This window comes from Anopheles funestus, chromosome 3RL (assembly GCF_943734845.2).
Source record: "Anopheles funestus chromosome 3RL, idAnoFuneDA-416_04, whole genome shotgun sequence".
Classification (NCBI taxonomy): domain Eukaryota; kingdom Metazoa; phylum Arthropoda; class Insecta; order Diptera; family Culicidae; genus Anopheles; species Anopheles funestus.
The window spans coordinates 47,520,857-47,642,752 of NC_064599.1; the positions used below are offsets into that span (position 1 = coordinate 47,520,857).

A 121,896-nucleotide genomic window follows, 5' to 3' on the forward strand; every position below is an offset into this window, starting at 1 on the left:
CCATAAGCAATCAAAGACTAATTAGCTAATACAACATAATATTTTAGCTACAGGGGGTGGATAATAAGAGAATACCCCCAGAAAAACATGACAAGATGTGTAAGTTTTCTATGATTTAAAGGAAATATGTTTTCTTATGGACCATAACAGTAATATGACTTTTATTTTGAGTTTGATTTTTTGGATCGGTATTTTTTTGTATTGCTTTCTAATACAAATTGCATTATAATACATCACAGAAAAGTAAAATACATAGATATTTATGGTTTTCCACGAAACAATTACGTGCGCTTGTGAAGGTCAAATGGATGTCACACAAAACGCATGTATGTTTTTTGGCACAATAATATTTTAAAGTTTTTCTTTATTCGTTCAGAAAGACATTAGCCGCCTTTCACATACGTTTAATTTTGGTATTTCGTTTCGAAAACATTGTTACAATAATAATTGAACAATCGGTAACGATTCTTGTAGATGGGAAAAATATTTCCCTAGGTCGTGAAAGGTTTAAACAAGGATTCAATTATTTTGATGAAAATTATGAAGTTAATTAATTAGTAACAGTCCTTGATGCCAAATTTTATCGAAAGCCTATTCGCTATTCAGAAAAACAAGACCTGTTGATTTTCTTGTATTCTGTGTATTATTTATTCTGTGTATCTTGTATTCTGTGTGATCTGTGTATTTGATGAGGACTTCCCTGTAAAAAGTTTTTCAAGTTTGAAAATCAAAATCATACCCCGGAAATCCGGTTGCAGAGTTGACGATTATTAGATTCAACTAACTAATCAAACTCGTACGAATTTTCGTACGAGTAACACTCTATGATTTTTTGATTTGGTTGATCCTCTCCCTAGCTTATCTCATAAATTAACCGTAGTGTCAACGACCAAATTTACACCCTCAAGTCTACGACCAGCATACCCGGGTATGTCATACATTTTGTATGGGGATTGGGACTTTTTCATCTTAAAGCTGTAATAATTCAGGCTGTATTGAATATTTGAATAATTTTGAATTTCGTACACAACTACATACATTAGTTTTCTTTCTTTCGGAATATAATTGGATTTTTTTTGACTCGTTTGTTATGGTTTTTTGTTCAACCTTTTCTAAATGACAACCACGTTGATATCACTGTCCACGGCAATATCATTGTCTATCAAAAATGATCGACATTTCACATAACGTGTTAATTACAACAAACAAAACAAATGTTAACGCAAACGTTAATGTTTCGCATTACAATTTTGCACTTCTATGCTGATGAAAATCTATTGTCATTTGCAATGTTTCTCGTCCCATCAATTTCAGAAGCTCTTTCATTCTGCAAAGACTACAAAATTTGTTTCAGGACCCCACCACTGATTTTTGGTTTGAAGGTAATTCTTTTATCCTAATTTTTGATAAGGCAATAGTTTGAGAAAACTATTTGCTAAGTTTAAGGTTTTACCAGAACTCTTTTATAGATCGTAAATTAGCAGTCCGGGGAGAGTTAGCGATGTGTGACAAAACTATTGACATAATGACGACAAGCAATGTTTTCCAGAATAATTCGCGAGTCCTATGATGGGTACGGTGTAAAAATGTTTCTTGGTTTATGGCCAGTGTTTACGGCTTATTGCCGGCGATTAGAATTGAATCGGGTATGGTGTGTGTGTGGTAATTTAATTGTACGTTGAAGGGTCTCTAAGAGAAAAATGTGGTTGCGAACATCGTTGCTTTGTCATGTATTCAATGAGCATCAAACAATATTCTCAATGCTCATTCGTAACCTGATCTGACTAACGACCAAAATAGTAGTGAAGGTTTCAAAACTCTTAAGTTCCGTTCGTCATTCCACGGAACCGGTACCATGTCCTACAGGTTAGCGAAAACGACTGTAAACATTGATACCTTCGCCTACAAACTTGGGTTTTAATGGTATAGAAGCTTTAGTACCAGAAGGACCAGAAGGATCGCGCGTGATCTTCTTAGGCGTTTTATGATAGTTTGGTTTTTCCATTCAATCATCGCGGAAGGACGGCACGACGTTCCCACAACGCCGCTAAAATACTCAAATAGCATGAAGGAGCTACAACAATCTGACCTGTTTTACAAAACAGGCTTAGGCTACCGTGGAGTACTCATTTATTTTTTATTAAAATATTAATTTCTTTTTTTATTGTTTAACGAACAATTAGGCCGTTTTGCTTTGATTAAATATTACTAATACGAATTAATTAATGTCTAAGCAGATCTAAAAATTCATACAAATTCTTAATATTATTATCATACGTTTTTCAATAATATGAGCGAGTAGAACGGACAATAAAATTAAAATTATGTATCTTTTGACACGTAAAATTTATTCCGACTGGTAATCGTGCACTGTTTAAACTGCGCAATGTGACCGTTCGTTTCATTTCTAGTGATGGATAACTTTGCGCTAAAGGTCAAGTTCAAGTTCAAGTTCAAAGAGGAAAAAGGACAGATAGCTATTTTTTGAGGGAAAGGCAGACAATGTACTTGTAAACAAATACGGCTATAGTCAGAAGGAAAAGGATAGCCATTATGACCTTCCCAACCAGCCAAACTAACATGCTTTCTCGCTTTCGCAGGTTTGATTGTTCATAAGACAGAACGGGATCCGTATCAAGTTCAAATCTTATTAAAGCGGTCAAACTTTTTTTCTTTGCATAAACTTTTAATACGCACGATTTATTCGTATTTTGGCAAGATTATGCTTTTAATATGTGTATTGTTATGGCCTTTGTTGTTTTATTTTTTTTCTTCCCATTTCCGTTAAAACATTAATTATCAAGCATTCAATGGTGCCGCGGTGTAGTAACTAAATGGAGGAAATATTTTTGAAATAATACTTAGCTAGTAAATACTGACACAGCGACATATTCTCTCTGATCACAGCTATCCCATCCTCCCACTTGTCTTACTCCCGCTTAATATGTATATAGGTATATATTTTAGTGTATAACTTTAGCTTATACGCTACGTTGTAAAACCATACAGGTGAAACAGTTAAAAGAAATACATACGCAAATACAAATAACAAAAATATGAGCAAACGATCAACAATGGTCAGATCATCGATTTAGCTGGCTGATAGATTGAAATTCTGCCTGAATATATTATTTATACAATTAGGTAAACGATATGTAAGGAAGATTTCGTAACGCGGCAACAGCACAGAAACAGCAATTACTGTTTCTGTAAACTGTAATATATTTATACTTAATATAAAACTGTATTATATTTATCATATCGGTATCGGACTCTCGATGCTTTTGAAATAACAACGCAAAGGTACGTGTTGGAAACCCAGTTGTGCAACTGACCACTAGCGGATTTGCTTTATTTTATACTAAATATTGTAATTGTGTATATGGTTTTACACAAGTTCTTATGCATCAAATGTATCCTATTCATGTGTTTCTATTCACTTGTAATCGTTACTGATGCATTTTTTTGTTGGCAGCTAATTAAACATTGCACGTTGGCCATCTGCAGGAAGAAATAAAAAAACATCTTCCAACTAGTGGCAAACCAAACACGGTTTTTAACAAGATTACACTAAGAAAAAAAAAAACAAGTCTCTCGGGTTTCTGTCTGAACGAGTCAAAGTCAAAGTCAAGATTTGTGAAACTTTGGCAAACTTTAAATCAATGTAATTTATTAAATACTCGATCGATTTTGATATTTTTTTGTGATTTAGAAAGAAAATTCAATATTGTTTATGCATATAATAATAAGTTGTGGTTCTCCCTTTTATAAAACACGTCTTTATTCCATGCGTTCTGGAGGTGAAGAGGTCAAATAGGACGAGCCTTGCTCTCTGTTCAACCTGACATTTACATTACTGTCAGGTGAACAAGGTTTCTAGTTCGGTATACCATTACACTAAGGTTACATAGTGTAATTATACCAACTATAATGTTCATGTTTCTGATTTGTGCAGATTTGTGCTGTTTGCAAAAAGTCCGTGAAAAATATCATGTTTTTAAACTTTGACTTGAAACCATTCTGGGAGTTTTGTCGATTTGCGTCCCCATAATAGTCGATTTGCGTCCCCCCCGTCATTAGTACCCCATAATAGTGTAACATGTGTACTTTCATGTGGTAAAGATATATTGTGCGAAAGTTTGCGAACGCGATTTTTATGACAGTTTTTTCAAACTAACTTTTTTTCGAAGAGGTACATAAAGTACTGGGCGTCCCCATCAGACATCGATTTTGTTACAGCGATTTAGTCTGAAAATATTTATCATTTTCTTTTGTTTCGCCTTTCCTTTTTTAAGGTATAATTGTTGATATTTTCCTAACCTGTACTCTATTCATAGTAGTCTTCTGTATTTTGTGTTATATCCAGATACGTGTGTTCCTAGTGTGGTTAACTGCGCTTTTTGTAGTGGGCTGGCAGTCAACAGATGCACATAAGTACCTGCTTACATACTTTAGGGTAACACATAAAGTTGGATGGTATGCCCGGAGTAGAGTTCTAACAATATTTGAAGGAGTTCTATATCAGATATGATTCCATTAGAAGTATGAGGTATAATCCGTATCTGTAACGCGTAATAAAAGGTAAACCGGCATCTCAACAAGGCGTCATCATATCTACTTATCTGCCCAGTTATGCATTATTTTTCGTGTGTGTATATAGATGCATAAAAAATTACGCAGTTCAGTCAAACAAATATCTTTAAAGTGTCAAGATAGTGTCGATTAGCTACAACGATATCTATCAACAATTTCATAGCGACAAAAATTTAGCTTGGAATCTTAACAAGGAGAGTGTTCAAAAGAGTTTTGAAAAGAACAGAAGAAACAAGCTGCGGTTTCTGAAGTAATCCAGGTTGTGACTGGAAAAATAATTTTATGTTAGTGAATACACTAACGATCAATCTCAAGCAGGTCGACCAAATGAAAAGTTTAATGATTTGTGCTTGCGGAATAAGCGTCGTCGTGTGGCTGTTGAGTGTAGTAGTGATATAAACGGTAATGTAGAAAAAGAATTGTACACAGTGCGGAGTTTTGCACGTAAAGAAAAATGCAACCAAAACATCTTGTGAATGATTTTGATGTCAATGAAACAGCTGATACTCATGAAGAAGGATTATCATGTTTTATAGGCAATGGTTTTACCCAATCTCAATATGCGAATATTTATGAGGTATTAAAAAAAAGTTTCCTTCTTATGATTGCATATAAGTTTTAAAAAAATCTGCACCAAGTGACGAATTCATCAGTGTGAGTGAAACTAAGGCTAGTGTTAATTTTCAAGCCCTAGAGAATCCTAACGCGAAATATCAAACTGTGCAATAAATATGTTACTATGTTCTTGGGGAATTGATGGATCCAGTGACCAATTGGAGTAGAATTTGTTAAAGAAACAAAAGAAAAAATGTTAGAGAGTGTAAAAGAAATTTATGATCAAATTATGGGCATAATGCCTCTGAAAATATGCTTAACTGATACAGTTGAAGTGATAGAGTCTTTTAATTTTTATATGAGTCTGATAGATGGGAAAGTGTTAGCCTATGTTACTAATACTCCATCAATGCAAACTTGTTGTATATGTGGCGCTAAGCCAAGCCAGATGAATAACTTTAATGAAGTGGAAAATGGATTTTGTGCTAAACCTGAAAATTTGAACTTTGAAATTTCTCCGTTACGTTGCTGGATGCGTTTTTAGAGATTATAATTGATATAAAATGCCTTCTACTGTTCACAAAGTTCTAGCCCATGTCGATGAAATTGTCATGCATGCACCAGCACCAATTGGGGTATTGGGAGAAGAAGCAGCCGAAAGCTGTCACAAATTTTACAGAATAGACAGACGAGAGCATGCTAGAAAATGTTCAAGAATTCTCAAACTAAAGGACATTTTTATGAACGCTCTCTATTCATCTGATCCATTAATCAGTTGAATTTCGCTACTTACAAGGTTGAAAACTAAGAACGAGTCTGACTTTCCAGATGTTAAAACGTTTTTTTTTGTTACTAAATCAAATATTGAAACAAATTTACAAGCACTGGTATGACCACACGGTCGCATGATCAGCAACATCAGGATCTGAGTTCTGATAGCGATTCACAGGACAGTGCAAGGCTTGGAGAAGTTATGGCTGAATTAGATACATTAAATATAAGTTTTGCAAATGATATAATTGTTAGTTTGCATCCAATCAACTCGATTGAACTATAATACCAGTGTATATCTTTAGATGTTGTTACAATACCTGGCTTAAGGACCAGGCACCTCCATTACGGTAAATAACAATTTTTTTCAAAGGTACCTGTGATCTCGATATTTTTGCCTACCTAAATAGTTCCTTTTTGCCACATTAGCCAAGACACCTTAGTCGAGACACACTAGCCAAGACACCTTAGTCGAGACACACTAGCCAAGACACTTTAGTCGAGACACATTAGCCAAGACACATTAGCCAAGACACATTAGCCAAAACACATTAGCCAAGACACGTTAGCCAAGACACATTAGCCAAGACACATTGAACTTGATACGGATCTTACACCGAACCGGCTCTGTAGCAAAAACCCAACTAGCCATATCAACAAACCTTCTCGTTCTGTCTTATGAACAATCAAACCTGCCAAAGCGAGAAAGCATGTTAGTTTGGCTGGTTGGGAAGGTCATAATGGCTATCCTTTTCCCTCTGACTATAGCCGTATTTGTTAACAAGTACATTGTCTGCCTTTCCCTCAAAAAATAGCTACCTGTCCTTTTTCCTCTTTGAACTTGAACTTGAACTTGACCCTTAGCGCAAGCGCATCACTAGAAATGAAACGAACGGTCACATTGCGCAGTTTAAGCAGTGCACGATTACCAGTTGGAAGCGAGCAAGGATATATAAAATGCAGCCTCAGTTCCTGTAGCAGATAAGTTGCACATGGTTTTAACATTTGAATAATAAATTCTACGAGTTAAAAGATGCATAATTTTAATTTTGTTGACCGTTCTATTAACTCATATTATTGAAAAGCGTAAGAAAATGATATTAAGAATTTATACGAATTTTTAGACCTATTTAGTCTTTAGCTAATTCGTATCAGTAATACTTAATCAAAGAAAAACGGCCTAATTGTTCGTTAAATAATTAAAAAAGAAATTTATATATTTTAATAAATCGCATCTAGTTCATCCATAATATTTTCTCCTGAGTAATGAAATGAGTACTCCACGATAGTCTAAGCATGTTTTGTAAAACAGGTCAGATTGTGCTTATGCATTTGCTCGTTCATACTATTTGAATATTTAAGCGGCGTTGTGCGATTACTTAAATTCGTCCTGCCCTGCTTCCGCGATAGTTGAACGGAACAACAAAACTATCGTAAGACGCATAGTACAATTCATCTCGAAATGTTCAGCATCTACAGCATACACATATTTTGATTAACATTTTTACAAAAGTCATAAAAACTTCAATGATAAATTTTACATAATAAAAAAGTGATTAAAAATCAAAATGTGAAAAATATTCATATGAATTTTATTAAAAATTGATTTTCGGTAATTTTAAATTCATTATTTAAAATTGTTTTAATAGAGTCCACATACAGAGCTATCAGTTTCTATGGCCGCACCCCAAATTTCTTGGGTTTTGCTATTTCTTCAAAGGATAATTTGTTCGTCAATATAGGAATTTTATTTGTTATTAAAAAAGAGGAATTTATCACATTTTTGATGAATTTTATAGATATTATTTTTTTGTTATTTTTGTTAGTTAAAAACGTATATTTAACTTGTTGATATTTTTTCCATACGGTTTTATTGTTTTTAAATATTTTGTTGCATTTTCTGTACCTTTCATCACCTGGAAAATTCTTGGAAAAAATGTCAATATGACTTAAAGTACTGCGGTAAACGAAAAAGAATAGAGCATGGTTGAAGTGTTTAGGCACAAATCTGTTTCATTATGAGAAATTCCAACGCGAATCGGTAGATCGGATAAAGTAATTAGAAATTACTTAAAAGATCCTGCCAATTATGGTTTAGCAAAACGAAACCAAACAAAATCGAAACTACCCCCGAGGGACAAAAGACGTATTCTGAATTTGGCAACCGATCATCCGTTTCACTCGCAGAAATAAAATTATCACTGTTATAGGTTTGATTTTCTGTAACCGCTTATGTGCGGTTCTGAAACTGAGTTTTATATTTCCTTCGATCTGTTATACTATTTCTTACATTTCTCGCCCCTTTCTGCTATCTCAAACTCACTGACTTCTGGATCTTTACTGGTTCTCACTGACTTCTTTACTCACTGGTGGTTTTATTTGATTTGGCGATCTCGCCGGAGCCTGCTTCGGCCTGTTTCGCCCTATGTTTCGCCCGACAGGCGCGTCGAACGATTTCGTCGCAACAACTGTGCTTACCAGTATACAGCGAAACTATTCGCACTGTTTTAAAAAACAATACGAATGTAATTCGTTCTACATTGAATGGGATTCCAAATTTGACACTGGTACACAAACAACTACGAGTGACTTACGCAAAGAAAAACGGGGCACGTTAGAGGAACACGGTATGATTATCGTGATAATTTAATGATAAAGAAAAATTGTAGTGGAGATATACCAACTGCAAGTGATCATTTCTCACGAAAATTTTTACCTTGATGTTCCAGTTGGGCTAAATGGCTATTGGCAAGATCTTAGGAAACATCCTCAATTCTTTTCCAAATAAAATTTCGGTGAAGAGTCGATAATGGCTTGGATAGGATTTTGTTCGAGAGCAAAATTAAATTTAACTTTTACGCCGTGTAAAATGAATCTCTTCAACAGTAATGCCGTGCTAACAAGCTGTTTAGTACTATTTATTTGAAAAATCTCAGGAAAAAGGACGTGCTCCAACAAGATAACTAAAAGTAGCTGTTTCCGAAGCATGGGAGTATTTAGTATATCGAATACTGAAAAATTTGGTTCACCACATGCCAAAGATAGTTTTTCAAGTGATTAAAGGTGCAGGAAATATCAATAATATTTAAATAAAAAAACAGTGAAACATACACCGAAGAAAGTAACAGTGAATTAAATACATGGTTCAAATTCAAAATTAAATTCAAAAGATCAAATTAACAAAAAAAATGAAATAAGTGGAGCTACTCGCACGATAAAACTCATCAAAAACCAATCCTTTGAAGAGATAGCAAAAACCCAGAAATTTGGGGTGCGGAAGCTTATAGCACTGTAGTAATGGTATGGAAAACAATAGTTATGATGTTATAACTCGAGCAACATTTTGGGGAAAAATATGAAAAAATATGCAAGTACGTTTGCATTGCATTTTACATAAATCATGTGAACATTGTTTTTGTGTATCTCTTCAAAATTTGATTAATTTCATGAGAACCATGCGAACATGTATGTATGTTCAATAAACCCATCTTTTATTGTCCTCTTTGAAGGTTGCTTGATATTTAATGGCCCACCGAGAGGAAAGTTAAAAGTCCTAGCTTGGTAGGTACTTCTTGTTTAGGGTGCAAGAACAGCGATAAAACTTAAAATATTATTTGAGCTACAACAATGATAACTACTACAACATTCTGAATTTGTTAAAGAATTAGATTTCCTTTTCGACAAGTTTTTAGCTTTCGCTCGTATGTGACAAATATAATTAAATGTGTTAATAATTTCTTTCCGAATGACCGAAGAATCAAATCACTCTGAACAGCCACAGCGACCGGTAAACGAAATATAGAGTTATATGCCAAGGAGAAGGCATATCGGTACTGGACCAGAGCAGAGGACTAGGCGTTATATACAGGCGATACGACACTCATAACTGCATGTGCGCACGTGTGTGTCAAAGAAACAGCATCGTGCGATCGGTAGCCGGTAGAATCGTCCTCTTTTTGTGCGAATCATCAAGTAATAAACACCTCATCGAGCCTCGACTCATCATTATAGTAACCAGCATTAAAATTGCCAACATTTTACTTGAGATCTCCTGTTTGGTATCTATTTTGTTAAACTTTTTAATATTTGAAATTCAAGCAGTTTTTGTTAGAGTGTTTGAATGCGATAAATGAATGAAATGGATAAAACGCTATTTAATAAATGCATGGCCAAAATCAGCGATTGAGCATGAACTGGTGCGACCAGCCGAAACAGTCTGTCAGTCTAACAGTCACCTTTGTCACTGATTAATATGATAAGATTAATACCCTAGTTCTGTACCAATAATTTCGAGATTAAAACGATAGTAGAGCCTATGTGCTAAAGCTGTAAAAAAATAATCTAAATTCCCAAATACAAAGTTTAAAGCAATGCATATTTCTAAATTACTTTTTCATGTTTTGCAATTTAAAAATTCGGTCTGAAAGTTGCTATCCATGTTTTTTGTTTAAGCGTTAATTTGATCATAGGGAAAGGAACGGCCTGTTTAGAAGTACCGGGTGTAATTTTCCCTATAAAAAAACGCTAACAGATCCCCTCCAGGCCAGTGCATTGTTGCAAAACTCTCCATTCAGGACTGGTAGCTATAAGTGCAAGAAGGCCAGTACCTTTAAGATTATTGTATCTTAAATACGAAAATCTTACCAAAGCTTGAAAATCATTACTAATGACTAATTATTTACTGCACTCATTTCGCACCGCCAGCACATACTACTTTATAAATGCATTGCATAATGCATTGCACTGCCAACACATACTAATTGATAAATGCATTGTATAATGGTAAACATTCAAGAAACAATTAAAAAATCGTTACGCCTTGCTTGGCCCCAATCAAGGAAAATGTTCTTAAAATCGTAGGCTAATGGAAATTGGTTGAAAAATACAATAAAATCTGTTAATGCAATGAATAAAATACAATAATAATAATTTTAAAAAAGATGGGGCTGCCCGGTGATGTATGTGATAAACGGCGCCGGTTGATAGAACCAGGCTTCAAATCTCATCCGGACCATCCAAGAACTGACTATCCTGTTACGTGGTAAAACAAGTCTTGATACGACCAGGCCGTTCTAACCGAACAAAAAAAAATTAGAAAAGCTGATAATAAATTATTATCAATCAACACCTAATATTAAAAGTATGTGTAATCTATCCAACGATCAAAAGCACAACATGGAAGCATTTAAAACAAAAAGGATTCAAGCTAAAAAGTCGACCCTAAAATTATTTTTTTACTGTACTGTTTTTTACTGTCTGACCTGGGTCAGACCTGGCTAGGCTAGCTTTGCCCTCTACAAATGAATTTTAATGGAGGAAGTAGTGATGTTGGTCTATAATCGTTTTGTAAAATTCAATGTGAATTTTAATTCAATGTGTATTACCTTACTTATTTAAAATTCATGATTTCTGGCTTTGACCGTACTGTCAGCCTCAAGATGCTGAAGTGTACAAATTTCACAAGGCATTTTCCAGGGCATATTCGGCTAAATGTGTTTTATCTCTCACCTTTCAAAGAATTTCCGATTTACACGACTGTGCAACAAACACCATTAATAACAGGGCAAGGTCTCTTCAGAGAAAATCCCTCAAAAGCTCTGATGCTGCTGTAATATCGATTGATATTTTTTCTAAAATAAAACACATTCAACCTTATTTTATTTAATTATGTGCCACTAGGCCAAACATGCGGATTCTGACTTAAAAAGTGACTTATTATTAATCTCATATCTAAAAACCACACAAAGAAAACGTCATACAAATCAATGCAGACATTTAAGAGTATTTATCTAATGAATAGCGTGACAAGAGATTTTTATAGCTAAATTAGTCATTTTTTGAACTAGAAGCAGCGCAGCACCCCTTCGATCACTGCAAAACACCCTTAAAAGAGGATGATCCGCTGTAATTAAATTGATTATTTAGCTTAATTTAATTTATTACAACGCCACCTTATTCAATATAAAATAATATGATAAATAATTAATAACTTTTCACACTGTTTCAGAAACTATTTCCAATTTTAAAACATTTTTTTTTTGCAAAAGATTTGCGAAACAAACCGAAATAATTATAAATGGTATAAACCGTCGAATATCCAATTATTTGAATTTCCAAGCGTTACAAATTCTAAGCGTTATACGCCGTCAGTATATGCAATGCGCATTGCACTCCGCTCGAAATCCAAGATGGCCTAGGGATGGGCGTACTTTTTGCTGTTTTGCGTGCAACTTGCACGCCGGTAAAACTTGTGGGCTCTTTCTACTCTTTAGCCTTGGCTGTTGTCGTTGTATCAACATCGCTGTACTGGAAATTTGCTATTGAATCAAAGATAACTCCATTACTAAGATACACTTTGGCTTGTGCTGTTAGTTTGCTCCTTGACGTTGATCGAGTTTGTCTCAGTAGTGATTCTTTGGTTAGTGCTGAGTATGATAGGTTGTTTACAAGCTCTTTGCTCATTAAGTATTTTGACCTTATTTCCAGCGGCGTTTCCGCGGCAATTGTCATTAAGGTGTTAATAGGTGTTGTTTTTGTGCACCCAGTGGCTTTACGTTGCGATTGATTGATGATCTTCTTTGCCGCTTGGTGGGTGGCCTTGTTGGCGTTGCTACTTAGGGATAGACCATATTCTATGGTTCCCCTGATCAGTGCCCTGTGTAGTTGTATTGCCTTTTCGGGGTTTATGTTTTTCCTGCTGGAACACACCATCTTCATAATGTTTAGTCTGTTGTTTGCCTTGTGTATCATATTTTTCATGTGATCGTTAAATGTTAGTCTTTGGTCTATAGTCACTCCAAGGAATTTGTATGAGCTGCACATTTTGACTCTTGCTTGGCCAATCTTTACGTTTAACCTTGGCTCAGGCTTGGGGAAACACATCATTGAGCATTTAACGCTATTAACCACGAGTTCCAAGTCTTTGATTTTGTCCGCCAGTAATTTCGCCGATCGGCGTGGTTTCACCTCTACATGTCTCCATGATACCCCAGATTCCAATAGCACGATATCATCTGCATACTGTACTACTCTAGTTTTGTTGTCGTTCATGTCATGAATGTCACTTGTGTACAAGTTAAAAAGTGATCTTTGAACCCTCGCTAGTGTTTAGTTCAATTACTCGTTTTCTGAGGTAGTTTCCAATCCAGGCTACTACTTCCTCTGGCAGGTAGCAGGCTCTCAGCGGCCCTATCCATTTTTGAGCTGACTCAAAAATGCTGTGGTCAGTTTTTTCCTGTTGTTTGCCTGAATCGTGTTCGTGATTCGGTTTACGGCACTGGTCGTAGATTTTTTCTTCCTGAAACCAAAAGTAGTTTCGGGGAGCAATCTATATTTATCTAATGTTAGATTCACCTGCTCTAGCACTGCTGTGTTGATAATTTTCAGTGGTGTAGGAAGGAGCGCGATCGGTCTGAAATTATGAACGTCCGAGGGGTCTTTCCCTGGTTTAGGAATGGCTATGATTTTTGTCCTTCTCATATTTTTAGTATCCTTGCCTTTCCTCCAGATGTTGTTAATACTTTTCACTAGTGCGTCTAGTGAATTTGCCGTTTAGGCTCCTCCAAATGTTGTACGTGATCCCGTCTATAGCTGGGGCTGTGTTTTTCTTCCTTTTTAAAATTCGGTGCCAATCCTTAACATCTATCAGGTCCCTGTCAGCCATCACATTAATTGCTTTGATAGCTTGTTTCTTCTTTGTAGAATTGAAATTCAAATTTAGGAATTTGTTTGCTTCCGTTTTCGACTTGTGGACGATGTTTTTTTTCCCTGGTAGTTTCTGTGTTGTTGCATTTTTTATAAGGTTCCACAATTTGTGTGGAGACGCCTGGGCGTCGATTTCTTCGAGATGGTTTTCCCAACTTGTTCTTTTGCAATTTTTTTGGCGTACCTGAATTTAGCCAGATGTTTTTTGAACTCAATGTGGTTAGCAATTGTTTTGGCTCGGTTGAATTTTTTTCTTGCTTCATTTTTCTCTCCATAATGACTGAAACTCATCTGTCCACCATTCTTTTGGCTGATATTTTTCTACTCTTTGGTTTTTTTATAATACTATTTATGGTTTTGGTGGCTAGGTTTAAATCTAGGTTTGTGTCGTCCATCTCCTTAATATTTTGGTATATTCTCCCAAGGACTGGTACTTTCCTTTGGATTCGTGGGGAGTCAAGCTGTATATCCATTGATATGGTTCTGTGCTGGCTGTTGCTGGTTGTGATTATTCTGGACCGTTCTTCGGATTTTGCCTATTAGGTTACTTGACGAGATGATTAAATCTATGACTGAATCCCTTTTGTTCGAGTCCGTCGAGATGAACGTGCAGTTTCTATTGTATAAGATGGAAACTTCTCTCTCATTAGTTTCCTCCATTAATATCTTCCCTCTTCTGTCACTGTAATGATCTCCCCAGTTTGTGTGGTGGGCGTTGAAATCTCCTGTAATCACACAGAATTTCCCTTTTGTCACATGTGCAAGTAGCTGACTGTATATTTTTGTAAAGTGGTTGTGACTCGTTCTGGGGGATACGTAAGTGCTTGTGATGGCTAGGTTTGTTTCATGCAATTTTATTGCTGCTGTTTGAATCGTGTTTCCTCATAAGCTGTGAAACGCTCAAACTTGAGATTTTTCTTTACTATTATGGGGCTTCCTCCGTACCCATCATCTCTGTCGTTCCTTATACTCTGCTTAATGTTTTTATCCTTTGCATTTCCATTTCGTCCTTGAATACAGGGCAGTCTTTGTTAAACAGTTAATTATGTATTCCACACGAGATTCTTTTCTCTACTAAACGCCAAGGATGATCTAGGGGTCCTTTTATAGGTCCAAATGCTGTCGGAGCGTGATCAACTCGACTACGCGAGGTTGATCCGTCAGGACAGCATGACCTGAACCAACATATGGCTCTACTCTGATTGGGTACCATCCAAAGTTGATCGACCTTGGCAGCTGTGTCGACTTGAAAGAGATCATTGTTGTTTTGGTGTTTATCAGTGCGTTGTCTTTTTTCATTTTCATGATTACTACCTCTGTTACTATTTGTTCAGATAGGCCGGCTAATACCTCGCTTTCCGTTAAATGGACCAGATCGGGACTCCCAATGACTCCCTTCGTGATATTTTGCGTGGGATGTTCTTTCACCTTGACCGTTATCGCATTAGTCTTGTCTGGTATGGCTTTTATGGTTTTCAGCCTTTTTGCCTGCTTTTCGTTTCTTACCTCGATAAGAAGTTTCCCTCCTATCAGCCTACTTACAGTTTCCGAATCACCGCCAATGCTGTTGGTGATGATCTTTTGTACTAGGAATGGGTTGCATCTGCTGAGGTCTTTCTCCGCTACTGTCGAATTCATTACCAAAAATAAGGAATCTTCTGAGAGATCCCTCACGATTCCGACTGTGTTATTATTTCCCCTACCTACTTTTCTGCTCGGTTCTTCCAGGTGCTGGAGCTTGTGCTGTAATGATAGAGAACATTGGATTAGAAATTGGTGTAGAAGAAAGTCATGCTTACATTTGCGCCATCCGACCAGTCGATGAGCTGGTACGTTGTGTAGCGTATATAAATGAAGCTGAATGGGAATGGATTTTGTAGAGTTCTCTTTATTTGTATTCGTATATCACGGTAATGTATCCTCTCGTGGCGACTGTTGGCATCCAACTGCCGCTAATCCTACATTCCCCCAAGTCCGTCGTTTACAACCCGCTCTCAAGCAGTCGGCTTAATGTTACTAGAGTTTACCTCCTATAGTCCAATACTCTACATCCCTCACCTAGCCCTACCTTTTTTTTTTTTTTTTTACTCGATTTCTTGTTTGTATGTGCAATGTCCAATGTTTTATATGCCGGATTCCTTATATCTCACAGGAACTTTGGTACTCCGCTTAGGGCGTTTTAAGGGAGGTGTTACGCAGTGATGTGGTTGGGTCTTTTCTTCATGGTCTACTACTTCTGGGATGTTCTCCCCATGTTGTGACCCCGGCCATCTTTTCAGATGGGCTATAGGCCGGCGGTATTTTACTCCATCTGCACTTTCGACTACTACGTCCGTTCCTCTCCTTTGAACCACTGTGTATCGTTCTGGCCGAAAAGTGGGTTCTAGTTTCCCCATTTCGTGATTGCGAATTAATACTGGGTCTCCTACCGCTATTTGAGACTCCGTAGCATGTCGCCTTGCGTCCGCGTAAAGCTTTCCTTGCATTTTTTAATGCGATCTCTGTCCCTGGTTTCTTCATCACGATACCAATATGGGTCTGTTCTTAGTGACGGGAGCAAATCTTTTACAGGTCTTCCAGTCAGCAGTTCCATTGGTGACTTACCGGTAACCGAGTGTGGCGTGGTGTTATAGGTGTAGACATATTCGTCAATAGCCTTCCTCCAATCTTCTTTCATTGCCTTGGCTATTCTTAGAGTTCGTAGGATTCCTTGGTTTTGTCGTTCTACTAATCCGTTCATCTGCGGCCAATACGGGATTGTACGCACTAGACGGATATTTTTACCCTGGCAATACTTAGTAAATTCTTCACCCGAAAAAGGTGGCCCGTTGTCAGCTCTTATTGTTTCCGGGTAAGTATGATGGCGAAAAACGCTTTCAAGGGCTTCTATTGTTTTGTTTGCATTAGTGGTTTTCATCTCGATGACAGAAAGGAATCGGCTGTAATAGTCAACAACGACCAGAAATGTGGCACATTCTTTCGCCGAAAAGAAGTCTATTGCCAGTTCTTGCCATGCCCTATCGGGCATCTCTTTCCGCTGCATTGGTTCCGGAGGATTTTGTTGGCTCACCATAGCACAGCCAGCGCATTCTTGTATCCACTCTTGCACGTCTCGATCCATATACGGCCACCAGATTTTATCTCGTAAATTTCTCTTCATCGCCACCACTCCAGGATGACCACGATGTGCAATTTCTAGTGCTCGCTGGCGTAAAGTTTCTGGCAGAATGATGCGATCATTCCTTACAATTATACCATTGATTATCCCTAACTCGCTGGCGAATGCTTGGTATCTCAACAGAGTTGCTGGCCATGTTTTAGTCTCAATAGCCTTGGTTACCGCTTTTAATGTCTCGTCCATACCTGTTTGTTGTTTAATTTCCTCTAATGTAATGGCTAGCTGTTCCGTAGTGATTTCACATACGTAGTGTTCGGTAGCCTCGTCAAAAGGCGTACTGCCAGGTGGACACAATCTGGAAAGGATGTCCGAGATGTTGTCGGACCCTGGGATATGTACCACTTTAAAGTCATAGGGCTGTAGTCGCAATGCCCATCCTTCCGCTCTGGAGCAAGCCCGTTTCCCTTCTTGATGTTTGCCACCAAAGATATACTCTAGAGTCTTGTGATCCGTAAACACCGTAAAGCGTTTCCCAAAAAGATAGTAGTGGAGTTTTTCAACGGCCCACACGACTGCCAGAGCTTCTCGCTGGGTTTGTGGATACACTCTTTCCGTTTTCGTAAGCCCCTTTGAGGCAAAGGTGATGATCCTTGATTGATGTCGACTATTCCTCTGGGTCAATACCGCCCCAAGGCCCACGGCTGATGCGTCTACGTATAGTTCCGTTACATCATTCGGATCAAAGAACCCCAGCCGGTGGACCGTGCTTGCTAATTCTTTACGGAGGTCGTTGAACGCCTTCTGTTGATCCATCCCAAACGATTCCGCTTCTCCTCTTATAAAGCATCGCAAAGCTTCCGTTTTCGATGACAGATTGGGAATAAACTGGCCAACAAAGTTGACTAATCCTAGGAAACTCCGAACTTCTTCCTTCGTTTCAGGTAGTCTAAAGTTCTGTATGGCCAGGATTTTATCTTCCGTAGGACTTATGCCCTGTGCATTGATCTTAAAGCCCAATATTTGAAGCTCCGGAACGTTGAATACGCATTTGTCATTGTTAAGCAATGCGTTATTTTCTTTTAGTATAGCAAGTACCTTGCGTAGTCGTGTGTTATGCTCCAAATGCGTCGTTCCCCACACCACGATGTCATCAATATAAATTAACACCCCATCTACATCGGCAAGCATTTCACACATAATCCTTTGAAATATCTCTGGGGCGCAATTAATACCAAACATAAGTCTTTTAAATTGCACTAGTTAATAGGCCCGGTTACAGGGCTACACAACAGATCTACGTAATGCCGAGGTATGTTCTATGGAGTTTTCGTCACATCTAGTAAAAGTTTTTTTTATCAAGCTGAAAATTTTCTGATGTAGTTACGGCTTACATTGGCGATACTACGGTACTTACAGTGAAATCCAGCCTTACAGACTGAATATGGCAATTTGCTTCGAACATCAGGTGTAAAAACCAAAGGAAAATATAACCTGTGAAAATATTTTTTATCAAATCGAAATGTTCCTTACCCTTCATCGCGAGCTACTGATATCCGATTTAAGAATTATTCGTTCTTTTTGCAGATTTCAAAGTTGGTCAAGGCTAATGTTAGCCCGGCCATCGTGGTTTTGAATTGCTTCTTTTCAACCATCTAAAGTTTCCAATTTACTATCTCTATTAATTTACCATTGCGCAATGAACTTGGCTCAGTCGGAATTGCGCACAATAATTCCACTACAATCGCCAAAATAGGGAAAATTCAGGTATGGAAGATTTTGATAGAAGCTAGAAAAAACTACATTTGAGATAGACTGGGCGTCTCTTCAATCCTGATTTCATAATGTGTCATTATAGGATCGACCACGGAAAAGGAATATTTTCGGAGCGCATGACATGTATTCCGTTTCCTGTAACCTAAAAAATAGTAACTTCTTGAATAAAATGTCTAAGAAAATCCAAAATTCCTTACCCCTCACCGACAACGAATGAGATCGGCTTAACGCAGTATATTTATGAATGTTTTCACTGTTTTTCAAAATTGGCAATGTTCAATTGCGTACCAGTGGCCCGGTTCCCCGGTCCTGGTAATATTATCACCATCTTCACCAGCTATTGCTTTTATCCTTAACAGGCATCTTCACCTGGTATTGAGTTCACTCTCTTTTTTTTAAATTCATTACAACTTGAAGAAGTCTTGGCCAGTCGTTACTGGCCGTAGCGAGACAGTCAACCCTGCGTACAGGGGTTTGGCCTGGATGGGATTTGATCACCCGTTCTGTGGTGTAGATACGTGTGCCACTACCATCCAGCAATTCCCGCTCAGCAATTCAAAAAAGTCAAATCTTCGTGCAATATTGCTTCAATATTCTGGTGATAAAATGCGGTTCATTTTGCGCTCTTGAATACTTTCACTTGGCCAACACACTCTGGAAACCGCACCACTTGTACCATTTGCTGAGCCAGCCTACTAAGGAATATTTAGCATCGTCCTACCGTCAACCATCGTTTTAAGCATTTGACTGTATCGATTCACATTTTGATAAGTTGAAGTAGGCTTAGAACCTGTGCAACAACCAAAAAACGATACCGATCTAGTGAACATACAGGGTTTGTTGATTGAGCTTTCATATTGTGCAAATTATAGTTTTACAACAGTGCCTTAGAAAAACAGCTATAACAACACTGCAGTAACGCTGCGTTACTGCACGAGTAGAATTTATATAGCGATTATACCTTTCCCAGTCATGAACGTGGTAATCTTCCTTGAGTCTGGATGTAGTTCGACATGATAGTAAGCTGATGTTATATCCAATTTAGAAAATATTACTGCTCCTTTAAGTTTGTTAAGCAACGTATCAATTATAGGGAGTGGATAGTGCTCACGTTGGATAGCTGTATTTGGATAACGCATGTTGATACATATCCGGATATCGTCAGTCCCTTTAGGAACCACTACCATTGGAGATATCCAACTTGCTGGACCGATAACCGGTTCAATAATATCCTTATCCAGCATTTCTTGAAGTTTCCGCTCAACCTTCTCCTCCATCGCGAACGGAATACGAAGGTATGCAAGCTTCTTTGGGGTTACTTTGTGGTCAATGCATAGCTTTAGCAGTATGTTCGGGAACTTCGGAAATGGTTCTTTTTTCTGTCCGATATTATTGACTTCCAACCCGACTTTTAACACTTTAAGCTCTTCTGCCGTTCTTTTGCTAAGCAGACTTCTCTGCGCTCCCTTTATGACGAAGAATTCCGCATATGTTTTGGGTTTGCTCTCGTTGATGGATATAAAAGCCTCAAAAATGGTCAAAACTTGCAGTGGTTCTTGAGTCGCGTATGCTGTGATCTGCCGGTCACATTGAAATTTTCTCTTGAATATTCTAGCATTAGTATTTACCAAATTAGTCCACACTTGTTCCGTGATTGTATTGATCATAGCCCCCGAATCGATTAAAAATTCCACTGCAAGTTGATCAATAAACCCCATAATCATTCCGTTATTATAATTTGTGTCTCGCTGCTAAAAAAAAAAGAATAAAATGTTAGGCGAGTGGCTGTTCATTTTTTTTATAATTATTTCATTGATACCATATTCCTTCCAACTTCTATTAGTGTTCATTATTATTTTAGTATAAGAAATGTACTATGTAGATATAGAAAAATAACAAAAGGAAACAATAAAAAAAACAACATCATTCTACCTTGGGTGATGCGCAGTCCTTACGATATCCACAAAGCCTTCCTTGCTCTGCAACATCCCCGTCATCGAGCAAGGCGTTGGCAACTTCCGATCTTTTCCAAGAAAACCGACTCGTTCTTGGTGTGTATCGATTGCCTGCACACTTCCTTGCGAAATGTCCCAGTTTTCCGCATCTGCTGCATTCTTGAGATGTACGGTTAACCTTTTGCGAGGAATAATTTCTTTGTGATGTCGTCTTCTTGTTCGTGTTCCGATTGATCCATGCCACTACTGCATCTTCTTGTCGCATTGGGTGTGCTTTCTCTTTTTGCTTTAGTATCACCTCTCGATTCATGGCATAGTTGATCAGACTGTCAAGGTCCATTGTGCCTTCGATACCTTTGTCGCGTACCCTTTCATCGCTTGCCCCTACCGTTATTTGATGTAAGATTTCTTTTTCTTCACGATCTTAAAGTCGCAACAAGCAGCCTGCGTACGTAATCTCAACATATAACGATTGAAGGTTTCCCCGTGTTTTTGGGATAGCGATCGGAAAATCTCCAACTCCACCCGCTCATTTCGCTTCCCTACAAAGAATGCGTTGAGGCGTTTGACGGCGTTGTCGTACTCAGGAGTCTCTTGGGGAGCCATTGGTACTTTAGGAGGCTCCGGGTGTATTTCCCCCGTTACCGGCGCAAGATGGTGGTAAATCCGTTGTAAGCCTCTACCGCCCTTTGCAAGCATGAAAAGAAGCTTCTCGTGCTGTGATTCCAACCGCTTCAACTCTATTACGATCTCGCATGCCCGGTGCCATTCCTCCCATTCTCTACGTAGTCCTGATGTGTCAACAGCGTCGTTGAACGGTTCCAACGGAAAGTTCTGCTTATTGTCCATCTGTTAGTGAAAGCACAATTATTAATGTATGCTTCTTACTTAAAATATGCTACTTGATCTAACCACCCTGAAGGAATTTTATGAACCACTATTTTGCGAGTTTTTCCGTTATGTCTTTGCAAGTTATCTACCACTGTCCACCTTTAATTTTCTTTTTAATCGGCCAATTTATATAGCCATGGATCAGTTTTTTCTTAATGTGCACTGCGGTGCTCAACTGGACTCGTATTTGTTCTTTCCTTTTAGTGTGCGCTGCGGAGTATTACCGGTCTCGCATTTTTTTTGTTTCTTAGTGTGCGCTACGGTGTTGCTACCGGACTCGCTTTTTCTTTCTCTTTTCTTTTTTTTTTTAATGTGCGCTACGGTGTTGCTACCGGACTCGCATTTTCCATTTTGTTTCTTAGTGTGCGCTACGGTGTTGCTACCGGTCTCGCATCTTCTATTTTGTTTCTTAGTGTGCGCTACGGTGTTGCTACCGGACTCGCTTTTTTTTCTTTTCTCTTTCCTTCTCTTTTTTTAATGTGCGCTGCGGTATTGCTACCGGACTCGCGTTTGTTCTTTCTTTCCTTCTCTTTATTCTTTTTTCTGTGTGTGTGCCTTACCCCACGCCACATATAGATGAGTTCATTACATTTATCTACTCTGGTCTCAGATTTCGTCCTATTTACTAAACACGGTTTCCAAGAAATGCGACAAGAAAATCGTTTGGAAGTCACTGCAATTCTTCGCTTGCAAACACATATAACTCGCTAAATTAAACGGTTTCTTTTCACACTCACCGTCGATCCTACCGGCTGCGCCAATTGTAGAGTTCTCTTTATTTGTATTCGTATATCACGGTAATGTATCCTCTCGTGGCGACTGTTGGCATCCAACTGCCGCTAATCCTACATTCCCCCAAGTCCGTCGTTTACAACCCGCTCTCAAGCAGTCGGCTTAATGTTACTAGAGTTTACCTCCTATAGTCCAATACTCTACAGATTTCACTGCACGTATGATGCAAAAAATAATTCTTTCGTGCTTTTAGGCATTTTTGGGAAAAAAATATTGCATAACAGGTTTGTTTCCTACCATACAGCCGTTCCGATAAAAAATATTAGACCGATGTTTGGTCCTTTTTAACTTTCCTTAAGGTGTGGTTTTATGGAAAATTTCTTTAAACACACAGAACTACGAGGTAGGTGCTACACGTGCTAATTTTTGCCCATGAGCGTTCAGACAGACGACAGGTAACTAGCACTGTTCGTTGTCGCTACGCGCCTATGCGGAAGGTGTTACTGGTTTTTTGTAGGGAGGTAATGAACACAGGATGCTATGTAGGTGCGACTAGGGGAAACCGAATACCTCTGATGAGAATTGAGTCATACCACAAGGCATTGCTTGGCCAAGAAATGCTTACCGGTTAAACACCAACTCGCGTACCAGTGATGCGTTCGGGTACATAGGTAAAGGATATGAATGTAAAAGGATGCGTCGATTAGGTGTCGCACGATGGTACTAGAGGCAGTGAACGATCAATTTAAAAGCTGTTCAGAAGCCCTAAAATTTTCAAAACAATTGTTCATAAGTAGCTTAACACTGTCCTTTACACCTTTATCCAAATCGTATGTTTGAATAAATTTAAAAATTAAATTTGTGACGCTGAAGCAAACCCCGATATATTTAATCAAAATAACATGGTTAATTAACTGTGTAAAAATCTGCAAACATCTTAAAAAGATACGAAATGTTATTCTTTACAACTTTGTAGAACATCATTTTCGTCTAGCTCTTCAAGTTTTTTAGTTATTCGCTAAAAACCAGAGCCAGTACGTTACATACGGCCGCGAGGAAATAGCTAAAGCAAGGCATAGAATTGTAGCGAAAGATACCTTGTTTTTGTCATTGAATTTTAGTATTATTTTATCAAAATACCACACGGGAAAATCTTGCAACTATTAGCCTAAAGTGTGGCCAACATATTGTAATCGGTCGTTTGTAAATAAATAATAATTTTAATACAAATAAATGAAGAAAACTGAACGCGCTTTTGCACGCTACGTTACGACCACCGCGACCATAACACCGTACGCTGCGAGCGGTCTTGTAGCTTTCCACATTGACCATTGATCCAAAGGATCATCATTCACCCGTACGCTGCGGACGTGTTGCTTTCCACTTGGACTCATTCACCGGCATTAAACATTCACCCGTAAGGATCGTGCAAGCGCCCGTACACTAATGATGGGTTCTCTGAATCGCACCCACGGCTCCGAACCGCTTCCGAGCATAGCAACTCCGGCTCCAATTCCGGCTAGGTTAAAACCACGATTCCGCCTGGAGCCGCCCGGAACCGTCCAGAGCCGTCGGAGCCGTCCAGAGCCGTCGGAATCGTCGGAGTCGTCCGGAACCCTCCGGAGCCGTCGGAGCCGTCTGGAGCCGTAGCAGTCGCTTATAAAATAAGCAAATGTTTCATTTCCACTCGTTATTTTTACCACATTTTGGGCCCTAACTAATGAACACCGGGCGATAAATTTGTAGTTGCGATGACCGGGGGAGGGGGGAATTAGTTTGGGTACTCCACAACCGTGTGCTAGCACTATACTTCCAGTGTACTGCAGTGTGCTGGCAATGTGCTAGCTCTGTTCTAGGTGTGCTGTGTGCTAGCACAATAATAGGTGTGCTGTGCTGCGCACTGTGTGCACAGCAGCACATTACCCAACACTACTCATGAGACGTCCAAAAAAGCCGAAGTCATGCAAAATTTCAAAAAAATTGGGTCCTGTCCTGGATGCGTCCACAAATCGCGAAGCGAAAAGTGTTCGGGAGCTATACCATCTTTCGCGAAGTGAAAAAGTATTCGGAAATTATACCTGCGATCCACATTAGAATACATACGCTGCATTCGGAGTAGCAATCAGTAAAGCGTTGTTTTGCTTAAACGTGCCGTAAGCATTCTTCTTCTTCTTCTTCTCTGTGAGGTATTCCCTCGGTATGGCTAAAGAATCCAGCTTCCTGGGCCTTCCTTAGCTACTCCGCTGGTCTGAGCCGGAAAACCGCTCAACTTCCTCTAAGGATCTTGGATCGGCAACTACTGGCCATATATCCTTGTGCCGTAAGCATAGAATCCTGTTTACCTATTATAAAAATTATTGTTTTTGCTATACATATAGGGTAGTCAGGAACCGTCAACAGGGGGCCTGTGTAGACACTCCTATTGACGTCATTAATTGTACTGTGTTGTGTTGTGCGATTTTGTAACCAATTATGGCACAAATGATATTACTGCTCCGTTATCTTCTTCAAGATATGAATAATTATTACTAATAAAGCATTAGTTGATCTATTTCGGATAGCGATATGTGGGTATACAATCTTTTAAATCCTCATGCTTGGATTTTGCTGTTTATCATCAGGCAAGCTTGAGTGATTGCACTAAGATTTATTGCTTATTCATGTCTAAGTATAAAACATTGGGACGCTGTGTACAGGCTTAATATACGAGTACCAGGCTAAATGCAGCGAGTAGGTCTTTTGAGCTACTGTTTTATTCCTTGTGGCTCCATTGAGGCGGACGCTTTTCAACAAAGCTCTTGATGCCCTCCCGTCCATCGACTGTTGCTAAATTATCAACCATTATTTGTTCACCGTGCTCATACGCTGTAGAAACGTCCATTGCTATTTGTTTATAAAAAAATGTCTTACCAAGTGCAATCACAGCACGACTTTTCGATGATATGGCTTTACAAATGTTGTCAACCTCTTCGTTGAGCTGATTTTTCGGAACTACTTTACTTACAAGTCCTGCTTCTAGAGCTTCGTTTGCGGTAATAGGAAGCCCAGTAAATAGCATATAGGCTGCTCTCATGCGAGGAATGGCTCGCACCACCGCGACTCCAGGTGTGGAACAAAATATACCAAAGCTGGCACTAATAAACAATGTACGCATCGTGAGAAAGGATATGTACGGGTAGATAGCATTATTCACTTAACACGTTGTGTGCCATGTCTATCATTTTTGATAGACAGTGAAGTTTCCTTGGGGGCCATGTCTATCATTTTTGATAGACAGTAGTCGTCATTTTAAAACTGTTATTTTTCCGCGGTGGCTGCACTTTTCTACTTACAACCTTCGGCAAATATTAAGATAAGACTTTTATGAAACTAATTACATAGTTGGTTTTCGCAAATCTTCAGTCCATCAATTTATAAAAGTATATTTTTGGGATGCCTTTTTTCGAAAAATCTTAACGTTTTGTTCATATTGCTATCTCTTATGTCGCGCCGTTTGATCGTCTGCAGTGCGAGTGAGACAAATATATGCTTGAACAACAGACGATGGAACGCCGCTTCACAAGAGATAGCAATATGAACAAAACGTCAGATTTTTCGAAAAAAGGCATCCCAAAAATATACTTATATAAATTAATTTACTAAGGGTTTCTGAAAACCAACTATCTAATTAGGTTCATTATAGTCTAATCTGCATATTTGCCGAAGGTTTTTTGTAAAAATGTGGTATCTCCGCGGAGAAATAACAGTTTGAAATTTACATTTCCTGGGGGGCCATGTCTATCAAAAATGATAGACAGTCAATTTGTAAACAAAAACGCCGTGGCCTGCTAGGAAACATCACCAAAATAAGCGTGGCACACAACGTGTTAATCTTACCCGGGAGTTGAGAATGTGCTTATATCACTGCAAACCGCCATATCACAGGACGCTACCAGCTGACATCCAGCTGCGGCAGCTAAGCCATCAACTTTGGCAATGATAGGAACCGGCGCTAACCGGATGGCATCGATCAATTCCGAACATTTGTGAAACACTTGCTTATGGCGATCGGCTCCATGTTCAGCGGTTAACTCTTTTAGATTATGTCCGGCTGAAAAAACACGGCCTTGGGCTGCTAAAACGATACATCGCAGTTCGACGTCGTTCTGATTGCTAACGATATGCCTATGAATACTGTTCATCATGTCCAGCGAAAGTGAGTTGCGCGTTTTCTCATTGTCCAACAAAATAGTGCCAATTCCATCTTTAAACGTGTATGTCGACAGGGGTCTTTGTAAGACACTGATTGGATGAAACTTTGTCTGTAGGATATAAGGTTTGTATCAGTTTCGTACAGCGATAGGCAACACTTGCAAAACTTACCAACAAAACGCTTCCGATCTTTGTTATCATTTTGCGATCATCGGGTCAATTGGTCTCTGTGAACCGTTCTGCTTACGACAGAAGCATATCCCAAGCGACAGAGCAAGCGATATACGACGAGTTGAAATGTCATTTGCTCTACGGCTCACACACACATGTACATTTCAAGCGTTTAATCTATGTAGGCTGTTTGGTGCGCTAACGCAACTATTGTTTTGATGGTAGAATACGTTGGTTGTTCGGTTCCCACAGAAATGGTACAGAAACTATTACATTTATTTAGTTTTTTTTCTAGCCATTTGTGTAGTTGTTGCGTTTTATCAACAATTCCTGAAACAGTAGCGATTCAGATAATGGAGAAAATAAGTGCTAAATAGTCAAAAGTGTGCAAAAATCATTCCGATGCGTCGGCATCGGCAAAAGTGAGATGCACTGCATTTAAAAGATGTAATATTCTTCAGGATCAAAAACGAATTCATCCAGGAACGACCAGTGTGGTGGACGAAAATGGATACCTTCCCGAAATATATTCGCAAACCCGAAACAAATCACGGATAACATTCATTAACGATGGTAGAAAGTGCTTGCGTATCAGAAACGGTGGTGTGTGCGTTCACAGAAAAAAAATACAACGTCAGTACGACACGAAACAGTATTTATTTTTTTCTATGGGTTCAAGAGATACGGTTGTATTGAAAAGACAGAAGGAAAGAAAAATAAATATGTTTTTACATTGTTTACCGTGTATACAATTATTCATTATTTAATACATATCTAACATTGGCAACTAAAAACACAATCGTTACACAATGTTTGCCATTTCGAGATTCAGGTTCGGTTATATTCATCGAACCCGAAATTAGTTTCAAATTCCTGCATTGAATTCAACGTTCATTCATCTTTTGAAATAATGTTGCAGCAGGCGTGCTTCTTCTTGTGTTGTGCGGTGCTCTTGCTTTGAAATATACAAACCGCTCATTTTCATCACCCTTCTCTATGAAGCAGCGTATTCAAATCAATAAATGCATTAGAACCAACATGTGGGGCCTTTGATCAAATCCAATATGAAACACAAGATAGGAGTATATAGAAAAAGTTTTAGTTAGAGTTAAAAATAACATAACAGGCGTAGGTGAAGGAGAATGAGGAAGCAGAGTGAGGAGCGTGAGAGTGAGCATAAGGGGTGGTGGGGTTGGGGATGAGTATATTTTTTTCTCATTTCGTCAAGTTTTGAACTGGACACTATAAACGTACAATATTCGTCGAAAAAGTACTTCCCTTCGACGTCGAAACGACGTCGTTTCGACGTCGGTTGCTAAGCGTTTTAAGCGTTTTTTGTCGGTTGGGATGACATGTTGCAGAAACATTTATACCGAGGGGTTCAATGTTTCATTTAAACGACGAAAAAGGGCAGAAAACCCTCTGGAACGTAGATTGGTTCTTTTTTCGTAATTGGTTAGCTCGTACTCACTGATGAAACTACAAACTTTGTCATCTCGACCTTCTGAATAGCCATTTATTGTCATACTTATCCATAATCAAGCTTAGCTTAGGCGTGTATGCTAGAAACACAGTTATTACGACTTATGATGTTTTGTGTGAACATATGCATGAAATGAAATCGCGAATAAATGACCGTTTATTCAAGATTAAAAAGCTTATCCTTCGGAGTAGAAACTGATACGCTATGCAAAACGCACGCGAAAGTTATTAAAGATGCCTTAACGAGTGCATAACGCTTGAAACCAATGAGTAAATTATTGTTTGTTGTCGAAACAAATGGAACCAGCGATCGGTTCACCAAAGAACAAAATTAAAATCAAATCAAGTTCAAATGATTGCATTAAAACAAAAAGAATATTACTCTGCAAGTAAAAACGCTCTATGATTCCACCTATACCTCGGTGATAGGTCTCTTGGCAATGTAAGCCTTAATATTTTCATTGTCAAGCACCTTATTGACCACATCCTGCAAGTTCGGGAAATTCTCAAGCAGATTGGTCTTGGTCAGGTAGTTCAAATAGTCTAAGATGCCAGCAAAATAAACATCAGCCCAGGTCGGCTTGCCAAGCACCAGGTGGCCGTTGTTCTCCTTAGCAATCACGTTCAGCTTAGTCAGATAGAACGGAATCACTTCGTTGTTCAGGGTGATCATTTTCTTCTCCTTCACCATATCGTCCGGCTCGTAGGCAACAATTGCAATTTCTACGAAGAGAGAATGAAATCAATCATCATTTGTATGATCGCCGGTTCGTATGCAAGTGTCGATCAGTACTTACTTAGACGGAAGTCATTGATCGTATCAACAATTGCATCGATTTGCAGTGCCTCTAGCGGATTATCGCCGGCCAAATTGATCTGCTTGGCTACATATCGACACATGGCCAACGATTGATGAACACGCTTACCATCGACCTCCAACACCGGCATCTGGCCCATGGGCATTGCTAGAAAAAGAAACACGGACCATTGGACGGGTAACGGGCAGACGAAAGGGAAAGAGAAAAAGAGAAATAGCGGTTTTAAATTTTAATAGTAGCTGGATTTGTACGGGATGTGAATTTTGTTGCGTTCAATTTTTCGTTTGCTTAAACATCGTACAAATTTTTATGTAATGTTTGTTTCAGTTGTGTTTATTTGAGATAAGCAGCTGAATCTTGAATCCACAGTGAAGGTAAAAGAAATAGAATGAAAAAAATACATCTTATCACAAAACTATATGACGCGTGAATAGAAATGATACAGCAAAGGAACCACACATATCAACAAATTTGAAATAACAACACAGAAGAAGGATCTATCAACACGAAGCTTGCATGACTCGGCACACCAGGCTCCGAGGCCGAGTAGACTGGTTTGTTAGTAGATAAGATTATGAAACGAACTATGGCAACCTATGGAACTGCAGCAAGGAAAACGGAACGATCTTTTGATTTTTTCTACATGCTTCTTTGCACTCACGAGGAGGGCAAATTTGTTTTTACAGGTCTTATTTGTCCATCCCATCACGGACAGGTTTATTTCCATCTCTTTTTTTTTAATATATTTCAGTTACTTCGTCGCATGACTCTTTTCATATAAACGTTCTGAACTTTTTGAGTGCCTCGCGATAGTGCAATCGATTCAGGGAGTATACTTTGAATGTATATCGATGACACAGTTCGTAGAGGCATCATGCAATCTGATATCAGACATGTGTTGCCGATTTAGATCTCAGTCTTTGGTCGTTTATCAATCCAGTTTCGAATGGATTCGATCGATGTGACGTTGTCAACCACTTTCTGCAGATTCGGATGATTCGCGACCAGATCAGACTTGGTCATGTAGTTCAAATAGTCCAAAATTGCGGTGAAATAAATGTCGGCCCAACTCAGCTGGAAAACAGAGGGGGAAAAGAAAAAGATAGAGAGTTGATAATGGTGAATTTTAGCATGCGATTTGCCCGAGTCTGCAATCGAACTGGCTGTTCGATAGAGCATTTACTTTAGAATTTGCCAGGTATCCATTATTTTCGCGTGCAATGTCGTCCAGCTTCTCCAGATAGAATGGAATGACCTCGGTGTTCAAAGTAACCAATTTCTTGTCCTTGATATCATCGTCCGGTTCATACGAGACAACGGCAATCTCTAAAATATTACAGGTTTTAATAGGCGAGATTCAGTTTGGGAATTGTACAGCTAGCTGTCCCTTCTGGTAGGAATGATTCAATCGGCCATTTTTTTGTCTAATCTTTTTTGCATCCTTTTCGTTCGAAAACGTTTGTTGCTTAATGGCTTAAGTTATTCAAGAATGGATATTCAAGAAAAACAAATCATAAGAAGTTGGGAACTCGAGCAACACGCACGGGTCCCTACAGTACATTGCAATGTTATGCACACCTTCTACAGCTACAAAACGTCCTCTCAAAAAGGATTGCAAACATCTGGCCGGTAGAATGATCCATCCAATTTGAGGGCACTTCGGAAGTGCCTTCGGAAAAATCAGGGACACCGTATAAGCGAACGCTTACTTAGACGGAAATCGTTCACCGTGTCGACCACGGTGTCAATCATCAAGTTCTCCCAATCGTCAGCGCCGGCCAAACCGACCTGGTTGGCCAAATAGCGGGACATTGCGACCGATTGGTGCACTTTTTTGCCGTCAACCTCCAGCACCGGCATCTGACCCATCGGCATTGCTGAAACGAAAGATGGAATTGTTGGTTCATGGTAACTGGAATGAGACCCTTTGCACGATTCGTGAAGATATCGATGGCATATACGAATTAAAATCGCGGTGAAAATGGATGAATGAATAAAGCGAACTAAAAAAAGGAGGAAAATTTTATGTCAAACGGACACCTTCGCTTCCCAAAAACAAAAATTGTAAAATAATAGAACTGCAAAAAAATAAACACATTTTACAGTACATTTCAGATTCAGCTGCTTACGATAGAAGTTTTCCGATTATCTCGGTTTAGTGTGTGCATGTGCCTTTGATTGAATGTAAAATCGCATATCGAAATGTAAAGGGTTCAAAATCCAGCCAATATTAAAATTCAAACTTAACCTAAAAGCTGTTTAGGCTTTGTACTTTCTAATTACAACACATTCGTTTTCTTTGCTGCATTTAACACAGGTGGTTAACAACATAAAACATACGCAAACTGATACGTACATAAACTAAACCAGGTTAATCACATTCCACGTGATCTTCGTGAGTTATTTTAGCTGAACCTCATCACCGCCAACAGTTACCGAAACAAGACGAGTACGCATTAGGTTCGAATGGGATCAATCGATGGCTAAAATTATAGTACATCAATCGACGACAATGACGGTTTCGCAGAATACGACACAACGAATACTATTCTAACTATCTCGGTTAGAAGGTCAATTCAAACTGTGCCACCAATCGTGACATCAGTCTTTTCATCACGGGAATATGTATGGTTGGGAAAGCACGCAAGGAGCCGTTTTGTAGCGGGCGGTAAGTAGGTAAAGCATGCAAAGGTTACGGACGAAATTAAATAATCATGAGACATCGATGTGCTATCGATCGGATGAAATATACAATTTTAAAAATATACTCTAGTGCATAAAAGCTAACGGTATTGTACGGGAAAAAAGCAGATTTTAGAGCTTGTAAGTTGACTCACTTGGCTTGAGTGCTGGCCATTCTTCGCGGGTGATCCTCACATCATCGAACGGTAGATTTCCGTAGGACAGCAGGAATCGCAGAGGTTCGCCCAAAGCTTTCACGTTGAAGTAATACACCTTGTAATCCGGCATGATGTTAACGGTAGGTGAAGATCTTTAGGTGAAGAAATGTTTAAAATAAATGTTACTACTTATGGAGAGCGCTAGCAAAACAATATGAAACGCGTGTTTGTTATCTTTCATTACACATTGTAAACTGTACTAATGTTTTTTTTTTATAAAAAGCTGTGTCTATATCAAACAAATACTCGTTTTGTTCTTCTATCCTTTCTTCTTAAATGGAGCTCGGTTTTTTGTTGTTTTTTTTTGGTAGAATTTTTTCGACGGTTCATAAACTTCTAACAGATGATAATTTTGTTGATCGCCATTGTCTACCGCAACAAATATAAGTATTTATGCATCATTTTGCAATAATGTCAAGAAGAAAATTTTATTTTTCTTGAATTAAACAAATCAAAAATATCACATCCGATTTCTTTTATACAGAACCAACGGATCTAGGCAATGTACCCTCTTCACAACACCGGCACAATAGTTTAGATGGCTAATTGATTTAACCTTGATCATGTAATTATGATGTTTGCTTCTTTTTTCCTCTTAACCATGACGTCCGCGCGTATCACTCTGCAGTATTTGCAACCGGATATTTTGCACAATTCTTGAGGCAACTCTACTTCACTATAATCGAACTCAGAACAAACGAAACATTTCTTCACCACTTAACACTGCCAAGCGTTTTAATGATCGTTTGATTTCATATATCGTAAAGGGTCTGGTTTTGCACAATTTTTCACCGGTAGCATCTTTTATGCCTCCCTGCTTGAACACGCCCTTTCTTACCTGTTGATCGAACTTGAGCTAAGAATATGGTCAGACTAAAACAAGCGCACGTACCACACGCTTATTTATCCCCAAACAGGCACCCGGTAGTGTAGTATTCGTGCATATTCGGAACAACTTTTATTGCGCACACTCGTCGCCGTGTTACATGTGGTGGTTGATCAGACGTTCAACCTTATCTACGTATTGTGTGCGCTATCGCGACGAACTAGGGGGTTTGTTCCATTCCCGAACTTTTATCAATGCGAAGCGTTTGTTTGCTGAATACGGTAAAAGTAAAGCTGTACGATCAATTGCTTTAACTTAATTGTGATAATATTCTCTATAGCGACTCATATTCATAAAACGATGGCAATTTATCATGTGTATGATACAATAGTAAAAAAAAGACATTTATGGCTACTGCCTCAGGAATTACAGTACGCGTAGAGATTTTTATGAATTATGATAATATGAAATAAACGAATAATACAAACGTATCTTCAAGGCTGGCATGAAACATTACAATCGAGCGTGCTTCAACTTCCTGGACCTATTTTAATCATCGGTTAAAATTGATAAAGTTTCCGTGATTGTTGCCGAAACGCATATTCGTTTACAAGACCCAAAAAAAAACACATACCGCAACGCCCTGTTCTGTGCGTTGACAAAATGTGCGTTAACATACATTTGCCCATAGCAAAGAACAGTAAACGATGTCAACCAACTGATGAATCAATCACATGGCCTACATCACGGAACGTTGATCGTGAAATAGTTTTTGCACTTGTTTTAATGTTGAGGTAGATATGGCACTGTGTCTGTTTCGTAGTTTTATTTTTACGTATCAGTATACCCATCCGACACTAGCTAGCTAGCTTCGGTCGTCCTCTGTTACATTTTCTTGGTCAGCATAGGATGTTTTGTTCAGATCAGAGCGATGTTGCTCATGTACACACATTTCGCTCGTTCGCATTATGCAATGTGGCACCAAAACTGCAAATGTTTCGCGAAAACAACCTAAACCGATAATGTATGCTGATATTATGCTCGGGTTTCATAAAGTCGCATATACAGCAAGTAAATTATTTGCTTCATTAGAACATTCTTTATCATTTCAAACGAAAATTTGGCAACGATTGCAAGCGTATTTTTAATAAATGATCTTTACAATGTGACAAGATAAGCTTATCAAACATTGATACACAGATACGGTGTATTTTTCATATACTGTCATGCTAGGTTGGGCGTCTGTAAATGTTTTTCTTTTTTTTTACTCAGTCCAACCCTCCACGGAAAATACACGTGTACAATATGCTTATCATTAGACCGATTTTTTTTGTATTCACGACTTGTCTATGATGTCATTTCGATTTGAACCATACCCTGATATCAATGATCATGGGACGTGCTAGACTGCTATTTAAAGCTTATTTTTATTATGAAATAGAATGCAAGTGTTCTTAGTTTAAGAAACATATTAAATATTAAAAAAGGAAATTGTAAACATGTTACATATATCACAACATCTTTAACGATGTCCGAACTTAGGTCCACTTTATAACACGTCAAGTTCCGGCGGTAGTGGTATCTTTTTCGAAATAGCAAATTTCCGTAATGCCTCGTATTTGTTTCGCAGCGAATCTGCCTCGTCCTGCAATCGACCAGTTTCCTCGTGCATTAGCTCCATATCACGCCATTCTTGTGATTTCTCCGTCTCCAACTCATCCTTCTGCTCAATGCGCTTTATACGGCAACTGGCGGCGTATCCTCGATTTTTCAGCGTACGACGCCGTTGCTTCATGCGAACAATTTCCTCACGCGTCAATCCTCGCATTTTCAGCGTACGGTTCAGATCGCGTACCGTTATCGACACCAGCTCATCGTCACTGATATCCGGGATAGGACAGGGAGATAAGGGTGCCTGCAATCATAATGGAAAAAAACAGGAATGTTACTACGGAACGTTGATCAAACAACGTGGTACTCGATGAAAATCGAGATTCGGATAATTACTTCATTCCAGTGAATAGATTTCGGGCGCATCATTGACTACAAATACAGAAAGGGGTACACGGTGGAATGGATATGAGATTAACTCTTGTACATGATGAAACGGGCGGCAATTGTCACGCATTCACTGTTAGCAACCCACTAGCAACACTTCCGTACAATCAGTCTAACTCAATAGACTTGTTGTACAATATTTAGCAGTACAAATGCGGATAGAATATTACCTGTGTACTTTTACGCTCGCGCTTGATTTCCTGTGGCATTTTTCGCAAGTTCTTATACACGACAGTACTCGATGGTACTTGCTAGAAGACGGAAAACAAACAACTATCGATCGAATCGAGTGATTCCCTTGTACGGGTAGCAAGTTTTATGCGACGCCTAACCCTGGAAGGAGAAAAAAGGTAGAAGTTATGCTAGCATCATGAGAAATAAAGCAAACTGCAAGTCATGGTGGATTCATTATAGGTGCACCCTTACCCTAAGCAAGAATCGATGCACGCCAGCACAAATGAGGCACAGCTTCACCGACTATTTACAAATCCACAACCCACTAAAACAACATTAAATTGACAGGAAAATTTACTGCAATAACAGCAAATTGTACTTTAGAAATGCCTCACTTTTGTTTATATGCTTTCTTATGTACAAGATCAAGGCTAGCTAAACTTTGTTTCGATCTTCGATTTGTAAGCAAAGACCTTCAACGCCTAGGTTATGTCATGCGCAGCATTCTGACATTTGGTGTGCTCGCCAAAATAAATTATATTCCACAACAAAAATCCTACTCAAATTGAGATTGAGGAACTAAAAACCACAAATCACGTCATAAACAGGAATTCAATAACCTTTTGAAAATAGTTCACTGTGCATTGAACTTAAATAAAATTGTTTAATTGCCTTTCATTAAAAAGATTCGGCCACAAGATTTTAGATTCCATTTGAAACCCGGACACGCTGATATAGACAGAGCCACAATTTCGTACAATAACAATTCGGAGAACGTTCGCAGAGTATGACAGTTCACAGTCGCGCCATTTTCTCTGGCGCTCAACATCTGCTGTGTTGACGGCATAAACAAGCAACAGTGGAAATTTGCGATGGACGCTACGAATTCCGTCTCAAAGGTTTGTATTTACTAGCACTTTAATTCATGTTGCTTATGGTTTGTTCCTGCCATTCCGCTAATAATGTCTTTCTCAGGGTGTATTTGTGTTTAAAAATGGAGCAACACGGGCTAAAGGACGCAGAAAGGTCCAAACTTGCAACAGCTTTCTGGCTGAAAACACAACCAAACAGCTTTGGTTTCGGATGTACAAAAAACACTGGGAACGATCGCGGCAGATGATTTTAAAGCTGCAAACAAGCAGCTACGGCAAGATAATAGATGATCTGTTAAAGTTTATAGAAAGCTGCCAAAAATCAAACAAATATGAAGGATTCATTCCGACCGCAGCATTGCTGACTGGCATCAATCAAATCGATCATCTGTCCCAGTTTGAGAAGCTCGCAGCCGATATACACAATAACACACTCTCGGTAGTGGTGCTGCTGCCAGCCCGTGATGGGACAAATCTGAAGCAAGCCATTGAAACAATTGTTGGGAAGTGCATTGAGAGCCAATCCAAGGATCGGTCCGACGAAAAACGATTTCGTAAAAACCAGCTGAATCTAGACGTTTTACAGGCGTGGTACCTTGAAACGCACGGTACGTTTTGTGATGCGAGACCAAAACTTACCATTATTGTGCCCGATTTTGAGCTGTTCAACCCAGTCGTTCTGCAAGATCTCATAGTCATTTTAGAGTAAGTACTGTCGCAGAAAACAAATCTAAAGCGCTCGTAAAATAATGCTGTTTGATACACGTTTTCCAGTTCGTACGCTGCAAAGTTGCCGTTTGTGCTGGTGTTTGGTGTAGCAACTGATGTATCAACCATCCACAATGTGTTACCATACCATGTGACAAGCAAAATCAAGATATCCGTTTTTCAATCAGAACCGTCCGCTACAAATCTCAACAAAATTCTAAACGAAGTGTTGCTAACGCCATTCTGCCCGTTTCATCTGTCGGGCAAAGTGTTTAAGCTGCTACTAGACATTTTCCTTTTTTATGATTTTTCTGTAAATGGATTCATCGAGGGCTTCAAATATGCCTTCATGGATCATTACTTTCAAAACTCGATCAATGCATTGAGCGCAATCGTCGACGATGAGGACGAGCTGAAAGCAATAATTAATGATCTATCGTCATCAGAATTGGAGCAAATACGTCAGTTGCCTTCTTTTCGACCATACGTGGAGTCCCGTCCAAATCCGCAAGATGTCGTGGATCTTCTTACGAACGACGATCACCTGAAGCGATCGCTAGTACCAATGGTAATGCAGGTGCACAATTATTGGTTTACTTTTCATTGTTCAATGCACATATTACAAACTCTCGTTGGCGATCTGCCAAAAGCACCGCTGGGAAAGCAAATCCGTGAGCTTTATTGCTTGTGTGTTGCTTCAGATGTAACCTCACTGCCCGAGTTTAAGGAATGCATCCAGTTATTATCGTTTTTATCGAAAGATGAAATGCTGCAAAAGATTAAACAGGTGCTAAACGTCGTGTTGCTGTGGGTGGAACGAAATGATCAGTTAAGCATCGAAGGCTGCTTAGTGTACGATGTAGCACCATTGGAAGAAATAGCAAATGGTTTGGTCTTATTGGCCGACGAACTAGTTGACGCTAACCATGAACCTATCGCGGAGGGAAAGCAGCACGAGCAATCGTCGTCTCTGCTCTCTCCTCATATGGGACGGCAAGAGCTGCGTGAAAAGTTGCTTTCGGCAGCGAAACATTCCAAAAGCGAGACCACCGTAAGCCGTGCTATTGGAAAGATAATGGATTACTTTGTTAGAAATATCTTTCAACGTTATCTTCGTCCTGCAACCAGCCAAACGGTGCCTTTAGTGGAACTGTTTATTTACAACGACAGCACTTACCTCCGCCAGCACATTGTTGGTGCGCCTAGGGCAGCAGTTCACATTGCTCTTAATAATCCCCAATACTACACACAATGTGATTGTTGCATTCTTGATGAATCGTCCTGCATTGTTCCTTCTCTGCCGGATCTTTCAATCGCATACAAATTGCATTTAGAATGTGGTCGGATGATAAATCTTTTCGATTGGCTTCAAGCTTTCCGCATGATTATCGATGATAACAATAATGACGAGATTGAGCAGCAAGTTGATCCAACAATTCAGTAAGTATATCGTAAATTCCTTTCACTGCTTCATGCTTAGTTGCAATAATAATTGTTTGTTTATTCTTAAACAGGGCCCGCTTCACCCGAGTAGTGGCAGAGTTGCAGTTTTTAGGCTTTATAAAGACATCCAAAACCAAAACCGATCATGTCACAAGGCTTACGTGGTGAAAATGTTAATTTCCGAATGGATCACATTCGCTCATATTTGGGCATATATCACGGTCGGGTTGGGAATTCATGCTAAACATTTTCTTATACTATTGTACTGTAATGTATTTATTACACATGAGTTGTTAAATGTAAACGTACAGCAATAATTAAATGATGAAGAAAGTATACATAGAATTCAGTAATTCGTTGTGCAGTTTTGAATCGATTAATTTTCACATTCACATTCGAAATAAACCTGTAGGTAGGAAATTTCGTTTTAATTGGCTGTTACTTCAAAACTCCTCCCAACTAGCAATATAAACATACCTTCTCGTTCTGTCTTATGAACAATCAAACCTGCCAAAGCGAGAAAGCATGTTGGTTTGGCTGGTTGGGCTTTAACATAACGGCCACCGCCAGAGATTTGAAACAGTCAACTCATGTATGTAGTATTTTCACCAGGAAACGCAGCTTCGTATTTGGCCCAAAAGTTTGACACTGTCAAAGATTACACAAGGGTTCAGCAGTGTTGGAAGTGTTTATGTTTTTTTCAGCTATCGGGAAAAATAAAACCGGCTCTTCGGAAGTAACAACAATTAATTAAACACGTGCCGAATGTCTGGATTTGTAAAGCGTCGACGTGCTTTAAACATAAAAGGTACGCGGCTATCCGTGCACACGGGCCAGCCGATAACTTCTTTAGGAAATCCCTCACTGGATCATGTTTTTGGTGGCGGATTTCCCATCGGTTCAATCATTGGTATCGGTGAGTAACATGCAGTGGTCCAACGACTGTATCGGTTGTTTCTTATGCATCTGGTTCTGTATTAAAAAATGCAACAGGCGAAGACAAACATGGAAGCTATGCAAGGGTATTATCGAAATACTTTCTCGCCGAAGGAATCGTAAACAAACATCCGCTGCTGCTTGGAACGATGGAAGAAGATCCAACGCAACTGGTAGGTGGAACTAACACATTTCACTTGTTCAACGTGTAAGTCGCAGATTAATAATGATTCCTGTTTCTAGATCGAAAAATTACCAACACCCATTGAAGGTAATGCAGCATCGTCGGAAAGTAGCACCGACCAGGAACCAGAAACCATGCGCATCGCATTTCGTTACAATCAGCTAGCACCTGTAGATTCTGAACAGAAATCATCCACAGCTCTTGGACACTATTTCGATCTTACAAAAACAATAAGTTCCACCACGTTACTTGGACACGATATAACGCATTGGAACGGAGATGAAGTACTTGTAAATGATGGCGGGTTCGTGGGTTCGTTTAAAAATCCACAATATGCATCGCTATTGTACTCCATACATCGGAAAGCAAGTGAGCAACAGTTTAATTCCGCTTCGGACGAAACCTCAAAAAATGTGTTACGAATTTGTTTAAACTCAATCGGTTCTCCATCGTGGTATGATAGAAACTTTTCTGACGATTTTCTACGATTCATCGTTTTACTAAAAGCAATCGTACGGAACACACTGTCAGTTTGTTTGATTACCGTACCATTCCATCTGTTTAACCACCTAGACGATATTCAACTGTGCAGGAAAGTGCGAAATTTGTTTGACTTTTCTTTCGAACTGGAAGCATTTGCCGGCCAGCAGGAAGAACAAACGAATCCTGTCTTTAAAGAGTATCACGGCTTGCTGAACATCACTAAAATAGCACCATTTAATAGCTTGGCACCCTTCCATCCCAAAACGCGCGATTTAGCGTTCAAGCTGAAACGGAGCAAGTTTGTGATCGAAAAGTTACATCTTCCGCCAGATATTGCAGATGACGATAGCGCCGCTAAACATTCAGCGCCAACACTTGGTTGCGCTAGTAGTGGAATGAAAAGCAAGTTGGATTTTTAGCTGGATCCTGAAGCAATATTGTTAACAAATATAAGAAATTGTTCTTCTTCGAATTAACACACTATTTTTCTTTTTTATTCACGCTTAGCCTATACAAGTTTTAAAATGTGCCTTTGAAATTGCGGTTCCTAAACTAGGTAACTCTTGGAGATCTGATAATAGTGAGAATTATTGTTAAAAGCCATATCTGGACGTTGTTTACCGTACTCCTTTGGTTGTATGTACGTTTCGCGGATGGTTGGTACGGAAATGGATGAGGGCAGTTCATGCTCGTAAATGTTGTCCCGTACACGACGATTTGCCGGTAGTGCTGGGATTGGAATGTGCGGCAATGGATGCGTGCGTAGCATTTGTGTAGCATGGTTCTTACGCGGAAGCTTAGTACAGCTCAAAATAATGCTAAGCAGGACACAAAATTCAACCACTGCTACAATCAATCCAGCACAAAGAAACAGAAAGTACTGTTCACGGTACCACAGCTCAATCTTGTGCAGGCAACCCTAGGTGGGGATTAAACGAAGCCAAACATTAGATCACATTAGTATAAAGGAAGAGACATTATTCAGTAAATGATTTGCTTGCAATTAAACTCACATCCAGATGTCGACTTTTCTCATAATCTTGCGTCTGCAGCGCCTGGCAAAGTGTCACGTTTACCGGCACGGGGTCTAGGTAAGCCGTAAATTCGAACCGATTCACCAGCTTGCAGCAAGTTAAAGGGACGGTCAGGTCTTTCTTGCCTAAACTTTGTAGCTTCCATAAGGCTGTGTCATAGTTGATGCTGGTATTGATGGCACAGCATTCGAAAATCGTTTGCGCCAAATCCATCGCTGCGGTAAATTGTTCATGTCCCGGCACACCATAGTTTGCTTGAAGGGCTTTTACCATTGCCGTTTCGTTGAGGTTTAATCCAAGACACTGGGGCCACGCAGTAATCATAAGACATACACCAAATTCCGCTACCAGTAGTGAAAGAATAATCAGGAAGTACTGGAAGGAGCACATTAAAATAGCTTGTTGTAGCGAATGTGTAGACTAAGCTTAAAAATATTAAAAGCATAACTACCATTGTCAATACACAGTATGTATTCATGCACGTTGCCCAACATCCTAGCAGGGAAGCAATAATAGCCACTAGGCCAGCCGTGGTAAGGGCGAACGCTACGTAATAAAATAAGGGCTGTTCTAGCTCCGACAGGGGTGTCCTTTGCTGATCGGATGCAGATATTAGCAAACGGGATAGTAGAATCCGGGGGGAATCGGTGAACAGATAGAATCCAGTGGAAAGTAGTGTAATACCACACAGCTGAAAAGGGCAAAATCGAAGAGAAAATCAGTTTTGGAGGATAACATTGTGGTGATATTTTGTATTCTTGGGTTAGCTTAAGTGTAGTGCTATCGAAGGTGGAAATATTTTTAATCTAAAAACGACACAGGCCGGTAAATAGTAATGAACATACTTTCGTTGTGCTTAAAAAAATCTTCTACATAACAATAAAAACAATTCGAAAAATGCAACGGTTTATCAATGATAGAGTTTCCAAACTATCAAAATTCGTTCAAATGAATTCAAATCGATTAAACTTTGAGAAGCATCAACCATGCTGTACTTAAGAATTAACGTAGTACAACGACGATATTTTTTTCATGCTCGACAACATTTAACGTATGTTATCACGTTTCGGGCCTTCCTCGCAAAACATCACAAATGAACAGTTGATAAACATTTCCAACCCACTCATTAATTTGAGCATGTACTAACGAAGTTTTGCTGTTTAGTTGTTTCCATTACAACACACTTATGTTAAACTTTCAATGCCACCAAAAGTCCACCATACACCGGCAACAACCGGTGTTACAGTAGGGTGGTACCTTTGACCATAGAATAAAGCTCTCCGTACAATTACTGTTTAATAAATATTGTCATCGCATTGTCGACAGCACCATACTTTTTTATTTACACATGTCATCCACAATGGTTGAACATAAAAGAAGAAAAAAAACGTGATCGGGCAGGTGTAACGTTTGCTCTACATGCATACATTTAGTGAGTTCTTGGGAATGCCCAGTGAAATAAATGTAGCATATGGAAATTTGAACAGCATGGGAAAATTTAGAAGTTTAAGTTTAATATAATGAAAATCGATTTGAATGAAAGAATGTATGCTTCTTGACACACCGGTGTAACTAAATATTAAATACTAAATAACGAATATTTGTGAATAGTTTCTAACGCCCCAATGTACCCCGGTGGCGAATACAAAAATAATCAAACAAACTACAACATTGATTGCAACGTCTAATTGTGCTGTGTCTACGTATTTTTCCTCTACTAATGGAACCATTCGGTAGTGTTAACTACTTTTTTTTGCTGTTGTCGGCACAAAACTCCCTATCCTTTGATTTTGTTTTCTCGATAAAAATTTCAGCGCATTATGTGAAGTGAAAAGCACATGGATGATGTAGGTAGATGAAAATGCCGTCACGAACGACTAAAGTTTGTATTCGGAGAGTTCACCATCTGCTGGTTTTGTACGTTCTGTTTTGCGCGATTTTCACCAAAGCGATTGCGCATCATGCATTTATATTATGCGCCAACAGTTTGCAGCTACGTACGTACGCATTTGCACCCTTCAGTAGTAACATAAACGCCGGCACAAGCGATTCCGGCACGATTTATGAGCACAGATGAACACACACACGTACTTATAATTGGTGTCTACTGTTTTGTGTTTTTTTGCTTTTTTTTGTACACAATTTTGTAATCTTCCGCTTTCCCGATGTTGTGTCCCGTGCGTTGTTTACTCCCTCAAATGCATTCCATTTTCAACGGATTTATTTGGGCAGTCTTTACCGGGGGAGGGATGATGGACAGCGTGTAGCAAATAGCACACGATACTGTACGCAGATGCTTATGGAACTAACGAATAAAATCACTTCACAGGTACGCTTTAAAATCACTCAACCGTATTACAATTACTACATTTTCTATTATTCTGCAGTTGATTTTGTTTTAGACTGCGTTAACCTTCGGTGTTTGAGGGTTAGGTAAAAAAAACTAAAAGTCCCGGTAAGAATATAGTTGTTGACTTGCAACAGTATAGAAACATCAAAGAACGACCGATCATTAATACATTAATATATTGAGTGCTATTAATGCATAAGAGCAATATTTTGTTTTGTTTAATCCAGTTTGGTTTTTTGTATGTTACGGTACGAGTTACATGTCAACGGTACGATGCGATCACGCGTATGATTTAATCCAGCCACGCCACAACAATAGAATGCATTCATACATTTCGAAATGGACAGCAAAAGTAGGTAATGACACACACACACAAAAGTGAGGCACAATATGAATGATAGACAGGATAATTTTACCATAAATATTAGATTGCAGCTTGCCAGCACAAACTTGTGATTAAACACTTTGCTCAGTTTCATGGTGATGTATCGCGCCACAGAACGTTTGCTGTTTGTTGTATTTATGCCATAAAAGCTCGGACCTCCACCGTACGTTCTATCGCGTCCACTTGCAATATTTTAGTAATTAATAGCGATCTACTACTGCACAGTTGGTGCGATCATTGCACCACGAAAGCTGACAAAGAACTGCCGAACATCGTAGTGGACGCACTGGACAACGCACATTGATCACCGTTTGCGTCCGGTGAGTTGTGTGCGCATGAAGCGTTACATATTTGTGGTGTCGGCCCGAATCGCCGGCAAGAACAACGCATACAACGCGTACGGATTCGGACCAGCGCGTGAATGTTTCGCGTCCAAGCCAACCAAATTCGCTTTAGCATGGACATATACAGAACTGTTTTGATCAACCTTTACCTACAGGAACGTGATGATGTACCCTTCTGCATGTGGAACCATGCAACAGCACGTGCTGGGACGTGGGTGAAGCATTTACATCCAAACGTGGTGTTAACGTACGCAAAACGTCTAACGACGGCAGGAAATCGATGCACGGAAAAGCCCATGTAAATAAAAATATACAGTCCCATTTTTAATTGATTGAAACACTCTGTTTCATTGATACTAGAATAACGTACTTGATTTAACATACATATGTACTATGCGGAACCAGGTTTCAAATCCCATTTGGACATTTCCCCAGTATCAAAGACTGGCTATCGAGCATTGTGGTAAAAATATGTCTAGTAAGCCAGAAAGAGGTCGTTAAGCCAAGAGGATAGAGATATCTACTATAGCATAGCCATTTAACACGACTAAGGTAGTTATTCTATATTGTTGACTTATTTGCGTTAAGTTACTTTATTGAGTCTACATCTCAAACCCCCTGTTATGTATGTCATGTGGTACTGAATGATTCCATTCTCTCGGATAGGCAAACGAAATTCAAAATTCAACAAAAAAAAACCTATCCAATAAAAGGTCTGTATTAGTTATTTCTGAAGAGCAAATTGTATTCTTTCCTGCTTCTATAGTACAGCAACCCCGAAGATTTTTGGGTAGCCAACATTTGATTCTGTTGGACTTGATTTACGCGTTGCTAGCTAGTCTGGTCCTGTGTAGTGCAGATCACATTCGAATGAGATTTTGTATTGATGTTGTCATATAAAAACCGACACCGCTGTTCCTTAAGCAGTAGGCAGTTCCGCGAGGGTATATAATGTTTAAATTGATAGAACTTTTAAATATATCCGTAACGAGATTTCATACCCGTTCCTGTCGTGTAGAAGCCGGAGTCGATGCCACATACACCACCAAGTGTAGTTTTTCAATTATCTTCTCATATTGTTTAATATTTTTTCAAAAAAATTATTTCACATCAAAGGATCAAATACTTATTTACACGTTAAGGAGCACATTGATTTTAACGTTATTTATTTCACATAATTCGAGCAAAAGAAATTGCTGGAACAAAAAAATAATATGTACATTTGAAAATATTTGAAAATTGGCACATTAAGAACTAAAATCCACATTAAAATACCTACTATCAAATACTATAAAGAAAAAGGAAAATACTGTAAATGAATTTGAAACAAAATCTAAGCATGTCAATTTTAGTACTGAAATATGAACGTTTTAGTACAAGCTGCATCCAAACTTCCCAATTCAATATGGCTACGCGTGTTCAGTTTTCATGGTACAGCCTTTTCTAGTCCGTCCACTTTTGCCCGTCATGGGCGAACCTGGTATCTGTACATGTTGAAAATTGTTTTGAAAGAAGAAGCTTCAAATGAAACGCACGAGAAGAAAGGTATGCGAGGGTCACCGTCGGTGTGAGCGAGTAAGCTGCTATCCGAGAGTAGGTACATACATAGGAGTCGTGGGTTATTTAACGGTTGTTGGTTGTGTAGGTTGCGTGTGATCTAAACGACGTTAGAACGACAAGGATAGTGTGCACCAAAGGGGCAAGCACCAGTATAGTGTGAGTGCGTACGCTGCTTGCAAAAAGAAGTAGGGGACGTGAGTAGTGTGCGTGTGCTTGGCAGCTAGGGGACACACAACAAACGTACTGGATGTTGTTGCTTAGTTGATATTTCAATCAATCGCTAAATTTGTATCGTACGCGAGTGTAGCATAATTTCCTGCACAGTTCCTGTAGAGTAAGTGGTAGCTGACGATGAAATATAGTGATTGGGCACAGTGAAATCGAACATGCTGATAAGGCTATTTTTGATTGTGTGTCTAGTGAGCGTTTTCCTACCGAAAATTAATCCCAGTGATAGAAATGTAAAACACGCACCGGTGGCAAAGTACAAGCACGGATGGCCACGGTTCGCAGAAGACGTTAACCGACGATTGCGATGTAATACGCACGCATACCAGAGCGAATAACAGAACCGTACGCTTGTTGCGTCGTGTGCGAAACACATCAAGCGCTGGCGATTGATCCGGTTCCTGCCGGAGTGTGATCGGTGTTGATCCTGCGGACAAGTGAAAAGGTGCTAGCGCAAGAATACAAACAAAAAAAAATGCTGGAAACGATACCAGCAGCGAGTACAATAATGGTACAGCGCAGCGCACACACCGGTAGAAGGCGTCCGTTTTCAGTTGGCATGCAGTCAGTCAGTCAGTGTAGCATTCAGGAAGGGTGATGAAGGATAGAAAAAGACAGAAAGAGAGCAACGGAAAGAGCCAGCGGTTCGATAAAGCAGGATGGTCTTACACCACAGGACTTCTACCCTCTCGCTCTGGGTCAAATGACAATGTGGGTTCGTGCGTCCGATGTGAATACTGTGAATAAAAGGATCTTTCCTTGGTAGGAGTTGGATGAGAACGCTGCACTGATCAAATCCCAAAACATATTTGATCAAAACGACAAACGCGCGCGCGTGTGTGTGTGTGTGTATGCGAGTATGTGTATTTGCCTCACATAGAAAAAAAATCAAAATAATATGACAACAGCATTTCCTATAAACGCTACCGTTCACTTTTCTCAGTGCCCTCGTTTTTTTTTGCCTTCCCTCCCATTCTCGCGACACTTTGCATCGTATATGTACGTATGTGTGCGTGCGTTTGAACCGTGCCTGAAAGCGTGTAGTGTAAAACACCGGTGTAATGTTAGAATCATGCATAAATCTCTTCAAAATAGTTTTATTTTTTGCTCACGCTTCCGTTTTTTGGCTCGAGCCATTTCGAGCGCGTAAGATGTGGCCGGGAAGTGCTTTGATGTTGCATTATTCGACATATATTGTTGTGTTTGTTATTGCTTCCGTTTGCAAAAAAAAAAGTTGTTTAAGCGGAAGCGGAATTATAAACAAGACCAGATCCAAGTGATCTGTGGAGAGCTATGGGCCCATCTAACCGATGATGGAATATGACAATTAAAGTAAAGTGTTGGTGCATCATTAACGTTGAACGTAGCCTGATTGATCGTGTACGTGCGCGATGTACCAATAGGGCACACATACAAACACACGCCTATGCGTGATCGAAATTCGGTAATTGTGCAACAGACGAGTGTAGTGTTTTTGTATTAAAATATGTTTCAATGTTTCTTTCCAACAGCTTGATATTTTTAAACTGTTAAAATGAGTATTCGTGTAATGTGTGTGTGTGTTGTGTAACGAAATGAACCAACGTGAAATGTGTACATCGTATTACATATTCAAGTATAAATTATTCTAAACCGGCGATCCATGACGGGGAATGGTGTTTAACATAATGGAATGAATTGACCACACTAGCTCAGAAATCGGTTATATCAAAAATTGGTAAGTGAACAAACATGCCTGCCTTCCAAAGCTTCCACTACATGAAGAAGCAGAAATTTTAAAATTGGGAAGCACTTTATCATAAATGGATTAATTACACCAAAGGGTTTGGCCAAATTTTACACAAACTCCGAACGAATAGATCTGTCCGAACAAATGATAAAATGAAAGAAGCGATTGATTCCTCAACCGCCAATGCCTTTTGTTCTTGTTTTTATTTTCTTTTGGACCGGAGTAGATCACTACCAACATGATTGACTGGGTGGGCGATGATCGTATACGCTTTGATCACACACGCTGGCGCGAAGGTGATGTGTTATGCTGTGTCGATGAATGCAGAACGGAAACACCATCATCATCATAACCAGTGCGGGTCCGTTGCTTGTTTTCCACGTTTCTTTTGGTCGAAATTTTTAGTGGCATGTTTTCTTGGCCTGTGTGTCTCGCCCGCACGTATCCCAAGGAGTAGTAGTACTGGAATGTGCGATCACGTCGACCTTTTTTTTCTTGTTCTATGCCTTGTTCTCTGTTTCGTAGAGCGCTCGCCGAGCAAATCACTGGAACACACCCAAACACACACACACACACTTGCTCACACGGTGCCAGAGGTTGTTACCTGGCTCCCGGTTTTTCGCTTCCATCCCGATAGATTATGCTTCACAAAGCATTGTTTGAAATATCCCAAAATTCAGCAACAATTGGCAGGTTCAAATATGTTCCTTATGAGTTTACGGTTTCTGTGTGGATTAATGTTAACCCTTACTGCCTACACCTGGCCGACGATGCACCGGGTGATGCTTTACCTTGAAAAACATTCCTTCGATGTTTACGAACAAATGCGCAACGAATCGTATTAAATTTATATGAAATCTGCACAAAATAAATGCAGTTTGCAGTTGAACTACAAAAATAGATTTAAAAAAAATATTTTCTGTGTATAGCAATTGATGAGTTCTTAAGTGACAAATTAAGATGAAACACGTTGCTGCTAAATGTGCTCCTTCCTATGCTTTTATGTACACAATCGTTCTATGACTAATCCAGCCGTTTTGTTAAAAAGTATGATTATTCAAATAAAATCATCCAAAATAGATTCTAGGCTATCCAAATGAATTATTTTGTTGGACTTCAAATTAAATGCTCCTCATCATAAAATCGCAAAAAAGTGATCGATATGTAAGGAGTATTTAAAAACAGTTGTACAAAATAATGGACTTTACCAAAAAAAAAAACTTTCTACGAGCACCGCTTGAAACATTCCTTAGTGCACTCGCTTAATCGAAGCTTTAATCCACCACACTTTCCCAGTGTTTTCTTAGAATCGGGGAACAAAGCGAATCAAACGTCTAAGTTCACCGCAAGGGTTTCGACAAAAATGTACATAACGGCAAAACAGGCACACAGCAGCAGCAGCAGCAGCGGCGACCGTCAGAATGGTGGTGGCACGGCTAAACGAAAGAAAAGAGAGAAGAAAAAAAAACCATTCCAAACAACCGCATGAAGTTTGAATACGGCCAAACAGCAAGTTGCAGCCGAGCCAGTGATCGTAAGGAATATATATATCGAAACAGCGAAACGTAGCAAGAAAAGAGACGCGAGAGCATTGTAAGGAAAAGAAGCAAACAATGATAGAGAGCGAGAGAGTGGCAGCTCTTAGGGAATGATCTTCTTGTTTACTGAACCACCACGACATCATCCACCAACACACAATTATCATCCATCGCCGGCATACATTTTTAGTTGTTAAATCTTTTTCCTCACATTTTTTGTTGTATTTCAAACCGTCGACGTGCTTGGTCGCGCCGTAAAGCACCGTTCGTTGCTGTGTGTTGCCAACTGTGCCTTGGTGTAGGTGCATACTGCGTAGTGTAAACATGAACATTATAAGCATATAAGCATAAACCTCACTGTTTCTTCTGTGGATGCTCTCTCTCGTTTAAGGCTACAATCGCTACCATATTTTTATATTACCAGTTTTGATCGTACTGCTTGTAGGGAAGATCATTTAACCTCGATCGATAGCGACTCCTTTCGTGAATGGTGAAATGTGTTGTCGTCAAGGCAGTTCCTGTCTCTAGCCTCATCCTTGTGAAGAGGATTCTTTACTGCCCTGCTGCAGTCCTTTGGATTTTACTGTTTTAAAGTAACAATTTCATAGTAGTTCGAAACGTTGGCGTGTTTTAGTTGTTTTACATTTCGTTCTTAATGATATCTTAACGAACTGTTGTAATATAGAACCCGTCGATAACACAATATGTTTGACAAAAATTCTTATACGCGCTCATCAGCGATGTCAATGGGTCATGCTAGACTAATTCTAAAATAATTGATTCTGCGTAAAACCAAACTTTGAAAAGAACTTTTTTTTATCACTTTCTAGTCTTTGTCGACTATATTGCATTAATTTTCGCAAGCTTTTATATATTTTGTTGTATCTTGCCTATGTGAGGTTTCGCAAAGGACTAATCTTTGTTACAATATTGGAAGATGTTTCGAGGTTCTAAGAAAGTTGATTATAACTGCTATTTGTTGTGAGTCCTTATGCTTGGGGCTGAGTTATTACGGTGCCCTCGAATTGAAGTGGGAGAGTTGGAGTCGTTTATGAATCCTATTCAAATTGAACTGTAATATGTTGAGGAAGGAATCTTTCCGACCTTTTGAAATTTGATTGCAAACTTTCAATACCTATACGATACTGTTCAAAGTTTGGTTTTTGTTCTTTTTTTTTTGTGTTACAATTTTACGCCGGTTATCCGAATGTCAGATTACTCGAGCATCTCGGAAATGACAGTTCTAAAAATGATTTGACATATTTTTTGCAAAACTGATCACAATAAAAAATGAAGGGTTCAACAATGAATGATGCAATATGATCAGGCTCGAACAAAAAGTACATATTTCTTTTGCTACAATGGTCCACAAAGTAAATTTACACCTTGGACTTCAAAAGCACACAAAATTTTAGAAAATATTTATCACCAAAGAAAAATGTTTCAATTATCCGTGTTATCAACTTATCTGGACAGGGTAGAGTTTCGAGGAGCAGGGATAATCGGCGTTTCACTGCATAAAGCTTTTAGTGTGTCAGTAGTTTTGAGGGGAATAGACTAGTGTTGGGTGAATCTGATTCAGATTCAAGAATCTTTAAACTGAGTAAATAATTATGATTTTCTATTCTGAAGATTCATGAATCCTTATTGATACATGAATCCTAGCAGTTTCCGGACAGCCCGATGTTTTATTTGGTAGCCGTCCCGGTCTAATACAAAATAAACGGGAATCAATTCCAACATCATCATCCAACTTTATTCTATTATTCCAACAAAATCCACCTCGCCACCTTTCTAAATCAGATTCATTTGAATTTATGAGAATTTATTAATATTTGACGATTCGGCTTATGATTGGAATGACTTTTCACTGAAGATTCATATGAATGACTCTTGTCAAAAAATTTAATTGACGCAACACTAGAATAGACATAAAGTATATATAAGCTCATAAAACAATCCGGTGCTGTATGTGATAAACGAAGCCGGTCCACACGACAGGACCGGGTTTCAAATCACATCTGGAACGTCCCCCCTAGCAAGGATTGATTATTCGGCTACGTGATAAAAATAATTCTAGTAAGTCAGAAATGGCCAGCATGACCTTAGTGGTCGTTAAACCAAGAACAAGAAGGCTCATAAAATAAACAAACAGTCGATTCCAGCTTACAAAAGGTCCTGAAAATGTTCCCACTTTCGGATTCCAGATCTTCTTATTCGGTGTCAGTACAATTTCAAGAGGCTTTGTTCTGCTATATCTGGCTTTCCTTGATTTAACAGGCGTAGTATGGGGATACGGTCCGGATGGGATTTGATGCCCAGTCGTGTAAATCCGTTACCATCTGCACAACCGACATTTCATTGCTTTTACCGTTCCATTTCTCGAGGTTGCAGAAATTCTAAGTTAACTCGAACAGCAATTAAACTTAGAACTCGAAAAATTTAATGTTATTTAATATATCTGTATATTTAAATTGGTTATAAAGTATGGGTATAGGAAGACTACTGCCAAGCAGTGGTATTATCTATAGTTTGCTCATTAAAAGGCGGCAAAAGGGAACAACTAGCGAGCGGCATGTTTGGCGTCAGAAAGGATCGACGTATAATATGGTCCGGTTTTTGTGACCGGATATATTTATTTTCACAGTTTCTATGCTCGCAGGCTGACGGGCGTGCTTTTGCCAAAAATACGCAACCCAATCGGATAGATCCTTTGCGGCTCCAATTTGGTTCAGTTTTGTCGTACTTCACCTTTTACCACCGTAATAACGTGTGGTATCTAGTGTTCCCGAAATTCGAGAAGTTGGAGGGCTGATGCGCAATGCGCAACAGCGCACTTCGACGTCACGGGTAGCCTTCGAAAACGTTCGTTCCGATACGACCTTTTTGAACAGTTGTGGTCGAGCTTTTTACTACCAATGCGTGCATGTTACATGGTGGACGTTCAAATCGGCACGAACACCACGTACGTGTTCTTCCCATTAAGCGCCATCTATTGGTTTGGTACTACAAAGTTAGATAGATATTTGTAAAAGTGTTTGCCCAAACCTTATAGTCCTTTCTACATCTTATGAGCATTAATGAATAGATGTGTATAAAGGAAAAGTTATCGAATATTGGATGAAAGATTATTAGCTTTATTAAATACATCCATCAAATCTTACCTCTCGTATACAGCTTTGATTGGTAATGGCATGGTCTGTTACAACACCTTGTGACCGTTCTAGGTTTTAATTGAATGCTTGGATAAGGTCTAAATCGACAATGGTTGGTAGAGCAAAAGTGGCTTTGTTGGATTGATTATGTTATTGTATTGTAAGGAAATGCTATTGTTTGTTCATGAATTCGAACACTGACATGGATACGAGCTTTGCATTTCATCTTTTCCATGTGCACAAGTGCGTGATAGGTGTAGATGGAGTTTTTTTCTTCTTACCCAAAACGAGAGTTAATGAGAGTGACAGCCGATGGAGTCGAAGAAGCGTTTCGTTTAACTGTCTTCTTCTCATAATGCGTGTATCGGTAACGAAACACATAAGTCAGCCAATCAGCAGGAGAAATGTGCTTTGCCGAAGCGTGGAAGCGAAAAGCAATCCGCTTGGAAGAGATGTGTGCTCCATCGCCTCGACGGTACATTCACACGTGACGAAAGCTGAGGTATAAGTTTTGCTTTCATTTTAACGTTTGCAACGAAGGTAAGATTCACGAAAAGCTCACCCGAGGGCGGGTGGAGATTCCTTTCGACGTGTTTTTTTTGTTTGTTTTTTTTTTAGTGTGAAGCTCGACCGATACGACGACGACCAACATGACGTGAAGTCGTCGCTGAAGTAAACCGTGCTCCCGTGCTGTGGCCCCGGGGTTGTGTTTCTTCCTGCGGTGAGAAAGCTGCAGAATGAATGAAATGGATTTTTTTTTGTTGTTGCTTAAGTCGAAGAAATGAGATCATCGTGCGAGCCTTAGTCTCGCACGGACGGAAGTGAAAGAGCTCGGTTGTGTGCTCATTGTTGGCGTTGGTTGGGGGAAGATTCGTTCAGTGTTTTTTACCATTTCATCCCAGTTGCCGCTTGTTGCACGATGGAAAGTGTTGCTATACTTGTGTATGTTACAATTACTTCCGGTTGATACGTTGATGAGAAGGTACTTCTAAACTCTATCCTACTGCTTCAAGAAAGAAAAAAAACACGGTAAAACCAATTTAAGTACAATAAACCTTGCTACAATTATTTTTTTGTGAGATGATCTAATGTGTTTTAAAATTCACTAAATACTGTTCCACGGTATTACTGTTGATAGTTTGCTCGTAAGGAGTTGCATTTAAATACCTGATACACCAGTTCGGTGATACCCCAAACCAAAGCTTCGACACAAAAAGGCCACCGGGGTAAAGTGTCGTTCACCGATTTGAAGATTGTCGTACAAATCCAATATCGATTGGGAAGCAGCACAAGTGTGGGAACGGAACAAGGTTCTTGTCACTGGCACTGTTACTCCGCTGTACATTAGGTTCAATATTATGCTTTATCCTAACAATTAAATATACAACGTATGATAAGAAACTGTTGGGGTTTATTTTCATTAACTTTTTCAAACTGTAATAAAAAGAGAAAAATATTTTGCTTTTTTTTGAAAACTACAAATGAATTCATTAAATAGAGCAATTGAGCTTACACCAACACCAGATTAATTTGGATAATTTTCACCCCTCTGTTGCCCGCTTATTGATGTATGGGTGACTTTGGTCGCTTGTGTTAGAAAAACAAGTGGGTATTTTTGAAGTTTTCCTGTGCAATGTGTGTCCCCTATTTATAAATCCTGCCATCCCGACTGTGCCGGTGTTTCCTGGGCTTTTCAGTCTGGTTCCCTTCGAAATCCTGCTTCGAACAACGTACCGAAGCACTGCTGTATAGGCTACATATGGTCTGCGATACACGATGAAAGGCTGTGGTGTGGAGTCACTTTGTGGCATTACTTCTTCGCCTGTGCCACGACCGTACTAACACATCGAGAGGGATTAGCAACGTTTTTCAGCTCAAACACAGCTCGTTTTCACCCCTCTGGGAAGACAGAATGGAAAGTAGTGGCCCGGCATGGGTGTACGTTTGCAACGTTACCGGAAGGGAATTTTCACTCTCCCATCTGTCTCGTGCTCAGTTTTCTTGATCACTTTTCTCTCGCTATATGTAGACAAACGGTGGGTTATATTGCAGGTTATAGGTAAAGTGGGTAAAAGAAAAGTAATTCATCTAAAGCTGTGCTAGTAAAATAGACGATAAAACATATAGGTACTTCATACAAATGTGTCTCTCTGTAATGGATAAAATATAAATATCGTTCAAAAAGAAATGATGTCCGCATTATAATTACGAGTGAGCTTGTCGATATGAAATTTCGGTTACCTGTTTAGCATCTAAAAAGAAGTTGAGTAAACAATTTTTATGTAAAAATCCGTATTCGTAATTTTAACTACTATCAAATTTATGAGTTTCGCATAAAAAGAGCAAAATTATAATCTAAACAGTGTATAGTAATCTGCAGTACTTGCTATAGTAACGTTGGCATTTTATTACAAGAAAGGTACAAGTGTTTTCTGTTGATTTCGTCAAGTTGTCATATACTTTTACAACTGTACTAGTAATGAAACACTATCACAAAAATATGAAATAAAACCTAATATGTTACAATTTTGTATCGAAACCTTTAAAATCGATTGAGTGTTAACATTGAGTGAAATATTATATTTTTGTAATATAACCTGTAGCTTCTACGGTTTTGTATACTGTGAATTGAAAATTTCATCAAATCGTCAGAAATAAACTTTTCTCAATAAAACATCAACTTTTCCTGATTGCTAATATGCATTTTTTAATTCTTAAAAAATTGTTCAAATTTTGTTATTTTGGCTTTGATTCCTTCATTATCAATACTTGTCATTAACGTTTCATGTTCTCATGCTTTGGTTTTGAGTTTTTCTGCATTGAAAATGGTTGGCTTGGGAGGAGATGTACGTTAATTACGTGCTCAGCCGAAAAAAAACTCCATCCAACCAAGAGGTAAGTGAGTGGAGACTGTTCGTCAGTACTTTCAAATTATTCTATCGCTTATGGGCATCTAAACGCTGGGGGAAAAGATTTAAACTGCACATAGATATCAAGAGCAGTATGATCACTACTTTCGGGAAATCCGTAAAACTGTATATTGTGTTATAATAATATTGCATATTATTGTATATGTATATTGCTTAAGTATTAAAGTAGTTTATCAATGAACAGCAGTATGAGCTCACACAATATCATAACAACTAAAGAACAGCTTTTTTTGTTTTGCTAAATGAATTATTTAAAAGAATTTTTTTCCCACACTATTTGAACATCCTCAAGATAATACTACTTACTTTTTAGTGCCACAGTAAACTATTATTCGATTGATAATAATTCGATATTAGGTAGTAGGTATTATATTTTCCGTATCTTTTCACGCTGAAAACTAAGTGATCACGTTTTTAAACTCACAGAGTGGTGCCCTCTGCCGATACACAATACGTATAAAATACGCACGAAACTGCTAACAGGGTCAGGCAAGCGAAAGCATCATGATGCAAGAAAGAGATCGTTTAGGAGATAGTTTGTAAGTGTGAGCGAATAGGAGGGTGCACAGGGATAGCAGGCGTATGCAGCTGCTTTCGTCACAGTTCACATCGCTCTTTGGATGCTTCCCTGTTTCCGCCTAGGGAAGAAGCACAAACAAAACCCTACGTGTCGTACATACCGGTCGCCTTTCGATTGGGTACCCGCGTACATCTTCCGGGACTGTTCTTTGCGATGGCTGTCTGGTGGTCTTCGTAGTCAAGTTGGAATTAACTATGGGTGAAGAGAGCGACCGAATCGAACGAGCGTCGAATGGCGGTCAATGAACATTTTCAGTTATCCATTCCATTTGTACCTTCGCAAAGACAAAGCCTGGCCTGGCCGGTCGTGCTGGGGTCAATCGATGTCCGGTTTTGGATAGGCAGCGTAATGTGAATAGGAGCCAACGCATAACGCAAGTTTTGTCTTTACTGAATTCGAGACATACCTCGCGAAAAGGGTATGACCCCGCTTAAGCACACCAATTTGCGCGGTCTCCAGATAGGACTTGCTAAGCTACATAGGACCTATCTATACTACGATTTGCATAATATACAAAAACAAGAGTAGTGGACTAGTTTATGTGACGTCTTATTCTTGTACAGGTAGTATACCGGGGCGGCCTGATGGTGCATTTGATAAACAGCGCAAATCCACACGGCCGGACCGGGTTCAAATCCCATCCGGACCGTCCCCCCCGTAGCAAGGACTGACTATCCGGCTACGTGGTAAAAATAAGTCTAGTAAGCCAGAAATGGCCGGCGTGACCTGTAAGGTCGTTAAAAGCCAAGAAGAGAGAGAGAGTAGTATACCGTGTCTGGAATACGCGGATTTTTCAGTTTAAAATTCAATTAAATTTACAAAAAATCGTGTTAACGGCTGTAGTATAACACCAAATAGATGGATAATACATACTAAGTTGATTTTTTCCGGTATGCATGGAAATTCGATTGTACTTCGGGAATACTGCAATATTCTAATATCTGTCGATAAAAACTGTTCCCTCGAACTGGCATTTAGATTGGTTATTTGGTTGCAGGATTCTTTCATGCCGGCCCGGTGGTGCATGTAATAAACGGCGCTGGTCCACACGGCAGGACCGGGTTCAAATCCCATCCGGACCGTCCCCCCGTAGCAAGGACTGATTATCCGGCTACGTGGTAAAAATAAGTCTAGTAAGTCAGGAATGGCCGGCGTGACCTGTAAGGTCTTTTTAAAGCCAAGAAAAAGAATTCTTTCATGCAGATTTTTCACTCAAGCAAGACTAAAAAGGAGATCCTTGAGATATTCGGTACCTCTTATACACGGCTTTCAAAATACAACTTTATTTTATAGCTCAATATTTAAAACTAATTAAAAATTTTGATAATCGTAGATAATACCTTTTAATTCAATCAATTATTCGTTAAATAATCTTTGTTCCTCCAAAATGTCGAATACATTACCAGCAAAGGAGGAATTTGATTCTACAACTGTCAAATTACACCGAGGTTCGACATATACAGAAATTCGAGATACGTGGTTTTTTTAAGATCTTTGCGTTCCGTTATAATACTGTTATGTTATGAACTAATTTTTATTTCTTAACAATTTTCCTCTTGAGAAAAATTGGCATTAGCTAATAACAATACTCGTACAAAATACTCTCATAGTTTATTAGATCATGGTAGCAAAGAAAACCTTTTCCAAAATTACAGAGATACTGAGGGTGTCTAAAAGCAAGATTTACCTTGCCTGATACTGTCGTACTAGTGTTGTTCATCAAAAGCCGTCATTTGTAGTCGCTTATGTTGTTCCATCAACTAAAATATCATATAACTTCTATCCTATATATTATAATAACAAGTTAGTACAACAAGTTATATAAAAGTGTGCTAATCAATATAATGAAACTACGTACGTTTCTTGCTTTATTCCATGCACTCGACTCTAAAGATATTTGTATTATTCATTAATAGAAGCATAACTTACAGGCTATGCAATTTGTTTGGAAAAAGTCGATTGAATATGGTGCTTGAGGAACAGATTAATGCTTTGGAATGAGTAAATTGTGCAAGAATCGGTGGTGAAAAAGAGAAGAATTACCAGAAGTAACATAGAAAGAAGCAGAAGAAACCACAGAAATGCATCTGTCATTATTTTGGTTGTGTTTCGTTGTTCATTTTCTCGTTCCAATTGGATTTTTATAACGTTTTGTATGCTTATTGCGAGCGAGAACGCTTTCGTGGTGCAACACGGTTAATGCATGCCACGGTCTGCGTTAGTTTTCCTGTTGCATCGGGCAGCTGTGTTGAAGCATGTGTGCGTTAGCATGCCCAACTGTGTTGTTCCTGCTGTTGGTTTCAAAAGTCTCGCACGTGTGCATTAATGTGCGACAGTGAACAGGGGTCGTAAATGTATATGAGAACGATGACGATGTGTGGCGGGCTACGAAAGAGGCAGGTATAGGATCAACCGGAGGAGAAGGATAACAGGGAATCTTCTCGTTGTCCAGTGATTTAGAAGTGATGTGCCTGTGTTTTCGGGCACATTTTGCCGGTGGGCTACCCTTTTACCAACCATTCAACCAGTTCGAGATATTTTATCCCACTTGCGTATTTGTTTCTTCGTGGTGCTTCGGTGAGGTGGCTAGCTTAGCCTCTCGCATTCTGAAAAAGGTTGTCCGTACTAATACCACTGCAAACATGAGCATTGGGCTGTGTATGGTACAGATGACAGATGAATTATTCCAAAAAAATATGTACATGCTTTACGAAAGTCGTTAAACGTTTCGCTTATAATACTGTTCTTATTTAAATCTTACTTAGTATAATAAAATTGTGCAAGCTAATTATTCTAATTACGACAAGTAATTTAATATTTTATTTAAACTAAGGATCGATAATCCATCTAGTGAAGGACTTCAACGGATTATGGGATGCTTTATGTTTTTATTATTGGGAAGCATTGGACAAACAATTTTTTATGTAACGCCAATCGCTGATCGTTCAAAACAAGCGCATGATCATTTTTCAAGGTCATGTAATTGGAAGTTCACTTTTAATTCTGCATTGCCTACTTCATTAGTTTTATAAAAAATGAATTTAATATATGTAATCAGAATTTTGTCACAGAATCAGAATTTTGATGTAAGAATATCATAAGTACGCAATCTAATACGTACTATTTGTTTTGGATCTAGTTGATGTAACTTAACAATGATAGTGATTGAGAGAGCATAGTAAATAGTTCCTTGAAGATTCTACTTATGTAGAACGTATAGTCAAACATTTTCTACTCATAGCAGAAAGTAAGATTCTGTACTGATGCTTAAGTACAACGTCACACGAAGTAAAGTATCAAATCAAACAACATAGAATCGACGTACAGATTTATTAGTTATTGCTTATTAATATTGATACAGGATTTTCCAAGAGCAAGTGGTAATGTTGGGTTGATTTCTGAAATAATTTGAAGATTAATTGGAACATTTAAAAGTAGATATGAAATCTCTTAAGGGGCGTCAAGGCGGTGTATCTGATAAACGATTCCACACGACAGGACCTGGTATCAAATCCCTTTCAGACCGTCCCCTATAACAAGGACTGACTATCCGACTACGTGGTAAAAATAAGTCTAGTAAGCCAGAAATGGCCGGCATTGTTGTTAAGCCAAGAAGAAGAAGAAGAAATCTTTTACACATGGCAGATCCTGTCATACGGTTTTGTATAGAATCAGATTTTTCTTTCCTTCACTTCTATTAGAAAAGAAAGAGCAAGATCATGCACAGGACTGATTATTAGACTAATCTGTCACTTTCTTAGATTAACCAAGACCTTCAAAAATCAATCAAAGCTTGTAAAGTTTAAAATAAAAAAGCATCTTTATTTTCTACTTTTGTATCTTTTCTGTTCTGTTCTGTTCTGTAAATGAATGGAAACATTTGTGAGTTTAACAACAGCTGTTCTGCTAAGTTTGATTGTCTGAGGAACTTTTCAAAAAATATAAAAACATCACTAAAAAATTTATTAATTCAAAATTTTATAGTATTACAGACAAATTATAGTACTTTTAGCTGATGTTTCTTTTAAAAAAACATAAAATTTTTCATTCCATTAGCGAATTTAACATGAAACAGAGGAGCCAAGGATTATGATTGCCTTATATAACTGATAACAGTTTTTCGTAAATGAGGATTTTCAAAACGATCGGTCTGATTAAAACTAACGCATTGACTAATTAATCCAGACGGTCGCTATTGTCAAGAGCGTTCGGTTCGAATGCATTTTTCGTTTTTGTTTTAGAATTAATCACACGAAGGTTGTGCTAAGATGGTACAAGTGCAGAAAACATGACTACATTACGCCAAAGAAATGACGCCTGTACATGAATTCGATTGAGTGAGCGTGGCATCAACCGCAACCAAAGACGACACCAAACACGAAAAGGAATAACAAAACATAAAGAACCGGGCAGCACTTCGGATCGGAACGAGATAAGGCGCGTTTAGGAGAATAAAATAGGCGTTAAATAAATTGTAACGCGTCGTAGTGGTAATATTGATAACGGCCGAATCAGACACCGGTTGGATGGGCCGGTGTAGCTTCTCGCTGGCACGGGAATGCAAAGAGACGCTTTATCCAGTTGGAAAGTGTTTGCTGCTGACTGGGCATAGCATACCATCTCCCAGCAGCAGCGCGTAAAACCGAAACAGTATGACCCCGCGCGTCGCCACAATCTCATTACATCCGATTTGGCGAGCCTCAGTCAGCAAACCAACCAGCCGGCCAGTTCAGTTCACCGGGTGGTTTGCCTCTTACGTTCGTCTGAACTAAACTGCCTGTTGTGCAGTATCAGGCACGGGTAGGGTTTCAATAGGCCCCCACTGTTGCCGTGAAATATTCAGAGTGCGTGAGCTTCAGGGGTTTAGAAGTGTGGAAGCCAAATCTTCACCACGGCGTGGGGAGTGTTTTACTGTGCTCAGCACATTTCTTCAATGTCGCACTTGCTGCGCTGTCTATCATTGTCGTTCTCTCTGTCTCTCTCTCCTATTTTTTTCTCTGTGTATTATTTTAGTAATGTTTCGTTTCTTGTTACTAGCGATCCTTCCTTAGCAGTCCGCATTTTAAACTCACTGTTCCACCTTGCTTTTTCTTATGGTTTTTAGGGCCGCTATCCCTCTCCGTTCAGCTGGACGCACGTACCGAGCAACAAGAGCCACAATTGTTGAGCGAAATGTTGCTGAAACTCTCCTTTGGGGGAGACTATTTTTCGAGAGCAACCAAAGTTTAATTCATGGCAAAGGGTAAGGTGCAGGGTTTGCATCATGCCAGATCAAGCGAACTGGCAAAGTGGTTTGACAAGGTTAGCGCATGTTTCCTGAATCCTAGAAATATAAACAAACGTTTGATCCAAACGAACATTTATTTTGCATTCACTTAAAAGATATGTGTATTTTTAGTTTAGGATAAATACGACTTATGGATATTCTGCAAGAATTAACTCCGGCGGAATATTATGACACAGCATTATATTCGTGCAGATTAAAACAATTATTTATGCATGATATATACTAATTTAAACTCACTGCTAGAATGTCGTCTTAAATGTTACGCTTTCCAACATCAGTCCTGATAGCAAAATTGATAATAAACGATAAAAAAATTTGCGAATGTTTTATATTGCAACGTTTGTAAGATAGAACTTTTGCAGTAAATGAACTTGTTACAATTTATTTTGACCGAGTCGGTAGTTATCGCTTAACTATCTTTAGCTATTGCATGATTTAATTTAGTTGAATGTCAAAAAAATCGTTTCGGTTACTAACTTAGCCTGAAACACCCTGCAGAAGAGCCACAAAAAATACGACGGTATATCTCATCGCCGTACCGCGTCCAGCTCCCTTCAGTTGGCGAAACGTTTCGTACGTTCCATGCTCCAAAGCAATAGCAGCAGCAACAGCAGTTTTTGAACAGTGCGAGAGCATATAGGCAGCAGTCAGAGCAGCAGATGTGTTTTGGTTTGGATGGAGTGGTCGCAGCAACGCACGAGTCGCCTTTAGTAGTGCCAGACCAGAAGAAGAAGAAGGTTTAGGTGGGGAAGAACGTTTGAAGCGACGGACGGGGACTGAAAGACAGGCATCCCCAACAAACGAGAGAGCTGATGAGCGTAGAGTTGACGAGAAACGAACGAACCGAATGAATCGAGCGGAATGTACAATGTACAGTGAGCGCGTACAACCGGGACGGCATGTGGACGACGAAGCGGAATTACGAAGAAATTGTTCGACGGCAGCGACGAAAGATTGTGCCGATTCAGTCGATAATTGCGCGGCCGCTGAGGTGGTGGAAGAAACTCGTGCCACGGTGTCCAGTGTGTGTGGCCGTTTTTGTATGTGTTGTTTTTCGCTGCCAAACGCAATCAAGTAGTGCAGTGTAGAGTGCTGATTGGTACGCAACAGAACGTGTGCTAGGGATATTTTGTGGCGTACGTTCCTTGGACGGAGGTGATGGCGGATGAAATGGCACAGTGACACGGGAGTGGTGATCACAGTAGGCGGGTGGATGTCCGCGAGGTCGGCTACCGGCCGCGAGGCTTACGCAAGCCAACGGTCTGAAGCGATGGAAACACATTGCAAGCTCTCATGGCAGGATTAATAATTTAGTATGGTTCAATTATCTTGCAGAAATTTGATCATTACGAGCGCACTTAAGCATTGTCGTGCTGATCTCTCGTGATTGGTATCGAGTTCGGTATGTGTGTGTTTAAACAATCAGTGCAACGAAAACGTAGATAGATCTTAAAAATGATTCTTAATTAAGAATCTTCAGATGATCATGACGGATTGTTTATTTAAAACACAAACAATTGGACATACGAACGATAACATGTATCGAAGAATACATATGTACAAGAAATATTACAAATGTCCATTGATAATCTAGTGAAAAAAGTGAAAGATGTATGAATAGCAATGTTCATATTTATTAAGTACTCGCTAGCTACAGTTTAGTATAAAAATTATGTACTTCAAACATAATGTGCATGCGCTCCCGGCTATGTGTTCAATACAAGCCAGCATACGATCGTGCTGTGACAACTGGTATTGTTTTTACGATCAATTATTCGCCTGTTTGAAAGCTTTAGAATCTGTAATGATCGTTGAAGTTCGCCGGTCAAAACAGTTAGAATGTGGGCCTAAAAGAAGATCGCGTTTGGCCGCGTGCCGGAGAGATAAGCTCGGTTAAACAAGTGAGTAAGCGAGCGGACGAATGAGAGAACAGTATCGTAAGCATTAGGTGGACAAGTGAGAAAGAAAGGCGATGCAGCGGCGCACCGAGTAAGGAAGGACATGGTGTGGGGTTCTGGGCAATGCGGAGGAATGGAGCGCTGTTTGGATTTCCGTTTGGGATGAGAAGAGCTTCACTGCGTTTGCTTCGGTAGCGGTAACGTTGTTGAAAACAAAGCACGAATGTGCCGTGAAGTGGCCGACGATGTTGGGGTTTCGTGGGGGATTATCGACACTTGAGCGCGCTTGATTTTGATGGTTTAGTTGATACGAGATAATTGCGTGGAAGCTAATCAGAGACGGGCACTGCACGCACGCATTAGCTTTTTAGCTGTTTGGAGCTTATGATGATAGCGATTCGATCAGTGCAATCTGGTGTTGGGGTGATATAGTTGCGCAGACTATTGTAAAGTTACAACAGCACAGAATGGAAGATGGACATTGTTATGTACGCATTTTCGAATTAGTTTGTTTGTAACGATATTGCAGACATTTTAGGACACCAGATCTACAACGATGAAGAAAAAAATACAACGAGATTACCTGAGATTTGACCTGATCGTCTGGGGATGCTTTTTTCTTAGAATGATTTTCTTAACAGCATTTAATTTTCGTCTTTACAATGGCGAAATAGTAGTGCTCGTTGGAAAAACAATTCAATTTAAGTCTAGCTAATAAATTAATAAATGGCTCGATGTAATTGTCAAATTTTTATTACATCAAAACATGAAAAGAAAGTTTTATTTTTCTTAAAACATCAATATTTTTTTGTTGCTCGTATAAGAACGGCCTAGCCGTATCAAGACTTATTTTACCACGTAGCAGGATAGTCAGTCCATGCTACGGGGAGACGGTCCGGATGGGATTTGAACCCCAGTCATGCCGCCTGGGCCGGCGCCGTTTATCACATACACCACTGAGCCGTCGCAAAAAAAACTTTCGCCTTTAAAACTTTAATATTATATCGTTTTATTTTTATTTTATTTTACCGCTCGAAAACTTGTTTCAAGATATGCCCATGAGTATGTAAGTCTCAACTTTGTCCGCTACTATGTCATAACTGACATGACTGAACATTATATTTTACATACAGTCGTACTATCCAATTAATTTTTTTTAATACAAAATAAAAAAATTAAGCATACCACAGAAAGATAAATTAAAGAGACACATATGTCCGATGAAATAAACCACTTGAACAAAATTCAGAATTTGGAACAAAGTGTTAATACTTTGACGCAAATTGCTTCGTTAGTCAGTTTAGCTGCATGTAAGAAGGAATTTTTTTTATTTATATATTTATATTACATGATCATGGCTTTAGCCGTATTGTCAGCCAGAGAGGACTGAAGTGATTACAATTTTCACAACGCATTTCCTCTTTGTCCTTTGCCTTATACCGGGTATATTCGATTAAGGAAAAAATAATAACTCTAAAAATTGTTCAAGATTCATGTTTAAAGAGATGTGTCTTGTACTCGAGACTGTACCATTCCTGAGACGTATGTATAAACGTAATAAAATATAATAAAAGATGAAGATGAAGATGATTGATTTGAAAAAAAAAAATAAAAATAAAAATGCACTTACGCTCACACTAATCGAAGATACAGTCATACAAATGTATTTTTATTGTTCGCAAAGCACTGAAAAATATCTAATTTTTTGTCACTTTAAAGTGACAGTTCAAAGTTCGCGCTTCGCATACATTTCACTGCAACGCAGGACAAACCATTTTGATTTCTGGTGATTTGAGGTGTAAGGCGAGAAACCAATCTAGGTGTCGGCTCGCTTGCAAAATGTTTAATGCGTAAGCCTTCATTTAATTTATTTAATAAACTTGGGTTGCAGTATATTGCCAACCGCGAAAAGTTTTTAATTCTATTTTGGTAGGTGTTGGTTCAAAACGATATTTATTTGTTTGTATTTGGTGGCACGAATATTGGTACTGATAAAGTTGTTGGAAATTAACATATTAAAGTTCAAACATTTCGATTTTGCTTGTACCTAAATTAGCTTACTTATACTATATATTATTTGAAGACACATTTCTTTTTTATTTTTTAATATAATTTTTGATTTTTTTTTGTCATACTCCTAAAATATAGAAATATATTTACTATATCATTTTGCCAAAGCAGATGAAGATTGTGTGCTTATTTTTTACATTTTTTGTGTGTTGGGTGTGCGTGATATGTTTACATGTAAAGAACTGTTGGGTGTGTAAATGGATCTCAGTATGAACGTTATCAATTAGCTTTAATTGTCATTTCCTTGTTAGCCGCAATTGCGATCTTTTATGGCTTAAAAAATAGTTCTTTTATGGCATAAAAAAAACCGAACGGCGGAGATGGCACTTTTTGCTGTATCGCAATCGTAAGATGGTTGAAGAAAATGTAAAATAAACAGTAAGCATAAGATGTGTGTAAATAATTCGCTGCCTGTGACTGCAATGGCATTGCGGTAATCTGACCGACAAAAGGCTATTACGAATTTATAACAATTACATAAGTAACTTAATAAATAACTGTTTATGATATGATAAGTTTTGGTTGCGATCGAGAAAGTAATTGGTTATTTAACCAAACTGACGTTAGAAAATTCTAGATATTCGATGCCAAAAGAATTTAATCTATTAACGCATCTAACGCTGCCTACATCTTGAATTGTGTTTACACCTTTACCACGTGCAGCAGTATCCTGCAAAAGCATAGTTTTGTGGTTCCGGACATGCAGCAATAGCAGTGGATGAAAGGGATTTTCAATTTGTCGTAGAATTAATCGATTTCTTTTCCGTTGTCACATACCTTCTTGCCGCGTGCTCTCATACTAATGCATTGTTTTTTTTTTCTTCCTTCCTTTTCGATTTCTTCGGTTACCTTCTAGCTTCTTCTAAACTGGTGACAGTCAGCCGCCGCACGTTCGCTCCGGCATATCGCCGTTGTTCAGTGAAGATTTGTTCGCATTTGCGCCGTGTCCCCAGCGTGTTGTTCACGGTAGTATCGCGTTCGGAACTGCTCCCACGTGCGCTACCCTCTCGTGCGGACAACGAGCGCCGCGCGTATGGGTGTATTGGTAGCTGTGTGTGAGTTCAGCAGGACTTCGGAGCAAGAGAGCTCTACTGCTATCGATTATGTTCCTGCGTGCTCTGACACTGATGGAACAAAAACCGGTTCATCATACGGTGACTGCAACAGACGGTTGTAGCTTTCGGAGATCCCGCGAGACCCTAGAATGGGGCGAGCATCCTGAGAAAGAAACCTATCGTTTGCGGCCTGCCATTCAGTACGCCGGAGTGATCGTAAACGTGCGGTGTTCGAATGAGTGCTAGTGTAAATGCGCGACTATCAAGGCACGATCATGACAACCGTGTATTCAACCGTGCATGATAGTTGCAGTGCAGTTATTTTGGCCTTCGAAACGCAAAGCATAGTTGTTCGTCATTGTTACAAAAGAAGCGTATCGCCTGGTCATGGATATGTAAGTTTGTAGTTAAAGTTGAATTCAAGTGCATTACGAAACAGGATAACTTCAGCCATGTTCTGTGAAATGGCATTGCTGGCAGAAAGGTATGCATTGTACCCGTAGGGTCGTGTACCCAACGGTCACCGTCAATCAACGATCGTAGTATAACTTAACGTATTAGATGATCATTTTAGTACCAAGGGCTAAAAGTCCTGTATTATAAATGGATCTCGTTGTGCAATAATTGTTTGCCAGCTATGAGTGCATTATGAACGACAAAAAAAAACGCAACCATAACCACGTCAGTTCAGCACGTGGGGTGAAGTAAAGTTTTTGACTAGTGATCAAAGCGTGTGGAACCATTAGATTTATTTCCGTTGAGTAACATAAAGTGATACGGTAGTGTGTGGGTCTTTGTGTGTATACGAAGGCGGGGGTACTCGCTATTCTCTTTCGGGAACTATCACCTTAGTATTTGTGGGTGCACGCACGCATATTGGCGCGGCGTGACCACAAAGCCACCGGCACCAACGTCTGTATGGATGCGGGAGGACTCCCAGTATTTCCGGGTGGTAATCAGGCCAATCACCTGAACAGTCTTCACCTGCAACAGCAACAACAGCAGCAAGCCCAACACCACCAACTGACGCTGCAGCAGCAGCAGCAGATGCAACTGCTGAGCAACCACAACCTTCATCAACAGCAGCAGCAACAACATCCGCAGCAGCTTCTGCAGCAGCATCAACTTCAGCAGCAGCAGCAACATCAACAGCAACCGTTGCAGCAGCTTGCGCAGGGCGGAGAGGTTCCCCAGAAGCGTCAGGCGGTATTCGACAGGCTGAAGCGACGCATCGAAACTTACCGGCGGCGGCAAACCGATTGCACGCCTCGGTTTGAGCAAACCTATAGTGGGATCTGTGAGCAACAGAGTCTCGAAACGACTGCTCTGCAGAAGAAGTATCTCGAGCAGAAAAATAAACGATCGCTGAAGAAAACGGAAAAGAAGCAGGCCGAACAGCAGCAGCTACAGCAGCAACAGACCCTTTCCGGAAATCTGCAAAGCAGTGTTCATGTGGTAAGTAGTTTTGGATTTTATTACACTAATGCAGTTCTAAAAGTTTGCTACACTTATGCGGTACCATGTTTTATCAAATATTGTACAAAACCACTACGAAACGTATGTGAACAAATGCGAACTTTACAAATGGCGATTCACGCTTGCAATGCGCACTGAATTAGATGCTATCCAAGTCATATGCAAATGAATATCGTACACAATCTGTTGTAGTTCTAAAAAAGTTAACTTTTTTGGATTATGCGCCCTGTGTTTCCTTCAGTATATATGCATGATACACGCAAGCCATAACGATTCATTCACTCACAGGTAACTGTAGGAATCAACGTTCATGCAAGCGTTTAAATTGCGCGATGATGTAGAATCCAATTTTCATTTTCAATTTTCACGTCTGATGAGTTCGTCTCACCTTCTGTTTGCATTTGAACTGCTTCCTGCCGCGTGTGTCCTCGTTTAGCAAGTGTTGCCGGTTGTATTCGTTTACACTGCAATGTCCAGGATTTCAAATGCGGTAGGAGTTTGATTTACTTTACCCAATTTTGGGTGCTATAGTAGTAGTCGTGAACAGTACCCTGGAGCATTGCGGATTTCATTTGAGCCTATAAAGCGTTTTATTTCATGTAGATTTTCAATTCCTAGTCCAATTGCGAAAGTCCTATTTCTATGTACTGTCCTATAATAATGCCCATATCGCTTAGTAAAGACCAGCTATTGGAAGAAATTTGGAATTATAAATAAAATAATCTAAACTGAATTGTTTAAAATAGTTTGCACACAGCCTAAAGTTCCTATTATCGCACATATATTTTTGAACTATTTTAGCAAAACGTTTTTTGAGAAATTCAATGTTCAAATGTATGTAAGTTTGTTATTTGAATAAATTATTCACAAATTGTTACAAAAAAACTGTTTATAAGTATGCTTCAACACCATACTCCTGCAAGGATGTATGTCATCTTAGGAGATCAAACGAATTTGTTACGAGAGTATGTGCTGTACGATGGCACTGTTCTTTATCTGTTCTATTGGTTGACAAATCTCATTTTGAAGTTGCAGATTCGTATCTTAACCCATCATCGACCTTAATATTGGTTAATATATGTATTGGCGAAACTATTATTTTGATTGCAAAATCGGTTTACTGAATCGATTTACAATACAATTTGATGTAATATCCTTGTCCTGAAAACTTGTGTTCTAAATATACGTCAATAGGAGAAATTTCGGTAATCATTTGTTAAGTATAAACTGAAGAATATTGGGCAAAATCATCGTGAAACAGTACGCGTATAAAAAGAACATGCGATCAATTTGTTCCAACAAGACTTAAAGCTTTGATACTAGTATAATAGTAAAAGTTTAGTTAGTCAAGAAAAAGTCAGGTATGTGACAAACAGCGCCGGATCCACACGACAGGATCGGGTACCAAATCCCATCCGTGTCGTCCCAAGGACTGACTGTCCGGTTATGTGGTAAAATAAGTCTAGTAAGCCAGAAATAGATAGAAATGACCTGTAAGGTTGTTAAGTCAAGAAAAAGAATAGATATCCACAGCATCAATCCAAGCCAGTCCAAGCCGGTTGGAAAACCAAGTGAAGCGGTTGGTGGCGGTGCTCAAGAATTTTTACGTTCTCAATTTGCCACAGCAAGGTGCATAGATGACGAAAATGAACATATGTTTCTCTCGTTGTACATTCAAGAGTTTGTTCGATTCAACTTAGTGGCAGCAATAAATAAATTAAAATAAGGCCAGTAAGTTTTTATATTTAATTTGATTATTTTATACATAGAAGCACATCTCATACATTAAGTGTACACCTCAAGCAAAATGGTCTTTAGAATATGTATATGTGCTTCATATTTGATTTCCATTAGTGTAGTGGATTAATTGGTTAGTGTTGGTTGGGTCAAATACGTTGACGTTGACGAAATACGTTGGTAGACATCAGGACGGAAAGCGCCGTAATCTTCCTAGGAGCATTACACTTGGAAAAAGTTATGTAAAATGTATAAGGCGAAACATAGCTATTGCTCTAGCACATATTGAAAGAAAGAAATCGTAAGACCTTGCTCTGTGAAACACGCAGCACAACAGACATTCGTTGGTTGTTTTTTTTTCTAGAGAAGCAACTTGTTGTCGCTTGTGTTCTCACGCTTGGTATGGTTGGCAACAGCTGGAGAACTCAGCAGGTGTCAGTTCTTCTGTTTGAGTGTGTAGTACTGTCTTCTACGATTGTATGTCTCCTGGTTTTCGGGGTTTGTATCGATTACACAGGTTTTTTTTTTTTCATTTTGCTGTAGCTTTCATTTTGATATTGTGTTATGTTGAATATACGTTGGTGTGGTGACTTGATAAGATGATACAATTTTTAAATGATGCAGATTTCTAGTGTTAGTGACGTGAAATCGATCCTAGCAATTTTGTTAAGCAAAATCTGAAGATAGCTTCACTAGGAGGAAAATGATTATATTTTTTGGGAAACGTTTTCTATGTTCAAAGATTTAAAATTTTTGGATAATTTCAAAAAAAAAATTTCTACGACTTGCATAAAGGCCTACTCCTTCCAGTTTGCTGGAAAATGCCTCTACCTTTGCAACCATTGCCTAAATTGAGAAGGGGCAGCCGTTTACGACATGTTGTGCGTTTCAGCAAGGCTGTTGTTTCGTGTAATAAGCAGCAAGATTCATCGAAGACGAACGGTCGCGCGCATTCGCCGGGAACCTCGCGTGTGCCATTGACCTTTCGGGTGACTTTTTAGGAGTGCATCCTTACGAATTGACCTTACGGAAGGGGCTTTATCGCATTTGATGTTTTTCTTAGCGAGTGATATATTTTGGAATGTTGGTCGAACGCATATTTATTGATAGTATCTCCAAAACCCGTATTTGTAAAACAAATATTAACTTTCTACTTTGTCGAGATGTAATAATTATATTTCTGTTGTTTCTTTAGGAAATTTTGAACATATTCATTATAAATTATAACAATTATTTAATGATTTTTATAATTGTGTATGGTTTACTAAAGAAATTGGGATACATGTTAATGATAACATTTTATAAACAAATTATTTGCTCTAAGGTCGAGTGATTTCCTACAGTCTAATAATTATCTATACACATTCCATATGTTAATTTAGATAAAAGAAGCAATAAACAACAACGCAAAAAATCGCTGAATGATTCTAGTAGGTTCAACAGAAGGTCATTTTCTTTTTTTGCTTTTTGCTGTTATTGTGACGCTCGTGTTGTATGGTGCGCAGTAAAATACGAAGTTAATCGTTTCGTGTCACAGCCGACATATACAGGGTGCTTTTGTTCTTAACTTTACTCGTACCATATCGTATGAGTTGATGTTTTGGTAAAGCTTAAATTTATCGATATGCTTGACAACTAGAGAATTTAACGAAATTGATGAGAAATGATAGATATTTAGCAGCGTAATCGGCTCTGAAAAATGAAAAAAAGGTCAAGGATAAATGAGTTAAAATTATACAAACCATTAAACCATGTTGCATTTCCATTTGGAAAAATAACCATTGGGTTCAGGTTTGTTGTTTGTACAGAATATGTAAACATTATTGAAAAATGAGAAGACTACAGTTTCAGAACATTCTTCAAATTTTAAAATGAACAAAATATTTCCAGAAATGCATAATACATTGGAGACTGCGTTCTACGTTATCTTTTGTGTTGCCCTACAGGGTTTTATAACTCATTTTTAATGTAACTAAATTGTTGAGTTCATCAACTAACTTTTTCAAAATCCGATGAATATTTAGTTTCCAATAATATGGATTTAATTTTCGTTACGTTCCATTTCGGCTACGGCACTACAATGTTTACAATTTGTTCATAATGTTTATTTATACAATAATTTCCTAAGGATTAATCAAGAATAATTAATCTTTTTAACAATTAACTAAAATATCTGAAAACAACTAAAAGCTTGTTTGTGTATATTTTCTTGCGTTCTATATTTGACAGTTTAAAGGTTTAAAAGGTTTAAATAGAACGATACGTCAGTTAAATACATTTCTAGGAAAATTAAGGTGTCCAACGGTTGTTTAAATAGTCCTTTAACGAAATGAAAAATGTTGATGATCTTTTAAAATGAGATGTTACAGGGTATTGAATAAGATGAAGATAAAAAAAATCAAATCAATAATTTTATAATACTTTGCAATCAGTTACCTAAAGTGTGTATGTTCTTTCAAAATTTAAAAAAAAACTGACTAAATGTTACAAACGGTTCATCTATGGAACGTTACAATTATTCATTCGTTTTAACTGTACATGTTATTGTTTGAATCCATAGGCAAAACACGCTAGAGAAAAATATTTGTGTGTCATAAACATTATCCATCCTCATTCGCCAACGGTTTTACTGTACTAATGGTTTTGAGGACACTCTGGAAGTGTTTGTGTATTAGCACCCCTCACGTTTTTGCATTTGATACATTCCACGTCAGAAGAATGGATTTTTATGATGATTAAAATTAAAAGCGTACCCGCACAATCAAGAGTGCAATTGTATTTTCTGTACCATCGGGGTACAGTCGTAGGCAGTGGCAACTTGTAACCAACGCTTTAGGCGTGTGTGATTCACGAGCGGTAGCAAGTGCTATAAAATCGATTGAACTGTACATTTCTGACTGGATGATATCAGCAATACCCTTTCTTAGAGGTATATGACTGTTCCTTGTGTTGTAGTACCGGGATATAATGGTCGACAGGGCCATCTTTTCAGAACATTTTGTTGATTGAAACCGTGTTTAGTTGGGGTGGTTTTGGTCCCCTTTTTCGTTCAGTAACTTACCAGTAGTAGCACTATTGATCCTTAGCACGCCATAGGGACCGGGAAAAAAGATCTGGCATTTTGGTTACAGAAAGAGGCGTATCTTCGGCGATGGCCTAATGAAAACAAATTGTTTTTCGTGTGAAAATAAATTTAAGGTCTACGTGTATATATGAATACATTACGCATCAAGAAATAATGCACGAAGAAAGTTTGTTACTGACAGGATACCATGAGTGTTGATGCTGTCCTGAAAGTTAATGGAATTTGAAAAACTTGATGCTGTTCATCTTCTTAATATTTTGTGTGTTCCAGATTTTTTTCTTAATCATTAAAAAGAAGATTTTATAGACGGTCTTCAGTACTAGAATAAAGCGAAAATGAAAAGTAATGGAACCTTCTCACTATTATTTTAAATTTGAATGAATATAAATCACGCTGTTAAGAAAACTCAAGCCATGCCGTTGGTACGAAACGTTTCTAAGATGTTAAAAATGTGTATACTTTATAAATAATAATTTCCATTCATGCACAATACGCAACATTCAAGTATTCAATATATTTGAATGTTTTATGTCATTTCGTCAACGATATAATTCTTTTTTTATAAAAACGTTCCACATTCCATTTGCAGTGTATGGCTCCAAAGTGACCATATTCTGGTTTTGCACAATGAACGCAGACTGGGATAAAAACGGTGTTTTTATATTTTGATACTTGTAATATTTTTGCCTTAATATTTTGATACCTGTACATTAAGGGTCTCAAAGCGAAAAAATGTTCAATTCGTTCCATTTCATAAATGAAAGATAAGATGTAGCGATAATATTTCTTCAATACTACTTTTAAAAAATTCTACACATTTCCAACTTTAAAAAATAAATATTATCTCTTATTATACAAGTTGTAAAATGGGATTTTACAAAGCTGATTTCTAAAAATCAAGCTTTATTGCAACTTTGGAAGAAAATGTCAGTTGCTTGCATGTGGCGAATGTTACAGTCTCAAATTTAACTGTAAGAACACTTTTTCAATATTAATAAGAAAAGCTCGAAATTTTAGTTCAAAATCTTATTTTCATGAGATTTATTACATAAAATACCTCAATTTACAATATAATTTTGAAACGTTGTATTTTACGCGATTAGCATACTTATTTACCGCTATCAATATAGCTGAAGAGCTGAGTTAACTTTTTTAACACTTCGGTTATAACTTTGTTTTGTTTACATGTTTTGTTTTGATTTCATATTAGTTAAAAATTTGTTTATACAATAGTATATTCAGTGCGACATCAGTTTCATCTAGACGAATGGTTTGTTTTATTTCTATTATGTGTAATAAGCATGTTGCGGAATGTTTGCATTTCAGAATCATTTCCATGCAATACTCATTAAAAAAGAACACAAAATCATTTTACGTCTTTTTGAATAATCAAGAACTGCCTCATTTCTTCATTTTTATATACATTTATGAAAAAATGAAATATATTAAAATAGGTTTCTAAAGGAGATTACAAACATTTAAAGATATCGTAATAATACAATCCTGGTAATTGTATGGGCTGCGTCCACTGTGCAATGGCGGTCCTCGTGATATGCCTTGTATATGCACCCGCTATAGTGTAGGACATAACCCTGAATCGATCAGTTTTCTGTACTGTCGTACATGATTATCGCCGCGTTGCACTCATCTCCTGCAAGTCTGCACTAAAGCATAGCCACCCACCAATGCACACAGAGCCGACTCTATTGTGCGGAGTAAAATGAATAGCCAGACTCAAAAAAAGAAAAGCAACTATATGGCGTAGGTTGAAGTGAACGTGATATTGTAGCATTAGGTAGAGAGGGGCCGATTATGGTGACGAAATATATCGAAGGTAGTGTAGATGATGTTCGGCAAAGCAAAGTACAGTGTAAGATTGTGCGTTTCTCAACATTTTCATGGTAGTGCGTACCGAAATGATCACCATAGTGTGATTTCAAAAGACAATACTGTTTTGTTTGGATCAGTGCTGCTTAATTCAAGCTGAAAAATTTAAGTCGCATACGAACCAACGTCGAACAACGAAAGTGTGCACAAGGGAATACAGAGAGCGCGCCGGTTGTGTAACGATGGTCAGGCTTAAGATTTTTTATACATATATAACGATGAGGTGTTGACTAAGATTTATATAGGAAATATTATTTAGCAAATAAAATAATTCCTTAACTCATAATCAACATCAATGATTATACATGCATATTTACAAGGAAGTACAAGTAAAAGGTTGTGGCGAGCTCACTTTAAAGATTCGCGTAAACGAATATGAAATACACGACAATTAATATCGAAACATCAAATATGTTAGCGAATGGACAAAAATTCATATAGAATCTCGTACCATTGATAGGAAATGTCAAATGGGCGGGCAGTATACATATACAAGGTTTGAAGAGTTGAAATGTAATATTATTTACAGAAACTTTAAACACATGTTTTACAAAAGAGGAACTAAATTTTTTTAATAACAGCAATAAACTGCAAACCGTTTAATTTGCTTTAAATTTGAGGTGTAAATTTTAAAAATTAATAACTTAACGAACAAAACACAATAATACAATATGAATCAAACGTTCTACATCAATGACACGCGATTCTATATACATTTTTGTCGATTCGCTAACATATGTGGTGTTTCGATATTAATTGGTGCGTATTTCGTATTCATATCCGCGATTCTCTAAAATTGGCTCGTTGCACGTTACCATTTGCGTTTCCATGGCTTAAAATCCAGATATCGTAAGCTTATTTCAAAATTCAACTCTTCCACAATAAGTAATATAACTTATCAAAGGTAGCTATCATAGGTAAAAAAAATCTATTTTTTGTTACCGAAATGATTAACAAAAAGAAGGATTTCATTCTCGAGTATATCAGTATTCATATACATACTCCTTCTAGCATATCAGTATCAAAAAAGTTTATCAGTAAAGCAACAACCATTGGAAACGCTTTGACCAGCAAAAGCTTCAGTTATACCAGGGTTGCAGGAAAATGTGTTGGGCCTTCTACATATTGAAACTAGAGCCAAAATGTTTGCGATGACAGAACAGATGGAAATTGATTGTTAATTTAGTACGTTTATCGTATTATTCGTAGTAGTTTCCGATAAATGTGCATTAGATATCGAGATGACTGTGTGTATCATTTTCTTCAAATCGTTGCTGTCAACGTACGTTAACCAGTTACGTGAAAAGCATATCTTTCGAATGAAGAAAGCTTTTTGGTCCCAAAAGCTCCTCCAAAGGATGTAATTATTGTAACACTAAAATGAGTGTTTAATTTGGTTTACGTTAGTATTTTAGTTGTACCAGACTTTTATAAAAATTAACAAATTTGCAACCATAATAGGTGTAGCCCGTAAGATTTCATAAAGATTTCATGGCACTGGTCTATATGATCCATACATTGAATGGATTATATTTGATAGTATAAATCATCGTTAGTAATTTGTGACTTAATCACTAGCTCAATTTTAAGTAACGCGCTTTACGAAGTTAAGGTTAGTTTATTGTCGTTGTACGTCCTTTGTAAGTCAATTTTCCGAAAAGCTAGATTAGGATAAAGCTTTTGAATCTAACCCCTACATGTTGGTGGAGTTCGCATGTCTCAAAGTAGCTTTTGGGGAATTATTGATGTCCAAAAAGCTTCAAGTGGTTCGATTTTATTTGTGTTTTCGTTGCACATATTCTCCGATTAAGCGATACCTTGATGCCGTCGTTGCTTTTCTGTTTGATGTATATTGAGGTCGTTGATACGACAGCGGCATCGCGTCCGCATGGATAGCATTGTGGAAAGCTGTCTTTTGAACGGTCTCAGTGCCGCCACTCAACCGCTGATTTCGCTCCATTTAGCACATAGATTGGCGTAAGCAAGAGGCAAACTACGGCGAGGAATTCCTTTCTTTCCTTTCCAATCGTCCATGAGTTTCGTCCACACATCGGCTCAGCTTTACGCAAGCTTCGTGCATTCGCATTGTCAGTATACGTCTCTTTCTGTTGGTCGACCGTGTGCGTGGTTTTTATTTTTGTGTGTGTCGGTATTATGTCTCGCTCTGCCAAAGCTTCGTTTTTTACAAGTCGCGTTTTCTGTGGCTGTTAAACAGGAGGAGAGTTGTAGCAATGCTCTGTATGAGGAAAATTTTCTGCTTTGCCTAAATTTTTCTCAATTTCGAATTATACACTATTGCGTCAATTATTTTAAATTACAACAAACTTTGTGCCAACTAACAAATGATCACGGTTAAAATGCAACAAAAACATGTTTTTCAAATCGAATTGTAATGGGCTTTAAAGAGTATTTGTAATTAAACTATATTCACCTTAAGAACTTTAGTGAGTAAACCAGTGAGGAGTACCCAAGTATGTGATAGTAGTGAGTTAACAATTGTTTGTACATTTAAAAACATATTTGTAATGAAATATTTGTTTTGCTTGATTCAAATCGATGAATTTAGCTATACGACCAGGCCGTTCTACATGAATAAAAAAAGGATTAATTTTAGCTTTACTCACTTACTTCCAAGCAGTTACTATTGCTAGTTTCAATGTCAATATCTCCATAGCAGAGAAATAAACGCCGCCTCACAGAGTCATGCTTGGTTTGAGAGGGCTTATCGGAAGTGATTACACGATACGTGGTCGGAGTAGTTGTAACGGCTTGCAGTAACCTATCATCTATGCTTCATGGCAGGCCTTATAGCTCGTGGTGCCTAGCTGGAGGGGTTCCACCAGCAACGCGATCAAGAGATGTGTATTTGAAAGCGTTCCCACGACACGGTTTCACGGTGGCACTTGAACGTGTTACTTTTTTCCATAAGTATTTTAGTCCGGTGCAGAATGGATACATACGATCGTTAGCTAATGTAGTATAAGCGTTTTAGTTTGGGTATTGGTTAGTGAATTTGCAATGTTTGCAAGTAGATCAAAATAGAGATTTTTTTAACCATCACAGAGGAACGATTTTTAGTTTAACGAATCAATAGAAAGATTTTTTTTATAGCAAAAAAATGTAACAAATAAGAACTTAATTGGTCAGTAGCTCGTTGTGGTTAGGTCATGTACTGTTTTTTTTTTTTAATTTGTGTTGATGTTCTTTTGAAAAGTTACCTGAAGTGCTGAACTACGAGCAAATAAGGAAGTGGCCTCTATAACTTTTGAGTATAAACAATATTACAACCGACCTGGAGATTTGTGGAAATTTGAGATACGGAGGATTTCACGATTTTTGTGATTTAATTTTGATATGCCATCGATGTAACTCGTAATCTAAATTTCGTCATGGAATAAGCTAGTTGCTTGAAAGGGAGATTTTAGTTCAGTATACTTACTAAATTGTAATGTTTCAGTTTTCAATTAAAGAGAATTTTTCATTTGCTATCCTGTATTATACCTGAACTTAAAAGCCGTTTCAACTGAAACCTCTTTTAAAATAAAATGAAAACATTTGAGTGCGAAAGACAAGGATAGGGATAGAAAGTTGATATGTAGCAAAACGAGAGCATGATCAAAGAACTGTTCCATCGAAAAGAGATAAACATGAGAGAATTAGCAAATAGAGAAATTTCGCAAAGTTAGATTCGGCGCATAATGCACCACAATACCGATTGGTCTCAGTCCCTGCGGAAGTACAGTGCTTATTGGCAAAGCTGTTTAGCGGTAATCAAAGGAATTGTGAGGTTTGTTGCACGAGCTCACCAGCATACGATTGTGTGTCCGTTTTTCCTTGGTGAGATTGGCGGTATTTGGCTACGGCCATGAGGGAACATCCACCAGTAACCTGCTATCATGTTGTTTGGTGATTTTTCGGCTCCTGTTGCCTCCTGAGGGGTGAGAATTTTGTCGCTTGGCAATCGCTCGAACCAACAATGTACCACTGCTTCCTTCGGCAGAATCGTTTCATTTTTTTTGGTGAGGGTACGAGTAAGACCGTAAGTTGTTTTACGCACTCCATTTCACTAAACGCGTTCCAAGTGGAGAGAAGGGTCGTTAGGATGGCGAATGAAGTTCGCACCATTTTTCGAGCGATGCAACCCTGATTTAATACACGTAATAGAAGATGGCGATGTTCAAATTATCCCATAACGGCTCAACTAGCGTGTTACACAGCCAGTTAGTTTTTTTTATCTACATAAAATATTCCATTTTTCTGTTTCTTTCGTTTTGATGTTTTTGTTGTTTCCTTAAAAGTGTTGTTGTTTAGTTGTTATTAATTAAACACTTTACTTTTGTTGACCGTTTTCTGTTAACTACAATTTTTTTAAAGATATGTTCATAACTTACACGTCAATACTTAGTTAACAATCGCTATTGTAGTGTTATAAAATTGCAAGCTGCAGATACATAAAGCCTCATTTTACCGATGATGGGAGTAATACGATTCTACCCGGTTCATTGTGGTTGTGTTTATTTGTCATGCTTCAAAAGAAATGCCAACACTTTTGCTTTGAACCTTTCTCGCTGCCTTTTTACCACCCTAGGTGGCATTATTGATGATTCAACATCGCTAGTGATTGGTGTATACACCACCGAAGAACCGAAGACACCCAAATATACCGGATATGCCGTGGTACTTGCTGTGCTGCCCCTCGTTTCCTTACATAGGTTTTACAGAAGTTTACTGATACAGGAAGAGGCTTTAGCAGGTTTGCTGGTTTATGGCATCGTATGTCCGAAGTAAAAGATTTGTGTATTTGACGTACATCTTGTGGCCGAAGCTCATCATCGCACTGCTGTATACGGCTCAGTAAAACCTGTTCTCAGCTTGTTCTGGCAGTGCACAGGGGCCGGGATACGTCATTGAGGCCGACGTCCCAATTCTTCTATTTTTCCATTTTTATTTCAACGCGCGGGACTCGCGTTGGAGTTGGCTGACGATATTTGTATGGTTGTAGCCTTGGTTGAAGTTGGAGCAGCTTCGACCCAGAGCGAGCCTACTCTGCAAGGTAGACGGTAGGTAGGTTGCTTGCGCAACATCGATCGACGTTGAAGAACTTCATCAACGTTATTTCACAGGTTGTTGATCTCTGAAGCGATGGCGTACCGTGCATCATCGCCTAGTCTGCCTAACACGCTCTCTTTTTGGATTTCTCCTTCTCGTGTGTTTAAAATGTGTACCACAAAATAGTGGTGCTTCTAGTGTTAGCATTATTAGGGGCTTTGTGTTTCAATTGATCTAGACAATTTATAACTATTTTTAGTTAAGTGTTAAGTTAAGTTTTCACATAAGTTTCCCATCGTCGTACATATGCATATCTTGCAGGATAAACATATTTTTTTTAGAGATCAATATTTTTCAGACAATTACATTAAAGAAACAAATCATAATTACTTTTTTATACATCCATTACATAATTTCGGAAGTTTTTTCTGTTCCCTGTTGTAGGGCTGGGCCCTTATAATTCACTTTTATAACTTGTTCAGATGGGTACCCTCTCATAAAGAGCTGTTAAAGCTATGCAATATACCAAAAACCATCTCATACTAAAATCGAACTGTTGGTAAATTACCAATTTAACCAGCATTATTTGAACAAATCAGTGGTAATTTAGTGGATTTTCCAATGTTACGCGCCCAAATCGCACTGTCAAATGTTGGAAGTAACACCAAATGATAATACCAATTTAATAATAATCTAGACGACTGTCGCACTAAGCTCAACGCCATCGGTTGCCCCATTATCTTGCCTAACTATCGGCTGCTAGTAAGGGTTTTCATGCGAGCGTACGCACGTCTCAACGCATACAACAATACATACATGTACAGCACAGCGCTCATTAACAACGGAATGAATCTGGCTGTATGACCATGCAATTTTGCTGTCCGAGGGGTATGAACTCGCATACACACCTGCACGATTCGTATTGCAAACGACAGCAAATTCAAAGTGTACGAAGCGAAACAGCGCGGAATTTGCGAAGTGAAAAATTGTACATTTGAATAAAGGAAGAAAAGGGATAACAAGCAAAAAATGAAAAAGAGTTAAACAGAGGGAAAGCGAAGAAAAAAAAAAGACAGAATGAGAAAGAGAGACATGAAGAGCAAAAGAAAAGAAAGAGTGTGTGTGAGAGAGAGAAAGAGAGAGAGAGAGAGAGTTGTAAACCGATTGCAAAAGCGTACTTACGCTTGCAGATAAATATGTGATGCATGCTAAACGATGAACGCTTGTGTGAAAAAAAAACGAATAAAGGCGCTTTGGATTTGTAAATGAACAATTTCCTCCGGTCTCGAAACGCAGAATCTAGATTGACACAAGACAGAGCGATGAAGAGGATTGACCTTCGAGCAAGTGAGACTCCGGTCAGGATGAATGCTAGAAGATATGCACCTAGTAGATGTCAACATAAGAAAGGATACGTATGTAGTAGACTATTGACGACATTAGTAACTGTCCTCTCTAAGACCCGTTCCTTCCTCGTGGAACCGACGTCGTTTGTACCATACACGACCGGGCACGCACCGGAAGAAGGCATTATCAAACAAATTTTAACTTATTTGCTTAAATTTTGTGCTATAAAATTAGTGAACTGTCAAATTTTAAAATCCGATGTGCGAATCCGCACACAAAAGGTACCGTGTATCTCGGGAACTAGTTGTACATGAAATTTATTTTCACACCGTAACTGCGGATATATGATAGATCCACTAAGAGTACAGTAGGTACGGAAACGTTAGATTATTAGCATTACTTACATGATAGATCAACAACAAAGTTGGTAAATTTGTATCGTTTGAAATTCGTTTCTGCTTGCCTTTTTTGGGCGATACTTCGACAAGACGTTGAATAAAGGCAGAAGAAAAAAAACGGAAGTACTCTGTACACAACAATCCCTTCCGTCGGTCTGACGTCTGATGCAACACTTTCGTCACAGTCACAACAATAGACAAGCACCAAGAAACCTTTATGCAGTACGTCTATGAAGGCGGCAAATGGTGCGAGTTACACTTTTATTACGACACTTTACCCTTCGCAAAGGAAACAGCTGCGGTACGGGTTAAAATAGCAGCCCGATGAGGAGAAGGAATAGTTGACGGTATTCTGTAACTGTTGGGCGTACCGCTTCGCTAATACTCTGCGCTGGATCATGTTGCATTGCATAGAAGCCTCATTAAATTGTGCGTTTAACAGCTGGCTTGGGTGGAAATGTGAAAATGTTGGTATCGTAGTAGAGCTATTCGTCAGGTGTCGGGATTTTTCTCTCTTACATTCGATAAACTCTTGGTGTGGATGTCATGGACCGTACAATATTTCGTTACAGTTATACCTCGAGATACTGGTTTAGTTTGTTCCCTAATATTGGTCATATCTCACAGCAAGTTTTCCAATTAAAATTTATTGAAATGCCATTAATCCGTTCCAACTCTCAAAACACTTTTACATGGACACTAATTTTATATATGCCAAAAATTAGCAAAAAATACAAATTTGATATTCAAAATTGTATATAAAAAGTCAAATCATTAGTCCTGTGTTATGTGCCTGCAATATAATTGACGAATTTGTTCAACTTTTTTGGTTGAATAGTTGGCATATTATATGCTGTACTTCGTGTACATGAAGTGTATAATAACTCGTATTTTTGGATAAAATATTGCTCGGTTGGTGGCTCGTATGTCGGAGCACTCGTATCTCGGGGTATCACGGTATTTAACACTAGAACTACCCGACCTGCTCACGCTCGTCAATAATTGCAAGTCAAGTTAAACAATTTCTGATTAGTTCACGCACGACGTTTTCAAATCAATTCTTTATTATGAACTGTAAAAAAGCATTAATACATCACCCAACTATTTGAATTTTGGTTGTAAAGTAAAAACCGCTTTACACGTTTAACCGTAGTGTCTACGACCAAAAAAATACACGTTGTTCTACGACCGCCTACCCGGGTAGGCCATACGATTTGTATGGGAGTTTTCGTTTTTTCGAATTCTGAAGCGTATATCTTTTGATCTGCTCGTCGTATTTGCATGAAACTTTCAAGAAAGATGGGTTTTTTTAGTTTTCCAACTAATATCATTTAGCTGAGAATTTTAAAAATTCGAAAAAAATGCAAACCCCATATAAATCGTATGGCCTACCCGGGTAGGCGGTCGTAGATATAAGGGGTATCAATCGAAAAAAATATTTAAAAAATGGTAAAAATAATTTTAAAATTTTTCTTTTTGTACGAAATGGAGAAAAACATGTTTTTCTAGGCATTTTAAAAATTTCAAGTCTGTACGACTTTCCTATCAAAAGATATTAAAAAATAAAAGTGCAAAACTTACCCAGGTAGGCGGTCATTGACAATAGGGTTAAGTTCAAAAAGAAAGTTTAAGAGTTAATGTAATACTGGTCAACGTTAAACCCTTTATTTAATCTTTATTTAATCAAACCCGTTATTTTATCTTTTTGTACTGAAACTGAATGTTACTATACCATAATAATTAACTGATTGTGTAATACTATAGTGTTTTTCGCCCTATATTGTCTCTCAAAGAAGCGTTAGCGTCATTGTTGCAAATTGGCAACTTGCAATCAATATCATCGTTTTGCCAATGCAGTGTCAAAGTGAGGAATTGATTGTAGTGATGACGAACATGATTCCTGTAACATTGATATAGGGCGAGAAGAGGAAATAACATATCTTAAAAACCCGATATTTTATTCTAAAGTTGCCCAAACAATAGAGATCAATGGTGATGTTTGGCTTTTGCTGCAAACGTACGAATGTAATGATTATTCGCCTTTTGCTTCCGATTCGTTGTCCTCTCTATAGCGGTACAAGATTTCAATATAGACACTTCTTCACACTGATGCAGTTGTTACTCACTGAAAGCAATGTCCATGAACTGTATTATTTGTGCTGGGTTTATAGGTTTAATTAAATTAAAATGATGTCACCCCTGCCTTTGGACTAGAATTCAATCAGCTCCGAGTTCCGTTCCTGAGGAACTCGTTGTTTTTTTTTGTTTTATGTTGTGCATTGCATCAATTTCCAAGACATTGGTTTGTGTCACTTTGGATTTTCGATACGGTGAGGAATATAATGACGGCACAACAGGATCATAAATAGCATGCTAACTTGGAAAGCGTTTATTTTTGTTTATTCAATGTAGCTGTAAATTTAGCAATTAAAAGTATGATTTGTGCTTTAATATAAAACAAAGATTTAGTATAATTGTTAAAAAAGGAAAGCATTAAAAACTGAAAGATGAAATCTTTTGAATCCCTTTGTATTTATGCAATAGATTCTTCTAAATTATTTATTTGCCTTCATTTGACTATTTTTAATTGCGAACGTTCTTTATGTTCTCACACTAAAAGCTATGAATAATCTAGTTTTTAGTTATTCGTTGCCTATTATGTTGAATACACACTACATTTTGAAGCGTCAGAGTGATACAGCATAACATAACGTGAGCCAAGGTGTAAAATTCAATGTAGTTACCAGCTATGTAGACTGTCTGAACATGTGATATTGCTCCAGTGTACTGAGATCTCGTAGTTTGTAGCATGACAGTGCCAGCGATGAACAAGACGAGCATTCGGAGAAAATCGTATGACGCAAAAGGAAAGAGATACAGGAGAACATGAAATGAGCTGCGAGTTGAAAAAGATCGAGAATTCTTACTCACTGCGTGTAAAATCTCATTTTTTTAGTAGTCTGATTTGGTGTGGTGTGGAGCCTTTGCGTGATAGTACAACAAAACTTATAGTAGAGCGGCACGTAACAGCAAATAATGGTCTGTTTCTGGAACACCACGAAAGCGACAAAACGGTACCGCTGTCCGAAGAGATGCGTTAGCGTCGATAACGAACATAGGCGGCGCTGGCCTCAAGTAGACGGTAGCGTAATCGATTCAAAGGACACGAATGTACGATTTGAAAAAAATAGAGATTATTTTAATCTGATACTATTTAACGATATCCTGGTTATAAGTTATGTAATTGTATGCTAATGTAGGGTTGCAGTTGAGCTATAATGCACATAAGTTTTATTGCACTAGTGTACAAATCTTGCACATATATTTGTAATTATACTGTTCATGTAGTAACTTTTAAAAACTATAAATTAAATTTTCTTACAACTCTCAATTCAAAGAAAAAGGTCCGCTAGTCGACACATTTTAGTAGATGTTCTTGTATTAAGTAAATACTATTACTATATGATTTGAGTTTTTGAAGCACCAAACGGGCTCGGCAACATTAGTAGCAACATTGACAGTGATAAATGATTGTACACACATACTGGTTTTTCTCGACAAGAGCGGAGCACAAATAGCAAACTGTGATTATGATTCTGATCAGATTTCCTCTCGTGCCCAATCTGCTTCTGCTTTGTTTCTCGTATACTCAAGCTATACGACTCCGTGTGCCGCGCAACCGGCGAAGCGAGGCAAAGGCCATAAACAATCCTTTCTGGAATGCGCGCGTAACGGAGCCGGGGGTACATTATGGTGGGGTGGTTAGAGGGAGTGGTTGGGTTTGGGGGTGAGTTTGCCCTGATCGGTTCCAGTTGAGGCGAATGTTGCGCCATGCTTCAAAAGAGAGCGAGAGAGGTTTCGATAACGATTGGGGCCATCCGAAGACCCGCGTTTGGAGCGATTCAGAATCGTTTGATGGCAACAATGCCGGAGAAATCTCACGCGTACCATACCACGAAGATCCACACTCTGGTTGATCTGGATGGAAACGTTTTATAGCTGGTTGGAGCGATGTGAGAAAATGTGCTTGCGTGATGACACACTCTCGCGAGTTCTGCAATTCCCTTCGCGTGGGTGTCGCTGAGTTCGTGCGAACAACCGTGTCGACTCGCACACGTTGGTTGGTACCCCCACAGGGGTGGTTCGAATCGACCGGAAACGGACCGCCACGTGTGCATGAGCGAGAAAGGAGGTGGTACGGTTCACGCATTTTGTTCTTTTTTTCTGTTTCATACGTACCCTATCTTGAAGCGGGTTCGTTCACTAGAGCGACTCTGTTTTTGTTTTTCTACCCAACTTTACACGAAAATGACAGATTGCTTACTAAGGTATGAGTGGAGTTGGAGAGACTGGTGCTTCAGTAGTAGCTGTCCTGCAACTCACCAAGCCGTTTGATGTGTACAGCTGGCAGCATGTTACTAGTTCACATCCCCTAGACTGTCTATGAAAAAGGCAGTAACCGCACGAGTAAGTGTCTGTTGCTTCTAGTAAGAAGCGTATCAACAAATGCATTAATTCGCTCGACAGTGGTACTTGAGAAATAATGTTCGAAGCGCATATATTAGGAACACTAGTAAGCAAAACAATTTAGCCTTTGTTTTGTTAAAAAAAATCTTATCACATGTTACGAATTTTGTATGAATCCCCAAGAATAAAGATACCGATTATTACAAAATAAGAAAACCAATAAAAGCCCTCCAGCCGATATTTGCATACTTTTGAGCTAAACGATATTCCATTGTTTAAGAACTATCAAAATTCTCTCACCCGTGCGTTTGAAGCAATTGTCCCCCATTTGTGACGTTTGGCGCAATCATACACCAGTAACTGTTACATGGCCATGCTCTGGCTGGTACTGTTGGTGCTCGCGAACCGATTACCATGCAATACACTCACTTCACCTCGGGCACTCATCCACGAATGCTACTTCCGAACGGCCAAAGATCCGCTTTCCTGGTTCCGCGACAGAAGATCTGCGACCAACGAACAGAGACGAACTGTTTCGTTGAACCGGCCTAACGGAGGACGCTTCCTACCGTTGTGGGTGGGTGCATCTACCGGACTGTAGGAATCATAACAACGATGGGGATCCGTAGCGGGGTGCGGCCGTGTTGGAGTGCAGGGGCCGTATGAATGTAATGTTATAGCTGGGAGGACTCTCTGGCACGCGCGTGTGGAACCGCTGGCTCAGCTCAGTTTATCTGTGCTTGCATTGCGATCGGGCACCGCTCGCTTCTGGTCGGCGGTAATCGGCTACTACCCCGAAGTGAACAGTCAATTGATGATGAGCACGCTGGAAATACTCTGCTAACTGTTGTTTGGAGCGTCGGAAGCTGGCAAGTACGCCACACGCAGTTCATCTTATGCCGTGCGATGTGACGGACGAACTTACAGTTTAGGCGCGTGTGACCGTAGTGCGAATCTCGCGTACATATTCATGGAGCATTTGAACGTGTTTAGAAAGGCATGCATTCTAATATACTCGACAAATATTGGCAATTTCAGAACCCTTTTTTTGTATCTGCGTTTTTAATGGTGATACTGTAAAACAATGGATCTGAACGATCTGAATGAACAGTGCATATGTGGGTGTTACAGTATCTTACTGTTAAAATCATTGTTTGCCGGTTCGATAAGTGTTGTACAAAAAATTGCGTGATAATAACGATCAGATCCTTATTGATATATGAAACGAACAACGTTTGCACAGGCATTACTTTAAAAAATGTTCTCATTCTGGATACGATTTGTGCATTAAATTATTTTTTTGTTGTTTTTCACCTCTATTAAAACTCTATTAAATGAAGTTTTCGTGTGTGCTGTATACTTATCTTGTGAAAAATATTATGTTTTTACGATGTGCAACGAACAATGATTAGTTCGATAAGAAATGTGTTAATTAATTTTATGTGTCACAACACTTCACTAATAGTGTTCAACTTTAAAGTAACTTCTTTCCCTTCTTCACGCGGCTATAATGCGGCTGACGGTTGTTTTATGTTCTGTAAGACCAGTTGCAATTGATATTTGCACTGTGATTGTGTTTCACAGTTGGGCACATTTGTGCGGTATCAATGCAATGAGACTATCAGGCTTTTTCACACCTAAAAATGCTACAGTAAATCCGATTTGATTGCCAGCAACAGCCCGGTTAGCTTGGTATAGCTCAAAGCAATGTTACTAATGCGATAGGGCACGTTTGTATTTCAAACCTCGATTATGTGCTAAATGCATCAATATGATGTTTTCTGTAAATCATTTCATGGCTCGGATGTCTAGTATGGTTATGTACAGAGAAAGATAGAGCATAAAATGTGATAGGGAAAAATGTATCATCGGCTCAAAACTAATTTCCAAACATAAAAACATATCCATGAAACGATTCAGGAATTCGTTGTAACGGTCGTTTCATTTTCAAGAAGGGCAATATTTCGACGACTTTGATCAATAGTGCCTCGATAGTGTCGATAATATCTTGCCGACATATAAAAAGTTTACCTTTTTTTTTGGTGCTGGTGCGTGTCACTACGTCTACGAATAGTCGTGTAGCATATCGCGAGCTACTATCACACTACTTACCAACTTATAACCGTGTCCTATCCATGGAGTAAACTTTAGCACATTGCTCCTTTATCTGTACTCAGTGTTGCGAAACAAAAGTAATGAAAAAACGAGGTTTAAATGGGATAAATGCAACGCTTAAGCGTGATCCACATACTAAGCAACGTTAGCAAACGTGTTAGTATAAACGTCCATTGAAACGCACGTAAAAAGCGACTACTACCAAAAAAAAGCACCACCAAAGTCTATCGCAAGAAAAAGAAAGCGAAAGTGTGAGCATCACGGGTATGTAGTAATAAACGTAGTGAAGATACCAAGTGCCTATTGGCCGCGTCGTTTACAAGAAGCTTTTTTTTTCAATGTTGCGCACAATAATGATGCCTAAGAGTGTGTTTGTGTCGTCATAGTGTGCCTGATGCGTTCAAACGTTTTGTTTAAAACAGTCGGTAAATGATAACTTTAAACACAGTTATACGTACCGTAAGAAAAGGAAACAATTTACCTTCGTATGTGTCTTGCCGTGATACGCCAACGACGATGGAATATGTAGAAAGTCAGAAACAATAGCGCAAACGTAGCATTGCATTTATTTGCGAAAAAACAGTGTACAGCTGGAAACATTTTATTCCACTTGCATGCGATTGGGATACATTTCCCCATGCGAGCGTATCCAGTATCCCCAACGCAAGAGTGAAACCTGCGTGGTTAATGACTGCTAGAAAGGTAAAAGAACATCGAGCCATCTCGATCGACAAGAGCGAAACAAATGGGAAGCATTGAAGTAACACTTGCCTAACAGCGCAGCGGGAGCACTGCAGACGTTTGCCAGTTACGCAGTTTAAATTAGAAGCAAAAAAAAAATCATTATGTTGATTTGTTACAATTTTTATTCTATAAATACTAATCTTCGTTCCGGGCGTGCGGTACTAGTATTGGCGGTATTAGTGCTGGTATGCGATGGTGCGCTTGACGCCATCGGCCAATAGTAAACAAAGTCAAGAAAAGAACCCCCTATCCTAGACTGTTCAAACTTGCCTGGTGAAAGCGGCGCAGTAGACATTTTTCAAAACCCATCGCGTCGTCGCCGCCGCGTGCCCTGTGCGCCATCGACCGGGCGATTGCGTTTGGTAAAATTCGAACGAACCGAAGCCATGAGCTGAGACGGTTGGGTCGTACACCTCGGACAGCAACCGTACCAACAGCAGCACCATCATCATCCGAATTCACCGCATCATCCCAGTTGTGAATATCGAAGAAAAAATAGCTCTATCGGTTGTATCGGTTGCTGTATTCCACTGCATATGGTACATTACCGTCCGACTACGGAGAAACGAAACGGTTCCATCACAACACTCTTCTTAAGATAGGCCGATCTTTGGTTGCTCTCCATACCAGCGTGTTCTGCGACCAGTCAGTCTTAATATTCAGAAATAGTCGGTTCCAGAAGAGCAACCGGCTCACCGTTATTAATGAATGTTTGGGTAACTATATCGTTCTAATCGCATTTTATTTTTGAGCTTCATACATTTTACAGTTCCGTTAAAGATGTTCCATACCAATTCACCAAACATCAATATTTAGTTTTTATAACACAACAACCAGCTTCTTTGCTTGCTGAGGCTAGGTTGAATTCGGCATACCCTAGGAAAAAAAATTGTGTTATTGTCACAAGTACCATACGCCTCTAAGTACTGCTGGTGCTGTTGCTGCTGCTTTGATCCATTCCGTACTCTTCCTTCAAGCACTGGAATGCACTATAAGCACGGTCGCACGGATTGTCGATCAATGCTAAATTTCTATTATCCAGACAGTCGCGATGCTTGGCGATAAATTCGATCTCATCATCCACTTTGCCCAGATATTCCCAGTTCGCATGCAAATCGACCCCTTCCTCATCGTCGTAAAGATTAAGCGTGAGTCCGAGACATCTCACGAAGCAATGCGTTACGGGATCGTCCGGAAATGCGTTCGCTCGGTATCGAGCTTTCAAATCTTCCGTCATTCCTTCCACAACCTTGCTGCAGGAATCAATCAGCGACTCTATATCGTCCGTCGCTCTTACAAGCTGTAACAATGCCATTTGGTGGGCGCGATAAATGAATTTAAATATCAGAGTTAGAATTCAACTTTTTAAACCATTTGTCGCAATACTCGATACACAAATTGTAAATTCTTCCCTAAAGCCAACTACCTGCACAGACAACACTGTCAAAACTGCAGCAAGGAGAACGATAGATTTCATTGCTCGCCTTCCGGTAGTTGTTCACTTAAACTGCTGCTTGCTAGCACGACACTTGGCCACTGACAACTGTTGTCACAAATCGATTTACTGTCAATTTTTATAGGATTGTTTTCTGTCTGAACGTTGCAATATGCCGACGTCTAAACTGCTAGCTAGGATAGCGAAAGACAAATGAGGAAATCGCGTGCTAGTGCCATAAAATTGAGTGGTGTTTTCGCAAATGAGTGTATTTAACTCCTTCAGCACATCAGGAAGTCGCTCGCTAATACGCTGTTCATTAGGCGCCTTCTTAAAACGAAAGCTTACCTATGGTTAGAGGTGAATTTTCCAATGTTGTTTGTTATTATCATTCTTTAGAGGAAATTACATTCGAATCTGTTGGGAAAACAAGCAATTGTCGTTTCGTGCAAAAGATTGATTTAAGTTTTTTCTCTTGTTCAATTGTTCAAGCATTTTGTCATATTACAGCAGTGTTATGATACAGATGTATGCAATTTGAAAAAGTAAATTCATATGCTACATCATAAACGGATATTGAAGATTCTCGCTATTTAAATTTGGTTTTGTAACATTTTTTTTAATTAGAATCTTATAGAACAAAATTAAACGAGCGTTAGGGTTAGCCAAGATTTCTCTATTCTGCCTTAACATGTTGGCTATTTCAAAATTTTCATTACGCTATAATAACGTGAGCTCCAATGTTTTCTCTTTTCCCTTGAAACTTATGTTTTGAAGCTACGCTTCCGTTTTGTCATGAGTTACGCTTTGGCCGAGCGAGATTAAGTTCAATGTTTAAAGTCTTTCATCACGTTCATATCTCGACGCGTTTCAATCGATGGCACGCTGTGTCTCGAAGTCGTGGTGTACTGGATCTTGGGAAGTCATTAGGCGGATATTGATGTTGCGTGAATGTTTTTCTTCATTTTATTTAACTGCTCTTTGTACTGTACTGTTTTTTTTGTCGATGCGTTTTCGAACCACGATTCAGTCAGAGAAAGGAATTATGAAAAAAACTAGTTACGAGCCTCAACTCAACTACAGCTTTCAAACCTTTGAGCTGCATGTTGTTAGAGCAGTAAAGCGCACACCAATCATAGGCAAATAGACAAGGGTTTTCCTTGTTTAGCTTTTGTTCGTTGTCATGATCGTACAATTTTACCTATATCATAATAAATAGCTTTTTTACTTAGAAAAGAACATCATATTATGAAGAGCTCAAAGGAAGTGGCAGCTAAGGGGGGAAACGAATATCATTTGTTGGGTTTTAATTAATGTAACGGAACTTGGCGTTGTGTACCAGTTGCTAGCTATATGAGTGAGCGAACACTTCGGAGAACCTACGCTAGTGTACGCCATCATTTATGAATAATTATTTTCTGTTGATGTCAATCTGCGCGTGATCAATGTTTACGACCACTGGTTAATATAATTCTCCAAATGAAAACTATTGTACAAGTATTTTGTAACGTTTCTAATTCGCTTCACTTATTTCACTTTCACAGCAACAAAAATTCCTTAAGCGGCCAGCTGACGATATCGATTCCGCCTCCGACTCTTATGAGCCACCGGTAAAACTACAGCATAACGGATCCGAGAATCTTACCAAATTCTCCGTCGAGATCGTTCAACAGCTGGAGTTTACGACATCTGCCGCTAACTCGCAACCTCAGCAGATCAGTACAAACGTTACGGTCAAGGCACTGACCAATGCGTCCGTCAAGAGCGAAGGATCTACGGCGAATGGTGGTCCGGGAGGTGGGATTGGTGGAACCGGAGGTGGCAATGGAATGTCTGGCCAGCAACAGCAAGCGACCAACAATCCTACACCGTCCCCGCACATGCACGATCTTGGCAATATCGTCGATTTCAAACAGGAGCCGGAGAACGAATTTGCGGATCTTTCGGCAGCGTTGGAAAAGGACGCGGCGGCCAACGGGCATTTTCCGGGACTGTCAGACTTTATTGGGGACGATACGAACGATGAAAATGACACATTCAAGGATCTCATATCGGATCTCTCGGACTTTCAGTCCGATTTTCTCGATTTCGAGGAAAAACCCCAACCACCGATGCAGCCACAAGGACAGCAACAGCAGCCATCATCACACCAACAGCAATCAGAGATGCAGCCACAGCAGCAGCAACATCAACAGCATCAACAACACCAGCAGCTTATGCAGTCGCAGCAAGCGCAACAGCATATGCAGCAGCAACATCACCCGCAGCAACCGCCGCATCACCAGATGCAACATCAGCAGATGCATCACCAACATACGCAGCAGCAATCTCAACAACATCAACAACATGCTGCAGGAGGCCAACAAATGCTTTCGACCCTGCAACAACAACAACAACACCACCGAACACATCCACAGCATCTGCAACAGCATCTTCAACAGCAGCTCCAACACCATCAGCAAATCGAGGTGAAGCAGGAAAGCTGTATCAAACAGGAACATCCCAGCCCTGGACTGATGGATAATATGAGTATAAAGCGTGGCGGACCACTAACGCCACAGCAGCAGCAGCAACAGTATTCGAATGCATTTGGGGATGGAATCAGTGGGCCTGGCAGCGGGGCGGGCACTGGACCAATGACGAAACAGCGACCCGGTTCTGGGTATGGCAATACCCAAAACGGACCCATGTCCGAACTTTCGCCTGCAGCCCAAACACTTAAACATATGGCCGAGCAACATCAACACAAGAACGCTATGAATATGGGCTTCCCACGTACAGCAGGACCCCAAGGTCCGCAAGGTCAACAGCGTCCACCCTTCTCGGAGTTCGGCCAGTTTCCGGGCAACGATTTTATAAACTCTCCTGTCGGTGGTGCAGGTGGTCCAGTGGGTGCTAACAGTACAGTCGGAACAGGTACGCTACCGCTTAGTGGTGGTGCACCGGGAGGTGGAGGAGGTGGTGGTGGTCCTGGCGCTGGACCTGTTGCGGGTGGTCAGTTTCATAAGGCGAATGTGCCACCGTTCCCTGGAGCAGACTTAATTAAGCAGGAACTCTTTGCATCGCAGAACGATTTCGATCTAAAACCAACGCTAAACCGGTTACAGTCTGCAATGGGTCCAAACGGACCAAAACTTGGCCCAGTACCGGGTGGATTTGTGAAAACGCCTAATCAACAGCCAACTCCTCAACAACAACAGCAACAACAATCTCAGCAGCAACAATATTCTCCCTATGGTTCACCTGGTGGTTTACCGAACCATAGTGGTAGTCCCGGACCAGGTTTTATGCCAGGTCCGAGAGGAGCCGGTACCGGACCTGGTATCGGATCAAATCAAGGGCCCGCTGGAGGTCCGAATGTTGCTGGAGCAGGTGGACCTGGAGGTCCTGGTGGAGCAGGTGGTGGTGGTGGTGGAGGAGGAGGCGGCGGCGGTGGCGGTGGCGGCGGCGGCGGAGGAGGGGGAGGAGGAGGAGGAAACAATAACACGGGTGGTTCTGGTGGTAACGGTGGGCCTAACAATGGTATGCCTCCTCGAGGTGGCGCACCTAATGGAGGATCAATGCCGGGAGGACAAAACGCAACGATGCTTCAGATGAAGCAAACGCAACAGTTGCACATCAGTCAGCAGGGTCCGGGAGGTCATGGTATTCAGGTAAGTGTTTATTAGCATGTTGATGATTTCATAGCAGTTGCAACGTATAGTTGATGTAGTCTAGAAATATAAAAGCATATCCAGCAATGGTAATGAAGCCCTGCAGATCGTTATTCTTGAGTAGTAATTATTTTTAGAGCAATTTTTACTAGAGTTGTCAGTGAAGATGTACTACGCAATATTGGTAAATTTTTTCGGACTTTGAAAGTTGTACTAATACAAATGGTATCCCGGCCTTCAATCAACTTCTACATTGTTCTTAAGCCAGGCGTGCTGAAACGTGAGTAACTCCAACCGGATGAACTCTACGCTTCACAGTTCGAATACTCATGATCTTGGGCATCATTATGGACAGTACTGCGTTCCGGCTGAAACAGCGATGCATCTGATCAACGTTCTGTCCATCTGGCATACACGCACAAACCCTTGTAGTAGAGAAGTTACATCTCTCTAAACATCATTATTGCACCATACGTATGCCAGTCGTACGGTCCGACACGCAAGTGTTGTTTACCCCCCAAACAACATCGCTTGAGGCGGGCGAGGGTTTGGAGGCGGTACTGACAGTTGACTTGGAGTTACAGAGCGAACTGCAATTAATGCACTCGCAAAAAGCGCAAGGAACTGCATCCATCCAAACACTAATTTGCATTAATTATTCCAGAAACAAATCAATCCGAATCATGCCGCCGTATGGTCGGATAGGTATAGCAGTAGAGTTGCCCTCGTACTCTCTCGGGCTCTTAGTGGTTGAATGTATTGTCTTGCTTACTGCAGTGCTTGACTGTCTGTCTGCTATATGAATGCACGTATGTGTGATTGGACCCAGGTGTGTGTGTGCTCCGTCGTGGCACGCTACCAAAAGAGCGGGGGTTTAAATTTTTCCTCTTCATTTTCACTGTACTTTACACCGCCGTTGCCGCACGTGTAACGAACAATCGCTTGCGAAATCGGTGGACTTTGTTTTTCGTATGCACCGACAAGCATGGCAAATAAGCTGCATGAGAGATACTGTGAGGAATGGATACACTCGCGGGCCACCAATAAAATTGTGCACTAGCAGCGAATTGAGTCAGGGAGCAGAGGAACAGACGCTTCAAACGGTTGTAGTAGTTTATTTTTTAGAAGATAATTTGAGTTTTTCTTATATTTTTTTTACACAGGCAATGCTTGTATAAAAGTAGCTTGAAGTTTACTTCTACGCTTCAGTATGCCAAAAGATTGTAATCTTCGCCATATCGATGATTTGATAGGCGCTGGCTTCCATAACCATTGCTTGATAGCTATAGCATAAGTTAATAATCTTATGAATTCAATCGAAATCAAATAAGCAGTAGCCTTGGCTGGTAAAAGTAAACTGATGTAAGGATAAATTCAATCTGAACTATGTTGCAATTTGATTGATAATTTATGATATTTGTTTTGTATATATTGTTTCCTATTTGCCAGAACTCATTAGTGCAACTGTGACAGAATTTAGCAACCTTTTGATCAGATATTGACAAAGGGTGCGTTTTATTCAGTTTACACACACTTTAAGGCATCCCATGGAAATATTCTTGTGCCGGATTCGATGCCTGCACAGCTACTGTGTTCATATCAATGTTTTCCACCCCTGACAGCGTTCGAATCCTCTTGGCTTGTTGGAACCACTGATGAAGTTCGGAGTGCTCTGCCGAGGGAACAGATTCTCGAGGGCGCACACAGCACCATAAATCGCAAAACTGATCATGTTTCCGGGAGAGTTTAATGGGTTTTGCGAGACCCTTATATTTCATGTTTATTACCAGGAATGCTGTTCCTTTCGCAGCTTCTTTCGTTGAACGTTTCTTTCGGGATAGGCATTAGCACTACTACTATGACCGCCATTGGGTACTACTACACACTTCCGATCGGTAGGAGAATGAAAAAAAAACCCCACACGAAACCAACGTGCGCGCCGTCGATGTCGGTGGCAATGATTATAATGATCCCTGTGCTGCCAATGATAATGATGTTGCGAATGTCGACGAGTGTTGATGGTGGTGGTGAGTGTACCATTTGGATTGAAAATGGTTTGTTTGTGTGTGGATGCGATGGTTGGTGTGGCGTATGAATGCCTTTTTTTGTGTCGTGATACGATATCGATCCAGTTTTTACATTGAACGGTTTAGGCAGTTAGCTGATAGCTAATTGCATTAAGCTGATGTCTTCCGTTGAATGATTTCTTCAACGTATTTCTCTATAAACAACACCTTAATTAGCCTTCATTGAAATGCGTGTTTTTAAAAGGAACAGTTCATCTACACGATGGTAAAATTTTACATTCTCGTTAAATAAATATTCAAATATACTAAAATTTTAAAATGAAAAACCTTTGCAATTGTACACCTTACATATCCAATCCGTTATTTTCAACATAACGTTTATTTTAAGGTTACCATGTGCCTCCATATCGTTTAGTAGTTCTTGCAATCTGTTGCGTGTAAGTTCTTCAGTTCAATGAGCCACTTAGCGTTGTCCTACGCGTTTGAGCTAGTGCGTTAAAAATCGTAGGTTCAAAACTATTTCGGATAAAGACAGAGAACACGTTAACACTAGAACTACCGGACCAGTCATTTTGACTGGAACGCTTCATTTTCATCACATAATTTTTTAGGGTTAAACAATTCTAAGGTAGTTCAAACATGAGTTTCACATATATATTCTATAGTACGATCTGCAATAAACAATAAAATATACTCCAACTCTTCGAAATTGTTTAAAAATTAACCACAAACGAAAAACGCTTAAAACGCTTGGTAGTTCTAGTGTTAAACCTAACTTTCAAATCCCACTGTAAGGCAGTGTGCCCAAGTCTAAATTCGTTTCTCCAAGAGAGGAATCTGGAATGAGAGAGAATTTCAAATTCATTGTTTTTATACATCAGTGCATAACAATAACATAACTGAGAGTATTTTCTGAGTGGCAGTCAAGATAATTTTGAACTTTATTAGCTACACGTTTATTGACATTATAATTTTATTTGATACTGACTAAAATTGAACCTAAGATCCTTAACAGTTTTAAAAGCTTGTTCAAATTTACTAGGATAATCGAATCGATAAAACGATTCTAGAACATAGTAACTAGCGTTTTGAAATGCACATAATCGTTATATCACAATGGATCTACATATGTATATTTATGTGAGAAAAAATATGCAAAACATATTCACACTGAAACGATTCGGCCAAACCGTTCTTAATTTATTAAAAAAATACAGTGCACATAAACAAAACTTTGAAGAGTTACTCATCGTTAGGGTTAGGACTAATTTCGGAAGTTATTTGTTGTTAAAATACTGTTCATTTTATTAGACTATTGTTTACATTTCTACGCTGGCGTAAGATTGGTTTTATGAATCAAACGAATTTTCCACTTGAATTTGTGGAATGATCCACTTGAATAAACGGATTCACAGCATGAATTAAGAATGAATCATTCAAATGTGCTAATGTTGGTCGATTGAATTGAGTATTTATTGCGCTTGAGTAAAGTAATCGTACATTATTTTCCAATTACTTAATGTGTCAATAGTTGGGTGCTTTTGTACCCTTGGTATTAGTAAGCTCGTTCTTTATGATTGTTACTGTCTATGTTTCAATTTTATAAATTCATTTTCCACCGATAGTAACAACACGCAAGGCATTGAAGGTGTAGGATGGCCAGTGAGAATGAGAATTATTAATCGATATCTTTCGTTGGATCGTTAGGGTAATATTTTCTAACACGAGGTTCAAATGTGTATAGTTTGATATGTAGAATAGATGCGTTATACTAAAAAACACTAAATACTGTATACTGTAGACTGGTTACGTTTTCCTATTCTCAATAACAAATAAATTTTGCTATAATGATTCATAATCATGCAAGCATTTCCTAACATTTCCATTCACAGGTAAGCGCCAACTGCGAAACTACTATTGCCCGACAGTCCAAAAGGAACAACAAAACTGTTCACACGGTAAGCCATGTTACAGCTTAAGGTGATTTGCAGTTTTGTCCGTTAATTATTATGTTGTTAGCGGCAAATCTTTCAACTCTACTGCTGTGTTCCCACTATCTATGCCTTTTAAATTGATGAAAATCTGTCACCCTAGCCGTCCTGAGTGTGTGCGATACACCAACCATTTTAGGAGGCTGGCAAAATGCCATCGGTTTCTTCATAGCTACCGATGCCAACCTAAATGAGTTAGTTGCAATAATATGCCAAATTTCCGTACAATGCACCTTATGATGTATTCTACATCATAGCGAAATGGATTGTTAGCGAATATCACAGAAAAACGGATAAACCTTTGTGTTCAATTGCTTCTCGGCACAACAGTGATCCATTGCGTATTCGATGTCCGTATCCTGGCGAGATGTTCTACATATGCACACATACAAGGACAGAATAGTATGCCGTTATATGATGCGATGTCGGTTCGGGATGTCGACCCGCGGCGAATTATGGAGAATTTATCAGATTAAGCTCTAAAGCTACTTCCGATATGCGTTCGCTTTTCGAATGCATGTTTGTAGCATATCTTCCGGAAGTATTAAACACTTTGGTGTGCGTTTAATTCGGGATTGATGGCTGGCCCTTTCTGCAATTAATCGATGAAGAGAGCAGGAAAAAAATAGGAATCATACATTGGAACTTATTTTGCCATTAGTGTCAAGGGTGAACAATTTCACCACATTTGGCGACTCGTCATTTTCGTTTGGGAAGCTTTTAATAAATTTAGAAAAAAATACGCTTTTGCTGCGTCCAAATGAATTTGTTTTCCAAAAACAAAAAAAAATCACACATTTTTTTTCATTGAGCTTCAACAAACGCTTGCGGTGTACGCTCTAGTTATGGTCGTGTGATATATATCTCACAAACAGCTACATTCTAATCCATACGCTCGACCACACCACGACCCCGGTGCAGTACAACGAATCATGCTGTCAGAAAATGTAATGAAGTTGAATTAATGATTATGCAATCATTGACAATGATGGCAGTTGCCTGAAGGGGAATGCACGCGATGTATATAGCTCTGTATCGTTATTTTACCCCGGGCTGGTGAGGGACTGTTTACATTGCGCAGCTAAACCAAGAAACACTTTGCTGCTGCTAGAGAGCCAAACGTCGTTGCGAAGCAAATGTTTGAAAAATTAAAACAAAAAAAATCAATCAAAGAAAGAGCCCTCATCGTGACGGTTTCCTGTATGGTGGTAGGTATTTGTATAAACAAGTTACAAGAATCGAATGTGGTAGTTTCGGAAAAATGGTGTCGTCCGGCACAGCGGCATTATCATGTTCCGGTGTGCGTACTATATCGTAAGTGGGTAGCCAAAACCGGTCACGTAAGGAATCGACACCATTTATCTATCACTAAGTGAAGCTTTCAAACCATTTGCCTTAATGAAGCTGATAGCTTGAAATGCGAGAATGGCTTTGGCTATAGAGGAAATACACATAAACTATATGCATCTTGGCGTACAGACGCCACGAGTCTATCAAGCGTATGGTTTATTTCATCGTCGTACTCTTCTTTGGTCACGACAATACACGCTGGACGCTGGCTACCATACCAGACACCCACCGCCATCAAACACTCATTTGCCTGCCCAAATGTCAGAATAAATGAGCAACTCGTTCATACTACCTCCATCCTTTGACATAATTGGTATGGCGAACATGGTTTAAAAATAGTGCCACCACTCTCCATGGGTGCTCCATAACAATTGGTAAGATTTTTCTGGGATTAGCTGGAATAAGGCGAAGCATTATATGGCTGTGGATAGCTAAAGTTCTCCTCTCTTCATCAATAGAGCATCTTTCCATCTGCTAAGTAAGGGTTCGTGTGATACGTGGCCAGATGCAAATTATCAAAACTACAATCGGAGTAACGATGCGTACGTGGCTCTCAATATGGTCCTTGTTAGGATGGAAGCTACTACATACGTTTGAATTTACCCAACATACCAAACTGGTGGTCTACTGGTTACTGCATCGAATAGCATAAGTTGGTTTTAATCATTTTACTAAATGAAACGCACTTTAAAAATGCCCACGACCGTTCAAAACTGATTGTTCTGTGTATCATTAGGAATATTTGATGGCTTTTCATTTCCAATGGAAGGTTTAGGCGAATTTAAGTGCGATGAGAAAATTTTTATTGATCTAAGTTGTGCGGTTTCTAGTTTAATACCTGATCTACGAACTGCTGCTGTTAGTAGTCAACTCAATTCTCTACCACTTACTGTGCTCCAAAATTTCGCTAATGTATAGGATTCCTGGGCATGATGGCAATGTAGGACAGCTTTTGCTGCCTCTCTGCCGCAGATACAAACTTACTGCCGATCGTAATTTCTTTCGGTATTGGTTTCTCTTTTTTCGTGTTGATTTTCATTGTACCCCCGCGAACCTTACCTGGCGGGGTGTCTAAATCAAGCAGATGTTTTACCGCGGCGATCGATTTTTCCTTCAGTGCAAAGCGCTTGTCGTGCCGTTCTATCGGTTTGGTGTCTACATTAGCAAAAGGAGCTACCTTTATAAAGTTTCGGCTATTCTCCTTGCGTCGATAGTAAATTACTTCGCCCAGTAGTGTGACCATTGCCAGTGCTAATCCGACCAACGTCGCTATGAATACGCCACCCAAGCTTTCCAAGGTGATACCTTCGCTGTCGTCGGTATTGGGACACTGGCTACGGGCACTATTGTTCCAAAACTTAGCCGTAAGCGACTCAAAGTAGCGCTCCTTTTGCAGCTCCAGTATGAAGTAGCTTAACTCGTCCTGCAGATGGCTACCCTGCTGCACCGCTATCCCGTACGGCTGCTCGGCAAACACCTCACCAACCTCAGTGAAATTACAGTTGCGCGATATTTCGTATCGTATTTCGGCCGAATCGTGTATGAACGCAAAGTCAGCATCGAGATGTTCGTTGACGCGCCGAAAACCGTCAGCCGCTGTTACTACGGGGTCGGCCGATTCAATTGCAGAAAGGATATTGATGTACTGCTCCTTAATCGGGTAATCCCAAACGCGGTACTGTGCTTGATCATTGCCACTAGACAAGGTTAAGTTGCGCCACATTTGGTACAGTACATCTTCGGCGTTTTTCATGTTCCGGAAGTAGTCATGCGTATCGGAATCTTTCACGACGGTGTACTTGATTCGGCTTTGGCGCGATAGCTGCTCCAACGATTGTACCGGTGTTTGCATCCGTTCGACCGTGAGAAAGGCGGCCAGATTGGCAGTAAAGGTAGCTAGCATGAGCACCACAAAGAGCCAGTAGGCGGCGACTAGCGTTCTGCCAGAGAGAGCTTTCGGTGCCTCACCACCACCCTGCGGGGTGAAGGAGGTCAACGCAAACCAGAAGCTTTCTTTAAGCGTAAAATTTCTATAGGGAAAATATGAAACAAACAGAACGACGTGTAACGGATCGTCTATTACGAAATGCACATCGCACATACAACGCCTTACCTGCATTCGTATGGATAAGCATCCTTGTTGTTTTTCGCACTGTACGGGGAAAATTTATCCAGCAGCCATAACATGACGGCAGTTGCAACGATCGCCAGCAAAATGCTCAACCATACCTCGAGCCGCAGCACGGTCATAAACTTGAACAACGACGTTTCACGGACCGGTTTGCGCATTGCTATCAGAATGCCCGTCTGTTCGAAGTACGGCGCAACGAAATCAACCACTTCCTCCCGCTCGGCGGTCATCTTAAGCGAGGCAATGGCAAAATCAATCTCACCCACTACCAAATCGCCTACAAGACCATCCCATTTGCCATCAGCGTCGCGCAGCCCGAAGGTACCGTTCCGTGGGGAAACGAGGTCGTAGTCAAAGTTCATAACCACAGACAGCTGATGCAGGAAATCGATACAGTACCCTTCCCAAATTGGTTCGCCGGAAGCCGGATTGCGCAGGATCTTGCCAGCCGGATCACGCTTACGATATGCCCATGGTATAGATTCTGTCGTACCGACGCGGAAAAATCGTTTGCTATTTGGTAGCGTGTCGTTTTTCGCTAGTACTATCTGGCCTTGTACCACACTTCCAATGGTCTGTTCTGTGGGTGAGCTGATAATCGAGAGATTAAGATTGGGACGTATCAGACCATTTTCTTGCACAATCCAAAATTGCGCCATCAAGGCCATCTGGTTCATCAGTTCTTCCCGGGCGGTGGTTACACGTGCGACGAGTTCTTGGTCTAATTCCGGCGTACAATTGAATGCGCGTACCATAGGTATTGCACCATCAATGGACCATCCCACAACTACTTCCAACACATTCTCTAGATGCACGCTTATTGGATCGAAATTGTCGGGACAAATACACGGAGGAAGATGTCGCAAAAGAATGCAGCAGGTGTTGCTGTCCAGAAGTAAACGATGCATTTCTGGAAAAGTGTCCACATGTGCATATTTGTCGGTCTGCAAATCGGTGAACAGCAAATTCCACTTTTCCGGTTTACGCACCAGTCCACCGTCGATGGCTTTGTGAAGGATGGCATTAATCTCCATCGTTCCTGCTACTACTGCGTAAAAGGATGGATAGGGGCGAAGATCTTTTATTCTACCCACCGTATCCTCATCAAGTTCCCCGAAGGTGATCGCTCGAAGATATGAATCCGATATGAGTAGATAAATCGCGGCATCCACATCCCGAAGGTTTGGCAGTATGTAAACTACATCGTTGCCTGCACGCGCTAGTAAGAAGTTTTCCATCAGCTTTACATACGTTTGTATGGATAGATCGATGTGAAAGTAAGGAATACCGAATTCTTCCGCAGCACTTGAGATATATTGCGAATCGATCCACGTTACATCCAGCAGAACAGAAACTTCTTGAGAGAGAGCAGCACAAACTATATCAAGTAAATTAGTTAAAGGCGTAATTACTAAAATCCACCATTTCGTTAGATCTTACACTGTTCGGCACCACCAAACTGTAAACGTTCACGATCGTATTCAACGTAGTAATCTTTTATCGTGAATCCTTTAACTTTGGGTGACAGTTTTTTAATCGCATCAGCAACCATCGTTGGAATGTCTGGTTGTTCCTTTTCATGCACTATCACTGGCGAATATCATCAAACAAACCAAGATTAGATGCAACAAACAACTTTTCGGCGATCAATCTTACCAATTCCAATCACAATGTTTCCTTCCTCTTCATGTGTTATATTCGTTGAGGTTGTTGGCTGCAATGCCATCAAGAGTGCCGCAAGATATACAATCAACATTTTAAACTTCTTGTTAGATCAACGGAAAAGGGTTAACCAATGTGAAACTGATCTACTGCCATGAAAAACCTGAGCTAGAATGACGTGAGCTTTCGAAATTGTACGGAATATTAGATCCTATGGACAGTCATCCACCGTCAAGCGGTTAGTGAAGAAAGTTAAAGCATATCCTTGACGTCAAATTATAATTTTTCGTTGTTGCTTTCTTTGCTCCGTCAGCCGTATCGTACAATTGAAATCCACGTAGCAGACCCGGGGAATTGGCTATCATTTTATGAAAATTACCATTTATTATCCTCATCTATCCATCGTGCATACCTATATGTGATTATTATGGTACGGTTTCGCTGTGTGACGCAGTCATGCTCGCCACGATTCTTCATAATTAATTCGAATAAATCACTACCTTACAGGAATTTCGATCCAGAACCCTTCACAACAGAAACCTTCTATCGCCGATGAATTGTTGCACATTCTAGTTACGAGGTTGTAAGGATGTTAATAGCGTAATGTATCCTCATATCCTACCAGACTTTGAATGTAGCGCCAGAATCTGTTGTACGCTCCATAGCAAATTGGTCGTGGACAAACGCAGTTACAGTTTTGTGAAAAAATTGTACGATAAAGCACCAGTATCGCAGTAGTTCCGATAGCCATTGTCAATGTAAGCGAGTTAGATTCGATTATACTTCGAAAGCTAAAAAATGAATAAAACAACAAAAAAAGCTGCAATTAGATTAAAGTTCGAATTGTAAAACATGGAATCAAATGCCTTTCAAACCTGAGCCGTTGTTTCTTCTTTTCGGACTTAATTTTGTTTTGAGGATAGCCGTAGGCAAATTTTTGTTCGTTATTGATCAATTGATTTATTATGCTCTTTTCAAGGTTCTGATGTATTCGTTGTAATTCAAGTGTAGTGTATCCTTCGTATGGATCGATATACGTTATAGACATCTCTAACTCTTTTTGTCCAGATTTCATATTTGTAAATAAAAAACACGTTTTTCTCCACAAAAGCTGTATTCCAACTAAGGAAGGAAGTATGACTTACTTTGTTTTGTCGGTTTGTGTTTTGCATCAACTAGTTTTTGATGTTTCAGTACATTGCTAAGTTGCATTGCTGTTTTATTTTTAATTATCTTTGTTAGCTAAACAAAATAGTAATTTAACATATCGATGCAAAAATTTTATGTAAAAAAATGCTTTACAAAATCGTAGACAGAAAAATGTGTAAACGGGTTTCAGGAGCAATAACTCTTTTTAATAACAACATATTCTGACATTTTACGAATCTGTCAGTCTTGAAAGCTTTGCATAGTATCGATTTCATTTTTCATATGCTCGAGATTCCTAAATTTCCCCATTGTACAAAGCAAAGAACATTGCTTACGAAAAGCGTCCAGTTCAGAAAGATCATATTTGCAGTCCATCATACGTACCCCCCGTTTGCAATGAAACGTGCATATGTAGAGTAATATTTGTGAGCGCTGGACATCAAAAACAAAAATATGCCAAAACTAGAAAGCTACTGGTAAACCGCAAGTTAAGTTGATGAATACAAGAAACGAAAATTACCTGCCTTCATCTTGAGTGAAAGTATCCCATCGTTGTGATGCTTGCGTGACTTCCCACTAAGCAACAGCATAAAGCTGCTTTTTTGTCGAGTAATAGATGAAAAGCCGAAACCATGAACTGGCGTAGTAAGCGCTTTTTTTTAATGGTAAGAGAATGGTTAGAGGCAAAAAAAAAACCGATTCATTTCTATGCGACGAAACGGCACGTCGACGTTCCCGTCGTGGAAACCGACTGACTCAGTCAACCGAGGTCGTTTTACAACCTATATGCAAATGTTGGTGTTGTTTTCTCCAGAGTGATAAAGTAAAAGACTCGCGTTAGTCCGATAGTGGTAGTAGTTGGGTCAGCGCGCAACGCATTACTCGCTGCTAGTCGACCGATAGCAAGAGGAGTTAGTTGCACAGAATGAACTTTTGTTTTCTTTGCGAGAAGGTGCCATATTTAACAACTCCCTTCTACGTACGAATGCGGCAAGCTTTGAAATGAATATGTTTGTAACATTGAGTCTGATGAGTCTGTGCTAAATATAGGTATATGTATAGTTCTAAGGAAATATTTAATTTAGTTAAAACCCATGCTGAAGTTTTGTGCTCAGTTACCTATAGAAATTCAAAATCTCAAATGCCTTCACAATGCTTCACTGTAAAACTTCGATTTAACGGTAGTGCTTGCATTAGGGCACGACGAACAAGCGCTTCCTCGACATCAAGAAAACGGGAAAAGGCTGTGCACAAAGCACACCACCAACATAATGGCAAATGACCCAAATTAAAGTTTGCGTTGCTAGCCTCCCTTCGCCCAAATCCACTGTGGGCAGCATGTTGTCGCACTCTATGGTACTTCTCTCCTACTCTGTGCTTCTATGTTTCGATTCCCTCTTTCGGTCACAGTTCTCTTTTCTTCGCATTGCATGAGAACGTAACCATTGGAAGACGTTGATACCATCGGTGTACCGATGCGTCAGTGTACGTGCCTCTGTCCGTCTGTCCGACCGTAACCGCCGCCTCGCCGTAGGTTATTTCTCGGCTCTTTCGTCCACGGCTACGTCGAAGCTTGGGAAGCGAGCTTTGGGCAAAGCTTTGTCTGTTGGTAAAACTGCACGTTCTCAAGGCTTTGTCGCGTGCGGTATGGTTAATGCGTTTACCAATATTTTTGAAATGTACATTCAATAACCAAAAGTGTTAAAATGATAATAGATAATCAAAAGTTGTGAATGGGTTTAGAAAATCGCATTAATCTGATTCAAAAATATAGACAGAAGGAGAAGCTAATCATGTCAGTCTAAGCCAAAGTAGTAATACGTGCAACCTTTACTGAATAACCCATAACGACAGTACTAGCCCAACCCATGTGACCATGTGACAGAATCATCATAAAACTTCTAAAAATTCCAAATATATCACTTTTGAAATCAATACAAGTTGGCAACGTTGTCCATCAATTTATTATTTAACTCCTTTTACCTGATTCAACCTATTTTAAAATGAACAGGACCCCTTCCACCAGTTCCAAAGATTCGTCCCGTGTACGATCGATCAATGGGTTGAAAATGGGAAGCTCATATCATGAATTACTGTTGCTGAATTTACCTCTGCTCGGAAGAATCGATAAAGTCCCCCAGTTTAATGATAGCCATCTCACAAAAGCATAATCATTTCACTTGGCACCTCGGTCGAGCCGGACACATGGAACGGGCGAGAATTTGAAAATCAAACGCAGCACCGACGGTACGGCCGTGTTTGAGTACTCGTCTAATTTAGAAGTGTTACGTGATTTCAGCAAATCTCTCGCTGCCCATTCTCGTTAATTTTCATCGCTTGTGGTAGTAGTACACCGTAGCTGTGTGTTCTGTATGATGTCCACCAGGTTTTTGTCGTACCAGTGGCATGCGCCGCTCATGTGCAACACTATGAAACCAGCCCGGAAAGAACCGTCGTTTCGTTCCGAAAAGGAAGGAAAGGTTCGAGGCCACCAGCATTAAAGGCATAAAGTATGGTAGATGATTTTCTCACTGGAACACGGCCACCACTAGCACACCTACCGTCGTACATTGTTTTCGTTGGTTGTAGCAAGGTGTTTCACGCACCCTTTGGCACAGCAACAAACGAAGGATACAAAGCTGGAAGTATTAAATGCAATTATGTCGTCAATAAATTGAACATATTTAATTCAGTACTCCAACAATAATGGCAGGCGACACCAAAAGCCGTACAAAGGGCTAGGTGTGAAGCATTTGGAGTGACTAAAAAAAAGCCATTAGCCAAAAGCTTATTAACAAAAAATTAGTCCAGTATTTTAATGATGAAAATTTGATTGGCATATTTGAAGGCATGCAATAATTTATTATTGCACTTGTTGGAAATTGTATTACTCTCAAGGTTTTGCATTTGTTGGATTGTTCATTAACGTTTTTTGTGTCTATTGCTCTATTTCTCTCAACAACAGGTTTCAGCTGGACAGCATTTGCATCTTAGCGGCGATCTTAAGTCGGGTGTATCCGTCGCGGCACAACAAGGCGTATTCTTTAGTCAGCAGCAAACTGCCCAGCAACAGCAACAGAATCAGCAGCAGCACCAACAACAAACGCATACTCAACATCAACAACATCAGCAACATGCACAGCATCAACCGCATCAACAACATGCACAACACCAGCAACACCAACAACATCAGCAACATCAGCAGCATGGTCAGCATCAACAACATCACCCGCAACATCCACAACATCAGCAGCATCCACATCAGCAGCACCAGCAGCATCATGCACAGCAAACCGGACCGAAGCAGCAAGCGCAGCAGGGTAAACAATCCGTCCCTGGCATGGGCAGCTTACCCGGTGGTATGGTCGGTGGACAAGGGGGCGTTGGGAATGTTGGCAATAACGGTGGGCAACAGACAACAATACCGAATGGTCCCGTGCAGGGTATGAATGCTGGCAACATCGGCGGAAGTGGTGGTCCCACATCGGGAGGTGGCCATGCTGGTTCCAACCAAAACCATTCTCAAAATCAAGTACCCAATTCTCAAGGTAAGCATCAAACCAAAGGTAGTAGAAACTGTTCAATCGCTTTATTACGTCGGAATAGCTTGGAAAGCGCAAACGATCGCTTCATTATTTGTAAAAGCTGTTGAGAGATCAGACCTCTACCTACAAATCTACTCACACTTAAGTGTGATTGTTGATACGAAAATTAAACTACAAATGAGTAATATATGTCCAAAAGATAAAGAATGCTATAGAGAACTAAACGGAAAGAGAAAGACATAGGTGAGAGCGTCAATTGGGGTAATGTAATCCGAAGCAAAAAAGACATAATATTCGTATCACGATTCGGTGCCTTTTTTTTGTTATTTCGTTGTAGTCTCTAGTAGAATCCAAAGGAAATTTGCCAAATGGTGAGTGGCATTTCCCCTCGGCTGTCGGCGGGTAGCTACAAGCGCTCATAGTGCGCATGACCATGTGCAGTTGGAATTGACTGTACTCTAATCGATTGAACCCAAAATGCAATATGCCACTGTCTGGTTCAACATTTGCAGGGGAAGCGCAAAATATGTCGGAGTAACTTTTTTCCCCAATAGAAAATCCGAACGTAGCAGCGAAAAGAGGACCGCGTACGGCGTCGCTCGCATATACGGTCGGTTGTATATGGCTCAAACTCGACCAAATATTCCTCCCTGCCTTGTGCGAGTTTGATACCATCGGATGATTTGCTTTTAGGTTAATAGATTTCCTTTGCGACACTGTCGTGTCGGTGCGTGTTCCCATTCGGGTTCGGGTTGCCTGGCGATAGCCGGAGTTTTTTTTCTTTCGAAATTTAAACTTTTCATAATGTTCCATTTATTAACATTGCTCTTATGACTAAAATTGGTATAGCGATGTGTGTGTGGCACATAGCATGAAGCGCCAAGCAGCCCAATGCAATGCCTTTTTGGTGGTATTGCCTTACCATGGTGTAGAATAGCAGCATGGTATCGTAGAACGTACAAACGTATGAAGTAGTGGCACGTGGCACATAGGGGGATGGTCGTTTGTTCGATGCGAATATATGTGATTTTATGCTTTTTCTCCCAATACACAAACATGAGCTTCATCGACCGACGGCAAGTCGTTAAACGAAGGTGGTGTAAATGCGATGTACGTGGGAGTGCTAAATGCAGGTCGTTACTCTCACACCTATTTAATATGTTGGGCAAGGAAGCAATTTATGTAGCAAATATAAGTTCTGAATTCTGCGGAATTGATGTAAAAAAAAATAACTGGCAATATTATCAGTTAAAATATGTATGTACTTCACTATTTGCAGGTTCCTCCATTGTCAACGAAGCACAGTACACTGTTTCACAATCGCAAACAATCAACTTTACGCAGCAAACGTTACGGGCACGGCAGCAGCAACACCAGGTTAATGGAAATGTGGGCATGCCAAATGGTGGTCCTGGCGGTGCGCAGCATCAGCAGCAGCAGCAACCAGGACCAGGTATGGGAGGACCAACGCAAAATCCATCGCAGCAGCAACAGCAAACGCACACGGGTGGACCGCAAGCCGGTCCGGGTGGAGCTTCCGGTCCCGGTATTGGACAGGGTGGCGGAACGGTACCGCCTGGCATGGTTGGTGGTATGGTCGGTCCGGGAGGCATGGGTGGCCCGAGTGGTCCGGGTAATGGCGTTGTCGGAATGGGACCGAACGCAAATGTACCCATGGGTATGGGTGGCATGAGCGGTCCGAACGGTGGTGGCATTAGCGGATTAAACTCGATGGTGTCAAACTCGATGGCACCCGGTGCTGGTAATGGTGCAGCGGGAGTGAATGGTGCTAGTAGCATGGGTGGAAATAATGGTGGAATGATACATGGCACCATCGGCGGCCCCGGAGCAGGTGCAGGTGGACCGGGTAGTGGCGTTGGTGGTGGTGGAGGTGGCCCGACAGGTGCAATGAGACACGCGGAACAGATGAAATTTTTACAACAGCAACAGCAGCAGCAAATGATACGAGCCCAAGCCATGCAACAGCAGATGGTAGCAGGCGCCCGTCCACCGCCACCCGACTACAAAGCAACACAGCAAGCTAATCCAGCAGCAGCGGCGGCAGCAGCAGCAATGATGCAACAGCAACAGGCACAACAGCAGCAGATGCTGCATGCTGGTGGTCGTTTTCCTGCCATGCGAAGAATCACCCAGCAACCGATCCCACCAAGTGGACCGATGATGAGAGCACAACATGCAGCGTACATGCAACAGCAGCAGCAGCAGCAGCAGATGGCTGGTCACGGTGGCCCTCGAGGTGCAGCAGGCATGGTCGGTGGTTTTGGCGCAAACGCCGGACCCAACGTTGGAGTTGTGCCTGGACCCGGTGGTACGGGGGGTGGTAGTAGCGGTGGCGCCGGTGCCGGACCTGGAATGGCAGGACCTGTGCAACGACCGCCGAATGTGCAAGTTGGTCCAGAAGGGTTACCGATCGGTTCACAGCAAGCAGAGTGGCGTCATATGATGGCCATGCAACAACAGCAGCAAGTTAATTTCGGTGGTACAAGTGGTGGAAGCATGCGTCCAGGGTTTGGCGGTAAGTTATTTTTCTTCCTTACGAGATGTATCTTTGTTCTAAAGTAAATGTTTTTTGTTTGTTGTAGGTCCCGGTAGCGGTCCTGTAGGAGGACCTAATGGATCAGGTCCAGTTGCCCGATTGGATTCCTCCGTTGGACCGGGCGGACCCAATGGACCGGTTGGTCCTGGCGGTCCGATTGGCGCTGGTGGTGGAGGAGGAGCCGGTGGTGGTAACAATACTACCGGTCCTGGTATGGGGCCAAATGGGCCAAACAATGGTGGTCCCGGAGGGCCAGCTAGTGGCAATAGTATGACAGGAATGCAAATGCAGATGTTACGCCAGCAAAACCTTACCATGTACCAAGGCCAAGCCAACAACAACGGAGGACCGATGAGCCAAATGCAAATGTTGCAGCAACACCAACAGCTTCAGCAGCAGCAACAACAACAACAAAGCATGATGAACCAAATGCAGATGAGCCAAATTCACATGTCTCAGACGCAAACTATGTCAATACAGCAACAGCAGCAGCAACAAAATCAACAATCTGTGATGAATACCTTTACAACGCAATCTACGCAACAGTCTACCACAACGACAATGATTAGCGGAGGCGGCAGTACGGGCAATTCAATCGGTGGTCCTGGGGTGGGACCGAACGTGAACGGTAATATCAATCCTGGTAACATGCTCACTGGCCCAGGGCCATCATCAGCGGGTCCGAATGGCAATAACGGGAACAATGGTAACAACACTGGCAGCAGTAACATGAACAACAACGGCCCCGGTACCGCCAACAACAATAGCAGTAACAATAATTCATCAGAGTTCCTAGCGTTCCTGGAGAATCTGCCTGTGGGGGATCCAAACCAGTTTAATGCACAGGATCTACTCAACTCACTCGATAATGATAGTTTCAATCTTCAAGACATTCTTTAAGGTGAACATTAGCTTACAGAAGAAGGACAATTTATAATGTGTCCCTACAGCAAGGATATGTTGCTGGGCTAGACATCCTGCTGGTGCTGTACAGAGCTGCTGAAATTGCCACGTTTTTTCAAAGGTACACCAGCAGCAATGTAGTTCCTCCTGGTGTTATGGATTGTTATATTTATTTATAGCAATGGCAAAACATTTCACTACCTATAGTGAATACGGTAAAAAGTAACTAAAGATAAAAGACAAATCAAAATGTAATAACGGAACAGTAAGCAGACGAATAATGGGGATGCAATGATGAGTAAAGTTCATTGATGCGGTCAAAGATGCAAACACCGACGTGTTTTATTATGTACATAGTTTCCATGTTCTTCGGTAAACCTGTACCGTATGATAATGAGAAGACCATAAAACAATGCAATCGTCCCGATCCTGTACCGATCAAGATTGTTACATTTCTGGTGGCACACGTTGGTCTTCCTTTTGCTACAAAAGTGACGGATGTGCTACAAAAGGATGTGCATAGTAGGGAATAATTGCATATAAACTCATTACCTAACAGCACTGTTTACTATTTAAAGTGATGCAGGAAGTTTCATTTTCGGTGCTCTCTCAATTTATTATATTGCCTTTTTCGTTCCGTTTGACAAAAAGCGATCGAAAGAGGTTTACGGAATGAAACGGCGCTTTAGAGCAAGAGGAAGGAATATGTACCTTTCCTGAGTTGGGAGTAGTAATAATGCTCCATTTCTTCTACTTCCATATTCTGTGGTAGTGACTAAACTTCGCGTTAAACGTACAACAGCAAGAAGTTAGGAGTTATTACCTAATATGCAGTAGAAGTAGTTTAAATAGTACAGTTAAAACAAACTACACAGTAAAACAATAAACGAGTAAACGGGGAGCATATATTGATTGACAAACATTCCTCACTCGAGTACAGTTCGTCTTTTTCTATATATACTGAAACAAACAGAAAGCGTATGGAGTATGTTTTCGAGTATTCTTCATCCCTCAGTGGAAGAAATGATGTAATAACATCATGCTCAACACACTGTGTATTAACGTCCCATGCTGCGATTCTGTTTCCCATAAGGCGGGTTTAGTTGCATCCTGCAAGGGAGATGTCTTTTTTTTTCTTGAACTTGTCAAATGATGGGTTTTGTTTTATGTCTCGAGTATATTTATCTCTACCTTTTCCAATTGCAATCGATATCGTGTAGGATTAATTTATCGATATAGAAAGATCAGCAAAGTGTGTCTTTGTTTTATGAACTAAAAATTAGAAAATATTCGATACAAGCGATCAAGAGACTTGCTTTTCTTTCAAAGAAAATCAACAAAAACTCAGCGTTGATCATGTATAAGGTGTAGTAAGAAGTACACACACACTCGGTATAGTTTTAACTCTCCTGTATTATAACATTGTGTACAGTAAGGTTCGCGTTTCGTTTTATCTATTTAAAGGTAAAGATAGGTTTGACCATTATTTAATGTTTTTTTTTAGACGCGTGTATGCAAACAATGCGGGATTGAACCACATGCACCAGCTGCAAAACTATACGACATAAGTGGGATTCGTAGCGTTAGTAGATGAACATTCTAATAATGAGTAAAAGAACAATATATTATATACATTTACATGCATACAAACACACACAAACTCAACCATTGTAAACATTGAATTAAACATATAAGAAAACGATTAATCCAAAACAGTACACCTAAGTGTATAGCAAAAACAGTATGTATACAAAGCAAACGGTAGTAAACTCGATTAAACTGAGCTCGGATAAACTATGTAATCAAATCAACATGTAACCAAATCAAATTTTATAGAGGAAAAGAAACCAACAACCATAAAATGAGACAGCTCTGGGCAATTTGTATTTAGTTTGCTAATTTGCCACGCTCCAGTGGCAATGGTAACATTTATTCTATACACACATATTTGATGCGCCACAGTTTTGTTTTTTGGTGAATTTTCTAGTATGGTGGATGAAAGTACTGCAGCCTAATCTTGTCAATTAAAACCCGCACAGTATCGGAACGTAGCCGTTTCGATGTAAGATCAAGAACTGCAATTTGCTTTTTTTTTCGTTTTCATCTTGTGATAAATACATTCTATTTTTGATGAAAATTAATTTTATTTGTTATACTCAAGCAGACACGAAACATAAAAGTACTGAATTGGCGAAACACCACATGAAAATGATTGCTTTCATCCCATGTAATAAATGGTCATCTATAAAGTAACTTCATCATAAGAAATGCCAATTGAACAAAATATACACATATAAGAAGAAATTAAAAACAAAAGCTAAAGAAAATGCTCTATAGTTCTTACATCGTTGTAGCAAAATGAAAAAAAAATCATAAACTAAAAAGCAAAACACAAAACACAAACACAAATTGCATGGAGCAATAAATGCTTGTTACCTTACCAGTTTTGGTTACGCCAGTAAAATGAATTGCCGAACTTCGAATGAGGAGCCATTACATACACCATACACAAGAAGAGTGCATAAAGTTTAGTCGGGTATGAAATAGAAGAAAAAGAAAGCTATAGAAAATTTACATTTATACAAGAAACTAGCAAAAGTGAAACAGCCGACCTTGCACCATTTTGTCTCTAATGGGAACGGGACTTTATTCTAGCAGTCATTAGCCATTTTCCTTCTCTGATCTTTAATCGTTTCGCACTACAAATCATATAACAAAACAACCGTTACACATTCTGTATTATCGAAATGCAAGCTAGGATACAATTGTGATTTTTTTTCCTTTTTTTTTTTGTTTGTTAAATTATTTCGGCAAAGCCAATGGGCGGGAACATTCGTGTCTCATTCGAATCGTGAACGGTCGTTGTGTACATGCACAGTACATGCACGAAACAAAGTTTTATTTTTATTGCAAGCCACTATTTAAGTACGAAGAAAGACCAAATCCGACGATGTTGTTAGGGTGCATAAATTGTGATGTAAATATTGATTTCTGATGTGGGCTTGTATTGGGAGGAATTTTCCGTTGTAAATTATGGCACATCCGTCAAAAACAAGTCGCCAAACATATGCGGGCGCCCAAGGAATAGAGAGCATAGGGAGATAATTTCTGTGACAAAGTATTTTTCGAGGGCCTTTAATGAATTGGACTTTATAGATTGTAAAAAAAAATGCATTACTTACTAGCATTAAAATGCAATCGGTTTTTTTTTTGTTTGTTTTAGTAATTTTTAACGAGAAAAATTCAAAAATGTAACACTTAGGAGACCGATTTGATCGTCTAAGGTACGTTTTAATGTATTATTTTACTCCATGTACTTCTATTGACAATTATTATATGATAATTAAAGCAAAGCATTAAAAGAACATGCATTGAACATTCACGCTGCAGCAGTATAAAAACTCCACGTCAAAATGCAATATGCAAAAATCGACAAGTAGAGGCGAAATTTGCGTTCGAGTTAAAAAAAAAAACAACAAAATTTCATCCATGAAGGGGGAGAGACAAATGCTAGACAAAAAGAAGCGCAAGTGTAAAAACAAACAAAACACAATCGAACAAGAACAAACGATTATTTGAAATATAGATAATTAAATTGAATTGTTGTTTTATCGTACTTCTCGTGAATTGTGTAAGTATAGCTGTTTTTTTTATTTTTTTTATTGCATAGCATTAACGTTGTAATGCATTAACGGATATGTATTAGAACGTATGCAGTGTTAAACAATTAACATTGGAATGATGTTCATAATAAGTCACAAAAGGAATAGAAATATGAACACATTCCTTCGAATGGGTAGCTATTCCATGTTGCGTCCTTGCTAGTTACAATATATAATAATATATTTTTTTAAACAATCGATGTGATCTATCACAAACAGAACTATAATGTTGCAATTTCATACTCATTTATCTTGTGGCATTGATGTCTTGCAATTGAACTTGGGACAGCATCATCTATTCCATGTACCAAAGAATACAACATTAAACAATAAGTCCCATACTTATACAGAAGATACTACTTCTTCTTGGTGTAACGACCTCTGAGGACATGCTGGCTTACTAGACTTATTTTACCACGTAGCTGGATAGTCAGTCCTTGCTACGGGAGGACGGTCCGGATGGGATTTGATCCCCAGTACTTCAGCCGTTTATCACATACACCAACGGGCCGCTCCTCCACAAGATACTACTTCTACTAATATTGCATGATCAAATTATCCTATTCAACCACTAACCACTAATGTGACATGTTTTGCAGCAGAACTTGCCATCTTCATTGACTGCAAGTCTCAAAGGTTCCTTCGAGTCAAAGTCTTCTAGTTTATAGTCTCAAAGGTTCCTTCGACTTACATTTGAATACGTAAAATGATATGTAGTAATCATCCAGACCTAGTAGGCCGCTCAGCCGATTTGTATTGGGTACTGTTTTTATTGCATATAATTTTAATAAAGGTAACATTGGCCAGAATTTGTCCCAAAGTGAGTACAATCCATATGATTCACTCACTCGCCAAGGACAACGACCGCAAACAGGTCTCGAACAAAGGAATTTCCATTCCTACCTACAATGAGTCAAACTACTTCCCAAGCGTATTATAAAAGTGACGGTATTCTTGAAATGAAAAAGTGTGGAAAAAGTATGGCAAAAATTCTGTAAAACCAACGAGCTGGTTCGAGTTAAAAGTTGTCGGTTGGTGGCGGAAGATGTTTCGTTTACATTTTAAAGTCCAGTAGCCCTGCTTCTTCATTACTTTAAACAGTGAATTATTTTATAATGAATTATTAAACGTACAACGGGGGTACGCGTTACTCATCCGGTTCGATATTTGACTCTCGCAACAAAACCGTCAGCATAAAATGTACTCAGCAGAGTTACGGTTTACGGTTAGAGCAAAAGAGAGACGCACCCGAATCAGCTGCCTGTGTGAGAAGTATCGCAAACGAATCACGATATGTTGAGAGAGTGTGCCTTTGTGAAAGAGAGACGATTCAGAGAATCATCAGCTGCCAGTGCGAAAAGTATGGCAAACGAATCAGACTAACTCGCGTGAACGGTGGTTGCCTGTGGAAACGCACACCAATACGCATTAATGCTGTACACGCGGTAAATCTGCTCGTGTATCGCATGGGGAATGAAAACCAGCGTGTGTGCGTGTAGGAAATTTTACTGCTGTATTATATGTAGGTTCGGACGCCACATAGTACTGGTGAGTATCGCTGAGAACGGTGGCATTTTGTACGATTCATAACAACAAGACGTACTACAAACTCATATTTTATAGCAATCTATAGAAAGGTTGGTGGAATAAAGCGATAACTCTTCTTCCAGGTGAGTTTTACCCGAAACTAATGTAGACTTCGATTAGGATAAATGAGTTATTCAACAATTTCCGTTCCCTGTGTGTCATGTTCAGCTCTACCATTGGTGACTGCATTGGCGTTAGTTGGGCGACACAACATTTCTACATTTGGTTGATATTGCGATATTCCTGTTGGTTTGCCAATAAAATCAACACATAGAAACGGTAAGTGAGAGGATGTACTTGCAGAGTTTTGCGATTTATTCCAACCTATATTCCGGCATGTTCGGCAACAAATTTGCTTTGTTTCGGTGAGTCTACCAACTGGAAACCCAAAGAACAAATTCTAGTGAAATTGAGTATCTGCTCGTAGTAGTGTACGTGTTGTCGGTATGGAAACTTTCATTTCACGGTTAATCCATGCTCACTAGGATTCGAATCGTTTTGGTGTTAAGATTAACCCTATTGTCAATAACCGCCTACCTGGGTAAGTTTTGCACTTTTATTTCTTAATATCTTTTTATAGGAAAGTCGTACAGACTTGAAATTTTTAAAATGCCTAGAAAAACATGTTTTTCTCCATTTCGTATAAAAAGAAAAAAATTAAAATTATTTTTACCATTTTTTTAAAAAAAATTTCGATTGATACCCCTTATATCTACGACCGCCTACCCGGGTAGGCCATACGATTTCCATTACATCCATTATGGGAGTTTTCGTTTTTTTCGGATTCTGAAGCGTATATCTTTTGATCTGCTCGTCGTATTTGCATGAAACTTTCGATATAGATTGGTTTTTTAGTTGTCCAACTAATATCATTTAGCTGATAATTTAAAAAAATTCTGGTTTCCAGTTTTTTTGCATTTTTACAAATTTTTCTCCGTATATCTATGACCGTCTGACCGGGTAGGGCATGGGATTTATATGGGAGTTTTAATTTTCTCGGAAGTTTTCTGGGACAACCTTCAGCCGAGATACCTCAGGAAGAACCAAACATAAAGGAAATTGCTATTTATGTCAAAAAACCTGCTTGTTCTTCGCGTTCTTCGCGCGCGTTAACACATATTTCTCCAAATGTAAATAATTTGAAATATTAGCACTTAGTGTTAGTAATATGATAAAATTTGAGATTTATAGTAGCTTACGTGAAAAGCTCTTAATTATAAAAAAAGGATTTATTGTTTTTTAATAACGCAGAGTTGCGAAAATAATACACAAAAATTAAATATGATTAAAAATTATTAATTGGCTACAATTAACCCCGAAAAACTAGATATACATATATGCTTTATACATGATTTAGAATCCGAAAACTGAAGAATCCCATACAAATCGTATGGTCTACCCGGGTAGGCGGTCGTTGGTATACGGAGAAAATTTTGTAAAAAATGAAAAATACACAAAACCAGAATTTTTAAAATTCTCAGCTAAATGATATTAGTTGGATAACTAAAAAACCCATCTTTCTTGAAAGTTTCATGCAAATACGACGAGCAGATCAAAAGATATACGCTTCAGAATCCGAAAAAAATAAAAACCCCATACAAATCGTATGGTCTACCCGGGTAGGCGGTCGTAGATATAAGGGGTATCAATCGAAATTTTTTTTAAAAAAATGGTAAAAATAATTTTAATTTTTTTCTTTTTATACGAAATGGAGAAAAACATGTTTTTCTAGGCATTTTAAAAATTTCAAGTCTGTACGACTTTCCTATAAAAAGATATTAAGAAATAAAAGTGCAAAACTTACCCAGGTAGGCGGTCATTGACAATAGGGTTAAAGTGTATGGAGTACAAAGAGCTGAAGCCTTTTTTTGAAGTGGAACACTGAATATCCGTGCTCCCCATTGATATGAATCGTCAGATTCATACAATTGTTGTTGTTATGTTTGTGTTCGTTTAGCTGATAATTATTCAAATTGTCGGCTCAATATTGATGAAAACTAAAACTTAATATCTATTTTGTATTTCGTAAAATTTAATTTATTTACATAATTAAAATTCAAATAAGAATGCACTTAAATTAAAGAATGCAAACGCGCAAAAGTAAAGTACACTACTTTGCTTGCCGAGCTTCAAATAAAATAAATTTCAGCAAAATTAAGGAATAATTCTAGGTTTTCTGATTCACTAATCAGTTTTGGTCAATGCTTATCTGAGCATTTGCTGGCTATTGCTGACACATGCAAATAAGATGTTAATTGTAAGATGTGTAATGCTTTACATCATGAATCATAGCACAAAAATTTGAAAAAAAAGCCTTCGCCAAAGAGCTAGATATCACCACTGTTAAAATTTGTGTAACTTTTAAAACAAACCGTTCAAAATTTAATGCGCATCCACATGCCATAAGAGTTGGATATTATCGCAAAACCATGTATCTTTCATTGATAGTTATTAATTGTTCCATTTTTTTTTGTTTCCTTCATGTGCCATTGCAGATGAGTGACACTTGGCAACATTTCGTGGATTATGGAAAGGCGGGCAAATGCCGCTATTGTCCAAAGATGATCGCGATCGCAAATAGATCAACCTCCAATTTACGGCGCCATATCAAATCAAGACATCCTTCCATCTCACTCAAAAAAGCTGAACCATCGAGGACTTCACCTTTAACATCGAAGGTCGTTGATCAAACCGAATCCGAACCAGATGGTTTAATGAACATAGGCTACAATCCGGTAAATCTGGCCAGTTTTATCGATCAACATGAACCCTTAACAGCAAAGAAAACAAGTCAGTTGGATGAAGCTTTGCTAGAAATGATCTGCCATGAATGTGTACCGTTTGACATAGTAGAGGGAGATACATTTAAGAAATTTATTCGCTTACTCAATCCAAACTACGAACTACCTAGCCGTAAAACTTTATCAAATGGATTGCTCATGGATAATTATTTAGGGGTGTTAGATACGGTGACCGAATCTTTGTTTAAAACAAAATCCGTAGCTTTGACAATGGAAGGCTGGACAAGTTCTTACAATGCAAGTTATTTAACAGTAACAGCCCACTACATAAATGACGATTTTGAATTATGCTCTAATTTGCTAGAGTGTTCTGAGTTTTCAAACCACTGCGCAGGTCACAATATAGCAGATTGGTTGAAGAAAGTAATGGCAAAATTTAAAATTGACCATAAGATACAAGCAATTGTTACAAATTATGCGGTCAACATGAAGGCTGCGATGGATGAGATAAACGTGCCACATCTTCCGTGTTTTGCGCACACATTGAACACCATCGTACAAAAGGCTATACAAAATTCCATAATTGGCACGATTGGTGAAATTAAACAAATTGTAAAATACTTCAAAGAAAATAGCATTGCCGCACAAAAAATTTTTGATTCACAAAATAAGTTAAATCTACCAAATGTGAAGTTGAAACAAAATGTTGCGACTAGATGGAATTCTACTTTTGACATGATTGAACGATTTTACAAAAATAAAATACCGATACTTACTAGCTTAGATGCCATGGGCGTAAAACATAACTTATCAAACAACGATTGGACAATTATGGAAGAGAGTATTAAAGTTCTGGCGAATTACGATCATGCCACAAAAGTGATGCTGGCGGAAAAATCACCCACGCTATCACAGATAGGGCTTTTGACAAACATACTTTTGAAAAAAACAAAAACGCTTCTAGATGATGTGATGGATTCTTCCGTAAAAAAACTTGGCCTATCCTTGGTCGAAGGACTTTCCGATAGTGGCAAACCTTACCTGCAGAACCCATTAGTGTGCAGGGCAATGATGCTAGATCCAAGGATTAAAGGTCATGGATTTGAAAATGATATGCAGCGATATGAGGAAACGTATACAAACTTAATTAGAACGATTTTACCTTTAAAATCTCAAGCTTCTTCAGCGCTTCAGTCAGTTGTACAAAACTCGTTTGCTAGCCCTAGCCATGAGAACCTTTTTCATGAATTTGCAACAAGCGTTAGATGCGCTCAAAGTAAAACCCCGGAAATTGAAGCAAAGTTTGAACTCGATGATTACTTGAAAATGAACTGTATTGAACTAAGTGAAGATCCATATGTCTGGTGGAAAAGTAATGAAAGTATATTCCCAGCTTTGTTTCAAGTGGTTCAAAATGTATTTTACATACCTGCCACGTCGGTTCCATGTGAACGCGTCTTTTCCAAAGCTGGTCAAATATATTGCGAAAAACGGTCGAAACTTTTGCCCAAAAAAATGTCGGAAATCTTGTTCCTACAACACAACAGTAACCAAACGATTTACGATGAAGATGACGATGATGATAATAATGAAGATAAATCGCTGCACGTACCCCAGCATTGGCTAGAGAAAAACGGTATTACCTTTGAAGCATTATAAGAAAAGAATATTTTATTGCAAGTTCAACAAATGCGCACAACTTTTAACAAATAAAGCTTTGTTTTAACTAATTCTCTAAAGTCCTTTTGGTAAAGGTAATATCGATAAATCAATCACTGCTTCCTCGGGCGTAACTGCGGTTTTGATCAGTTTAACTAGGTTTCCTCATCTAAGAATGACCAGCAGTTGGTGACCTTTAAATTTGCTAGAATTTTGTCAATCTTCCCAAAGCACACTTCATCCAAATCTTGCGAACATGTCGCTAATCTTTGTTTTCTTTGCGATTATTTTTTAAATTTAATCTCCATCCATAAAGTTAACACAGATATAATATGATACCATTAAAGGATTGCATTTTTATGTGTAGGATTATGTACATTTATAGTATAAGTAGAGAGACGAAAACATTAATCATTGTAACGATCATTTTCAAATAATACATGACAACTATATTACAAATAATGTGTTGAAATATTATCAAAATTGTTGTATCAATTAATGAATTTGCTAACTATGTTTCGTCAGGAATGAAAATACTGATGGAATTCAGATTTACGATTGGAATCAAAATTAATTTGATGAAATCATCAACAAAATCGAATATCAACAAAAAGTGTCCATATCATGATTAATATCACACATAAAGAAAATTAAATAAAATCTATAATCTTTGCATAATACAAAAAAAGACATTTAAATTCATCCGAAGTTTACATTTAAGCCGTTTAAGGTATTTAAAAATGATAATTATTAAATTAATTACACTAGTCTAGCACTAAAAAAGGCTATTTTTATGTTCTATGGAGATATGTCTATGTATTATTATCCTTAAACATTATTTTTGCATTGCAGAAGCATGACGATAAATCGATTTCGATGGGAGGAAAAAGACAAAAGACTGGTGCTGGTGCTCTTCAATTTGTCGAATGTTTGTTGAAAGAAGTTGTAAATTCTTGTAGTCGTAAGCTCATAATTTTAAATCGTTAATGCTTGATGGTTATGAAATATGTATTTTGAATTAGGCTCGATACAATGCGATATCTACGACTTCCCAAGTATTTTTATATGTCTTATATTTATAACAAAATGAAATCTGCTGTTTTTTTTAAATTGAAAACGGCATGCAAACCTTCATCAGCAGTGGAAATTTCTTCCATTTTTGCAGTTTTTTTTATGAAACACCTTTAGCTTTACAATTCAATGAAAGATGTTAAATTTGTCTGAACCTTTTGGTGACCTTTTAAAAATCTTTGAAAGTTGCAAAATTATTCATGTTTGTCCAACATCTTTTCATTTGTTCATGTACAATGTGGACAATGCGAATTTAATTGGCAAATTCAATTCTTGATTTATTGATTAATTACAGAAAATTGTGCCGATTTGCGCATCGATCACGCATAAACAAACATTAAATATGTGATTTTTCATATATTTACATTTAACAATGATGGCCTTTCGCCGTATTATCTTTAAAATATTCTAATGGCGTGTATAATTTGTTCTGGTTTTAGTCTAAGAAAAAGTGAATGCTATAATTCAACTAAATTTAATTCATGACGTGGAAAATATGTTTTAAGTTCCAATTTTTGCCAATCGCACCAAATAAAGAACACAACGACACTCAAGCAGCAGGAGAAAAAGGAGAACAAACAGTTACTTTAGGGATTTGTTTACTCTGAGTTAAAGTCTACATCGACGGATTTAGGGTTGATTGATCGATGGTAGATTGGTGTGTTGATTGTTATACAGTAGTGAAGCTGTTTTATTCTCACTTTGACCTTCAACAAAACGTTATGCTGTACATAATAGTACACAACCAAACTAAATAGGAATTTTATTTTGATGCTATTCAATAATGTATTATTGTACAGGGTTTAAAGTCATTTAATACTCAATTAGCGCATCAATGTTAATCATTGATTGTGTTATAATTTCACGTATTATATGATAAACAATATTGTTTCATTACAGTGCATGACAATAACAAATTCATCTCTGCAGATCATTCTGACGAATTTACGCAAGGCAACAGTTCAACAACCGTTAGCAAGGAATTAA

At 39.2% G+C, this 121,896-nt stretch overlaps 11 protein-coding genes across 19 annotated transcripts; 4 read left to right on the forward strand and 7 right to left on the reverse strand.

Moving 5' to 3' along the window:
• Window positions 1-20,625: 20,625 nt before the first annotated feature.
• LOC125767783 (uncharacterized) lies at window positions 20,626-22,293 on the reverse strand. Its single transcript, XM_049434680.1, has 2 exons — window positions 22,098-22,293; window positions 20,626-21,318 (listed from the first exon to the last, which is right to left on the reverse strand). The coding sequence occupies exon 2, from the start codon at window positions 21,316-21,318 to the stop codon at window positions 20,860-20,862; it is 459 nt and encodes a 152-aa protein (XP_049290637.1). The 5' UTR covers window positions 22,098-22,293; the 3' UTR covers window positions 20,626-20,859.
• A 2,396-nt stretch (window positions 22,294-24,689) lies between these two features.
• LOC125767779 (enoyl-CoA hydratase domain-containing protein 3, mitochondrial) lies at window positions 24,690-26,543 on the reverse strand. The gene is made up of 3 exons (XM_049434673.1): window positions 26,455-26,543; window positions 25,969-26,393; window positions 24,690-25,226 (listed from the first exon to the last, which is right to left on the reverse strand). Exons 1-3 carry the CDS (start codon window positions 26,482-26,484, stop codon window positions 24,845-24,847), a joined length of 837 nt encoding a protein of 278 aa, XP_049290630.1. The 5' UTR covers window positions 26,485-26,543; the 3' UTR covers window positions 24,690-24,844.
• Window positions 26,544-27,941: 1,398 nt separating this feature from the next.
• Window positions 27,942-32,617, reverse strand: LOC125769461 (glutathione S-transferase). Its single transcript, XM_049438195.1, has 7 exons — window positions 32,493-32,617; window positions 31,592-31,746; window positions 30,464-30,631; window positions 29,938-30,080; window positions 29,663-29,828; window positions 28,734-28,901; window positions 27,942-28,659 (listed from the first exon to the last, which is right to left on the reverse strand). The coding sequence occupies exons 2-7, from the start codon at window positions 31,722-31,724 to the stop codon at window positions 28,349-28,351; spliced, it is 1,089 nt and encodes a 362-aa protein (XP_049294152.1). The 5' UTR covers window positions 31,725-31,746; window positions 32,493-32,617; the 3' UTR covers window positions 27,942-28,348.
• A 1,268-nt stretch (window positions 32,618-33,885) lies between these two features.
• Window positions 33,886-35,319, reverse strand: LOC125767785 (transcription factor MafK). 3 transcript variants are annotated; one of them, XM_049434683.1, is made up of 5 exons: window positions 35,108-35,316; window positions 34,965-35,037; window positions 34,709-34,871; window positions 34,488-34,523; window positions 33,886-34,395 (listed from the first exon to the last, which is right to left on the reverse strand). In XM_049434683.1, the coding sequence occupies exons 3-5, from the start codon at window positions 34,745-34,747 to the stop codon at window positions 34,030-34,032; spliced, it is 441 nt and encodes a 146-aa protein (XP_049290640.1). In that variant the 5' UTR covers window positions 34,748-34,871; window positions 34,965-35,037; window positions 35,108-35,316; the 3' UTR covers window positions 33,886-34,029. The 3 variants fall into 3 exon arrangements, with proteins under 3 accessions (XP_049290640.1, XP_049290639.1, XP_049290641.1); XM_049434682.1 differs by having other exon boundaries at window positions 34,965-35,316; XM_049434684.1 differs by lacking the exon at window positions 34,488-34,523 and having other exon boundaries at window positions 34,965-35,319.
• A 13-nt stretch (window positions 35,320-35,332) lies between these two features.
• LOC125767763 (origin recognition complex subunit 3) lies at window positions 35,333-38,102 on the forward strand. The gene is made up of 4 exons (XM_049434649.1): window positions 35,333-35,611; window positions 35,688-36,289; window positions 36,359-37,732; window positions 37,807-38,102. Exons 1-4 carry the CDS (start codon window positions 35,585-35,587, stop codon window positions 37,901-37,903), a joined length of 2,100 nt encoding a protein of 699 aa, XP_049290606.1. The 5' UTR covers window positions 35,333-35,584; the 3' UTR covers window positions 37,904-38,102.
• Window positions 38,103-38,339: 237 nt separating this feature from the next.
• On the forward strand, window positions 38,340-39,810 carry LOC125767771 (elongator complex protein 4). Its single transcript, XM_049434660.1, has 3 exons — window positions 38,340-38,651; window positions 38,729-38,844; window positions 38,915-39,810. The coding sequence occupies exons 1-3, from the start codon at window positions 38,501-38,503 to the stop codon at window positions 39,755-39,757; spliced, it is 1,110 nt and encodes a 369-aa protein (XP_049290617.1). The 5' UTR covers window positions 38,340-38,500; the 3' UTR covers window positions 39,758-39,810.
• Window positions 39,811-39,885: 75 nt separating this feature from the next.
• Window positions 39,886-43,447, reverse strand: LOC125767772 (CD151 antigen). The gene is made up of 4 exons (XM_049434661.1): window positions 43,139-43,447; window positions 40,824-41,063; window positions 40,352-40,747; window positions 39,886-40,257 (listed from the first exon to the last, which is right to left on the reverse strand). The coding sequence occupies exons 1-4, from the start codon at window positions 43,199-43,201 to the stop codon at window positions 39,886-39,888; spliced, it is 1,071 nt and encodes a 356-aa protein (XP_049290618.1). The 5' UTR covers window positions 43,202-43,447.
• A 1,398-nt stretch (window positions 43,448-44,845) lies between these two features.
• Window positions 44,846-113,789, forward strand: LOC125767749 (neurogenic protein mastermind). 6 transcript variants are annotated; one of them, XM_049434603.1, is made up of 8 exons: window positions 44,846-45,044; window positions 46,751-46,956; window positions 65,283-66,936; window positions 90,766-92,874; window positions 96,794-96,859; window positions 106,150-106,732; window positions 108,009-109,265; window positions 109,333-113,789. In XM_049434603.1, exons 3-8 carry the CDS (start codon window positions 66,400-66,402, stop codon window positions 110,184-110,186), a joined length of 5,406 nt encoding a protein of 1,801 aa, XP_049290560.1. In that variant the 5' UTR covers window positions 44,846-45,044; window positions 46,751-46,956; window positions 65,283-66,399; the 3' UTR covers window positions 110,187-113,789. The 6 variants fall into 6 exon arrangements, with proteins under 6 accessions (XP_049290560.1, XP_049290563.1, XP_049290562.1 ...); XM_049434606.1 differs by lacking the exon at window positions 96,794-96,859; XM_049434605.1 differs by lacking the exons at window positions 44,846-45,044; window positions 46,751-46,956 and adding an exon at window positions 60,649-62,359.
• On the reverse strand, window positions 88,512-90,709 carry LOC125767786 (general odorant-binding protein 99b-like). Its single transcript, XM_049434685.1, has 2 exons — window positions 89,213-90,709; window positions 88,512-89,086 (listed from the first exon to the last, which is right to left on the reverse strand). Exons 1-2 carry the CDS (start codon window positions 89,261-89,263, stop codon window positions 88,706-88,708), a joined length of 432 nt encoding a protein of 143 aa, XP_049290642.1. The 5' UTR covers window positions 89,264-90,709; the 3' UTR covers window positions 88,512-88,705.
• Window positions 96,868-102,272, reverse strand: LOC125767789 (ionotropic receptor 25a). Its single transcript, XM_049434687.1, has 4 exons — window positions 102,030-102,272; window positions 101,814-101,963; window positions 100,356-101,751; window positions 96,868-100,272 (listed from the first exon to the last, which is right to left on the reverse strand). Exons 1-4 carry the CDS (start codon window positions 102,127-102,129, stop codon window positions 99,150-99,152), a joined length of 2,769 nt encoding a protein of 922 aa, XP_049290644.1. The 5' UTR covers window positions 102,130-102,272; the 3' UTR covers window positions 96,868-99,149.
• Window positions 113,790-114,519: 730 nt separating the features above from the next.
• LOC125767765 (zinc finger BED domain-containing protein 4-like) lies at window positions 114,520-120,476 on the forward strand. Of its 2 annotated transcripts, XM_049434651.1 has the most exons (3): window positions 114,520-115,521; window positions 115,607-115,717; window positions 117,934-120,476. In XM_049434651.1, exon 3 carries the CDS (start codon window positions 117,934-117,936, stop codon window positions 119,836-119,838), a length of 1,905 nt encoding a protein of 634 aa, XP_049290608.1. In that variant the 5' UTR covers window positions 114,520-115,521; window positions 115,607-115,717; the 3' UTR covers window positions 119,839-120,476. The 2 variants fall into 2 exon arrangements, with proteins under 2 accessions (XP_049290608.1, XP_049290609.1); XM_049434652.1 differs by having other exon boundaries at window positions 114,520-115,717.
• The last annotated feature ends 1,420 nt before the right edge of the window (window positions 120,477-121,896 follow it).

Bases quoted from the DNA above. Each gene is read 5' to 3' on its own strand.
- LOC125767772 (XM_049434661.1), bottom strand. From the start codon at position 43,201: ATGAAACTGAGCAAAGTGTTTAATCACAAGTTTGTGCTGGCAAGCTGC. The intron at 41,064-43,138 runs GTAAAATTATCC...TGCCCTTTTCAG, and splicing joins GCTGCAATCTAATATTTATG to CTGTGTGGTATTACACTACT. The intron at 40,748-40,823 runs GTAGTTATGCTT...TGCTCCTTCCAG, and splicing joins CATACTGTGTATTGACAATG to TACTTCCTGATTATTCTTTC.
- LOC125767789 (XM_049434687.1), bottom strand. From the start codon at position 102,129: ATGTTGATTGTATATCTTGCGGCACTCTTGATGGCATTGCAGCCAACA. The intron at 101,964-102,029 runs GTAAGATTGATC...GATATTCGCCAG, and splicing joins AAACATTGTGATTGGAATTG to TGATAGTGCATGAAAAGGAA. The intron at 101,752-101,813 runs GTAAGATCTAAC...TACTTGATATAG, and splicing joins GTTTGGTGGTGCCGAACAGT to TTTGTGCTGCTCTCTCTCAA.
- LOC125767749 (XM_049434603.1), top strand. From the start codon at position 66,400: ATGGATGCGGGAGGACTCCCAGTATTTCCGGGTGGTAATCAGGCCAAT. The intron at 66,937-90,765 runs GTAAGTAGTTTT...TCACTTTCACAG, and splicing joins TGCAAAGCAGTGTTCATGTG to CAACAAAAATTCCTTAAGCG. The intron at 96,860-106,149 runs GTAAGCCATGTT...TCTCAACAACAG, and splicing joins ACAACAAAACTGTTCACACG to GTTTCAGCTGGACAGCATTT.
- LOC125767779 (XM_049434673.1), bottom strand. From the start codon at position 26,484: ATGATAACAAAGATCGGAAGCGTTTTGTTG. The intron at 26,394-26,454 runs GTAAGTTTTGCA...TATATCCTACAG, and splicing joins AGATCGGAAGCGTTTTGTTG to ACAAAGTTTCATCCAATCAG. The intron at 25,227-25,968 runs GTAAGATTAACA...ATTGTTTATTAG, and splicing joins AGCACATTCTCAACTCCCGG to TGCCAGCTTTGGTATATTTT.
- LOC125767783 (XM_049434680.1), bottom strand. From the start codon at position 21,318: ATGGACAATAAGCAGAACTTTCCGTTGGAACCGTTCAACGACGCTGTT.
- LOC125769461 (XM_049438195.1), bottom strand. From the start codon at position 31,724: ATGCCGGATTACAAGGTGTATTACTTCAACGTGAAAGCTTTGGGCGAA. The intron at 28,902-29,662 runs AAATCGGCAACA...TTCTTTTTCTAG, and splicing joins ACGACCAAAGACTGAGATCT to CAATGCCCATGGGCCAGATG. The intron at 28,660-28,733 runs GTAAGTACTGAT...CTCTCTTCGTAG, and splicing joins GATCAATGACTTCCGTCTAA to AAATTGCAATTGTTGCCTAC.
- LOC125767763 (XM_049434649.1), top strand. From the start codon at position 35,585: ATGGACGCTACGAATTCCGTCTCAAAG. The intron at 35,612-35,687 runs GTTTGTATTTAC...TGTCTTTCTCAG, and splicing joins CTACGAATTCCGTCTCAAAG to GGTGTATTTGTGTTTAAAAA. The intron at 37,733-37,806 runs GTAAGTATATCG...ATTCTTAAACAG, and splicing joins CAAGTTGATCCAACAATTCA to GGCCCGCTTCACCCGAGTAG.
- LOC125767765 (XM_049434652.1), top strand. From the start codon at position 117,934: ATGAGTGACACTTGGCAACATTTCGTGGATTATGGAAAGGCGGGCAAA.
- LOC125767771 (XM_049434660.1), top strand. From the start codon at position 38,501: ATGTCTGGATTTGTAAAGCGTCGACGTGCTTTAAACATAAAAGGTACG. The intron at 38,652-38,728 runs GTGAGTAACATG...AAAATGCAACAG, and splicing joins CGGTTCAATCATTGGTATCG to GCGAAGACAAACATGGAAGC. The intron at 38,845-38,914 runs GTAGGTGGAACT...TCCTGTTTCTAG, and splicing joins AAGAAGATCCAACGCAACTG to ATCGAAAAATTACCAACACC.
- LOC125767786 (XM_049434685.1), bottom strand. From the start codon at position 89,263: ATGAAATCTATCGTTCTCCTTGCTGCAGTTTTGACAGTGTTGTCTGTG. The intron at 89,087-89,212 runs GTAGTTGGCTTT...GCATTGTTACAG, and splicing joins TGACAGTGTTGTCTGTGCAG to CTTGTAAGAGCGACGGACGA.
- LOC125767785 (XM_049434683.1), bottom strand. From the start codon at position 34,747: ATGCCACAGGAAATCAAGCGCGAGCGTAAAAGTACACAG. The intron at 34,524-34,708 runs GTAATATTCTAT...CTGTATTTGTAG, and splicing joins GCGAGCGTAAAAGTACACAG to TCAATGATGCGCCCGAAATC. The intron at 34,396-34,487 runs GTAATTATCCGA...TTATGATTGCAG, and splicing joins AATCTATTCACTGGAATGAA to GCACCCTTATCTCCCTGTCC.